Source organism: Anolis sagrei, chromosome 2 (genome assembly GCF_037176765.1).
Source record: "Anolis sagrei isolate rAnoSag1 chromosome 2, rAnoSag1.mat, whole genome shotgun sequence".
Lineage (NCBI taxonomy): Eukaryota > Metazoa > Chordata > Lepidosauria > Squamata > Dactyloidae > Anolis > Anolis sagrei.
In genome coordinates this window covers 69,224,496-69,334,254 of record NC_090022.1, presented here as the reverse complement: position 1 = coordinate 69,334,254, position 109,759 = coordinate 69,224,496, and the positions used below count along the sequence as shown (strand labels likewise).

Here is a 109,759-nt window from a genome sequence, read left to right as displayed (position 1 = left end):
AAAGCAAGAGCGGCACTGGTATTCGCCAATGGCCGCGCCGTAGTTTGGTGACTACTCCCTCCTTCTGGTTCTCAACGCGCCGAATGTGAGAGTCAGCCCGAATCACTGCGAGGAGGAGGGGCGGCAGAGGGCGGGGCAAAGCAAGAACGGCACTGGTATTCGCCAATGGCCGCGCCGTAGTTTGGTGACTACTCCCTCCTGGCACTAACTGCGCCGAATGCGAGCAGCCCGAAGCGCTGGGAGGAGGCGGGGCAGGAGAGGGCGGGGCAAAGCAAGAGTGAAACTCGTATCAGCCAATGACCGCGCCGTAGCTTGGTACTTACTCCCTCCTTCTGGCTCTCGGGGCACCGAATGCGAGAGCAGTCCAAAGCTCTGCGTGGAGGACGGGCGGTAGGGGGCGGGGCAAGGCAAGATTGGCACTCGTATCCGCCAATGGCCGTGCCGCGGCTTGGTGACGAATCGCGGACACGCGCAGGCACACAACGTCCTCGCGCCTTCCCAGAAGTGGCGCCAAAGCTCTCCTTTGCGTCACCGCCGGACATATCTACTACACTGTCGAATGAATGCAGTCTGACGCCACTTTTAACTGCCTTATCTCAGTGCTGTGGATTCCTGTGAGTTGCGGTTTGGTGAGGAAGTAACAGCTTTCGGTAGAAAGGCCTTTAAAACTATAATCCCCAGTATTCCACAGAAGTTAAACGAGTAATGTTGAACTGCACTTATACAGTTTAGGGTTGAATTAATCCAGTTTGACATCAGTTGTGCTGCCCTATCTGAATACTATAGGATCTTGGGAGTTGTAGTTCTTCAAGGTCTTTAGCTTTCTCTGCCGAAGAGTGCTGGCGCCCCACTAAACTACAATTCCCAGAATTTCATAACATTCACACCTGGGAGATAAAGTGTGGTTAAACTGCATTAATTCGACAGTGTAGATGCACCATAAGTTTTACATCGATCATATCATAAGCAGATCTGTCCCATTGGAAAAAAGAGTGACACTAGGAAGGACAAGGCAATAGCAAAAGAGGAAGCCATCACAACTAAATTAGGCTAAATTAAGGAGCCTGCAGTCCTGCATTGAAGGTCTCGTCATAGGATTGACATAATTTGCAGTCAGTATGGCCATTAAGAGCAACAAGCCTTTAAAGCCATGTGACACATCTAACCTGTTTGCATGTATGTGATTGTACTGCCCAGCACTGTCTATTTCTTTTGTTTCATTTTTATCTTCCTCATCATGACTTAAATGATTTCCCAAGGTTTAAAATGACCCACTCTACATTCTGGCGCAGTTTGGAGGAGGATGGACCATGGACTTGACTCACTTCCTGAGACCATTGCGACCCACACCAATGACTAATCAAGAGCAAACTTGGCACACTGAGCCCCCAGGACCCATTCTACAACCTGGTATGGTTTGGAGGAGGATGGACAATGGGACTTGCATATGGGAGCTGTAGTTCAGTTGCACCCACTAAACCCAGCCAACATTGGATCTATCTAGACCGATCTGTCGTTCGTGAGGTTCAGAATGCTCTTTGATTGTAGATGAACTGTGAATCCCAGTGACTACAACTCCCAGATATCAAAGTCTCTTTCCTCCAAACTCCATCTGTGTTCATATTTGGTCGTATTGAGTGCTTGTGCCAAGTTTGGTCCAGATCCATCATTGTTTGAATCCATTGTTGTGTGCTCTCTGGATGTAGGTGAACTACAACTCCAAAACTCAAGGTCAGTGCCCACCAAACCCCTCCAGTATTTTCTGTTGGTCATGGGGTTCTGTGTGCCAAGTTTGGTTCAATTCCATCGTTGATGGAATTCAGAATGCTCTTTGGTTGTAGGCGAACTGTAAATCCCAGCAACCACAACTCACAAATGACAAAACCATAATTTTTTGAGTGATGGTCACTCCTTGTGTTGTGAGACGTTTTGTTGCCAAATTTGGTGTGATTTCGTTCATTGGTTCTTTTGTTTTTAAGGTACTCATTATGCACAGAGCATTTATATATATATATATATATATATATATATATATAATGTATAAATGAGTTCTGGAAAGTTTTCCTTTACAATCGATTCAGAAACAACACTTTGGGTAGATTCTGGAGAGATTGCTTCAGAGATCGAGGTGATGGCACTGGGGTCCCATCTCCACTGCCATTTGATGCAGTTTCATATTATGGCATTCATTATATGAGTCTACACTGCCACATGATGCAATTCAATGCAGTTAAACTGTATTATAAAATTGCATTATATGTCAGTGTAGATGAGGCCTGGGAGAAAGAGAAGAAGGGACTTCTGTTTGTATAATGTTGAATTATATTCAGCGTGATTTTTAAAAATGGCTGCATATCTATACAAGTTGTTGAAATGATCATTTGGTTGTGACTTCCTAAGTCCTAAGAATGACTTCGTAATGGGAGGAAATGTAGAGTCAATGGCAAAAAGTAAAATGTTTTGGAGCATCCTCCATCAGGGCTGCCATTGGAAATGTCCATCTTTGCTTTCCCTTCCACATGTGTGAAATTCACAAGTTCATTCAAAGGGCATCTTGTGTGGAAGGCTCAAAGGTAACTAAAGCCTTAAAGTACTAAAGTACCTCTCCCATGCTATTGATGCAGGCTGAAATGTGTTAAGAGCTATCAATATGCATCCTGATCCAACCAAAAGTACAGCCAACCAGATTCAATGGGTGTTATTCATTCCTAGGTGAATGAGCTTCAAATTACAGCTTCTGATCGCCCCCACTTGTTTATTTTTAAACACCCCCATCCAGTTTGGGTGATATGTTTTCATCTATGTTAAAGACTAGTTTCACTTCCCAGTTCTAACTCTTAGCTGTTATTTGGGGATGGAAAGATCAAAGGGCGAGGCAGCACTGAGAGTTCCACAGAAACAGAGATTCAGTGAGATAATCTACTCTTATTGGACCACTGTCTCCCAAAGCAGTTTCTCTACTCCGAACTCAAGAATGTAAAACGGAATGTTTGTGGGCAGGAAAAGAGATTTAAAGATGGGCTCAAAGCCAACCTTAAAAATTCTGGCATAGACACTGAGAACTGGGAAGCCCTGGCCCTTGAGCTCTGCAGCTGGAGGTCAGCTGTGACCAGCAGTGCTGCAGAATTTGAAGAGGCACGAATGGAGGGTGAAAGAGAAATGTGCCAAGAGGAAGGCGTGTCAAGCCAACCACGTCCGAGACCGCCTTCCACCTGGAAACCAATGCCCTCACTGCGGAAGAAGATGCAGATCAAGAATAGGGCTCCACAGTCACCTACGAACCCACCGCCAGGACACCGAACTTGGAGGACCATCATCCTTGGACTACGAGGGATCGCCTAAGTAATTGGATCAACCATTTATTTAAACATTAGTGAACTTTTCCATTTATGCAGTGGAGCCAAATCTTTTATCAGCTCAAATCTACAATTCCTCATCCAAAATGTGTTCTCTATTTACTCTTCTCAGTTCATCTAACCCTCAAAGGATTACATGAGGATGCAGGAAATTAAAAAAAAACAGGAAAATTCCTTTGCGAAGCAGCACGACGTGGTGGTATTAGTACTGGGCTAAGCATCTGAGTGATCAGGGTTCAAATCCTTGATCAGTACTGGATGATCTGGGGCAAGCTGCATTCTCAGTTTTAGAAGAAGGCAATGACATTTTTTTAAAAAAGGGCTGTTGGTGACTGGTTGACTTGAAGGCCTCTCACTCATCGGGTCACTAAAGGTTGAAGTCAACAGCAGTTAACAACAAAATGGCAAACCTCCTTTGAGTAAATCTCCCCAAGAAAACCTAGGAGAGGTTTCCTATAAAGAGCTAATTAAAAAGTGCAGTGTACCAATAACAACAATAACAACTTACCATCGACAGGCCACCTGAAACAGGATCAGAATTTGTCCATGTGTACTTTCACAAATGGACAGACTCTTTTCGCAATGACACCAGTATACATATATTGGCTTCCCAGATTTTATACGTATACTTTCCTTTTCCATTCTGAAATGGTTTTATAGGGCTCCCACATTTTGCATGCTCCTTCAGTTCTATCATGCTCATTTGATCCAATACTACTCCTTCTCTGCACTATATGTCTGCAAGCTAAGAACAGCAATGCTGATGGTAGCTGATTGATGACACTTGTAGACCAACACATCCGGAAGGCAATCGTAGCCCATGAAAGTCCTAAATCTTAGTTCTAAACCCTGTCAGGATGGTCTTTAAGATAAACTATACTAGTATTTCTATTTCCATTCTTTGTTCTCACCTACGACTGGCGCACGCCCCTTCAGACCATTTCTGAAATTCAATCTGGCCATGGATAAAAAGCAAAACTTACTGAAATTAATATTTTCCTTCCCTTCCTAGGTCCTCCAACATGATTCTATGGTAACTTCTACAAGAAACGTACCATAGAATCATCCGGAGGACCTAGAAAATTCTTAGAGGAGACATATTTTGTCAAACACAAACAGTTGACACAATGGTTATTGGTCCTGCATGTTAATAGAATCTTAGAGCTGGAAGAGACCCCAAGGGTCATCTAGTCCAACCCCATTCTGCCATGTAGGAACACACAATCAAAGCACAGATGGTCATCCAGCCTCTGCTTAAAAACCCCAGAGGAGAGTCCACCATGCTCCAAGGCAGCATACTCCACTTCCAAACAGGTCTTACTCTCAGGAGGTTCTTCCTAATGGAATCCCCTTGACAGATTGCCATCCAACCTCTGCTTGAAAACCTCCAGACACTTCTAAATTCTCCTGAAGATTTCTGCATGTTTGTGTTCGACTTGTTCCCATGTGTCCCTTTCCAGATCATTTGCCCTTGCTCCTATGTTTGATATGTCACAGGAAGTGGCCTTGGGGGTTAGTGCACATGGCCAGCCTTCTTTGGGCCTGTGCTTGAGTACATATGGTAACAGTGTCCACACCTCTAGTTGTTGCTTAATCCTAATCTCACAGATATACCAATTATTTCACATCCAAGGGGTACAGATGCCGAGGAAGTGAGCCTAGCAGTTCTGCAATACTGAAAATGTCTGTGTTGTAAGAGCATGAAGAAGCACCACAATCCCTTGCATTTCTGATGAGAAGTGAGCCCTTCTCTGCTCAACGGGACTTTTTCAAAAGTAAATTTGAATAAGATTTTAGCCTAAACATCCCAAAAACAATTTACATTTTGGACTTTTACCAAGGTGTTTTGCATAACTACTTATAGCAATACACTTGCACTTCAAGGGAGTCTTGGTAACACATTGTAAGCATGGGTGGCTATTCAACCAAATACATATAGTAAACTGGCAGCCAGGTTACTAATGGGAGCAACGCTCAGGGAGCACACAACTCCTCTGGTGCGCCAACTCCACTGGCTGCCAGTTTACTGTTGGGTACAATTCAAAATGCTGGCTTTAGCCTATAAAGCCCTAAATGGTTCCGGCCCAGCTTACCTGTCCAAACATATCTCTCCTTATGAACCATCTAGGAACTTAAGATTGTCTGGGAAGGCCCTGCTTTCAATCCCGCCTTTCTTGCAGGTGTGCTTGGTGGGGACGAGAGACGGGCCTTCTCTGTGGTGGCCTCTCAGCTGTGAAACTCCCTAGGTATATTAGATCGGCCCCCTCCCTCCTGACTTTCCGAAAAAGAGTAAAAAGTTGGCTCTTCAAACATGCTTTTGGAAATGCAGTGTAATATATACATGAAACTATGAAGAAAGAACATGGAATGGCTAGACAATGCTACTGGATAATGGGTTTAACAGGACAACACTGGTGATTATATTTTTTTAATTTTTATATGGTTTTTATAATGTTATGCTGAATGTTTTAATTGTATTTTTATGAATGTGTGATCAAATTGCTGCCAATTCTATAAGCCACCTTGAGTTGCCTTAGGGCTGAGAAAGGTGGGCTAGAAATACCGCAAATAAATAAATAAACAAACAAACATGGCAGTGGTAGGGGAGGATATTAAAATGCCTTTTATTTTCACAGGTCTGTCTAACTGAAGAGGCATGAATGGAAGGTGAAAGGGAAAAACATACCAAGTGGAAGGCATGTCAAGGAAACTCTTGCACAAACCACTTTACATATGGAAATTGATGCCCTCACTGTGAAAGGCCATGTGGATCCAGAAAATTTCTTCACAGTCACTTATGAACCCACCACCAAGACTACCCTTGGAATACAATCATACTCAGCCACGAGTGATAGCCTATGATGATTATGAAACTCAGTTATGCTCTTAAATAATCCAGCCCCTGAAACAGGAAGGAAAACTGCTGAATTGTTCTTAAATCTCTCTGTAGACTGTAGAATATCACAACCTTCAGCTTGTACAGCTCTCTTCTACCTATGTTCGGCACGACATTTGTATTCCAGGTATTTTGTATTATAACAACTATAACTTTTGGCAAATGAAAACTGCAGTCAAAAATCTCTGCAGGACTTGGTAAAGGTTGAGAAATCTGGAGGAACAAAAACTGGTAAATATTTTGGAATAAGAACAAGGAGATCATGGATGCTTATACAATTTTGTATGACACAGAGAAACTGAACTTAGATATTCTTGCTTGTTGTTTGCCTTCCAAGTTGTTTCTGAGTTATGGCAATACTAAAATGAAACTATCATGGGGTTTTCTTTGCAGGGTTTGTTCAGAGGGGATTTCCTTATGTCTACCTCTGAGGCCATGAGAGTATGGCTTCCCGAAAATCACCCAGTGTGTTTCCATGACTGGATATGGATTCACAACCTGGTCACCAGGGCCATAGTTCTCTGCTCAAACCACTATACCACGGTGGCTTTCTTTGTTCTTGCTCATCCTACTACCATTTAGAAGCATGCAATTATACTAAGTGGCAGAGGATTCAGGAGAAACTTAAGAGGGCAGTTCTTTGTACAATATGTAACCATATGTGGAAGTTAAATGTCATAACATGGAGTAATAATCATTACCTGACAGTCACTTGAATTCCTGCAGCCCCAGTAGAAGTCCCTACTCACCCATGAAACCCACTTATCAGCCTTAGGCCAGCTATTCCCTCTCAGACCTATTCTGAAGATAAATAAAGATAAAACCAGCAAGGAGAAATGTACACACACTAGGGTCCAGGAGGAAAGGTAGGACACAACTAATAAAGGTTTAATGAAAAGGTTAATATGGCTTTAAACACGAATACAGAATGTCAGCATAATCATGCAGTTAAAAGCTTCCAGGGGACATATGTGTCTCCCTAATGGTTGCTTGGGAGTAACCACAGGAGAGGATTGTTGTCCTCACAGTACTTATTAGGGATATCTGATTGGCCCTGATGGACTGGCATTGAGTTTGAACTCTTGTGTTGAGTTTTAGCAATGTTAGAAAACCAAGGTCCAAATCCAGTTGTTAGTCCCAATGGCAATGGACCAACTAACCAACAGGGACTCAGAAATTCAACACTGCTAAGTTTCATTGATTCAGTGGATCTCCATTTGGGAATTATGATTTGGATGTAGATCTAGAATGAAGATAGAAATCATTGCTCCTGATTAGTCAATGCTTTTTAAACATTAAGAAAACAAAAATAATGAGCACAGATAATTTACATACGTTTAAAATAAATGATGAAAACTTAATACAATGGTAGTTCAACTTTTTCTATTCCAGAATAGAAAATACAAGTCAAGAAATCAGAAGAAAACTAGAACTTGGAAGGGCAGCCATGAAGGATCTAGAGAAGATCTTGAAGTAAAAAGAAGTGTCATTGAATACAAAATTAAGGATGCCTCGTGACATCATCTTCCCTATTTCTATGTATGGTTGTGAAAGCTGGACAGGAAGAAAAGTTCATGGGAAGAAAATGAACTCATGTGAGATGTGGTAATAAAGAAGAATTCTGTGGATGTCCTAGATTACAAAAAAGACTAATACATGGGTCCTAGAACAAATCAAGCCTGAATTCTCCTTAGAAGTCAACATAACAAAGCAGAAACTGTTATACTGTTAACTGTTATTATGATTTTTCTTTTTACATGTATGTTGGCACTGATTTTTTGCCATTAGTATTTTGTAAACCACCTTGAGTCCTCCAGGGGCAAAAATGCTGGTATATAAATATAGTAAATAAACAATTAAATAATAAATAAATACTGTAGATATCTTATGCGAAGGAGCCTCCAGTGGTGCAATGGGTTAAACCCTTGTGCAGGCAGACTGCAGACCAACAGGTCAGAGGTTCGAATTTGGGGAGAGCGCAGATGAGCTCCCTACGTCATTTCCGGCTCCCCATGCGGAGACATGAGAGAAGCCTCCCACAAGGATGGTAAGACATCAAAACATCCGAGTGTCCCCTGGGCAACAACCTGGCAGACAGTCAATTCTCTCACAACAGAAGCAACTTGCAGTTTGTCACTCCTGACACGGAAAAAAAAATGCAAAAACAGGATTAACTAGTAAAGATATGCTTGGAGAGATAGAAGACAGTAAGAAAAGTGTAAAACTGTCAAAGAGGGAAAAACTCAATGAAGGAAGCCGCGTCCCTGCATCTGCAAGATCCAAAGTGGACTACTTCTCTCATTTATGAAGCCACCATAACTCAAAGCCCACTTGTTGACAGTTAACAACAATATAAACGGGAGGGCTATAGCAGCCATGTTAGAAATGCAGCAGATCAGGAGAGGGATAGTCCAGAATGTCCAGTAGAGGGCAGCAGAACACAACTTTAATTTCAGACTGAATTGGAAGCTCTTTAGCAAATATAGGACTTCATCACATTGAGGCAAGGAAGTGTCTGGCAGAAAACAGCTATGTCTTTGTTTTGTAATGAAACTGATGTTTTCTCTACCTTCATCACACTGCTAAATGTCTCAGTTTTCTTTCTGTATTCTTTCACCAGATGCCTTCACTCCGCAGACATTTGGCCCCGCCCACTATCCTCCCTGTTCATTTTTGGGGGGAAAACACCTCTCTTTGAAATCCCTACTAAAGTGAGATTCTAGGTGAGATCTGAGAAGTTCTGAGCATGTTCAATCTGTATGCATGGAGACATGGTATAATAATAATAATAATAATAATAATAATAATATCTAAAATGGGTCCCGACTGCATTTATTCTCCAGTTCAGATGCATCCAGAAAAGGATATGGATCTTGGGAAACTATAACTCCCAGGACTGCATAGTGTGGAGCTACGATATTTAAAGTGGGACCCAAGAGCATTCATTCCATAGTGTAAATGCATCAAGAGAAGGGTATGGATCTTGGGAAACTATAACTCCCAGGACTACACAGCATGGAGACATGGCATATAATAATAATAATAATAATTATTATTATTCTTTCTCTCCTGGCTTTCCCATGCAACACAAGGCATGGAGGGAAGGGAAGGAACCTAGAAAGACTATATTTTAAAAAGAAATTTTTCTGGCAAAGTAAAAACTCGGTGAGCAAAAAGTAATGCTTTCCCTAACAAGGGTACTTTTGGCTCCTCCCACAATTTCCTCTCCCACAAATTGGGGAAACATTTCATTTCAAACCTGAGAGCAACAAATGCCATCACATTAGAGAATTGGCCAAACATCCAGATCATTTCCAAAAATGCACTTCCCCACCACCACCTGAAACCTTTGAAAAGAATGCTGGCCCCCATGCTTAAAATATGCATCAAATACTCTATCTTACACTTGGAACCAAACTAATGTTATGAGAACAGCGGCTTCCCAGATTTTAAGTGTAGTACTCAGTGTTGCAACTGTACGCAACAAAGAACTAAAACAGAATGCTTTAGAGAACTTACTGTTTAAACTCTCAACCAATAAGAAATGTACCTGTATGCTTAATGCATGAAGTTTGTAAGTAAATCAACTATATTACTTCTAACAAAGACTATACTATTTTGGTCTCTTGAGAGCATGATTTAAAAGCAATATATTTTATGTGAGAGTAGATGTTTTTGGGAAAGTGAAATAACACTTCTAATCTATATATTTTGTGAATTGGCATATCTTTGTTCCTGACAGTTCAGAAAGATAACCAGGTATATCAGTCTAACAACTGGAAAACCTAATTTACCTTTCATGAATACTAGTGGATATTTTCCATTAAGGAGAAGATTCACTCAAATGAGTATTTAGCTCTTCTCAGGAAGATCGTATTTTACAAAAAAAAAAAAAAAAGTCATAATTATTCCAAATAGTGTGAATACCAATTAATCTCCAAAAGGGTCATGTTTCTAAAAGGCTATGGAGATTCCTGGTTTCCCAAAAGTTTACGATCTCTAACTAAAAGTTCTGCAATAATAATAATAATAATAATAAACCTTTATTTATACCCCGCTAACATTTCCCGAAGGACTCGGTGCGGCTTACAAGGGGTCGAGGCCTAACACATCAATAAAACAACAGCATAACAAATACAACAATAAATAAACTCATAAAACAAGCAATAAACATTAAAACAACAGCACTAAACATTAGACAATAACACCATGACACATTTAAAACTAAGGCCGGGCCAAATATAATGATTAAAAATTTTAAATGCTGAACATGACAGGTGAGATGGATAGGTTTTTGGAGATAGGTGCGGTGTGCAGACAATCTTAAATCTCTAGTAAAGTGCAATTGGGACATGATGCTAGGAGTTCCCTATTCTGGGAAGGCACACTGGAACAACCACGTCTTCAAGCTCTTCCTAAAGACTGCCAATGTTGGGGCTTGTCTGATATCCTTGGGGAGAGAGTTTCAGAGTCGGGGGTCCACCACGGAGAAGGCTCTGTCCCCACCAATCGCGCTTGCGACGCAGGTGGGATCGTGAGCAGGGCCTCTCCAGATGATCGGAAAGATCGTGTGGGTTCATAAACGGAGATGCGGTCACGCAGGTAGGATGGTCCCAAACCGTTTAGGGCTTTGTAGGTAAGCACCTGCACCTTGAATTGGGACCGGAAAATGAACGGCAGCCAATGGAGCTCCTTAAACAGGAGGATTGACCTCTCTCTGTAAGGAGCACCAGTTAACAACCTGGCCGCCGCCCATTGGACCAGTTGGAATTTCCGGGCCATTTTCAAGGGCAGCCCCACGTAGAGCACATTACAGTAGTCAAGGCAACTGTTTGTGACTACACATTAATCTTCATCACGATACTCCTCCCATGGAAAGGATAGAAACTGTAGTCCTGCCTGCCTGGGGAGAAATCAGGTTTTAGGGAGGCAGAATAAGCTATTCTGACTTGGGATATTTTCCAACTTGTCGCAGACTTAGGGACTCGATCTAGATCCCCGTTACTGCAATGTCATGACTGTACACTATACTTAGAATGTATTCTAAAATCCTTATTTGAATTACAAACTGCAAGTGAAAGGCAAAAGGTGCCTTTTGGGTAAGTTCTTTCCGAAGAGGCATGGACTTCCAAAAGGCGTCCCTATTTAGCATATCTCTTAATATGCAAAACAGAAACTGAAGTAACATTATATTGCAGTGATGAGTGAATAGAAGGCATCTGGATGTCAACATCATTTATGCATCTACTGTTCCTAAGCAAAATATAAAGAGATAGCCTACATGCAACCTGTTCAGTCTGATTATCTCTTGATGCAGACAGAGCAATTGTTTCCCAATGTCTGAACCTGCGGCACTGCAAGGCTTTTATTTACATGAGATATAGGAAAAGAAACTTAAGAGTTCTAATGGATTGTTGCTTGGGAATGCTGTTGCTGTGTACCTTCAAGTCATTTCAGACTTATGGTGATTCTAAAGTGACCAAATCATGGGATGTCCTTGGCAAGATTTTTCCAAGGGAGTTTGATTTTGCTTTCTTCTGAGGCTGACTGTGAGTTGCTTATGATCATCCAGTGGGTTTCCACATCTGAACAGGGATTCAAGTACTGTTCTCCAGAGTCACAGGGCACATCTACACTCGCCGCTTAAGTCAGTTTCAAACCAGTATTGAAGAAAGTGGTTTCGCTGTGCTGATGATTACGCAGGAAATCCTGGAAGCAGTTTGAAGCCCAGGTGGTAAGTACACAAACCACAGGGCACTGGTGCGCATTAAGAGATTTCTTTCATGTGTTTTTGTGGGAGTTTGTTGTCTAGCCACTCCAGTTTTAAGTTATGGTAGCTTTAAACTATCAGTGTAGATGGGGCCCTAGTCCAATGCACAAACCATTACTCCACACTGGCTCTGTTGCAGAATGTGAACCTAATAATAATAATGATGATGATGATGATGATGATGTCGCTATACCAGGTGACAGTCGCATTGAGGAAAAACAACAGAAAAAACTTAGCCACTATCAAGACCTCAAAATCAAACTGCAAAGGCTTTGGCACAAACCAGTACAGGTGGTCCCAGTGGTCATTGGGGCACTGGGTGCCGTGCCAAAAGATCTCAGCTGGCATTTGGAAACAATAAACATCGACAAAATCACGATCTGTCAACTGCAAAAGGCCACCTTACTTGGATCTGCGCGCATCATTCAAAAATACATCACACAGTCTTAGACACTTGGGAAGTGTTCGACTTGTGATTTTGTGATACAAAATCCAGTATATAGATCTCGTTTGCTGTGACATACTGTGCTTTTGTGTCAATAATAATAATAATGATATAACTTTATTTTTATACCCCACCTCCATCTCCTCAAAGGGACTCGGGGTGGCTTACAAAGGGACAAGCCCAGAGAACACAGAGTTAAAATACAGTGCAATAAAACAAAACAAAACCAAATCATATCGCAATAAGACATAACATCGTAAAAACATTACCATGGGAGCAATAAAAGTGTTGAGTTCAGAGGGCTCTGAATTTGTGCAAAATTCCTAGATAGAGCTACGGGAAAGTGCAAAAATTCAGTGGAAGGGATGGAAGAACAATGTCCTTGGGCTTTATAATGTCAGGATTGTAGAGCGTATATAGAGTTTTGGATAGTATAGAAGAATTAACACTCCTGTGGTTTGGGTTGCTGTGAGTCTTCTGGGCTGTATGGCCATATTCCAGAAGCATTCTCTCCTAACGTTTCGCCCACATCTATGGCAGGCATCCTCAGAGGTTGTAAACTAGGCACGTGGGGTTTATATATCTGTGGAATAATGTCCAGGGTGGGAGAAAGAACTCTTGTCTGCTTGAGACAAGTGTGAATGTTACAATTGGTCACCGTAATTAGCATTGAATGGCTTTGTAGCTTGGCTGCTTCCTGCCCAGGGGAATCCTTTGTTGGGAGGTGTTAGCTGGCCTTGATTGAGTCTTGTCTCCAATTTATCACATGTTTGTTTTGCTCTCTGTGCTGCTGTTCAGAAAATGTCACATTTTCTGTCCCGGCCAGAATTGGAATTTTGAAAAATGTGGCTTGTTGTGTTAACAAGGATGAGTGATGAAGCTTCAGTGGAGACACCCTTTCCCCCCATGATAATAACTCTTCCAGGAGTGAATTTCCCTTCTGAGGGGTAGATTTCTCTCACTTCCTGTCGTCTCGCCCCCGTTCTTAACTACGAGTCGTTTGCAGGTCAGATGTTTGTAACTCGGGGACTGCCTGTAAATGAAAGGTTTTCTTGAATTATGCTGTGTCCAGCATTTCCCTGTTATAACTTGTGTTTTTGCCTTTATTTATCTCTTATATGCGGGGATTGGTTCACCCTCTTGGTTTGCTTTGCTAGCAATACTGAATGACTAGTAGGCGGGGCTTCCCTCCTCCCCTCCCTTCCTCGCAACGTGGCGCGAGCCCTCCTCCTCCCTCCCTCCCTCCCTCCCTCCTTTGGGGGCGGAGCTACCGAGGCCCCTCCCACTGCTCCTGCCTCCGCCGCGGGAACAACCCGGAAGCGGGTGGCGCTGGAGCCCGAGCCCTTTCCTGCTCGCGCGCGCCAGAGACAGAGAGGGAGAGAGGCGCGAGCTGGGAAAGGAGCGTCTGCACGGACGGAACCGAACCGGAACCATGACTCACCAGACCGGCATCCACGGTAGGCCAGCGGGAAGGGAGGGCAAGCATTCCTCTCCCTTCTGGCAACCAGGGAGGGCCTCGGCCGCCCTCCCTTTGCAGGCACCCCTCGCATCTTCCTCAAAGATCCCCTCCACCCTCCCTGTGCAGCCCACCTTGCCTGCCTTCCCTCTTTCTCCTGGCCTTGCTTCCCACCCAGGCGCTTGGGCAGAGGAGGGTTAGAGGAGAATTAGGGGGTGGCACCCCGGTGAGTGAGCGAGAGGAGCAAGATCTAAGCGAGTGCTTGTGCAGGGAGGGAGAGGAGGGTGTTTGGGGGTGCAACCAGGCTGTTAAGGGAAGGAGAAAGCTTGGGGAGCAGCCAAGGCGGGGAGGGAGAGGGGGACCTTGGACAACAGCCATGATGTATGTGGAGGGAGAAGGGAGGAGAAAATGTGGGGGTGCAGCCAGGATCTGGGGGCGGGGTATCTATGATGTGTGATTGGGGAAAAAAGATTTTTCCATGTTGGAGGAGAGGGGAACATTTAGGGTGGCAACCATTATGGAGAAAATGTAAAGAGCAAGATGTCTGTGGAAGTAGAGGAGAAAATTGGGGTGTTTGGGAAGAGAAAAGAAAGGGGACAACCATTTTATTGGGGGGGGTGAAAGGAAATTTTGGGGTGTAAATAAATAAAGGGGACAACCATTTTGTGGGGGGAATACAAGGAAATGTGTGGGGAGGTATTCTTTAAAGATGGATCCTGTCAGTCGCCCTTGGAAGCTAAGAGGATATTTCCAGGTTTCAGGTGTATTGCACTTTGCACATAAAAGGCTGTTGCGTTGTGTGCCCTAAAGGGGAGAGAGAGAGAGATCAGGGTGAGGGCTCACCTGTCTCCCAAATGCTAGGTAAAACCTGAAATTCCAGGCCTCCTGAGAGGAGGGTCTGCTTTCTCAGGTACACACTCCATCAAACAACAAGGCGTTCCTTCTCCAGGCTGAAAAGGTTACCTGGAGTGGTGGTTGCCAAGTGGGAACAACTGTCATGCAGAGCCTGTTGTTCCTCTGGGCCTTCTGTATAGCATTCCCCATAAGTCACCTTTGCCATCAAGCTTTTCAGAGTCTGCAGCAGCCCTTGTTTCCTGGAGTGATCGGTTTTAGTGTTTTCTTTGGCTTGCCATCTTCATTCAGCCGGAAGCAGCGTCTTGTAAAGCCTGCAAAGGCAGCAACAGCCGTTGTTTGGGTTCACTGTCTGGCCCTGCCATGATCGCTTCCTGGGAGAGCATTGCATTTCCTTCTATGTCTTTGCTCAGCGAAAGGGTTTGAAATATGTCCTCCTTCCTCCCCTGTGCTGCTCCATTATCGCTTAACATGTTTAGCTCTGCAGTGTGAATCATAATTGCAGGAGCCATTTCTCTTTCTGCATAGCAGGCAGCTACTTCGTTCTTACATCTGCCTGCCTCCTTTTGCCTTTAGCCGTCTCCAGGCACTTTCACAAAATATGATTCGGAACATAAATTGTATCAGATCTATGCTAAGATTTGGGTGAAAACCAGAAGCTAAAAGGGAAGGGCAATTTGAGCAGGAAAGCTATCTGGATGTGACAGTTCAATAGTACTGTGTGTATATGAGATAGGGTAGGGGAATGAGATTGATCATATCAATAATACCTGTGACACATACAAATACTTTAATGCTTTTGCTTATCCTGTTTTTAATTCTTTACTTTGGATTTTTAGAGGATGTAAAGCCGCAGATTGGGACCTGAGGCCTAATGCAAACCTGGCCTCATATCAGTTTTAATTCTCCAAACAGTACCTTTTCCAGCAGAAAAGAGAGATTTAATGTCAGTTGTACTGAACGCATATAGAATCTGTATTGAAATCTTTGCATACTGTAATGAACTGAATGAGATTCATGGCAGAGTAGTGAAGATACAGTCTGAAATAACAGAATGACACTGAGTAATAAGCAATGTGGTTGGAAGCCAAGAAAGTACCTCAAGAGCAACAGGCAGGTCATCTTTTAGAATACATCTAGTTAAACTCTCCCTTTTACCAAGAAACTCATATTTTTGAGATGATGAACATGTCTAACAAGAATGTTTCCAACACTTGTGTTAAAATGGGTGGAAAAGTGATTTGTAAAAATAGTACAGCTACATAATCTCAAAAATACTTTTGAGCGCAGTACTGCAGTACTATGAGGTTCTTCCTCAAATTGAAACAAAACATTTGCATTTTGCTGTTAGGAACTACTGGATACTGGTAGCTTTCAAGCTATGTTACAAGAGATATACTGTCTGTAGTGATTGTTTAGGCCTTAAGGATTAATTTCACCTACTTTAAGTAAGTCATCTTTAGCTAAAGCAGATTTGGTTGCCAAGTTAAGTTTATCCCTTTAAGGACCAGTCATAAGACATAGATTAAAAGTGTGTACATACTTACGTTGGAATCACTTCTACGTGCCAGACGACATGCAGCTACATCCAGTGGAATGGAATACACGTGACCTTTACATTATCATTTGACTCATCTGTCTTCCAAGGAGTTTAAGTATATAGGGGTTTCCCTTGGTATTTTATCTTGAAAGCAACACTGTGGAGTAAGGTAGACTGAGAGATGGTGACTAGCCCAAAGTGAGCTTCAGTACTGAGTGAGGATTTGAGTGTTTCCCTCTAGTTCTTTGTTGTTAACCACAGTCAAGTTGGCTTTAACTTACGGCAACACTTCAAGTCCCCCTGTCATCAACTACCCTGTTCATGTCTTGCAGATGCAGAGCCTTGGCTTCTTTGATAGAGTCCATCCATTTGGAAGGTGGTCTTCCTCTTTCACTGCTGTTTTCTATCTTAACAAGCATTATTGTCTTTTCTAGTGACTCCTGTCTTACCAAGGTGTATCCAAAATACAACGATCTCATTCAATCAGCTTTGTTTTCTAGTGAGAGTTCTTGCTCTAATGCCCATTTATTTGTCTTTTTAGTCATCCACGGTGTCCACAGGACTCTCTTCCAGCACCTTATCTCAAACTGCTTCCTATTCACTTCCTTCATTGTCCGGCTTTCACAATCATACATAGTAATTAATGGGAAATAGAATGACACAAACCATCCTGATTTTAATGTTCAATGATATAGCTGTACTCTAGTCCTAGTCCAGTACAAGTTGTGTGATGGATACTTGTGTCATTCTTTAAATGCCCATGTACATCTGTCAATAACCTTTGATCAATAATATTAAAACGAGGGTTATAGATACTGTCCAGTTGTCTAGCTCTTGCCTTTTTCTATAGCTAGTTTATCTTTGTAACATCCAAGTGAAAGAGGAAAGAACCAAGGCATATATTATAGAGGTGTTGTAACTTCCTTGATGATTATGAACTGCAGCTATTTTTTACTGTGCCATCTATTTTGAACTTAGCAGTTTGCAATCTACTATTTGGATTCGCAGAATGGGATTTCACAGTCTTGGTGCAACTTGTAGATGTCAGGTGCATTGAAACTCCACTCTGAAATATGAGAGAACCTTTATCTAAAACAGTGATTCCCAACCTGTGGTCTGTGGACCACCAGTGCACCCCAAGAATGAAAATATGGTCTGAGTCCTCACCATTACTACACTGTTGCCTCGAAACTACACAACGAGAGCTACTGGTCTCGAAAACCCTCTTATAGTGTCAGGGCAACAGGGATGTTGGGAGGGGAGAGGTTGACTACCCATGAAAGATTACTACTACCACACCAACTCTAGATTATTAACTATGGTTTTTTGTGGGTGAGCAGATGGCGACTACTGGATGGCATATGTTTTGTTCCTGAAATTAAAGCTGATGTGGTCTTTCCAATGTAATTTTCTGAATTGGCACCCCAAATAACCAAACCGAATCTAAAGTTGACCAAAAATTCATAACCATTTTGGAATTAATGTTGGAGAACAGAATTATTGAAGTTCTGCTGTGGGAAGTGGAGATTATTGCTTGCTTTCCCAAATCTAACACAATGGTGTTGATTGGATTACAAGTTACAATTTAATAGTTCTGTTAAAAACTCTAGTGTTAACGGATTTTATAAAGAGACCCTGATTGAGTTATACCCTTGCATTTTCTTTAGCTATCTGAATACTGGATCCTTTGCTTAGATAACTTTGATTTTTTTTGATATATGCAAACTGATATACAGTATGAGAAAATACCTATATCTTGAAATCTCTCTTGGATATAAGGAAATAATAAAAATAATAATAGAAGCTCATGCTGCTGGGATTCCCTGGAAGGAGGGTTACCATGGCAAGAGTTCATTTGAGGTTTTGGCCATTGTAAACAAGCTGGCTGTGTCTGTATGAGTCTTCTCTCCCCACCCCTCCACTCCAATATGCTTTAACTACCCTGAAATCTCCGCTGAGGTTTTAAATATGTTATAAATTATGTAACAAAATCAATATTAATGTGTAGAACCTGGAGATGCAAAAGACTTCCTCGACCAGCATTTCTTTTCTATCCCTGATGATGCAAACTCTTCAGTTCAGTTTCCATTTCAGTTGCAGTGCATGGATGTATTCCCCCAGCTGTCTTCAGGAGTTGCTTGCACAAAATAATAGATCTTGACATTCCTGAATACTTCCTACTGTTAAACACCTTGGTGATATTCTTTTGGCAAAACCCTCCAGTTTATGGTCACTTAGTGGCATGACTTGGCAATAAAGCTGGTTGGATCCTGACCTCTGCTCTATAAAGAGTTTTTCATCAAGAAACAAACATGGGAAATTAGTTTTCTGACTAAGCAAAATGTTTGGAAGGTTGCTAATGCTGTCAGACAAGAAGTACTAGCTATATTTTGGTCACAACCCTTTCCTTTAAAAACATATTCCTGAGGTATTTATATTAAGACTTATATACTGCAGTTGTAACTACCAACAGGTATGCTAGCTTAGAGCAGGGACAGGACTTGCTTGGCCCTTTAGATGTTAATAAACAGCATCTCCCAGCAACTCTAACCAGAACAGTGAGGAATGCTGAGAGTTGCAGTTTAATGACATCTGGGGTCCATTCATACTTTGCTTTCATGGCTCAATTCTAAGACATCCTGGAGTTTGTAGTTGGAGAATCAGAATAGGAGTTCTGTGGCTGAGAATTCTGAAGCCTCTCCCTCTTAGCTTCAAAACTAATATCATTAATTAAAGTCATTATCACTTGCTGGAGGGCAGCCTCCAAAAATAATTGAACTCATACAACATAGTTCTTAGTTCATCTTTTGTTTGCAAGTTCTGCACAGTTACATCAATGTGGTGGTTTTCTTCTCCCACCCTAGACTTGTGGGAGTTTTCTTATAATACTTTGTCATTTTCTCCCAGGTTTAAATTACTCCGAGGGATTCTCATTATCATTGACAGGGATTAGCACTCCACCTTTTTGAACCACTTCTTTTCTATAGTTAGTATATGTATTCATGTAGGAATGATGGCAGTTTGCCACATTGTGAATTTCCCATACTGTGCAAGTCTTTGCAACTGCATTATGTTGCGAGATAGTGATTAGTTGAAGCCAACCCAGTGAACTACATCCCTGAGTTAATGTACGGAAACCTGCGCCAACTAAATGAAATATAATTGAATTCAGTTGCTAGTCCTAAAAAAGTATTGACTTCATGAAACTTACTTTCTTATGGCTTTACATTGAGGGCTCCTCAGTAGGTGAACAACACATTTGTTTTGTTGGCATGAGGAGACAATCTGACAGCTGAAGACCAGCAAAACCCCCTCTTCTGTTGAGCAAGACAGGTTTCTGTATAGGATGAAGAACAGCCAGGGCCCCTGAGAAAGGCATGAACAAAAGTGGCTAGCTCAAACTTTTTCTCAGATGCAGTGTGTAGCTACTATCAAGGTCTGCTTGGAAGAGGTGCATCCAAGAATGCTGTTTAAGTGAGAAGCTGGAGCTGGAAACCTTCAGTGTTCGAATCAAAGCAGTAGCTCTTGGAAACTGTCACTCTGAAATCAATGGAAGTCTTGCTGTATCACTGCTTGATACCTTCAATTATGGTTCCTGTTAACCATGTTGCATCCCAATTCAAGCTGAAAGAAGATGTGGGTCATACATTATTATTATTATTATTATTATTATTATATTTTTATTTATGCCTCTGTTTCCTGTGATAGTGTTTTAGTATCTGGGTCTCAACCTTGGAATGTTCCAGACACTTGTTCTTCATCCCTTGTCCTTTCAGCATTCCTGACCTCCTGGTAACTGGGTTGGCTTTTTTTAACTTTCAGGATGTCCACCCCTGACTTTGATCAACAGGGCTCTACAATTCCAGGATAGTACTTAAACATCAGAGCAAGACAGTAACATAAATGTTGACTTATCAAGCTCCTATTAATTCGGTGGGTCCACTCTAGATGGGACTTGTCATTGGTTTAAGGGCACAATCATGGTTACAAACAAATTCTGGTTAGTTATACAAACCAATGTTGTGTTACACAGTAATGTTTACCCCTTGGTTGTCTGGAAACAAGTGAGGAGGAAATGTGCCAACCAGAAGCTTTTCTGGGCTCTTTCCATGTTGTGGATGTAGTGCTAAGACATTACATGAAAACCAGCCTGTCAGTGTGAATATTTTTCTAAATATAATCTGCTTTCTAAATCTCAGGAATAGCTTGTTCTGATTCCAGTAAAAGCTGCTGGCTTCTTATGTCTTTTTCTGTAGTTGTGCTTCCATATTCAATGACAGTGTGCAGTTTTACCATGATGGGAATAGTAGTTTCTTTGGCAATATTTGTAGTGCTAAATGTTTACCATACTTGGATGAAGACCCCTTTGAGAGTTCCCTTCATGTATGTCCTCTGCTATGCTAGTAGACTCCTTTTCCAGTGAGGAATCCTAAGCAAATTCATGATTCCATATCAGCAGGAGGAATTATGAGCACTAATCCTATAAATCTGATCCCCCAAGATATGGAAAATGGGGCAGGTAGGACTTGGAGGATTGTGAGGATAAAGTAAGGTAGTGCAACACTGCCCTCGTCCTCCCTGTAGTTGTTAACCATGCAACAGCAACAAACAAATGTGATGTTAGGCCATGACTTAGACCTGGTTTTCAGGGTAGCTAGCCGCCTGTTCAGAAAGCCATTCAATGCACCAGGCTTCCAGAAGAGGCAATTCACATTTTTTGTGCCCCAAAAGGGGCAGTTGGAACTTCGGAGGCCACTGTGGCTGCACTTTGCCCACCCCAAAGTTAGACAGTGAGCATGCTGCTTCCATCTGAAGGTTTCACAGAGGCTTCACTCTTTCGAGGAGTTAGTGTAGCATAATGGGCTGCCCCAGGGAAAAACAAAATATTAATAGGGAAAATGTGAGTTTTTTCCCCATGGAAACATGATTTGAAAATGAGTTATTCATATATCACAACTCATTCACACCAGCACCCATGAGTGTGATCTCATTGAAAGCTAATGTCCTTCTGCCTGTTCTTCTGGGAAATATTACTGTTTTCTTGCTATAATTATAACCCCACCAGAAGTTCTCCTGTGATGACTTTGCAAAGTCTGTCGGTGAGCAAAGATTATGTTAGAAATTATTTCTCAGTGGAGCATAGGATACAATTATGGAACCTGGATTGGGCATGAGGACTAGCTCACCCAGAGACAGCTCCGATATACATACTTCACATGCAGTGAGGTTTAGGAGGAGGTTGTGACCCAAGGTTTACACAATACATTTGTATGTGAATATGTCTGGCAATATACTTCTGCTGTTTATCTTTTGCATTTGGTTCTTTGTGCTTGGTACAGTTCATATACAGAATACTTGTATGAAAGTTACAGTAAATTCCTTCTACGGTGGTGGGAAGTTGGAACTTCTCATAGTTCCAAAGTGGAACAATGTGTCCATAGTCCCCCCTCGGGGGTTGAGAAGGGCGGGATAAAAGTGCGAGAAATAAATAAATAGTGCATAGAACATATATTTCAATCTCTTGATGAATGACCTTGTAAAGCAGTGTTGGGGGCCCTATGGCCAGCAAAGATTTTGATCTTCATAGAATCATCAAGTTTGGAAGGGATCTCAAGGACGATCCAGTCCAATTTCCCGCAACCCCCATTAGCATGGCAAATTTTGAGGAATTGTGAGAGTGATATTCCTAAACTTATAGAAAGCCAAAGATTCTTTTTATCTGAGGTTTCACAATTTTGAAACACATCCCTCTATTAAATTCAGTTATAGTTATAAATTCAGAACTGTAGAAAATTCTCTGGTAGGTCTATGAAATTGAAAAAGATAGTGCTCCGTGTGAGATATATTGTTGTTGCTCATCTGGTATATTGTTTTGCTTTTTCTCTGTTATTCTTTATTCTTGCAACATTTTCTTTCCACAAACATAAATGCTCTGTTTGTTTTATATTACATTGTTAGTAGAAAGGAGCATAATGGATTGATATACTGGCCAGATGGTACAGCACATATAAGAAAAGAGCTCCTACCACAGGATTGAGATAATCTGTAGGGCTTTCATTGTGAATGTGCCCAATGGGAAATCCATCTCACAAAAGTGCTTTTAATCCAATGATCAGATGACCCAATTGAATAAAATAAATGAGAAAGTATTGCCTGGAAAGAGTTCACCTACATCCCATAATTTCGAGGTACACATGATATAAACAGCATTGTGTTTACAATAGTCAAAGATCCAAATCCTTTCATGAACTCACATCTCCTGGATTATCATATGGATTCAACACAATATTGTATAGGCAAATGTATACAAATCGATCCTAAGACTGCCTTTTCCTTTAAAAAATAGTGTAGAGCTATTTCTAGTAACAAGCAGTAGCATCAATGTCATTGGGAGAGATGGATGTGACGATATGTCATCACCTCAGGGACATTGTAACAACACTAAGGTGGCAGCCAGTTCTCTATACAGTATCCCTGTGAGGAATGTTAAGTCATTATATCCCATTCCAGAGGTATTTTCAGCCTCACTTACAATGCGCCTGTGCCCTCTAAGTGCTCCTAGTGCCTATTGCCTTCTGATCACACATTCCTTTAGTGGTTGATTCGCTTCATACCCATCAACTCAAAAGAGTAAGAGAGGATTCTGTGTGGATGTGTCTCCAGAGTAATTGGCTGCAGGAGTGGCAGCACAACATACAACAACTTGCACAACTATTTTGACATGAATGTTGTATCCCAACAGGAACCTGGTGATATATATCACACACACAAATAATAAATATGGCATGAATCAATCATTTTCTCTACTGAGTCTACAGATCAGGCAACTGATACCCCAAATCTCTTCTAAAATCTCTTATAATTTAATATGATACAGTTTTTCCTGGACTGTGCTACTTGCAGTAGGGAAATTACAAGTTCAAATGGCAACCATATAAAATTGTCCCAGTGTCAGAAAAGGAAGGAGGATTATTGGAATATTTTCAATTCATCTAATACAGTTGGCCCTCTGTATTCACAGATTCTGTATCCATGGGTTCAACAATCCACAACTTGAAAATACATTTAAGCACATCAAAAAAGGAAACCTTGATTTTGCTGTTGTACATAAGGAAACCTGAGCATCCATGGATTTTGGTATTTATTAGCAGAGGGGAGGGGGCTGTCCTGAAACCAAACTCCAGCAGATATCAAGGACCCACTTTATCAACAGCCCAGCTCTGGTCTTGCAAACTCCGTCTTCCTTGATAGAATCAGTCCATCTGTAACACAGTCTTCTTCTCTTCATACTGTCTTCTGTTTTACCAAACATTAGTGTCTTCTCCAATGAAATTTAGTATTGTCCTTGATAAATAACTTTTCCTGCCTAACATATCGTGTTAGATTTGACATATGTATGAATAATATATTAGGAGCACTAAATGTTACATTTTTTGGTACAGTGACAATATGTGCAGGCAAGACACAGTTACCTGTGTGTGGTTTGCTTCTTTATTACCTACTTAATTTGAACAGCAAAGGCGACCTCTCAATCTGGTGTGGGTTTGTTTGTTTTTCTTTCACAAGTGTGTTACATAGATGCCATTGTTCTAAGAAAGAAAATGATGGACAGTAGCTCCAACACGAACAAAAGAGTTTCACTTGATATAGAGCTGTAATTTTGTGGACGTCTGAATAATTAAGGCCCTGTGAAGCTGAGCATTTCAAGGGAACAAAACAGAGGAAGCTCCTTGGAAAAAAATGTGCTTAAAAACCTTTTAGTGTAATAAGAGGACTGTTTGGTTCAATCCCAGGGGCCTTGGGCTCATGATACCTGATCCAACTCTCCCCAGTCATTGCTTGGCTCTTGGGAATTTTGGGCGGGTGAATGACTAGCAGCGATGAGATTGTTTTACAGGCCTGGAGTTCACAGGGTAATATATACAGTGGCATGGCTCCCTCACTGCTTGTGGAGCCATGCCATTCTTACTGGATTTCAGATTGGAGGGGTCTGCCTTGTGAGTAACTCCTCTGATTTCTTAACAGAGGATCTCTGGAAGTAGTAATAGCTGTTCCGATGATTCAGCGATCATTTGGGGATTTTTTTTAAAAAAATGAAGTGAATAAGATACATCTAAGTCAAGTGTGATGAATTAATTAAACTACTTTTAAGTTCTCTCAGATTTAAATACCATGTTTGAAATACACCGCAGCATTGGCACCCCAGTGTCAGCATATTAAATGTTTTGAAGCTTTGTGAATAAATGAATAAATTAGATAAACCTCCAGCATCTTTCCCTCCACACTCACTGAAGCTGAAACAGGTGTACAGATGTGATACAGAGACATGATAAATGGAAGGAAAAAAGAATTGAGAATCAGTTAGAATCAATGTTAAATGGCTGCATGCTTGTTTTTTGCCTGGCTTACACTTACATTTGCTCAACTCTTTATGTTTCACTTGCAAATTGACAATGCCTTCTTCCCCATTCTTACCCTTTTTTGGCCACAACAATGAGTTTACTGATCTTTCTTAATCACTTTCCCTATTACGTCCAAAAGGACACCAAGTTTTAGGGTACTCATGTATTCTATTGTCCTAAGTATTACATTTCTTATGTGAAGCCTAATGGGGATTGGGTGAAGCTGCCCCCCCCCCCCAAAGATTCAGGACACTTCATGCTGCTACAAAAGATATATATTATGGATTGATACTTTCGTTGTTACCCTGGACAATACTGATAATAGTAGAGGAGAGATGGCAATACAACAAATGGAATAGTTCAGAAAAGCAGGAGAGTCATAGCCAAATCAATGGCAGATGAGGTCAAGAAGGCCTTATATGGTAAACCTGTGAGACTAGGACCTTTGAATATAATACTGAATGTAGTATCTACTTCCTCAAACCCAGTGAATGGGAAGTGAAAACAGGTACTTGAAGTCACTTCAACATAAAGATTGTGGCCAGAGAATGAAAGATTGATAGCCATAGGCTCAGGTTTCCTGTCAGGAGGACAGAGTGGCTTGGCATATTCAGGAGGGCATCCATTTCAGGGCTCATGTATTATTGATCCAGAAGCAGTGATATGCCGCTGGGAGACAAGGGGACTGAGAATGGGGCTAAGCCCAAACTGGCATACCAGACCAAAAGTAGTATGAATACAGTTGCGGACTCTGACTCCACAGTCTTGAAGCAGGTTTGAAAGAACCTCAAGGAACGATGCCATCTTCTTCTCTGCTCAGACATTACAAAATGTGAGATAGTGATGATGATGGTGATAAGAAGTGCACCTCTGAATCCCTAATTTAAATTATGACTCACATTTTGAAATGAATGACTTTCCTGAATGAGCATATATACCAATTGGTTACTAGACCAATTGAAAACATACTGATTTGTAATGACACAGTACATTTATACAGCCTAGCTTAATCCAAACCATTGTTCATTTAGTTCACATGGCAGATTTATGTCTCCATAGGCACAAGACTTCAGTGTTTGCTCTCTGAAGGTTGACAGAAATATTAAGCAAAACCGTATATTGAAAGTTAGGTTTGCTCTTGTCTTTGCAAAAATTATGGTGATTTTTTTGTGGAAAGAAGCAAAGAACTTCAGTCTTCATTTCTGCCATGATTTCTCTGTTTCAAATAGGTATCCACATACTTTGAAATATGTCCACCACTAGGAGGGATAGTAGCTTGTATTTTATAAAGCAAAAGAAGGAAAGTGAAAATTGTCAGGAAGCTCAATTCTGTACCTAATGCTAAGTTATTATTCTTCCAGTGTTTTGCATGTTATCTGTTTAGGGACCAGTTTCCTTCCTTGTCATTGATTTGTTGATTGTTTTTGCAAAACAGAACCCACACCACTGTTTCTTTCTCTCTTCTTTCTCACACATAAGGGAATTACTATACAGTAGTCTTGCTTATCCAACATAAATGGGCCGGCAGAACGTTGGATAAGTGAAAATGTTGGACAATAAAGAGGGATTAAGGAAAAGCCTATTAACCATCAAATTATATTGTGATTTTACAAAATAAGCACCAAAGCATCATGTTTTACAACAAATCGACAGAAAAAGCAGATTGATACGGTAATGTTATGTAGTAATTTCTGTATTTACAAATTTAATGCCAAAACATCACAATGTATTGAAACATCAGTGGATCCAGATGGGAGGCAGACTGTATTGGATAACACAGAATGTTGGATGAGCGAAGTTGAATAAGCGAGACTCTACTATATTTTACATACCACCAGGAGTGAATATTTTATATTAACTTGGTCTGAGAGAACACCTAATCCCGTGGCAAGGGAATTGGATATTTCTTGATAGTGTTAAAATGCCAAAGACACAGAAGGAAGGAGATTCTCTGTGATATACTGGGTAAAAATTCCAAGGATGTTTGTACATGAAAACAGCTTTGAAACTGCTGAGAACAGACAGGAAGAACAGACAGGAAGAACAAGTCATTTGCAGTTCTGCAGATAATTTGTCTTTTTTGATGCCATGGGTGCTTCTTAGATTTTAAGCCCTGGTCTGTGTCTAGCGGAAATGGAATGCATCATGATGGAGTGCATACACTATATTTTTGTTGTGTGCTTTCAAGTAATTTTCAACTTATGGTGACCCCAAGATGGCGCTATCTTGGAGTTTGCTTGGCAAGTTTGGTTTGCCCAAGATAACTCAGTACTCTCCAGATTTAAATCTTGGTCTCCATAGTTTTAGTCCAATGCTAAACCACTACACTAGGCTGGTTCTCCAAAATACATTTCCTTGCTATTAATATGTTAAAGCAGTGAAGCACAGTCAGGGGCCCCATGGGAGGTGATGTGGCCTGCAAGGCTTCCTTAACGCCGGCAGTGGCATGGCTTGCAAGGCCTCCTTGCCACCACTGTGTGTTTTTCCTGTTTGGCAGAAACAGGTTGGACTAGGTGGCCCCTGAGGTTGCTCTTATTGCTGTTGTTTTTGTTGCAAAGGCTAGATATCTATCTGTTGGGGGTGCTTTGTTTGTGCTTCTACTGTATGGCAGAAACAGGTTGAACTGGGTGGTCCCTGGGATACTGTTGTTGTCATGATGATGATGATGATGATGATGATTATTATTATTATTATTGCAAAGGCTGGGTGGCCATCAGTTTGGAGTGCTTTGATTGGTGCTTTTCCTGCAAGGCAGAAACAGGTTGGACTGGGTGGTCCCTGCGGTTGCTCTATTTTCTTCTTCTTCTTCTTATTATTATTATTTTACTGACACAAAGACACAGTATATCACAGCAAACGAGATCTATATGCTGGATTTCATATCACAAAATCACAAGTCGAACACTTCCCAAGTGTCTAGGACTGTGTGATGTATTTTCAAATGATGCGTGGAGATCCAAGTGAGGTGGCCTTTTGCAGTTGACAGATCATGATTTTGTCAATGTTTATTGTTTCCAAATGCCGGCTGAGATCTTTTGACATGGCACCCAGTGTGCCGATTATTGTTGTTGTTGTTGTTATTATTATTATTATTTCAAAGACTGGATGCCCCCTGGGGTCTTCCACTGAAATACTTTTAGGTTTATGTTGGTTAAAATTGTTCTTCATTTTAAATAGTGTATTGTTCTTTCTTCTTTCTTTCTTTCTTTCTTTACACTACAAACAAAATATGTGCAGTGTGCATAGAAATTTGTTCATTTTTTTTTCAATTAGTTCACAGAAATATTCTCCATCCATCTGTCAAATTTTAAAATGCTGTATGGCCCCTGTGTTCAAAAGTTTCTTGGGGCTCCACGAGAAACTCTTTCTTCAAAAAGGGCCCTGTGCCTTTAAAAGTTTGAGAACCTCTGAGTTAAAGAATTCAGATTCTTTCAATGATGAGGTGTGATTTGAAAACCAATGCCAAATAGAGCGTGCATAGCCATAGCTTTAAGCTACTAGTCTGGGATTGGTAGCAGGCGAGTGCTAATGTGTTAAATGTCACCAAGTGAACTTCAATTTAGGGCAACCCCATGGATGAGAGCCCTCCAAGTCACCCTGTCATCTACAGCACTGTTCAGGTCCTCCAGACCCAGAGCTGGAACTTCCTTGATTACATCCTTTAGTTTGGAATGTGGTCTTCCTATCCTCTACCTTACTAGGCCTTAATGCCTTTTCTAGCAATTCATGTTTTCTCATTATATGTCCAAAGTACAGTCTAGTCATCTGAGCTTCTAGGGAAAGTTCAGGCTTGATTTTCTCTAGAACCAGTTTATTAGTCTTTTTTAGCAGCCTATGGCATCTGTAGAAGTCTTCTCCAGCACCACATTGATTTTCTTCCTATCAGTTTTTACACTGTCCAGCTTTCACAATCATACATGGAAATGAAAATACAATGACACAGACAATCCTAACTTTAATATTCAGTTATATTGCTCTACACTTCAGGATTTTGTCTAGATCTTCATAGGTGCCCTTCCAAGTCCTAGTCATTTTCTGATTTCTCGATTGCAGCCTCCATTCTGATTAATGATTGAGTCAAAATCTTGAATTATTTCAATGTCTTCATTGTCTGCTTCAAAGTTATGTAAATTATTTTGTTTCCTTAATGTTCATCTGTAATCCTGCTTTTGCACTTTCTTCAGCAATCGCTCCAGGTCTGTGCTATTTTCTGCTAATGGAATGGAGTTATCTGCATGTCTTACACCTCCTTCCTCTGAGTTTTCCTCCAAGTCGAATCCTGCTTAATGTATGACATATTCAGCCTGTATGTTAAAACAGATGGAGTGACAGAATGCAGCCTTGCTTGACCCCCTTACTAACTGGAAATGTCCTAACTTGGTCAAGACACTGGTCAGGCAAGGCTATGGACTCAACTTGCAAAGTTGATATTTTGATGGGGCTTTGCAGGTTCTGGCTCAGCCTACTAGACACAGTCTCTATTTGTGCTTGCAATCCACTTCCCATCTTCTTCAACAACCTCTGCCTTGAACAGATGGCTCGGGATATAGTGAATCTCTCTCTCTGTCGAGGAACAAGTGGGGAAAGAACTCTTGCCACCCCTTTTCTTAGCAACACCTCAGTACAAGTGCAAAGGATGTATGACAAGAAGCAGTGGTTCTTGCACAAATGTTTTGATAAAGTAAAGTGGAGGCTTTCAGCTATTTATTAACTTCTTCAAACAATCAACCAAGTGAGGGCTTGAGAGAGGGGACATGGACTGCCCAGCATCAAGTCTGCTGCCAGAATGAGGAGGCCACCCCTGAAAGAGATGAGGAATGGATCCCTGGGTGCTTGTACTTCAGTAGGACTCTCACCTCCCATGTTTCACCTGTAATCTGCAAGTGTAAATGTGGTTTTAGTTCACGATGCAAAGGCATAAAGAGGGGTAATGTAACTCTTGTCATTGCAGTGTAATGATTTAAAACTTGTTGGTCAACCTTCTTCAAGCTAGTGCCCTCCAGATATGTTGGGCAGCAACTCCCATGGCCGGGCTGGCTAGAGATCATGGATGTTGCTGTGAAGCCCACCTGAAAGGCATCAAATTGGGAAAAACTGCTGCAGAAGAAAGCCAGAGAGAAGCTCAGATACTTGATACTTGGAGGATGGGCAGGGTTTTTATGTAAGTTGTGGTTTTTGATGTTTTGCAAAACTTCCTGCCCCTCCTTATAAATTTCCTGTTCCTTGTTCATTTGCTCCTCATTTGACATTTTGCTCTCACCCTTATCCTCTTCTGAACCAGTTCCTAGCAGCATTTTAAACTGGTGGCAGATGAAGGACTTGGCTGTAGAGTTAAGATGCAGAGACAAGTGTATATTTTATTATAAGAGACAAATCTGGGCCTCAGTGTTTCCATTTTCCTGCTTAGTTAGAAGGACAGCAGATACGATCCTTGGTATCTATCTATCTATCTGATGGCATCTTTGTACCCAAATTGAAGTGTGTGTTTTGCCCTTTGAGATAAACAGGGACCAAATTGGAACAGATACGGCTTCTGCTGGTGGCTGGAATTGATGAACCCCAGCGCTGCTGAGTGATTGCTCTGGGAACCTTTCAAAGCTGTTGTTTGCTAATGAGTGAAATTGCAGTGGTCTCCTTTTGTAAATGAGCTAAATTGGCTATTGGTGGAGCATTCACTCTCCACCTTTACAGATGGCATTGTGTGTTAAGCCTTTCCTTCAAAGGTTCTCTGTTACTAAGTCTGATTAAACTCTCCAGATTACAAAGGATGCTTGTAATGAGCACTGCCAGCACAATATTGGGAAGCTCAGATCTTGTAAGAGGCAAATAATTAATCCCTGTTAAACCCACACTTGGTATTTTGCAGAGAGGACACTGTCTTTCTTGCAGAGTCCACACAGCCACAAAGCATACTAGGGAGAAATGAATTTCCTGACTGTTGCAAATATAGCTGCAGATGTTCGTTTGAACAATTGGGTGTAGGACCAACATTTTACATTTCTGATTATAGTGGTGTTGAGAAATAGGGGCCACTTTTACTGCACAGAAAATGTTCTACATTGTTAAACTGCTGAAGGATCCTATCAGAAGTCAAATCTTTGGAAAATCAGTAAGAGAAGCAGCTGTGTGAGTGAGCGCCCAGAGCATGCATGAGGCATGAGATGGATGAGGCTTGGCTCAAAAGGTGAAATTCCCTTTCTTCGTAGAATTTTTTTAATTTATTTTGGGGATCTACACATTCCAGGGCCATTGGACAGCATGCATATAGTGAAGTATTCATTCAGGTTACACATACATATACATTAAATTCAAAGGCATTGCCAAGTTAGTTATTTTCAACATAACATCAAAGAGTCCCGAGACTCCTTTCAGACTACTAGATTTAGTTTAACATGTATTATTTATTTATTTACCTTACTTATATCTCGCCTTTCTGCACCCTGGGGGAGGGACTCAAGGCGGCTTACAATCGCACCTCCATGGTGCCTTAAAACATACTACATCACTTAAAACATAAGTTAAACATTAAAACATAATAAGCATAATAAAAATACATTTCAATGAATCACGACATCCATTTGCACAGATTTGATTGTAATCCATAACAGTTTACACAGAAGCAAATCTCTGTTTCCAAGGCACTGGTGGATGCTATGTGTCTATGCTAGTGCTTCACTATTATGTGCAAGATTGGCAAGCTCATTTCTTCTGGGAGGGAGACACCTATTTAGTGCAGTTTTTTTTATTCTCGCAATGACTTGCCAGATGGTAAATCTACCAACAAGAGATCCAAGGGCAATAAAATGGGAGTATATAGCCACCATGACTAGTAGTAACTAGTAGCCCATCCTTTGGGATCTTATCCAGGCCCATTTTAAGCCCATCCTAGATGTGTGACGCCTGTGTAAGGACTGTGTAAGTGGAGAATGTGTGCTTATATAGTATGTACAATTGAATGGAAGGCCATACAGTGTTTTCTTTAAAAACACCTATACAGATATTTTAAAAATCTACATCCGCCAAAAGAATGTATTTGGATTTCTTTTCTGCCTTTTTTGCTAGACATATAAAAGTCAACCATGTTAAACGTCTTTTTAATTTACTGTTTAATGAATGGTATAATGTGTTTTAATGATTTTTAATGTTTTTAATGTATGTTGAACTGTTTTACATGTTGAAGGCATAGTACGGTGCTTGTGTGAGGCCGCCCTGAGTCCCCCTTCGGAGGGAGAAGGGCAGGGTAGAAATGCATGAAATAAATAAGTAAGTAAAGTTTTTAAGATCAGCCTGATATGGAGTGCTTCTTGGCTCTGGATCTGTGATATTGGGAAGCAATGGGCATTAGACCTGCATATGTTTGTATATTTCTGTTTTGGCTGCTGCCATAGTTGGAAGTATTCAAGCTGAGTACGCTGTGAACCTGGGTGATCAAATATGGGCAAACATTTTCAATAATCCCATGATCCCACAATTGAATTTTTGAAAACAGCTCCACAAGCAACTGACAGGTGCTACACTTTTCTGTCAGCTGTGACAGAGTTAACAGGATCCGATTCCCTCAACTGATCTTGAAACATGGCTCAACAAGCCTGGTAAACAATACAGGGAAGTGATGCAGAAATACACCATGATTTGGAAATGATCAGTCAGCCACAAGAACACATGCTGACCAATATTCCACTTCACTAGGATTCGCAACCCCAATATAGATCCTGGTTAAGATACAAACTTATTTGAATTACAACTCCCAAGTATTGCATAGCCACTGGGAAACAGACTTCAAAAAAGTAATTTTTCCAAGCTCTGGTATGAATAGTCGGTGGCGCAGTTGTAACTGAAAATAATGGAGGTAAAATTAATTCGGGAAAGCAACAAGAACAGCCAGAATTGATTTTCTGATTTCTAAGTCAATGTCAGTGGGGCCCGGTATGACAGTGACATTAGGTCAGTCAATATCACCATTAATTCAGAAGCCAGACTGCACAGATCTGGAAATCAGATGCTATTCAGAAGCATCTTGTGTATATTTAATAAGCATTAATATATATATATATATTACCATAGATTTATTCTATTTAGGCATTGAAATGAATGGTGCCTATATGCCGGTAACCCCTTCCTGCTCATTCAGCTATTGCTGTCAAGTGTCCTCATAGTGAAATGAATGCTGTCTTGCAACTGCAGTTCCCACTTGCTGGTTATTTACATTGTTTCAGACCTAAGTTGTTCAAATCCTTCCTGATATACATCAAGGGAACTTTTATTTTTGTTTTTAACATGGCACCAGCAGGTTTTCACATGGCAGCATCTGCCCACCTCTTTGAGGTCTCAGATGGTTGCCATTCTTTCAGGTTCATAGCAGATTATCCTTGGAGGGTTAAAGTAGGACAGGCAGAGGGCGAATGCCAGAGAAGTTCCAGTTCCGATTCCTCTAAATGTCTGTCTGTTCCTTTGCTCGGTGGTGCTCAGCGGGCTTCTGGGGGGAGGTCACATGCTTCGGGATTGAGAAGCAAAACAGAGTCATCATGGCCTGAGCAAAAACAGAGTTGCTTCTGCTCATCATCACTACCACCCTTTTCTGCTGTCCATTCCCCTGCTTTGTATATACTTCAGGATACGCTGTATATTTAATAACCTGTCACCTGAGCCCACCCGGCCTTTGCAGGCCAAAGTATCTTCTAAATTTGGGATATTATGTTCACCCAAGCCAAGTATCAAGTTCACTGGATCACATGTGCTTCCAGCCGGTATTTAACTCTGAAACTTCTGTGTGAGGCCATACTTCACCATACAGTCTCTATCAGGAGAAGCAAAGTCTTCTGTTTTGAAAAAGATTTTATTGTTCCCACTATCAGTTTCTTTTCTTTTTACTTCCTTTTCTCATTGTGTTGAAGAGTGGAATACCATTTGGGTTGCCTATTCAGATCCTGATCAACATGTTTTTGATCCTTTTAGCCACTACGGAATTGAAGGACTTTTTTGCCAAGGCTCGGAATGGTTCGATCCGCCTCATCAAGATAGTCATCAAAGATGGTAAGTTTATGTTAATTTGCTTTCTTTCCACCAGCTTGTTTCTTTGCTCTACGTTTCATCAAATTTAATTGGATTTTAACTTAGGCATAGAAGAAATACTGGAGAAAATTTATGATGAAGGCTATTGAAATGAGGGGTGTCATATGGAAGCAACACAACTGTAACTTCAAAAGATCAAGGGTATTGTTTTGGTTTCATGTCTATGTCCTCTGCCAAACTGTAGGATACATTATGAAGTTCTTTGTGTTTTAAACATTTGTCCTTGCTGAGGTCAATGGGAGCTGATTAAGCTGATGAGGCAACTGTTCTGCTCGCCAAGTTCATTTTTAGCTGTCTCCTAGACTTGTCTTTCAAGCAGAAAATGAAGCATTTTGCAGTGTATCTTAGTTTTAGCATCTGGTAGGCTAGCAGCTGCAGTGTTATCTAGGAGAAAGCAAGGTCCCAGTTCTCTTGTAATTGCCAGGTGGTGATGTTTTGCATGTCTACTTGTAGAACTTATGTCAAAGAGCAAACATCATATCCCTCTTACAGTGCGATACTGTGCATGTCTACTGAAATGATTTTGGTAGGATTTTGCTGTCAGAGGAATGTATTCCTTGTTTAGGGTTTTCATATGAAACTCTTCCGAAAGAAACCTCTTTAAGCCAATAAATAAATAGTGCAGCTGCGTACAAAAATGCATATAGAAACAGGAAGAGTTTTGCTGGATCAGACACAACTGTTGCATCTCTTCAGCTCTGCATTTTGGTAACATATCCCTGAATTTATCAAAAGCTTCTAAAATTTATCAAATGCTTCTCCTGGTAATATCTGGTAGCAGATTGCACACTGGCTCTTTAACAGGATTATTTCCCCAAATGTAATTATGTCTAGGTGAAAGTTAGGCTAGAGTCCTGTCTCTTCCTTGGTATGCTGTTTCCTCTGCAGACAAAATGTTTTGGTGGAAGGAACTTTCTTTTGAGGGGACTTCTATTTTCCTGTTTGAGGCAATAGAGCCCAATTGCAGGCTTCTCTGCTCAGTGATTCCTTTGTGTTCACCAAATTATTTCTTTGTTACAGTATGGGAAAGTGGCTTTTTTGGTCTAAACTCCCTAAATTGTCAACATGCTGGTTAAACTAGGGAGAGGGTCCCACAATATCTGCTTTGAACTGCATTATGTGAGTCCACACTCAGATAATGTAGGATTTTCTGCCTTGATATTCTGAGCTATAGGGCTGTGTGGAAGGGCCCCTGGTCTCTCTCTTTTTCTTATCTTCTTGTTTGCAAGAGATCAGTTACTTCCTGAAGAATGCTGCTGCTGTGTCATGTAGCATTTTTTTCACATCCCATTCTCCACTCCACTTTATTAATGTTGACATGAGGCAGGTGAAGTTAATTCATGAATATGGACTAGAAGCATTTCTCAAAGAAGACACTTGGATTCATATGTACTAGAAAAATAATGGTTAAAATATATCACACCCAAATCAAAAGTGCTTTCTCCTGCCAATTGTCTGTTAGTATTCAAAAGCCTAGGTAACGGGAAAGGCTTACTTGAGGAAAGAGAACAGAAAGGGACTCACTTTAGCCTCCCATGGGAGAGAATTCTGTAGCTTGAATGCCACAATTGTGAAGGTGCTATCCCGTGTCCTCATCACCTATTCCTATAATGGTGATGCATCTTTGTACAGGCAGTCCCCAAGTTATGAACAAGATAGGCTCTGTTGGTTTGTTCTTAAGTTGAATGTGTATGTTAGTCAGAACAGGCATATTTTTAAAGTACAATTCCAGCCATATATATGGCTAGAATTACACTTATATAAGCTTTGGATCGCATAGGGAAGGGTTAAAATCTCTGTTTTGCTGTCAGTGCCCCTGTTCAGAAGGTTTCACCTCACTTTCTGTCCCTGTGATAATTGGATTTTGAAAAACAAAATGGCTTGTTCTGGAAAAAAGGACTGGGGGTAAACCTTCAGTTGAGATACCTTTTTCCCATTACATCTCTCCCAGGAGTGAATTTCCCTTTTTAGAAGACGATTTTTCTCACTTTCTGTTGTCTCAGACCCAACTATGAGTCATTTGTATGTCGGATGTTTGTAACTTGGGGACTGCCTGCATATCATTTTCCCCAATAGATGTATTTGTGTGCACTCTTTTCATTGGAGAATTCCAAGAGACAATTAAGAGAAGTGAGTTATGATTTGCATTATGATTAGTAGATTTCCATTAGAGCAGGGGTCCCCAAACTAAGGCCCGTGGTCTGGATGTGGCACTTCAAGGTCATTTACCTGCCTCCACCCTAAACTTTAGACTTTGGGTTGCCCTAAGTCTGAAACAACTTGAAGGCACACAAAAACAACAATCCTAATTAACTTGACTTTCTCATCAGCCAAAAGCAAACCTACATTGCCTGTTGAAATAGTGGTAAGTTTGTGTTGGTTAAAACTGTTCTTCATTGTAAATATTGTATTGTTCTTTCATGGCTTTTTGCACTACAAATAAGAATTTGTTCATGTATTTTTAAATTTATAGTCCCCATCCCCAACACAACAGTATGAGGAATTGTGAGCCAGCCCTCTGCTTAAAAGGTGTGAGCATCACTATAGTTCAGTGGTTTGAGTGTTGAATTTTGGAAGATTAGGGTGCAAATCCCTTCTCAATCATGGGAAATGATTAAGTGACCTTGGGAAGTCATACTTTCTTACCTAAGAGGAAGGCAGCAGTGAACCTCCTCTGAATAAATCCAAGAAACCCCCACAGTAGGGTCTTCATGGGTTGGAATAAATTTGAAGGCACAGAACAGTAAGGTTAGAAAGCAGTCTGGGCAAATTTCCCTTTGTCCAAATGAGTTCAAGCCTATAGAGTGCTTAAGAAGGTAGTCTTGTGATTAATCCAGTTAATGCATTTTATCTATGTTTCTACTTCATGCATTGGCCTCGAGAAGGTTATACAAAATCTGACTGTGCTTCTGAGAATAGAATTTTCCAAAGAGGCCAGTGGAACTTGAGTTAGTCACCATATATGGAAAACCAGTTCATGTGTGTGCTTCGGGTTCATGATCTTCTTATATCTCATAAGAAGCTTGCTAGGATGAATCCAGATGGATGAAACATGCCCCATCTTTTCAGCATGATTCAATGTTAGTCTATTTAGAACTAGTTGAATGTAGTGTAAGAAGTGCACTTAGTCATAATTAAATGAAGTATTTTTATCTATATGACATATGGCTATAAAACATGAAGGTCCTCGAGGGAGCGGTGTAAAAGAAATTTAAAGCTTTAATTTTTCTAGTTGTTTGTATCTGGTGCACAAATAAATGTCTGTATATGTCCCTCTTGTCTATCAATATGGTGGTTGCAGTAAGGTGTAAATTCATGAATGTTCCTTAGAAATGTATACAGCCCTTTTCATATTGTTTTGTGAACAATATATTCTGTGCTTTATCCATGTATCAAGCAAATCCCCACTCCCCAGTGTTAAAAAAGAGAAAAGTTTTGCACATTTTAATGTAAACCATCCTTCCTCTGCCATCATTTGTCCCTTCCCATTCCTGGGGCCCTGCTGCTCCATCTGATCTCATTTTTGTCTAAACCACATGAGCCCTCAGATCTTTTTCCTTCCCTTGCCCCTGATGTGTTTTGTTTTGATAGGTCAGCTTCTAATGATAGGAAGCCCTGGCTTCAGGAAATGATCTGAAAATGATCTGATGCACATTAAAAACATTACAGGTTGACCCTCAAGGGTGCGGTGCTGTGAGATTTTCAAAGTAATTTCCATTTCCTCACAGAGCAAAGTATGCTCAAGGAAATTATAGTCGCTTCAGCAGAGCACAAAAGTAGATGTGCTAGGAACAAGAGAAAGAGCTCTGCTGGAATGATTTGTATGAGATGTGGCTCTAACGGCTGCTTGGCTGAAAAGCCGGGCAGCCGTTTTTCCAGCCCTTCAAGGATTGGAAATGAAAACAATGACTTGGCTAAAAGAACATGTTGATCTTTTGGGCGTCAACCTAAAACACATGCCAGTGATATCTCTGATCACAAGTTTCACAGCTTATCATTTCTGGAGCTCTCTAGTTCTTGTTGGTCAGCCATTTCAAGGAGTCCTAGCCAGCATGTCCTATGCTGATGAATGTTTGGGAGCCCAACAATATCTGGAAGGCTGTTGAGAATATATCAGTTTCTTAAGGGAACTACCTCCATGTGACTGGCTCAGATGAGATGACTCAACTAAAGGATTGATATTATAGAGACTAAACTTGTAAGAGTTTGGATTAACCTGTAACCCATGAATTGCACTAAGTAAAATCTTTGTTATGTTGAGAATTTCTCCTTTCAGTTTAAATTTTCTGTTCTCTGAGTATTTTGGTGCATTTCTCAGATTTTTGCTGTGCACATATTTAGGATGATTGTTTTCAACAAGGTTGACTTTGGTAGATGTCTCATTTAGGAAGTCAGCATGGTATGTGTCCAAGAGGTTGTCTTGAAGTTGCCTCTTAGAAACCCCCATGGAATTCATAGGGTTTTCTTAGGCAAGGAATGCATAGAGGTGGTTTGCAAATTCCTTCCTTGAACATATAGTCTACAGCACCTGGTATTCATTGTGGCCATTATTCAGGGTCCTTTGCTTTGAATCCTGCTGGTTCCTTGTGGCAGCAGAACTACACAGGTTGGGCAGGAACATCAGGATAAAAAAGGGACATGGGGAAAATAGCCTTGAACTCAGAGGCCCCTACTCTGGCAGTTTTCAGAAGGAACCTAAAAACTTGGCTGTTCCGATGTGCCTTCGCAGATTAGGAATCCCCATCCCAAGTCCTAGATGCACTTTAGCACAACCAATGCTGCTGCACACCACACTTTTAATCCCACGTTTCTCCTGCCATCTCAGCACTTTTAACCCTGTACCCCATTGCGCTGGCCGAACCAGTTTTAATAGTGTCTTGATGTATTGTCATTGTGGTTATTTTGCTTAATTGTTTTGATTTGCTTTGTTTATTGTTGTGTTATGTTTTATTGTATTGTGTTTTGAGGCTTCGGCCCGTGTAAGCCGCATCGAGTCCTGCGGGAGATGCTAGCGGGGTACAAATAAAGTTAATAATAATAATAATAATAATAATTGAAGGAACAATGGAGAAGCTGTCTGCTTGGAAATGGCAGTCTCTAAGGCAACTCCCTCACAGGGTTTTAGAGGAAGTTTGTCTTTGCCTTCCTCTGTGGCTGAGATAATGTAACTTATATATTTTAGTTTTATTACTATTTTAGTTTGATTAATATTTCCAATCAAGAAAACTTTCTTAAATTAATGCGAAACTAAATATGCAAACAATTGGGTATTTCATAATTTTTCAAAAAGTAAAATGTAAATATAAAATTTTATATTTACAGTATGTTGTTATAATATCACTTTAAAAAAACTGAAGCCAGAATCAGAGTTGGTAAATTTCTTCAGACTACAACTCTACCCAAAATTGGCCTCTGACTGCTTGACTCCAATTCTGACTCCATAGCCCTGGTGCAAGTAAAAGTGATTAATGTGCCAAGATGATATTTGTGGCTTCTGAAAATGCGTGGCACTTTTTGTACTGTCTGTTGTTTTTTCAGTACCATCCTTCTCATTTTTCTTGACATGGTGAATTCTGGAAAATCTCGAAGTGCAGGCCAGTTCATTGATGGCCCCAAACTGTACATTTTATGGATGGTATCCTGAAACTAGGCCAAATCAGGACAATTAATGTGAGCGAATAGCAATATTAGTATCACATATTTGCATTACACATTCACTGTGTTTCCTTTTTAGCAGCTAGTAAATGCTGGACAAATGCATGGGCAACATAGTTGGCAAATTTGTAGAGAAGAGGTGACACCTGAACCTGAGAAGATAGTGGGGAATGTATGAACTAACAGATAATATTGGACTGTGGTTCTCATCAGCCCTGGTTCCCAGTGGTAAGAAATAATAAAAGTTGCAGATCCTAATCATCTAGTGGGCCGCATGTCCTACTTCCCCAGCCTAAGACTTGTACTTTCATCCTGAGGAACATAACATCAAATCTGTGAGAGCATTGCTGGAAGAAATGGTTCCTCGTGTTTAATTAAACACAATCTCTTCTTTGTAATAGTTTTGTGGCTGGATTTTCAGGTTCCACCCACCCTGCCTCATGGTATTACCGCAGAATAACGTTTGTTATTTCTAATCAGTGAATTTAAAGAGAAACTCTTTGTTCATTAGCATTTCTTTGACTCACAAAGCCAAGGTGTGGTCAGCATAAATGTTTAGCAAATCAACAAAGCATTTTCTACAACATACAGATAGGAAGGACCACAGTGCCAAATTAACAAAACAAAAACAAATGTTGCTGCACATTTATAAAATAAAACGAGTCACTAATTCTTATGCTGATTCTAACAAAGAACTGACTCAAACTTTAGTTTAGTTTTCTTTCTTACATTAAGAAAAATATAAATCTATGCAATGGCTGTTAAAAGTGAAACTCAAGCACTATTAGAAGTGGGTTACTGTGAGTTTTCCGGGCCGTATGGCCATGTTCCAGAAACATGGCCATACTAATAGCAACCCAGTGATTTCGGCCATGAAAGCCTTCAACAACATTATTTGAATTGTTAGAGAGAGATACCTGTGCAGAATTGCCACTGCACTCTCTCTTCAAGTTACTAGATTTGGGTGTTTTTCAAATGCTGTTTATGTTCCTTGTATGTGTTTAACTGAATTTTGACATATGTCTGCCCTGATTTGCACAAATTGGATTACTCCTTTTCTGTTGCCTACCCAGTCTGTAAATAATAAAGGAGAGTTCAGAAAACCTGACTTTCAGTGCAAAGTCTTCTGCACAATTCTGTTTTCCAGTTTAATCAGTTTAACTCAGAATACCCTCGTGAAGTGTGTATGAGAAGAAAGAAAGAGCTCATTTTGGCTTGGTCTTTTAGTCTTTTCCCGCTTCAGAGCACAGGAACAGTGAACCGTTAGTTCAGTTTTAATCAAAAGAACAGACCTCTTTTGATTGGTGGTATATGCAGTTTTGGTTGAGTCTTCTGTGCACCTGTATGTATCTTATGGTCAGACTAAAAAAATCTGGAGGCAATGTTAGCAAATCTAGAAATGCCTTCATATTTGGGATAGCACGTAGAATTTTAGAGCTGAAAGAGGTTACAAAGGTCATCTAGTTCCATGATCTTGCCTTTTCTCTTCTTGTCCTGCATGTGATGTGTGTCATCTCCTATCACCCAGGGGGACTGTCACTTGTTTACATCGGTGTAATCTTTACAAATATCTGAATGCTGTAGAGGAGGGCCAAGGAAGGGTAAGGTGTTACAAGGAAAGGGAGAACTCTATGAAAGATACCTCCAGTGAGGTGGCACACCACTAGGATGAGAGTGTCTTGCTTCACAGTCCAAAGGACACATGGATAAAACAGAGTCCCAGGTTGAAAGAGAGCTAATACCATGTTAGCTATGCTATATCATATGGCGTGGTTGATAACTAGAAGCCAGTGGTGGCTGGTGTCCTTCATGTCAGAGGGGCAGTGAATTACTGAAGCTATTCTGGGAATAGGATACATGACCTTGGCTAGCTCCTTTAACGTGTAAATATTGTCACAATTCATTGTTCTGCAATTAATAAATAGTTGCAATGAACTGGAGAAACAAAATGAAGCAGTGATAGCGGTTGAGAACTGAGTATTTTTCTTTTTAAGCAAACTACCATGGTAGACAGAAGACTGAACAGAGACAAAATGATGTTTTCCCTTGTATTGGTATGACTTGTTGCCAGAAAACTGCTAACCCTGACTCTCTGAGAATAGAGTGGAACTGCTGCTTTCTTGCAAACTGTTTTCATGTGTTGACATTGGCAGTGGTTTATCAGTGAAATTCAAAGTGCAAAGCAAACTGATTTTCTTTGGTTTACAATTTCTTCTCTTCCTTTTAGATTTCTTCCGGTACTTCTTGAATGGTTCTTCATAGCTTTTTCTTTTAAGGTCTTCCTTATTATTATTATTATTATTATTATTATTATTTGCTATTTCACTTACTTGTTTTCCAGGTTGCGTTTCCATTGGGCCTGGTTGAGATTAAACACATCTGAAATGGTTTCTTAGAAGAGATAAGCAGTTTTAACAGTCTTAATTATACATGGATATATATGTTCCATTTCAAGTTAAGAACCTGACTTCTCTATAGGTGACTTTTTTCAGAGAGGAGTTTTCTTTTATTAAATAAAGCTAATCAGCATTGCTATCAACATCATAGAGTTATAATAAGAAAAGACAAAGAACTCAAAGTGAAAAAGTATGCTTTCCACTCAAATAGATAATTCTATGAGTATGGGTGAACCAAAATGAAAGAAGTGTTCAGAATACAGGTGCTATATACCATGAGGTTGAGACTTGTATTTAGAACTAATCAATAAAATTCAAACAGTCCCCGAGTTACAAACATCCAACTTACATGACTCATAGTTAAAGAATTGAAATGAGACAACAGGAGGGGATAGTAATCTACCCCTAAGAAGGGAAAATCACTCCTGGGAGAGATTTCATGGGGAAATCTTGTTTGCACAATAAGCCAAACTTTTCAAAATCCAGTTATCCCAGGGACAGAAAGTGAGATGAAATCTTCTGAACTGGGGTGTTAACCCCTCCACAAGGGTGTTAACCCCTCCTTTTGCTATCCAAAGCACGTGCACATGTGTGGCTGGGGTTACACTAAAAATATGTACCTGTTCCAACTTACATACAAACTCAACTTAGGAACAAACTTATAGAACCTATCTTATTTGTAATTTGGGGACTGCCTGTACATAGTTCTAAATATGTGGGATTTACCAAGGTATTTACTTGTCTTGTAATCTTTAATTATTTGGGTTTGCTCATGATAAGAGTAACCAATAGGATTCAGGCCTGTGAGATCATGTTTATGCAAATGTCTCATTTATTCTAAGTATGATTCAAGAATTCCATTTACTGCTGAAACCGTACTCTCTTTCTGTTCCCCACTTGATTAGACAAGCCTCTACTCTGATTCTATTTTTTAAACTATTGATTTCTACTTTTCCTGATAGGAAACATGACACAATGAATAAAATACTTCAGAACAAGGTATTCATCCCTAAGCTCATTTCTCCCTGGTGTTTTCACTAAAGGAATATACTTTTTCTCACCACCTCTTGCTCTAAAACTAAATTTATTTACCCTATTTATGCCCCGCCTTTCTCTACCCTGAAGGGGACTCAAGGCAGCTTCCATATAGGCAATGATTCAATGCCTTAAAACACATACAATTCCAGTAACATTAACATTAAAAAATATTAAGCACTTAAAACCTTTAAAAACATTACATTCAATATAAATCACGCCATTCATAATCGTAGTCCAGAGACAAAACGTTAATACTTCTAATAACAAAGTGATATAAAAATCCAGCAAATGTCAATATTAACAGCCAATAGCCTTACACAAAACTTTCGATGTGAAGCACAGCAGGAGATAATGTCTAACATCCTATTCAAGAGTTATAGATTCATAACTTAGATTTACGGATCTGTATCTGCTCCATATTCAGTTATGCTACATATTTACTATTGTGTCACTATTACCATGATTGTAGATGCCTCCCAAATCACACTTTTAAAGCCTGATTGCTTCTCCAAAGTCTGTTCTGCTGGTGATTAGGGCACAACAGGATGACTTCAAAGTTGGTGGATGAGCCATCTTCCTGTGCTGCATTTGTCAGCAGATGTACCTCCATCATTGAGGTTTTGGGATTCAAGCTGGGAGACAGTATTTAATTACACATTTGTAACCTATTCAGTGATACAGGATCTTGGCTGATACAATTATCAGAATGCTTGCTTAACACTATTCTTTTTGTTTGTTATTTTTGTTAATACTACTTGACAATTTTCAAATGTTGACAACAGAAAATGTTGGTGATTGAAATTACATTGATAAATAATGCAGTGTATTTAAACCGGCAGAAAAACTTATAAAATTATTCCAACAGGGTTGTTGCAGGTTTTTTTTTTTCGGGCTATGTGGCCATGTTCTAGAGCAGTGGTTCTCAACCTGTGTGTCCCCAGGTGTTTTGGCCTACAACTCCCAGAAATCCCAGCCGGTTTGTCAGCTGTTAGGATTTCTGGGAGTTGAAGGCCAAAACATCTGGGGACCCACAGGTTGAGAACCACTGTTCTAGAGGCATTCTCTCCTGACGTTTTGCCTGCATCTATGCTTGCCATAGATGCAGGCGAAATGTCAGGAGAGAATGCCTCTAGAACATTGCCACATTGCCCAAAAAAGCCTACAACAACCCAGTGATTCCGGCCATGAAAGCCTTCGACAATACATTATTCCAATAGGGTTTTGAAATTTGAATGTATTTAAAGAAAGGCATTTTAATATGGCATGCCACTGGTTTTACTGGCTTACACTCTTTTCATTAATGTCTGTTTTAAATGGGTTATAATTTTATTAATCATGTAATTACCTCTTAATGATACTCTTTATATGTTTGTATAAGTATTGTGTCTGTTGTAGTTTGTACGTGGCCTTAAATCCTGCTTCTGGGGGAAAGGATGAGATATTAATAAAGCAGAATAAAATATAAGGACTTCTTTGGTGACCACCTTCTTGTTGTTTCTCTTTTAATTTGTTGTAGTAGCCCTTGTTTTTAGAGAGAAAAGAAGGGTCTGTCTTAGAGTGTGGCTTCAGGGAAGGTAACAGGGCTTGCCACTTCTTGCCTTGTTGGCTCTGTAGTGAGTCAGAATTTCCTCCAGCCAGAAACGTTTTGCAGAGCATCCTCTCTCTCCCTTTTAAGGCCGTAAATGACTGACATCAGCATAATTGATTAAGCAAGGTAGTAACTGCTGTGAATGTTGCAAGGATGCCCTAGCATATAGAGAAGTGCTATTTTAAAATGGTTCGTTGCAACAGACCTTTGAAGCAATATCACTTCTCTTACACGAGACTCTCTCTCTGCATCTGTGATTGTGTCTTTTTAATGTTCTTCATTGGCAATAAAGGTAGTAGTGTGTCCCTAATACATGTTGCTCTCCCTCCCACCATGTATGTGTGCATGATGGAGAAAGACAGGCAGAAGTAGTTAGTTACTAAAGCTACTTCTATAATTGTATTAATCAAGTATGGAGGAACCCCCGGTGGCACAATGGGTTAAAACCTTGTGCTGACAGGACTGCTGACCTGAAGGTTGCCGGTTTGAATCCAGGGAAAGTGTGGATGAGCTCCCTCTGTCAGCTCCAGCTCCCCATGCGGGGACATGAGAGACGCCTCCCACAAGGGTGCAGTTTCTCAAATCGTTCCTGATATGAAAAAAAAAAATCAAGGATGGAAGGAAATCTTAGTCAACAAAATTGATTATATTGCATTTGACTTTGTTCTTCTCATACGTACGTGTTAGAAATAAATACACACATTTAATAGAATCCCTTTCCCTCTCTCAAATATATAATGCCGTCAATTCTGTGGAGTATTTTTGCAGCTATGAAAATATGTGCTTTGGAGATCTGCCACATCTGCCTCTGGACAATGAGGGATGTTGAGTTAATGTCTCATTCATTTCATAAGCTTTTGACTGCTTGGATAACAGAAATGTTTCAAAAGCTGGAGTGGCTTGGTTAATGAATAAAGAACTGAATAGCCTAGCAAACAATTATACAGTTATTAAACAAATCCCAGTTTATGAGGTGAAGCATTTTTAGTAAGAGTTCATTGCACCAGAAATTATTAAGAGTTCCCACAGTTAGTGAGTAGAGGCTAAGCCCAGGAAAAATAGCAGTAGGCTCGGGAAACGGTATGTAGTAAGTTTCCTTACTAAAACACTGTGATACTAGCGAGTGTACATGATGGTAAAATAGTGATGGACCTTCCTGCAATTTTGACAAAAAGGCAATAATAGGCCTTTTCCTAATTTCGTTATAGTTATTAATTGCCTTAAAATTGATTTTGACTTATGGTGACCCTATGAATGAGAGACCTCCAAATGATTCAACAGCCCTGTTCAGATCTTGCAGACTCAGACTTGAGTTTATCCACCTGTAATTCAGCCTGCCCCTTTTCATAGTATCTCTACCTTCAACAAACATCGCACTATATAACATGTTTTTTGTTCTTGGGTTATAAATGTCATTTCCTAATTGCTTACTTACTTAGGCGATCCCTCGTTGGACGAGTAAGATGGTCTTCCATTATGGATTTCCTTGTGGGTCCGTATGTGGCTGTGGAGCCCTATTCTTGCTCTGCATCTTCTTCCGCAGTGAGGGCATTGGTTTCCAGGTGGAAGGCGGTCTCGGTCGGGGTTGGCTTGACGTGCCTTCCTCCTGGCACGTTTCTCTCTTTCACCCTCCACTCGTGCCTCCTCAAATTCTGCAGCACTGCTGGTCACAGCTGTCCTCCAGCTGGAGTGCTCAAGGGCCAGGGCTTCCCAGTTCTCAGTGTCTATGCCAGAGTTTTTAATGTTGGCTTTGAGCCTATCTTTAAATCTCTTTTCTTGTCCACCTACGTTCCGTTTTCCGTTCTTAAGTTCGGAGTAGAGCAACTGCTTTGGGAGACGGTGGTCAGGCATCCGGACAATGTGGCCGGCCCAGCGGAGTTGATGTTGGAGGACCATCGCTTCAATGCTGGTGGTCTTTGCTTCTTCCAGCACAGTGACGTTTGTCCGCGTGTCTTCCCAGGAGATTTGCAGGATTTTCCGGAGGCAGCGCTGATGGAATCATTCCAGGAGTTGCATGTGACGTCTGTAGACAGTCCACGTCTCACAGGCATATAGCAGGGTTGGGAGGACAATAGCTTTATAAATAAGCACCTTGGTCTCCCTACGGATGTCCTGGTGACTGCTGGAACCGCACCTTGGTTTTCTCAATGTTCAGTGACGGGCCGAGCTTCTCGTATGCTTCTGCAAAGGTGTTTAGAGTGGCTTGTAGATCTTCTTCTGAATGCGCACAGACGACATTGTCATCAGCATACTGGAGTTCTATAACAGATGTTGTTGTAACCTTGGATTTGGCTTTCAGTCTGCTGAGGTTGAATAGCTTGCCATCTGTCCGATAGATTATTTCCACTCCGGTGGGAAGCTTCCCATCAACAAGGTGAAGTATCATAGCGATGAAGATGGAGAATAGAGTTGGGGCAATAACACATCCCTGTTTGACTCCGGATTCCACTTTAAATGGGTCACTTTGGGAGCCATTGCTGTCCAAGACTGTTGCCATCATGTCATCATGGAGGAGCCGCAGGATGTTCACAAATTTGTTAGGGCACCCGATTTTGTGGAGGATGGTCCAGAGAGCGCTGCGATTTACTGTGTCGAATTCCTTTGCAAGGTCGATGAATGCCATGTACAGAGGTTGGTTTTGTTCCCTGCATTTTTCTTGGAGCTGTCGTGCCGTGAAGATCATGTCCACAGTTCCTCTGGAAGGGCGGAAGCCATTCTGGGATTCTGGGAGGGTGTCTTCTGAGAGGGGCAGAAGGCGGTTTGCAAGGATTCTTGCGAGGATTTTCCCAGCAGAGGTTAGAAGGGAGATACCTCGATAGTTTCCGCAGTCTGTTCTTTCCCCTTTTTTGAAGAGGGTGATGATGGTGGCATCCTTGAAGTCTGCTGGGATTTTCTTGGTCACCCACACTTTTTCTATGAGCTGGTGGAGTTGGTGTGTCAGCTCAGGTCCTCCCTCTTTAAAGATTTCAGCAGGGATCCCATCTGGTCCACTGGCTTTGTTATTCTTCTGTTGGCTGATGGCATTGCTGACTTCTTCCAGACTAGGCAGTGCTGTAAGCTCATCCCTGGTTTGTTGTTGCGGGATTTGTGAGAGGAGTTCTTCGGCCACATTGGAGCTGCGGTTCAGGAGGCTTTGGTAGTGTTCTTTCCAACGTAGTGCAATTGAGTTTTGGTCCTTCAGGAGTTTGGTTCCATCTGATGAGCGTAGAGGCTGTATGCCATGGTTTCTTGGTCCGTAGATGACCTTTGTGGCTTTGAAAAATCCTTGAGCATTATGGGTATCTGCCAGGTGTTGGATTTCTTCGGCCTTCTTTGTCCACCAGATGTTCTTGAGTTCTCTTGTCCTCCTTTGGACCTCAGCTTTTGCACTGGCGTAGATCTTTTTCTTAGCAGCACTGTTGATGTCTCTCTGCCATGCTTGGAAGGCTTTCCTTTTCTTGTCAATTAGCTGTTGGATCTCGATGTCATTTTCATCAAACCAGTCTTGATGTTTCTTGGCTTGGTATCCAATAGTTTCTTCGCAGGCTTGGATGATGGAGGTCTTCAGTTTGTTCCAATGTTCCTCAACATTTTCGGGGTGTACTGTGGGTAGATGGTCCTTGAGTGCTGTTTGGAGATGGGCTCGTCTGGAGGGCTCCTGAAGGGCTTGGGTGTTCATTTTGCGCCTTGTCTTCCTTCCTTGGAGTCTGCGCTTGGGAGTGATCTTGATAGCCATCGAGGATCGAATTAGCCTGTGGTCAGTCCAGCAGTCGTCAGCACCTGTCATGGCTCTTGTGAGGAGCACGTCACGGCGATCTCTGGCGCGTGTGATTACATAGTCTAAGAGGTGCCAATGCTTTGACCAGGGGTGCTTCCATGATGTCTTGGACTTGTTTTTCTGGCAGAAGAGCATGTTGGTGATGACAAGGTTGTGCTCCGCACATTTGGTGAGAAGCAGGATGCCATTCGAGTTGCTGTTTCCAACCCCGTCTTTTCCGATGGTCCCTGGCCACAGGTCGAAGTCTCGCCCGACTCTTGCATTAAAGTCCCCCAGGAGGATGATTTTGTCCTCCTTAGGTATCCCTGATAGGACGGTGTCCAGCTGACAGTAGAATTTCTCCTTGATGTCTTCGTCAGCATCTAGTGTTGGTGCATAGGCACTTATGATGGTTGCCCGTTGGTTTTTGGCAAGATCGATTCGGAGAGTTGAGAGTCATTCGTTGATGCCAGTGGGTGCTTCGGACAGATGTTTCATCAGGTCATTTCTGATGGCGAAGCCAACTCTGTGCATTCTTTGGTCTTCTTCAGGCAGTCCCTTCCAGAAGAAGGTGTAGCCTCCTTTTTCTTCCTTCAGCTGTCCCTCTCCTGCTCTCCGGGTCTCCTGAAGGGCTGCTATGTCGATGTTGAAGCGTCCCAGCTCCCTTGCAATGATGGCAGTTCTGCGTTTGGGGCGTTCACTGCCACTGTTGTCCATCAGAGTCCGTACGTTCCACGTACCGAAGTTCATTTTTCTTTTTTGGCCGCTGGGTGGTGACCCCACTGGACGCGGCAGTCCAGTCAGGGATAAGTGAGGCAGACTATGTTTAGGGCACCTTTTCTAGTCCCCTCCCCATGTGGGGTGAGCAGAGTGGGTCCTCAATAGGGCTGCTCAGTCACGGATACAGCTGCCGAACTACTCAACTGCCTCGGACCTTGAGGTAGAACGACTGAGTCCGTACCCACCGCCCATGTGCCAGTCTGTGACTAGGGGCTTCCAGATTTCACAGTCCTGCCCCCGTCGCCACTCACTGATCGCCATGGGGCTTTGGTTGGTTTGTTTTTATTTCCTAATTGATTCTATCATGAAGACATGGGGAAAGTTTATTAAACTGCAAAAACTTTGTTTTTGTGGGACATCCTGCTGTACATTTTGCTATAGTTTTTAAATGAATATCTCATTGAGTCTCAACCAGTTCAACATAGTTGGTGGCAGCCATGAAAACAAAGTTTCTGGAGTATAACAACTACTGTACAATTAAATAGGAAAGAACACTTTCGAACAAGGAAGAAAAATTCTTTCAAATTTTCTAACATGGTGTTGTCTTTTCTGATGAAGCATGTTATCTCATATGTCCAAAGCCCAACAGCCTCAGTTTGATTCTTGTGGTTTTTAGAGAAATTTTAGGCTTAATTTGCTCTTGTTGTTGTGCGCCTTCAAGTTATTTCGAGACCTGAAAGGGATTTCTTTTTTTGCAAGATTTGTTCAGAGGCTGACAGTAATTTGCTTTTGGATTCCTTTATTTGCCTTTTTGGCAGTCTGTTCTCTAGCATCACATTTCTGATTAGCTGATTCTCAATTAGTTTATCTGATTATTAGTTCATTATCAAGTAATTATTTTTTTGATGATTTAGTCAATTCTGAGTTAGCTGATTTGTCATTTCTATACGTATTGGTGGGGGTTCAGCTTTTTAAATAAAGCTATCATTTGTTTCCTGTCATTGAACACATTGGCTGAAATAGTTGATAAGACCATGTTTTCAGAAGTATGTTAGTGGTTGTTTTTTTGGTTGTTTGTTTGTTTTTTTCCATGTCAGGAGCAACTTTAAAAACTGCAGGTCGCTTCCGGTGTGAGAGAATTGGCTATCTGCAAGGTTGTGGCCCACGGGATGCCCAGATATTTTGACGTTTTATCCTCCTTGTGGGAGGCTTCTCTCATCCCTGCATGGGAAGCTGGAACTGACAGAGGGAGCTCAACCCACTCTCCTTCGATTAGAACCGCTGACCGACAGGTCAACAGTCCTGCCGGCACAAGGGTTTAACCCATTGTGCCACCGGGAGCTCCTTATATGTTAGTGGTGTGGAGCAATGATTAAGTTGGGAAATTAATAAACCTTTGGTGGCAGGAAAAATGTAAGTGCTATGAATATTCAGGGCTTCATAGATAAATCATTTCAAAGCATTACATCAAGAAAATTCTGGAAAAATGCTGGAATTTGTATCCCTTATAAATTAAGCAAAGTGATATGCATTTGTTTTTGTTTTTTACATAATTTAAGAGTTTGTTTATTAAGTTCATATTCTGCTTGAGAAAGGTTACTCAAATTCTGCCTGAGAAAAATTACTTCCCAATATGGGAGCCCAAACTCAAACCTTTGTGGTACAGTTCTCCAATAAGTAAGGCATACAAAATTATTATAATTATGGAAATCAGACCTGTATTAAGAGGATTTGCTTGCAAAAGTATGTATATCAGAGAAAATACTACAAAAATGCTTTCAGATATGAGTGTTTATGAAAATGCATACATATATTTGCAGGGACTTGAAAAAAAAAACCCTTATTTGAAATCTGATGGAAAATAAAACAGAACAAAGTTGTAATGGGGGGGGGGAGGTGGAATGAAGCTATAGGATATAAGCTATAATAAAGTGATTTATTCAGTGCTATCCAAAGCGGATTTGATTCTCCAATGCAGTCCATAATTACCTTGGATAGCTACCACCATCAGAGTTCACAATGTATCAGTATAATGCATCTTTTGCGTATGGCAGACTCATCTGCACGACTTTCTCAATAGGACATTTTCATACCAGCATCAAAGACATCTCTGGAAGGCAGTGTTGGTTGGCTTTCATTCAAATAGTACTGTGAATTGGGTGGAACTTGGTAGAACAGGAGTCTGCGCTGCAGGCTACACAGAATTGCAGAGGTAAGCAGCATTGTGACATGATAACTGCAGTAACGTGACTGAACAGGTAAAAAGGGTTGCCTGTAAGAGCTGCTATTCAAACTATTGTATTGTGTGCTTGTAATATGTTGATTCTCCTGCTGTGGTGCCCAAATAATGAGAGTGACAATTCAGTTTTTGTGAAAGACCCTGAAGCAGTGTAGTTTGATACCCATCTAAATAAACTGATTTTTTGGGGGAAACAGGTGCTGCTTTTAGTGGTTGGGCTGAGTTTCAAATGGAATGCCATATAAATTTGGCAAGAAAGGGATACACAGAAATCACAGCTATTTGGAAAATACTACAAATATAGATGATAAGTACAGATCATGCACCGACTTTGAAGGCTGACTTATTATGGGTTTTCTACCTAAAAATGTGGGGCAAGAGAGGCATCTTCATCTTGAAACCCTCAGGAAATCATTGTTGGACGTATGGGGGGGGGGGGCTACTTTTGGCTCTGACAGACAGCCTGGTGCATGTGTGTAAGGTGTGTGCGTATCTTTGTCACAGCTTATTCATGACTGCCTTATGTAGGTCGGTTTCCGATTGCCATATGTAGGTGATGCAGCTCTGAATCTGAGGTCAGGCTTGTCCAGTGTGATGAGAAGCAGGATGAAAAAGGAAGATGAGAAAGAATGCTTATCAGCCCTGCACACATGTCAGAGATTTATTTTTGCTTCAACTTGAATATCTAGGTGACTGAAAGCATTTTACATTCACTCTGTGTACTTGGCTGAGTCAGTTTATTTGAACAGGAGGAAAAACTTCAGCAAACAGATTTATTTTTGCATTTCTCCCTAATATATAAATGTTAATCAACCATGTGCCTCAACTCCACACCCACACCAATGGTAATCACACCAGTGCATTCCACAGACAAATACCTTCAACTTAAACGTATTAGTAAGCTCTCGCCACTATTCTAGCTTTCTCTTTGCCCAGAACTTGTCCTTCTCTCCTTTTCCTTCTCAATAAATCTAAGCATGATTCCTTCTGGATTTGGTGTGTGTGTGCTCTGTTAGTGGGTTTCATGGACCCATTGAATCTTCCTTGGTGCATGCCAGGCTCCATCCCACTCTCTGATATTTGGAAGTTTTTGTTTTCTTTACCACAAATAGCCATTGGGAAGCTTTCATGCTACAAATGGAAGCATCAGTCCCACTGCCATTTTTATTCCCCATAATGGCTCTGTGACTGGCATCTGCACCATGTGGCATTCTTAGGAAATGGAAATGCTAGCTGGTTTCAGCTGAGAGGTCAGCATGTACATGAATCAACAGTGTGAAATGACAGCTTTAAAAGCCAGTGTGAATTTGGGCTGCAACAATAGGAGTATAGTATCTAGATCAAGGGAAGTAATAGCACTACTCTATATCTCACATGGAATACTTTGTCCTCTTCTGGGCACCACAATTCAAGAAAGATATTGACAAGCTGGAATGTGTCCAGAGGGAGATGTTAAAAGTTAAAAGGACTAGAAGCCAACCCCTATGAGTATTTCCTTAGTGAGCAAAGGGTGTTTGGCCTGGAGAAGAGAAGGTTAGGAGGTAACATGATAGCATGTTTAAATATTTGAAAGGATGTCATATTGAGGATGGAACCAGCTTGCTTTTTGCTGCTCCGGAAGCTAGGACATGAAACATTGGAGTCAAACTGCCGGAAAGGAGATTTTACGTAAACATTAGGAGTGTCCTTCTGATGGCAAGGCCTTTTTTTTCATGTCAGGAGCGACTTGAGAAATTGCAAATTGCTTCTGGACTGCTGCTGCCTCAGTGTGTGGTGGAGTCTCCTTCTCTGGAGGTTTTTTTAACAGACTGGATATCGCTTTGACCTTGTGTTCCTGTATGGCAGGCAGTTGGAGCAGATGGCTCTGTGGACTCTTCCAACTTTATTTGTTGTTTATTTGTTCAGTCGCTTCCACCTCTTTGTGACCTCATGGACCACTCCACGCCAGAGCTCTCTGCTGGCCGTCACCACCCCCAGCTCCTTCAGAGTCAAGCCAGTCACTTCAATGATACCATCCATCCATCCATCTTCCCCTTGGTCGGCCCCTCTTCCTGTTTCCTTCCATTTCCCCCAGCACCATTGTCTTCTCCAAGCTTTCCTCTCTTCTCATTATGTGGCCAAAGTACTTCATCTTTAACTATGCGAATCTTGGTTGCCAGTATGATGTCTCTACTCTTCACTAGTTTATCTAGATTGGCCATTGCTCTCCTTCCAAGAAATAAATGTCTTCTGATTTCCTGGCTGCAGTCTGCACCTGCAGTAATCTTTGCACCTAGAAATACAAGTCTGTAACTGCCTCCACATTTTCTCCCTCTATTTGCCAGTTATCGATCAGTCTGGTTGCTAGAATCTTTTGGACTTTCTTCTTTCACCTTGGTTAGAAGGCTCCTCAGCTCCTCCTCACTTTCGGCCACCAAAGTGGTATCATCTGCATATCTAAGGTTGTTAATGTTTCTTCCAGCAGTTTTAACTCCAGCCTTGGATTTGTCAAGCCCCGCACATCGCATGATGTGTTCTGCATACAAGTTGACAAGGCAGCGATCCTTTGCTGGAGTCCAACTTTATGACTCAATGATTTAAAGATGTACCCAACAACCAAGAAAAACTGAAAAAAATAAATTGGTTGATAGTGGTAGGGAATATCTGAGGGGAGAGTTGGAAAAGGTGATAGGGAATACGGAGAGTGTTTTGCTTTGTTATCTGTATATGTTTTGCCTGGTATATAACATCTGTTTGTGGATGGTGTGAATGGGTGATGGTTTCTGTGTTCTCTGATATCACCAGTTTATGGATAAATACTCTCTGTGTGTATGCGCTTTTTAAAGGCAAGTACATATTTTGGAATTTGAAATTCAGAACCTCCCAGTCTTTTACTCAGTTACTCGTCTCTGTGTTTCATCAGTTTGCCTTTTATGAAGTGAGTACTGGAGCAGAAAACCATGCCTTTGTTTATCTTCTTGAAAATGAATGTTCACTGAGTGGTCTTCTCCACCATTGCAACTAGTTTGTGAATGAGTAACTCCCTTCTCCATAGCAACTATTTTTATGAGAGCATCTCTTGACACACTTCCAAGTTACAGATGTCCCCACTTGGCCCAGAAATGTTGGTGACCCCTGTTTCAGAAGAAACAGTATATTACAGCGGGGTCTGTCTTAAATTAGGTGTTCCCTTTTTCCAAGAAAAGAGAAAAAAACTTATTATAAAGTAGTGTCTACAGCTGCAGTTTTGTTAGGTACTAAAAATAAATAACCCTTTAAAAATGTGTTGCAGCCTTGTTTAAAGTGAATGATCTGCAAGATCTTCGCTTTGTTTTGCTTACAGGAAATGACTCAGTTGAGGCTATTTTATTTTGGCCACATTATGAGACTTCATAACTCATAAGAAATTATCATAATGCTTGTCAAAACAGAAGTAAGAAAGAAATGAAGAAGACTGCATTAGAACAATTTGCAGTTCTGAATTTGAAATACCTGAGCAAGGCTGTTAATAACAGAGTTGTTTCATTCACAGAGACTTATGACAAGACAAACTGAGCTTGAGAGTGCACACTTACAACAAATGCTTAATAGTGGATGTGCTTCAAATTGAAAGAAGGCCTCAAGTTGAGTGCTTCAGAGTCCTGGCCTTGGACCAACGCTGTATTTTTATCAATTACTAGCTGTCCCTTGCCATGCGTTGCTGTGGCCCATTCTGTGTATGTGTGCTTTGTGTATGTATATGTGTGTATATCTGTATGTATATATTTGTGTATAAGTGTGTGTCTGTGTATATATATGCGTGTGTGTGTGGTTTTGCACATGCATTGTAATTTTTTTGGCTTTTCACTCTTTTTATGTGATGATCACTCATCGGCCTGATACATGTATTGTGTCCAAATTTGATGTCAATTCATCCAGTGGTTTTTGAGTTATGTTAATCCCATAAACAAACATTACATTTTTATTTATATAGATTTATAGGATGTGGTTGAGAGAATCATCAAATTTGTGGGGAATAGAGCCTGGTCTAATGACTTTTAGTTACAGGACAGTACTTTTTATTTATTTATGTATTTATGTATTTATTTATTTCTATCCCAATTTTCTCCCAGAGTGGGACTCAAAGCGATATATAACATTATGGAGACAGATTACATAACATAAAATATAATCATAAACACTGACATATGTGAAATTAACAGTTTGTCACATTGAAAATGTATACATCCCCACAAGACAAACGACATTAAAAGCATAATTTAACATTCTAGTTAAAAACCTCACATGAACATATACTAAATATTTGAAAGAACTCTTGGGCGGTGGGAGTCATTCAGCAATAGAATCACTGATGGTAGGGTCTCCTTGTTGGACATCTACCTGTTAGGCATATTCTAGCTGAAGATCCTGCTTTAAGAGGGTTGGACTCAGTGGCCATTGAGGTCACTGAGGGTCAACACTATGGGTCTACGAATAACAGGGCATGTAGTTCAAAGCATGTGCCTGTGCTGTATGAGATTTTCAAATGTGTGTTTTGCTTCTCTGTACTGTCACATGAGGTCACGAAGAGTCAGAAACGATTGAATGAATAAACAACAATCTCACATTATTGAGCAATGTGTGTGTATTTTATTGGTGCCTCTTTCTTTTCCTGTACTAGATAGGATTTTAGAAACAGAGTTTGTACCTATATGTAATTTTCAACAAGAGAGAGAAATAATGAAGGAGGATAGGTGGGACTTTGGATTAGAAGACTTCTATATAGACAGTTGTCCCCTAACCTAGTAGGTGCCCTCCTTTCAGGATCTTGATTTATCTTACTAATCAGTGGCCATGCTGATTGGGGTTTTCTTCCTAGAATCAGGATTAATGTCAACCTTGAGAGAGAATGAAATGTAGAATCACACTACCTTGTAGTTGTATCATGGTTTTGAGTCTGTGCACATATATTTGAACAGTGGAAACACCAATGTGCATACATGTGTGTGACTTTATGCCATATATTGACTTAATAACCCCATGAATTTCCTAGGGATTTTTATTTTTTATTTATTTATTTAGAACTTTTATATCCCAATCTTCTCTAACCTCTGTAGAGGGACTCAGACTGGCTTTCTTAGATAAGGAACAGTCAGAGGTGGTTTGCCAAGGAATATGGGTTGCTGCAAGGCATATTTCAGGCTCTCATTCAAAGCATAACTAGGCTTGGTCCTATTTACCTTCCATGATTAGATAGCATTTGGCGTACTGAGACCCTCTGAATTATCAGTGCTGTACATTCAGGTGAGAAATATAGTGTTCAGATTAGGTGTTGTTCTCTGAAAGGCACTTTTAATCTGCTTATTTGCAAACAGTGGAAGGAAAGCCTTCCAAATCACTAAATCTTCACAGTTTCCTCGACCAACAAAACCTTGCGAGATTAACATAAAATAACAGGAAGTACTTGCTTATTTGAAAATATGTTTTCCATGCTAAAGGGAAGCGAGCATTTCTGGGGCTATGATATTAATCACACTAATACTCCCCATTCTTCATTTCCCTCTCCACTTTTAGAAATGCTCCTGAAATTAAACTGTTGTTGGTGTTGTTGTGTGTGTTTATATATCAAAAGAACTTGGATGTGGTGAATAGACAGTGGAGCCAGGAGAGCTGTGGACTCCTCAGAGTGGCCAGGGAGTTACATACATGTTCTATTTTAAATAAATGTGTGTGGTTGTGCATTGTGTAATTGAGTTCTGGCAAAGATCACTAACATTCTTTGCTCTGTGTGTGCACTTGTGTGTTTATCGAGTATAAATTGGAAAATGAGTTAGCGTGAGACTAAAGTGTTCCTAAGAGACACAGTCTGATCTTGCTTTCTTGGAAGACTTAACTGTAACACAAACAAAACAGATGATGTAATTGATGGATGCCACTCTCCTCTGTGAAGACAGCAGCCACCAGTCCCTTTTTCAGTAGATCTTAGTTCTGGTAGTTCTTGCTTAGCATTTTCCCTGAATCAGAAATTTAGTACAAGCAAAACATTAAAAAAAAACTTATGGAAATGTATTAAAATTTCTCATATGTATGTAAACATTGATCTAATGTAGACATTTTCTGCTTGGAAATGGTTCTCCAAGGTTTCAAGCAAATAATCTTTCCTTGCCTTTAGGTTTTATCTGGAAATGCTAGATTGGAACATAATCTTGTTGTTTTTTTGTTGAGGGTGGCATCTTCCTTCATATTGACTCCAGTATGTGGTGACCCTGTCATTGATGAGATTTGTTTTCTTGACAAGATTTATTCAGAGGAGAATGCCATTGCCTTCTTATAATATTGCGAGTGTAACTTGTCCAGAGTCACTAGTGGGCTTTCATAGTAGGGTGGGGATTTGAACACTGGTCTCTTGGAATCCCAGTCCAATACTCAAACCAATATACAACTCTTGTTCTATAAACTTTGAAGCCAAGGGAAGAGATGTGTCCGTTCCAAGTCTCACAGTTTTTCCTCTTGAGATTATGTTTGACATTTTTCAGAAAGCAACACAAGTGATCATCACTTAGTTATAGATATAATCATGATCATTAAGCAGATTTTTTTTAATGGAAAGATAAAGGTTTTCCCCTGACATTAAGTCCAGTTGTGTCCAACTCTGGGGGTATGTGCCCATCTCCATTTCTAAGCCGAAGACCTGATATTTTCCATAAATGCTTCCAAGGCCATGTGACTGGCATAGTCACATGGAGTGCTGTTTTCCTTTTATGGAAAAGGAAGCAGCTATAACCAAGTGGTGGAGTCCATGCAAAGCATGCAGAATGTCTCAAGTTCAGACTCTGGCATCTCCAGATAGCAAAGAAGAATGCTAAATGTTTCCTTAAAGAGTTGCTGCCACTTAGTCCACACAATACTGACCTAAATGGATCAATAGACAGAGCTGACGTGGTGCGAGAGAGATTTTTTGCATTCCTAGGGAGAGCTGATTCAATAATCTGTTGCATGCCTGATGACAACAGTGATAATAATGATTGCAACTTGTGTTTTTGTTTTGTTTTTTCCATTTTGAAGTGGATTATCCAGCTACATAAATATCATGGATGCTTAGATGCATGTATATAGTACATGATACCTCTTTTTTTAAAAAAGAAACCTTAATATCTGTGAATTTGATGTTTGGAGGAGAAGGAAAACATTTGTGTTCCTTGTGTTCTTTACATCTCACCAGTGCCAGTTCTATGTGTAAGCATATTACAGCTTGGTCAAAAGGATGTACAGCTGCACATGGGCAGCTGTACAGGACAAGGAGGAATGAGTCTACCAGGTTCTTGACAGTTACAAATTAAGCCTATGCTTGCATAGAAACTCCACATGTGCACTAGTGCCTATAAAGCTTTGAAATGAAATTATGGTCAGAGTAATGGTATGCTGTCATTTAAAAAACAAAAAACAAAAACAAAACCCACACCTGCTTTATTGATTACATACTTTCCCCCCACCAAGTAATGGGTGTGAGAAAACATAACAATAGATTTCCTCTTTATCAAATGCTCATATTTGTTTCTGGAACTGTAGCAGCAGGTTTGTTACCCAGGATCAGATGAGTGCAATCAGGAAGGAAGAGAAGGGAGACAGCAACAGATTCCAGGCTTTTTATTCAATCAGGCCTGATCGGGTGTTCAGAATACAATATCTGACACACACTGGGAGTCAGATTTGCTCTAGCATTTATAGCATAATTCTCAGGGTTACACATGCGCAGAAAAGTCCTGACATTTACACAATCTAATCAACATCCGTTTGTCCTCGAGGAATCGCAGCCAAGAACATTTGCTGGCAAGATACACTGTTTTCCTTTCCACCAGCTGACTACATTCCCAGAGGACTTACATAATCTTTAGAATGAATCATCATTTCATATATTTCTCCTCATACATATGTCTTCATATATATCTCTTCAATTTATTCAAAACAAGCATTTTCCTTATTAATTCTTCTTAATTTCCCTCACAATACATTCACAATATATTCATAGTATATTAGTCCTTTCAATTGACCCATTAAAAGGTGTATTTAATTGCCTGCTATTTACATCAACCAGCCAGGAGGTGGCGCTGTTATACCATATCTTCAGATGTTCGCTTCTTCCCTGGATTAATAATCATTAACTTTGTGCTTGGCACCAACCTTTGTGACCTTCCGCAAATAGCTCTTGGCCTATTCAAATATTGACAAAAGATTAGGCCTCCAGCCTCCTGCCCTCCATGCCAGCTGTCATTTTCCCTTCCTCTAGAGAATCACCACCAGAATTCCTTCTTCATGCTTTTAAGAATCCCTTTTTAAGGTAAGACTTCATTAAGTTCATTAAGTTATAATTATTATTTTTCTTCATACAGCCACCACATTCCCCCCTTTTTGCGAGCGAATGTTCCACAGTAGCATCGCAAACTCAGGATGTCAGATCCTTATTTTAAAGCAAGAAAAGAATAACAAGAATTTTAACACAATCAAACAAAATCATTTATCACAATTATTGAAGAATGTCCCATACACGTCGGCACTTCCACAGTGCTCCTCAATCTTCTGTCTGATTTATTTGACCAGCTTCCAGGTATGTGGTCAAAACCAGAGCCGTAGTCCTCTTTCTGGGTCTCATGGCGCTGTTGGTTTGACGGTATGAAGTCTCAGGAGATCTTTCTGTTCAGGAGTCGCAGTCCACTCAGGTGGTGCCTTTTTTATTCTGGTGTAATGGATCCAGGCTTTGATTCCTTCCACTTTGACAGCTGTGGGAGTTGAAAGCAAGACAGTAAAAGGCCCTTTCCATTTTGGTCTTAACGGTTCTAGTCTCCAATCCTTAATCAGTACTGAGTCCCCCGGGCGGAAGGAGTGTAAAGGAGTAGCTGGCCAAGGTGGTCTTAGTTCTTCAGTGTATTGTTGAAGTTGGGCTATGGCCAGCCCTAATGCTTGAACATCCCTTTTTAATGCTTGCTGTCCCAATTGATTAATATCTCCTTGAAGATGCCTCAATCCAAGGGGAGGTCTTCCATACATAAGTTCAAACGGGGACAGGCCCAAAAACTTAGTAGGAGTACATCTAATATGGAGCAAGGCTATAGGCAGTAACCTAGTCCATGGCAAGCGAGTCTCTTGACACATTTTTGATAATTTTCCTTTTAGAGTTTGATTCATCCTTTCTACTTTTCCTGAGCTCTGAGGTCGATATGCACAATGCAACTTCCATTTCGTTCCCAATAGTCGGACCAAGGACTGTAAGACTTCTGATACAAAAGCTGGTCCATTATCTGAACCAATGTGCAAAGGAATCCCATATCTTGGGATAATGTCTCTAAGAAGTGCCCTTGATACTTCAGCCGCCTTTTCAGTTCTAGTTGGATATGCTTCAGGCCATCCAGAATGAGTACATACAAACACAAGCAAATACTTATGAGGCCCACACTTTGGCATTTCAGTGAAATCTACTACTAAAGATTCAAAAGGTGTATTTCCTTGATATTGAACCCCTGGAGGTGGCAGTGGTCCTGTTCTGGGGTTATTTTCAGCACAAATATGACATCTGGCTGAGGCTATTCCTGTTAGGGCAGTGAGCCCATTTATGTAGAGTTGTCGTCCCATTAGTGAGGCCAAAGCTGTTTTTCCCATATGGGTTTCCTGGTGTGCCTCCTTAATCATTTCCCAAGCTATCTGTCTGGGTACAAACAGCCTCTGGTCAGGCAACACCAACCATCCATTTTTCCTTACAGCTTTCTCACGCTGGGCCCATTGTTCTTCCTCTGGAGTATATAGCAAGTCATCTTTCCTTAACCAGTCTCTTACCTGCAAAGGGGCCATGACCGGCTCTTGTCCTCGTCCCTTCTGGGCCGCGGCCTTTGCGGTAGTGTCAGCATATCGGTTTCCAAAGGTCACAGGATCCTCGCCATATTGATGTCCTTTACAATGCATCACTGCTACTTTAGCAGGAATCCAGACAGCATCTAACAATCTCAGAATGGTCTCACTATGTCGTATTTCTTTCCCAGCAGAATTTAATAGTCCCTTTTCTTTATATAAAGCTCCATGTGCATGCAGAGTAGTAAATGCATATTTTGAATCTGTATAAATGTTAACTGTTTTTCCTTCTGACAATTCAAGAGCTCTAATTAGGGCTATCAGTTCTGCCTTTTGAGCTGATGTGCCTAGAGGAAGTGGTTCTGCTTCCCACACAGTGGTTGCAGTTACTACAGCATATCCAGCATACCTTTGTCCATTTTCAACAAAACTGCTTCCATCTGTAAAAAGAGTGGCATCCGCCTTAGGCCAAGGTTGATCTTTTAGGTCAGGCCTACTGGAATATATCTCATCCATAGTTTCCAAACAATTATGTTGAAGTAATTCTCCTTCAATAGGCAGGAGTGAAGCAGGATTTAATGTACTGCAAACCTGTAACTTGATTCGAGGGTTCTCACATAACAAGGTCTGATATTTCAACATCCGGCTATTTGTGAACCAATAATGTCCTCTATATTCCATAATAGCTGTTACTGAGTGAGGAACCATAACTACTAATTCTTGTCCTAAAGTCAACTTATCAGCTTCTTGAGTCAGCAAGGCCGTAGCAGCTACAGCACGTAGACAAGATGGCCAACCCTTTGCTACCTTGTCTATTTGTTTGGACAAGTAGGCTACTGGTCTTGCCCAGGTTCCTAGTAGCTGGGTAAGCACCCCCACTGCTATTCCATCTCGTTCACCAACATAAAGGGTAAATGGCTTCTCCAAATCTGGCAGGCCCAATGCAGGTGCTTGCACCAGAGCTTGTTTTAACTGGGCAAATGCTTGGGCACATTCGGGGGTCCAATTAAATGGTTCCTTTTCACCCCCCTTTGTAGCTTCATAAAGAGGTCTTGCCATGATAGCAAAGTTCGGTATCCAAATTCTGCAAAACCCCGCACTCCCCAAGAATTCTCGCACTTGACGCCTACTGGTGGGGGTGGGGATGGCACAAACTGCTTGTTTCCTTTCAATTTCTAATTGTCTCTTTCCTTGTGACACACGAAAACCCAAATATTTGACATCAGTTTTACACAGCTGGGCCTTCTTTCTAGAAACCTTGTATCCTTTTTCATAAAGTAGATGTAATAGTTCCTTAGTCGCCCTGTAACACTCTTCTTGTGACGTGGCTGCCAAAAGAAGATCATCCACATATTGTAAAAGCACCCTATTTTTAGGGTCAGATGGGAACCCTTGTAAATCCTGAGCCAATGCAGTTCCAAATATCATCGGGCTGTTCTTAAAACCTTGAGGCAAACGAGTCCAAGTATATTGAACTTTTGCTCCGGTTGTAGGGTTTTCCCATTGAAAAGCAAAAATGGGCTGACTATTGGTTTCAAGGCGTATACAAAAAAATGCATCTTTCAAATCCAGGACTGTAAAATGAGTAGCAGCTGCTGGTATTAAACTTAAAAGTACATATGGATTGGGCACTACAGGATGTATGGTTACTGTAACTTGATTTATAGCTCTTAAATCCTGCACCGGACGAAAGTCTTGTGTTCCTGGCTTTTGTAATGGTAAAAGAGGAGTGTTCCAAGGAGACCTACATTCTCTTAGGATCCCATATTCAAGTAACTTACTCAGATGCAAATTGATCCCTTCTACAGCTTTTCGAGGTATGGGATATTGTCGAATAGCCACAGGTCCCATCCCTGGTTTTACTTCTATCTGTACAGGTGGAACACACCGGGCCAAGCCAGGTGGATTGTCTTCTGCCCATACACCTGGAACTCCATATTTCTTCCATTCTTCAGTACTTTCCTCACAAACAGTAAATATTCTCCATTCCTCTGACATAGGACAAATCAAAGTATAAAGTCCCTTTCTAACAGTCATTTCCATTGTCCCATTGTCTTCAAATGCTAATATTGCTCTCATTTTGCAAAGCAAGTCTCTTCCTAATAAAGAGATTGGGCATTCAGGTATATATAAGAATTCATGCATCACTTGTTGGTTTGCTAAATCACATTTTCTGCTTTGTAACATAGGATAACTTTGTCTTTGACCGGTGGCTCCAACCACGTTAAGTTCTAGTCCATTTTCAGGGGCCACTGGCTTTGTTACCACAGAGTGGTCAGCTCCCGTATCTACTAGAAAAGTCATTTCCTGGCCCTCAACATTCATTTTGACCAGTGGCTCCCCCGGGCCTAGGCATAAGGGGGCCGGTCTGTCCTATTCCGTCCAGTCTTCTCCTAATCCAACCATCCCAACAAATTCTTCTTCTCTTTTTTCTCCATATCTAGCCCCAGGAACCAGGTTAGCATATCCCCCTTGGTGGCCTCCTCCCCGGCCTCTTCCTCTCCAATGTCCTCTCTGGGATGGCATTCCCCTTTGTATTCCTACCGTTCCTTGAGCAGATGGGCACTCATTCTTCCAATGACCTTCTTGACGACAAATGGCACACTGGTGTCTTCCCAGGGGCATCCCTCGTCCTCCTCTTCTTTCCTTCTGCCACATTCCTCTTTTCCTTCTGTTTCCACTTTCAGATTCTTTCAATTTATCTCTTTCATCTAGAAGGTTCAAAAAAATCTTATGATCCTCCTCTCTTATTTTCTTTCTTTCTCTTTTTTCTGCTTCGTCCCTATGGATGAATACTTTGGTAGCTATTTCAATTAACTGGGACAGATTCATCCCTGCAAACCCATCTTGCTTCTGCAACTTTTTACGAATGTCTGGGGCTGATTGAGTAACAAATGAAGTATTTAATAATGCAGATCCATCTTTTGATTCAGGATCATAGGGACTATACTTTCGGTAAGCTTCCAATAATCTCTCTAAATAAGCACCTGGACTTTCATCTTTTCCTTGCATTACTTCCTGTATCTTCTTGAGGTTGATCACCTTTTGGGGTCCCTTCTTCAAAGCTTCCATTAAAAATTCCCTGTATCTGACTATACATTCCATCTCTCGGCTTATATTAGGATCCCAGTTTGGATTTTTCAAAGGAAATGCCCCTGCAGCCCATTCAATGGGATTATAACTTGTCTTTTCAGCAGCATATGTCTGTGCTAGTTGGGTTCCTTGATTAAGGATTCTTCTTCGCTCTTCAGATGTGAAGAGAGCCTGTAATAGCTGTTGGCAATCTGACCAATCTGGCTGGTGGCTAGCCATTATTGTTTCACACAAATTTATAAGTGGCTGAGGGTTTTCAGTATAAGGAGGATTATTAGACTTCCAATTTAACAAATCTGAAGTGGTAAAAGGCACATGCTGGTAAGTGGTTTTTGGAGTTAGGGTTAATTCTCCTTTGTTATCTATCTCTTGTACATATTGGACCATTGATCTTAAAGGCAATTGAAAAGTAATCTTTGGGTTTGGATTACTATGGCTTCTAGTTCTTCCAGCTATGGGACTATCTCGCAAAAATTCTTCTGTTATATTCTGAAGCCATCTGCTTGCAGATGCTAGATCTATTAAAGGTGACTTTTTAGATTCCCCAGGAGAGGTATCAGAAGCTGTTGGTGTGGTTAAAGAAGTTGACTGAGGAACCAAGGTTGACCTTTCATTGTCAATGGCTTTTAACTGTGGGTACATAGGAACATAAGGAGGAGGGTTACTCACTTCTTCCTCAGGACAAGGAAAAATTCCAAATCTTCTTTTCTTCTTATCTGCCTGAGGCTTTTTCAAATTAGTTAAAGCTACAAAAACAGCACATTCTTTGTTTTGACATTTCTTTAACCATGCGGGCTGTGTAATGATAGCATTTTCCCATGCCTCTGCATATGGAAATTGATCCGGATGAACCTCTGCTGTTATTCTCACAACTGTTCTGATATCTTTTAAATCATAACTTCCTTCACCTGGCCACCCGGTATTAAATTGCACCCAGTCTAGTTCACAAAGAGATCTCAATTTCTGGGGGCTATTACATCCTGGTGTTTGAGTTAATTCCCTAAATTTTGAGAAATTCTCCACCATGCATTCAAGAGCAGTTAAAGACTTCGTTTCTGTTCCTTCACTGTTGACTCAGATCCCGGACGAGCCCCCATTTGTAGCAGCAGGTTTGTTACCCAGGATCAGATGAGTGCAATCAGGAAGGAAGAGAAGGGAGACAGCAACAGATTCCAGGCTTTTTATTCAATCAGGCCTGATCGGGTGTTCAGAATACAATATCTGACACACACTGGGAGTCAGATTTGCTCTAGCATTTATAGCATAATTCTCAGGGTTACACATGCGCAGAAAAGTCCTGACATTTACACAATCTAATCAACATCCGTTTGTCCTCGAGGAATCGCAGCCAAGAACATTTGCTGGCAAGATACACTGTTTTCCTTTCCACCAGCTGACTACATTCCCAGAGGACTTACATAATCTTTAGAATGAATCATCATTTCATATATTTCTCCTCATACATATGTCTTCATATATATCTCTTCAATTTATTCAAAACAAGCATTTTCCTTATTAATTCTTCTTAATTTCCCTCACAATACATTCACAATATATTCATAGTATATTAGTCCTTTCAATTGACCCATTAAAAGGTGTATTTAATTGCCTGCTATTTACATCAACCAGACAGGAGGTGGCGCTGTTATACCATATCTTCAGATGTTCGCTTCTTCCCTGGATTAATAATCATTAACTTTGTGCTTGGCACCAACCTTTGTGACCTTCCGCAAATAGCTCTTGGCCTATTCAAATATTGACAAAAGATTAGGCCTCCAGCCTCCTGCCCTCCATGCCAGCTGTCATTTTCCCTTCCTCTAGAGAATCACCACCAGAATTCCTTCTTCATGCTTTTAAGAATCCCTTTTTAAGGTAAGACTTCATTAAGTTCATTAAGTTATAATTATTATTTTTCTTCATACAGCCACCACAGAACCATAAGCATTTTGGACATTTCTTATAAGGAACAAAACATTAGGTGCTCGTTATTATAACCAAGAAGATGTGGGCTGTACCAAGGGTGTTTGAGTGTTGTAAATTTTTCTGGCTTGAATACCGCACTGAGTCTCCTTGGGGAGATAGGGGGGTTATAAATAAAGTTTATTATTTTTATTACCATGCTATATTAAGTATGACATTTCTTTTGCTTATGCATTTTCTCTCTCTTGTCCTTACTTTCCCACTACCCTGACTTTTAGAGCAATTGGTGCTTGGAGCCTACAAAGAACTTTCTCGGCGGTGGGATAAGGACTATGACTCTTTTGTGTTGCCGCTGCTGGATGAACTGGAACCATGTTACATTCTCTACCGCCTGGACACGCAGAATGCACAGGGCTATGAGTGGCTTTTTATCTCCTGGTCTCCTGACAATTCTCCTGTAAGTGTTTGATTGTACTTCCCTTAAATGAAACTCTATGTAAGTTCCCTTTTTAAGGTTCATAATTACCTGGCGTGTGGGGGTTGAGGATTAAAGGGTATGGTAACTGCTTCTTTCTGGAACAGCTGTTTCACACATTCCTATACCACTCAGGGAAGTAGTATTCTTGAGAAGCATGTAGATTGCCTATTGCTTTGTATCTAGATATATTCAGTAATGTTTATTTATTTATTTATTTATTTACTACGCTTATATACCGTAATTCTCAGCCTAATGGCAACTCATTGCGGTGTACAACATAGAAAAACAGGTGCAAAATACAAACATAGTGACAAATAATCCGCAGTACATCATTAGCAAAACATCTCATCAAAAACATCAACATTTTTACAAAGCCATTCCGAGTCGTCTCATCATCAAGTTCACAATCCAATTCCGTTGTTCCATTCCATGGTCAAGTTACCAGTCATTGCACTTCTATTCAAATGCCTTCTTAAACAGCCAGGTCTTTAGCTTCCTGCGGAATATCAACAGGGAGGGGGCTAGCCTGATGTCTACGGGAAGGGTGTTCCATAGCCGAGGAGCCACCACCGAGAAGACCCTATCTCTCGTTCTGTAAATGCTGATAATTACTAGGCAAGTGCATTCAAATTCACTCATTCTAATATAGGTTTCCTTTGGTGAAAAATAATGAAGTTCAAAATGAAAAACTTCAATCATTTCCTCCTTCTAGTATCTGCTGTTTGTTTCATGTTTTTCAACATGTGATTGACTACAAGAAATTTGACCACACCAAATGTTCACCACACTCCCCCCACTCCCTTGGGATTACTTTGTCTTTGTTTCTTGGCACGCACATGTTTGTAAACCACTGGCATCTAAAGATTTCAAAGCATTGCTCAAAATTATAAAACACACAGTATAAAACAGTATTTATTTGGAATCAATATTTACATTAACCCAAAAATGCATGGCAAGCTTGGTGTAGGAGGGCTTGGACAAAATAGGTGTTACCAACATGCACATAAAAATAAGAGTTGTCAGTGTGCTTAATCTTGAGGGAAGAGTATTCTGCAGAATGGATTCCACCATGCTAAATGCTCTGCTCCAAAGAACTGTAGAGAATGGGAGAAGTGACCTTAATGACAAACAGGATTGTTAGGTAGAGTTGGATCTCTTGGGTAAACCAACTCACAAGTTGCAAAGGGTTTTAGGTACTCCCAGCAAAATCTTTAACTTGGTCCTATAGCTAATTAATAACCAGCGTTGTGTCTTCATCAGAGGTCCTACATGCTGCTGAGAGTTTGCTCCACTCAGAAGCATTCTGGACCAGCCATAAAAGATTTTGGTGCCCTACATATAACTATTTCAAAATGTAAACAATAATAAACCATCATTTTTTATTTTTCAAAATGAATCAAAATATACAGTAAAATGGGATTTTTTTTTTTGCATACTTCCCCTTTATTTATATTTGAAAAGTTTTCCTCCACTTTTTTGAGCCCCCTTTTGTGGAACCTGGTTCAGCTGCACCCACTGCAGTTTTGCATCATATGGTCCATGATAAATTCAGCAAAGGGAAAATGTATGTGGGACCCCCTTTCTTTTGAAGCTCTAAGTACATGCTTATTTTGCTTAATGGTATGTACAGCCTTAAAGGGGGGAGCTGCACTGAGTGCATTGCACTAGTGTCATATAATGATTACTTATGTTCACAGTGCTGCTATGTTGTTGTTTTTAGAACAAAATGGGAGTCATATGGCATTCACAATGGTAGGTAAGAATCTTCAATGCCTAGGACCAAACAGGCCTTTGATTAGGACTTTTTTGCCTATTACATACGGAAAGTTACTGATTTCTAATTATAGCCTTTCTCACTATTTTTTGATTAATGCATTAACTACCTATAAAAACAGCAACCACAGGAATAATCTGCTGTATTCTAACACACCGATACAGACACACATATCCTATTCCAAATCCTAAATATTGGGTTAACATGTGACGACATCATAGGAAATATTATTTCAGTGTTGAGAGAAAGTATTGAGGGATTCATTCTTTCAGCACATTCCCTGGCACTTTTCTTGTTTCTACCAGGATTTTTGCAGAACTCTTAGTCTTAGAATCTCTTCTCATATTAGAGCGATCCTGCCATCTGGCGGACAGCTAAAGAAATTTTGCTTTGCCTGAATCTTGCAGGCCATTCAGACAAGAAGTACCTGCCTACTGTTTTAGCTGTACAGGGGAACAAGGGTGGAGTATGGCCAGAATGTCCTACTATGGCCGTTCTTAAGCCATCTACTGTACAGCTAAAACAGTCATGCTGGAATTAAAAGGTCTTCACCTGCTGAGAAAAGGTTAGGAAAGAAAATGCCTGCTTAGGAAGAGAGCCTGGGAGCAGCCACAGAGAAGGCCCTTTCAAGTACTTGCACAAACCATCTCAGAGTAGGAAGTAGGATCGAGTTAAGTGCATCCTCCAACAATCTTAGTGCTTAGACAAGCTCATGGGGGATGGGGGTGGAAACGCATTCCTTCATATACCCTGGATCTGAACTGTATGGAGTTACAGGTCACAACCAGCATTTTGCATTGTACTCAGAAACCAACTTATAGCCAGAGGAGCTGTTGTAAAAAGGGACACATGCACTTCTGTAATAAACCCGTTAATGGTCTGGGTTCATCTCTTTGGACCAGCTGGAGTTTCTGTTCTTCAAGAGCATTCCCACATGGACAGCATTGCAGTAATTAAAACCATGTGTAACTGAAGTGAGTGTCACCATGGCCAAATAAGTGTCCCTAGAACAAAGTGCAGGATGTGTACCAGTTTAAATTGTGCAAATACACTCCTAACCACCATTCAAATATGATTAGCCAGGTTCAGGGCTTACTCTTAGGATGAGTCCAAACTGTGGGCCTTCAGAGCGTGCTTAAATTCATCCAGCACAGATTGAATAGGGATTTTTTGATCTACCCTTTAACTGTTCAAGGTTTATTTATTTATTTATTTATTTTGTGTCAAAAGCATTGCATAAACTAGTATAAAACTGATAAAATACAGGGAACACAAGCAGCTAAATAATTTTAGACCAAGAACGGGCAAAGCTTTAAACAGTTCTTCCTCTGTGCATGAGGCAGGGCATTGCGGGGAAGCATACAGATGCTGAGTTGTATGTTCTGCTCCACAGTTGCACAAGGTGGACGATTCTTCTAGGAAGTGCCATTTTGCCAGGTGGTCTTTTGATCTGCCCACTCCACTTCTGAGTCTGTTCAGGGACTTCCAGGTTGCCCATTCTTGGTTTGCAGACCCCATGGCGGGGGGGGGGGGGTATCCAGTTGGGATTTCCTGGTTTACCTGCCCAAAGGGAAACTCTTGCTATTGCTGGTGGAACATTGAGGGAAATTGTGGTTTTCATGAAACTTTTCCCTGATTTGAGTCTACTGGGAGGAGGCTGATAGTTATTCAGTGCATAGCTTTCACAGTGTTCAACCTTATTTCCTCTCACATTTGGCAGCAACTTCACATTGCACATCGCAGAGGGCAATGCCAGCTAGCTTATAGAGTCTATCAACAGGTGTAGGTTTGATTATTCTACACGTTTTGTTCAGTGCTATATTTACCTGCTTTGCATGGGCAGACTTGTTCCAAACAGACAGGCATACTCAGCAGTTGAGTAAGACAAGGCCAGTGCTGATGTTCTTATTAATTTTGGGTCTGCACCCCATGAGCTAACAGTAAGTTTCCACAGGATGTTATTGCATTCAGCTACTTTGTGCTTCGTGTTCATACCGTGTTTCCTAAATGTTAGTGTTTGATCTAAGGTGATGCAGAGATATTTAGGATGAGAACAGTGTTCAAGCAATTGGTCTTCAGGGTTATCTCTGGGTTAAGCTTCAGTTTGTTTTCCTGCATCCAGTTCTTTACTGACAAGAAATACCTGTTTATAACTGCAACAGCTTACTTGAGTGTCATCAGCATGCTGGTGGCACTAAACCCTGAAACTCTGGGTGACCTTTCCCAGCAATTTCATACATGCCATAGGGCAGTGCTTCTCAACCTGTGGGTCCCCAGATGTTTTGGCCTTCAACTCCCAGAAATCCTAACAGCTGACAAACCGGCTGGGATTTCTAGGAGTTGTAGGCCAAAACACCTGGGGACCCACAGGTTGAGAACCACTGCCATAGGGGATAAAACCGAATCCTGAGGGATTCCATTGATAAATGGCCTAAAAGGATTGAAAAAGAGTCTCCTAGCACCACCTTCTGAGTTCACTCTTTTGGGTAGGAATAGGTCCACTGAAAAAATGCCTCCCTGTCCCATCCCAACCAGGCAGTCCAGGAGAATGCCATGGTCAATGGCTGTCAAAAACTGCTGAAAGATCCAGAAGAACTAACAAAATTGTTTTCCCCCTCCAAATCTGATTAATTCCTTCCTGCTCTCAGCATTATTTAGAGCACTGTGTGTGTGTGTTATTCCTTTGTAGTTATTGTGAAGCAAGTAGAAGTTAAAATGCTTTTCAATCTGATTCAGATACCCAGGATCACAAGATCCAGATCTACTTTCTGCCTACCTCTACTCTAAATTGCAAGGGCTTATTGTGCCTTAAGTACTGCTGTCTCCATAGGACTTTGCTTATATCTCAAGATCTTACTTTGTAGACCTCCCTCTGGGTGCTTGCTTTCATCAGTCGTATCAAAACTGTGCAACTCACTCCCTGGGAGGTATATTGTGTCCTTCTTTCTTTCAGTTGGTCTTTGAATGAAAAGGAAATCCTTTATAGGGTGATTTTCACATTCTTCTGAGTTCAAAGGCTTTCTGTCAAGTTGTTTAACAAAAAATATATTAATTTATTTTGGTATTTCTGCTCAGCTTACGCTGCATTCAGTTTTTAAGACTTATTGGGATTTCACATTTTTGAGCTTCCTTGAATTGTTTTGTTGTTTGGAAGTTAGAGTGTATGCACATATTCTAAAAACATTTCAGAGTATCTCTTCCAGTTTCAGTCTTCATTGTGAGAGAGGTTGAAATGAGCTTGGATGCATGAAAATGGGCCAAGCACTGGTAACCAAATCCCCATCTACACTGCCCTATAATGCATTCTACAGCCAGTGTAAACTCATGTAAGACAGTTCAGTGCTGGAGGAGTCTTGGAGTTGTAATTAAAAAAAAACTTTTCTGAGGAATGCAACTTCTTACAACATGAAGTTGACAACAGTTATAGCATGGGAGGGGTAACTTGCTGCACTTTACGTGGTTACATGAAATTGTAAATAATGTGGAAATGAAAGATTTCCAATATATGAATACCATAGTCATGCCTGAGGACATAGAAAATGTTAAGAGAGGACGTATTTTGATGGACGTGGATAAATATGTTTTTATTTGTTTATTTATAGCGTTTGTATGCTGCCTCTCTCAGCCTGAAGACAACTCAGGGCAGCTCACACATTGGCAACAATTCGATGCCACACTGTTCATAAAGCATAATTAAAAACATTTAACGCACATTATAATAACCATATAGTTATTTTGCTTTATGAAGAGTAAACTACTTGCTCTTTATTGATCAAATGTGTGGCATATTTCCTTTCTCTGGCAAGACAGTGTGTAGAAGGGGCCAGGGGACAGTTCCACCTTGTCTCCTGTGCTATGATTATAATATAATAAATATAATATAATATATTGTATATACATATAATATAATATTATAATGTAATACAATATAATACTACTAATAATATGATATTATAATTATATATTTTATATTACATGTAATATTACTAATAATATTGCAATATAATGATATAGTACAATATAGTAATATATAATACTGATATTGTACTATACTAATAATATAATGTATTGTATGTATATATATCTTGTAAGCCACTCTGAGTCCTCTTCGGGGTGAGAAGTGCAGCATATAAATGTCGTAAATAAATAAATAAATTATCACCAATGACTTCCTGTTAACTCATTTTCCAAAAGCCGTTCCATGTTCACTTTTCCTAATTCCATATTCAATTATTATGCTGAATTTCCAAATGCTTGTTCAAACAGGTACTGGTCCTATGGATACATGGGTTGTGCTGTACTTCTAAAAACATATAAAGACATTCATTTGAATAAGGAGGGTTCTTCAAACTAAGTCCCAGAAGCACAAATGACCCAGCATTTCCAGCCTTTTTGGACCACTGTGATCTGGTGCTGAAAGATTGACAGAGGCCATAAATCAGTTCCTGGAGCATGGAGTGGCTTGTCCTTAATCACTAATGGTGTTTCGCTTTCTTTCTTTGTCTGACCAGGTTAGACTGAAAATGCTTTATGCTGCAACCAGAGCAACAGTGAAGAAAGAGTTTGGAGGTGGACACGTAAAAGATGAACTTTTCGGAACAGTTAAGGTAGGGCTGATAATTCATACTTGCCTGCCAAATTATCTTTCCCCTACAAGGTATTTTTTGCTACTCTCAGGAGAAGTTTCACATTTGCAAGAGTGTTGTTGAATGAACTGCACAAATTCACAACAGCTGGTGCCTCACTGCATAGAAATTGAGAATTAGAGGCACTTAATGGAGTAATTGCATTTTTAATCAGCTGTCCAGCCCTTCTGTGCTTATGATGTATTTGTGCTTTTCTTCATAAAGGAAACACCTGTCATTTTGCATAAATACATTTTTTGTGCAAACCATAGCAACCTCAGCAAAAATCAAGCCACTCCTTTTTCATTCTTGCAATGGAGTCAAGAACTGTGCCCAAAAGCCAGTGATTTCTCAATAGACTGCCTTCCTGTTATAAGAATGAGAAATGTTGTGAATGATTGCCACTTTTCTAAATTAGGGACTGGAGATTTGACAAATTCAAGTTCCCACTTAATGCCATTCTTGGGGAATGACATTATACTATTGGTGTTGTATACCATATTTCTCAAAACTCTACATCTAGAAGTTAGAATATAATTCTCCAATAGCTTTTACTTCTTTAAGATTGGAGGAGAAGAAACTATGTAGAAAATGTATACAGGCAGTCCCAAGTTACAAACACTCGACTTACAAATGACTCATAATTATTTATTTATTTACTCTATTTGTATCCCGCCTTTCTCTACCCCGAAAGGGACTCAAGCCGGCTTTAGTAAAGAACCGGGCTGAGAGAACAGGAAGGGAAATTTGCTCCAGAAAGCATTATCATGAGGACAAGGTGTCTCCACTGAAGCTTTATCTCCAATCCTTGTTTCCACAACAAGCCAAATGTTTCAAAGTTCAATTATCACAGGGACAAAAAATGAGGTGAAATCTTCTGAACATGGACACAGATGGCAAAACAAACATCACAAGGGTGTTAACCCTTCCTTGTGCTATTCAAAGCTAGATAGCTAGATAGCTAGATAGATAGGCAGGCTGAAATACTACCTTTCCCCACTATTTTCCTCAAATGTACCTGCCTTGCAAGTTCTGTGTTGTCTGGATTCCCATGGGGTGGGATGAGAGTGAAAGATGACTGAAACACAGTCCCCAAATGCTTTAATATGTAGTTTGAATGCGTTGTCAGTGCAGGATTTCTGAGTGGGGTCCCAATCTGAATTGTCTGTGTAACATGGGATGGCCCTTGTGGCAAGTGGACCATAAATGTGATAGTTTCCCTCATATCTTGTATTTATTCTTCCTAATAATTCTTTTCATTTATAGTACTCAAGCCATTAGGGGCCCCTAGTGGCGCAGCGGGTTAAACCACTGGGCTGCTGAACTTGCTGACCGAAAGGACAGCGGTTCGAATCTGAGGAGCAGTGTGAGCTCCCACTGCTAGCAGTTCAAAAACATTCAAATGTGAATAGATCAATAGGTACCGCTTCAGCTGGAAGGTATCGGCGCTCCGTGCAGTCATGCCGGCCACATGACCTTGGAAGTGTCTACGGACAATGCCAATTCTTCAGCTTTGAAATGGAAATGAGCACCACCCCCCAGAGTCAGACACAACTAGACTTTATGTCAGGAGAAACGTTTACCATTACTTTATTCAAGCAACTATAGTGGAATTTCCCAGTGCTCCATATTTCTTTTAGGAAAAGTTTATTTAGTCATTTTGAGGGGTGCATTATAGGCTAAAATTTACAGATATCAGAGTTGGAGCTTGCAGGTTTCATTAATTGTCAGTCATCCTGTCTTTTTCTTCATAAGGAAAAACTAAAATGAGGTATATAAATTTCCTGTCAAATTCAGGAACCTTTGTTTGGGTGTCAGTCAGGCACATCTAATTGCATAGATTTCTATGTGTACAGCAATCTCTTCATATCTTGGACTTTGTCATATTGATGAAATGTAAGATCATTTTATACATTAATAAGTGGCAAAATCTAGTTTGCTAACAAATATTTTCTTTGTCCTGTGGTTTAAGGAAAGATCCATGAGGTGGCAGCAGTGCTTATGAAATGAGGCTGTTGTAAAATATTCTTGCGCTTGTGATAGTCTCTCCACAACTGTGTGTTTACAGCTAATGGGAGGAATCTTCAAGTTACATATCTGTTTGGCCAGTGGTTATACAAACCACCTGTGGCCCATTATCTGCTGGCATTGGTATTTTCTTCTCAGCAGTAGTACCGTATGACTCCTAATTAAGCTGGAGACATTTTTCCAGACTTCACGTGGCTATATCAAACATCATGTGTCAAACACAAAGCCTCCCCTCCTTTGTAAGACTCAAGGTGGCTTTCAAGTTATTAAAACTGGTACAGGTTAAAAATCATACGAAAGATGTGTGTCGTATAAAAATAGTTCAACAATCTATAAAGTTCAAGCCTTCTTAAAAATCAATTTTTAAAAAATCTAAAAACTTAAGAAGAACCCTGAGAATGCTCTTAAAAGCCCATCACAAAAGTCTCATAGAATAGGATAGGAATGTTTTTTCCTTGCCAGTGGAAGAAGAGCAAGGAGGGGCGCTATCTTGACCTCTCTAGGGAAGGGGTTTTGAAGCCTGGGCATCCACTTTAGAGGGCACTCTCCTTTGTTTCCACCAAACAAGACTGAAAAGGTAGGGGCTTAGAGAGGAGAGCCTCCCTCAAAAGCCTTAATGTTCTAATAGGATCATATAGAGAGAGATGGTTCCCGTGGCACTCTGTCCATCATGTCAGAAAGCTGATAAGGAATATGTCGCCTGAAGATACGCATAACATTGCTAGTAGAATATGCCCATGTATATATCACATGTTTCTTCCATCATTGAACTCAAGATGCCAATTGGCTTGGTCATACTTGAACTAGATCTGTGGTTGCTATGTCTCTTTTTTCGTTCCCCTTCAGGAAGATGTCTCACTTAGTGGTTACCAGAAGCATGTGTCGTCCTGCTCTGCTCCAGCTCCTCTGACAGCAGCTGAACAAGAGCTTCAGCAGATCCGTATCAATGAGGTGAGCAAACAGTAGCTTGTGACACTTATCCCTATATTCCTACTCCCTTGACGGTCTTAGCCCTTGCAGCATGATTTCAAACTTATCTATTAGACTAAAATTGGCAGTTATGGCTTTGCTGCTGTGATGGTGACAGCAGAAGGAGGCAGTCATGGCAGTGTTCTCTTTTCTGATTCCGTTTTGGACACCATTAAAATGGCCATCAGATCTGGCTAAAGGAAGGGGAACTGCATGACATTGTTTGGAAATGCCTGGGAAAGGCTTCTGATTTCACAAATAAGTTGTAGGAAAGAGGAGACTGCAAGGAGGAAATGGATAAGAAAAATAGAATTACCATCAATCATTATAAATGTGCTGTCTGGCAGTAATTTGATTTTCTTGTCCATTTCCTTCCTCATAGCTTTGTCATGTTTATTTTATTACCTTTATTTGGCTGATTCCAGAGTATTTCTGTGCAGAGAAATAGTCATATACTTTCCATCATTTTTGTCAGCCGTATTGTCCAAAATGAATGCTTACTTATGGGCCAGATCACTTTCCGAGCTATGATGTATTTCTGGCTGAGTGTCAGAGGAACATGTTGTTCCTTCCCTCAACAGGGTTGGTGTCTGGGTGTCTGGTCCTGCCTACACTGTAAACCTTGCAACATCCTCCAAGTTGTATCCTAGCCTTCACTGAGGCAGAATAGTTTTTGAGTGTTGGTGAATGAATTTATTACCAGCGGATTGCCTGCTCCTCTAATCAGGCATCCTCAAACCCCGGTTGTCCAGCTCTTTGTACCTTGAACTTCCAGAAGCCCTAGCCAGCTTGTTCAGTGGTCAGGAATTCTGGGAGTTGGAGGCCCAAACAGCCGGAGGGCCAGAGTTTGAGGATGCCTGTCTAGATCAATGGTTCCATTGGTCCTCCAGGTGTTTTGAACTTCAGCACTCACAACTCCTAACAGCTGGTAAAATGGTGAGGATTTCTGGGAGTTGAAGTCCAAAACACCTGGCAATCCAGAGGTTGGGAACCACTGCTCTAGATGGTAAGTGGATACTTCTCATAGTGACACTGTTGCCAGTGTAGTGGGGTAGCTCCACATAAGAAACAAAGACAATGAGGAAGTTCATTCTAACTATCTGTGGAACCCCATGGTGGTTTTAAGGTACTGTATCCCCTATCTAGAAATCAAAAATGCTTTAAAAACCCAAATTATCCTCATGAGTGACTGAGGTAGTGGCAGTTTTGCTTTCTGATGATTCAGCGTACACAAACTTTGTTTCTTGCATAAAAATATTATTAAGCAAACTGTGTATAAATTCTCTTCAGTCTATGTGTATAAGAGGTGAATTCTGTGTTTAGATTTGGGTTCTATTTCCAAGATATCTCATTACGTATATGCAAATGTTCCAGAATTTGAGAAAATCAGAAGCACTTCTAGTCCCAGGCATTCCTGATATAGGTGTTCTCATTCTTGATTCTTCAACTGAAATGTGACAATGAATTCTGTAAATCTACATTATCCAAAACAGTGTTTCTCAAATTGTGCTCCTCCTAATGTTTTGGACTTCAGTTCCCAGAATTCATAACAGCTGCTAAGTTGGCTGGGATTTCTGGAAGTTGAAGTCCAAAACAGCTGGAGGAGCATGGTTTAAGAAGCACTGGTCTAAAGACTCAGAAATTTATTTAGTAAGGAGCCCCGGTGGCGCAGTGGGTTAAAGCACTGTGCCGGCAAGACTGAAGACCAACAGGTCGCAGGTTCGAATCCGCAGGTTCGAATCCGGGGAGAGGCGGATGAGCTCCCTCTATTAGCTCCAGCTCCTCATGCGGGGACATGAGAGAAGCCTCCCACAAGGATGATAAAACATCAAAAATCATCCAGGTGTCCCCTGGGCAACGTCCTTGCAGACGGCCAATTCTCTCACAACAGGAGCGGTTGCTCCTGACACGACAAAAAAAAATTATTTAGTATACTTCTACCCTCCCCTTCTCAACCCCTGAGGGGGGACTCAGGGGGGACAACTCTTAAAACAACCACAGGCCTATAGGAAATTGTGGTCCACACATGATATCTGCTGATTGGTGCTTGATAGAAAAGTTACATTTTTGGGTTATACCTTCCAGAGTCTAACCTTACATTCTTGTTAAAGGATTCTGGTAGCTGTAAATAAAAAGAAATGTTTCCTAGCTTTGGACTCAAAACTGTTGTCCTTTGTAGAAATAGCTTGTTGAAATCAATGGCCTTTAGGTGTAAGGAATTTGAATCCCGAACTTCCAAAGTAAAGATGATAATATAACAACAATTTAATACAATTTTCCCATTTATTACAAGAATAACATGCATCACTTGGTATTTTTCTTCCTGTTTCACATTCTGGTCTAAGCACTGTTTTCTGTTTGTCTCTTGCTCTGTTACAGTGCACCACAACCAGTTTTAACCTGTCACAATTTGAGCTTTAAAGTTCTTGTGTCCCGGTTGTGAATGAAGCTTGGATCAGTGAGGATTAGCAACTAATGTACAACATCCTGCATTTTCATTTATGTTCACTTAGGCCTTGAGGATAGTATCCTCTAAAGCTGAAGGGATGATGTAAAAGTTTAAAAGCAGACAGGAGGCAGACATTTCCCTCCCCTGTTTCTAAAACAAGCTTCTCAATGTCATTACACAGATACGCAGCCAGAACTTTCCTGGAGGTGGGAATTGTAGCATCCATAAAAAGGGAAGGAGTGAAAGCAGCCGGGAACTTCTCTTCTGTAAAAGAAGGCATATAAAATGAGAGGAAGAGGTGGCTTCCCCAAGTGTACGTTGGAGGGAGTATGAGAAATGCTAGAAGAAATGTGGTTGTTCCCTGTGATTGAGAGCAAGGAAGCAAGAGTGCAAAAGGCAGGAATTCGAGCTGATTGGGATAATGTGACATCAGGAAAACGTGGCCAGTGAATAGGCTCATATCTGTTTTTCACTCAAGGAATAGTGGGTGTTGTGCACGCGTAATTATCCCCCAATCCTTCCTGCTCAAGTATCATATAAGCATAATTGCCATCTTTTTTTAAAAACAGAACTTGAGGAAAAATTTAACTTATAGCAAGTGTAATTTTTCTAAGCAATATTACAACAGAATTAAATTATTAGGAACATTAAAGCGAACCTCAAACTCACAATAAAAATATTTAAGTACAATTTTTAGAAAGTACACCCTGCCTTAAGAAGCTCTTGCTGTTGCTGTTTTTATGAATTTTAAATGTGCTATTTTAACTATGTTGATCGGGCTTTTCCCCATATAAGCTGCCCCGAGTTCCTTCGGGGAGATGGAGGCGGGGTACAAAAATAAAGTTACTGTTGTTATTATTATTATTATTATTATTATTATTACCTTTAAAAACCTTTAATAATGTTCATTAAAGCCTGTTATAATGAACAAGACTTTGCCTACTGACAAAAGAATAGCAACGAGAGGGCCCTCCTAGCCATGCCATTTAGTTTGGATAAATTGGATTGGTTGGATTCTTCACACTTGTTGTCATTTTTACTTTGGAAAATTTGTTAAAGCTTTTCAAATACATTAAAAGTACACAAAAATGAAGAGAGAGAAAAGAGTAAAAAAGAAAGGGCACAAAATTGAAGTTACATCCTATCTTCTTTTCTTTGTGTATTTAAATATATAATCAATTTATATCTCTCTTGTCTGCTAACTACTATCACCCTCTCCGGGAGGCCAACTCACCAAAATAACGCTGTCACTGCAAATCAAAGATCCCTTTAATTAACTAACATTAGTAAAGTTCAAACATTAAGTAATAAGATAATTAACAAAAACATGATGGCAAGCTTTGTCATCCTTACAAGACTTTCTTTTGGTGGTTTGAGCATGATGTTATCTTGCTCTGTCCATGCCCAACCACTTGGTTTCCACAGTTGCATTTCAAGTAGCGAGGGTTTTCGATACTTGTGAGTGATCTTCCATACACCTAGTAGTGATCGAAGAGAGAAATAAACCAGCCAGAAATTTTCTACAGGTGCTGGTCTTACTGCTACTAAAGCTTTTCCTCTCACAGAGTATCATGTAGGACCTTTAGCCAACCCTTGTCTGGAAATTTTACCATCTTTAATTTTGTGTTGCTCTTGTAGAATCAGATCATTTCAAAATAAATACAATGGGCCTACTATATCCATGGGCTCATGATCCATGGATTTAACCTACCATGGATGCTAATATACACAACACTATCTATTTGAATTCAAGATGGAGAACATGTTAGTTGCCCATGTCTGCGAAATTTGAGCATGCATGGGTTTTTGATACATGTGAGGAGTCCTGGAACCAAGCTATACCAAGTGCTTCTATACTTCTCTGCTCATTGTCATTGACAATTGAAGGCACAGGAACCATGTCGTCCTTGTATTTTACTGAATGCAAGAGTGAGAAAGTGCTGCACTGAATGGGATTCAACATATAATAGATTTAAACACAGCACATAATGCAAGTTATGTTACCTATCTCTAAATAGGCAACTCAACCTGTCTGTATTGGTCAATACATATGCAGGATCTACAGTCTCTTTTAGGTTAAAAGGTTACCTTTTAATGATGCTCATGAAAGTGGACGATAGCTTGGAGAACAATTTTCCCAGTTTTTCTTCAGGTTGGTTATTTTCATTTTACACACCAGGCATAGAAAGGCCTTTTTTAAAATATTGGCTGGGAATCCAAGCATCTTGAGCTGATATGTGTAGCAAAATTTGATTTTCTGTATATGTTTCATCCTCCTATATTTCTGTGTATGCCATATCAGGTATGAACAAAAAATGACTTTCTTTTTGTTGAAGTGCAATACCCAAATTTTCTTTCCAGCAGCTAGAATAGTAAGAGCTTCTGTCAATTGCAGTTCAATAATATCTGAAGAGTTTCACAATCCCTAGCCTGAGATAGTATGTTTTACACAGGCAGAGAGAGAAAATACCGAACTGATGAATCATAATGACCAACATTTAATAAGCTAGGTCAGCTTATTTTTAAAAGGCCACTCACTTTATTCAGTAGTTCTTGCTTTCCATATATATATATATATCTTTCACATTGGACCTGTGAATATCAGATGCAGCCCTAACCAATGTCTCCCCTCTCAGCTACCTTTACAGCAATGCTGGTGAAACATTCTTATGCCTAGTAATCATTTCTCATTCTGCGCTCTTCTCCAAATACGTCTGTCACCATTTCTGGTGGCAGCAACCCACTTTGCCAGAGAGCTATTTCTTCCCCACTTATCTTCCCTGCCCACTCTCTATCTCTGTATGGTTGAATGGTTTTGACAAGGCTGTGAAGAGAGCCGTTCTCTGTTTGGTGTTCTTTTGCTGGGTCAGTGTTCATGTGATCTAGTGTCACTGTGGCAGGCAAGTTGTCACTTTTGTTTTGGGGACAAGCTCAGAGAATTGATTATCACTCATGAAAGCCTAAATCACTAGTCCAGTTTCTGGATTGTGTATTGCTCTCTCTCTCACACACACACACACTCCCTGCAGTTTGACAAGTGACCTCGGAGTTCTTTGAATCGTATGAACTAAATTTATCATTGATGTTTCTGATTGGTGCTATAGTGTACAATGACAAGTGCCAGCACAGACAAACACTGTGAAATGTATTGGGTCTCTATTTAGAAAAGGAGATAGATAGATAGATAGATAGATAGATAGATAGATAGATATCCCCCTATGTGTCTTTAGTCCATCCTCAAGCCTCTTGACTCTTTTTGTAGTATTTTTTTGCTATCCCTTCAGTTCCTTAAAAAGCTCAAAGCTTGGAATTTAGGTACGGCCCATATTGTCTATTGCGAAATGGTGATGGACACCTGAATGGATCCTGTTACCTTGAAACACAAGAATGAGAAATTCAGAAACGTACTCTTTCAATCTATGACGGCTTGGAAGCATTGTCTGCAAATACCTCTTTCCCCCCTTCTGTTCTTCCTCTTTGTCAATGTTGCTCTGACTCCAGACTCTTCTTGCCTTTTGTCTAGTGGCAGATATCACCCTTCACGTTTGCTATCTCATTGTGGCATTTCAATTCAAGAGGGGAAATTCTTACCAGTATTTCACACAACAGTCACACGGCCTTGGCTCTGGAATAGGCTTTTCATTCCAAGAGTCTCCTATTCACCCATTGCAGAAAACAGTATTTTTTGAGTACATATTGTATATGCTTATGGCTGTGTAACCATCATGAGGATTCGGAAGACTAGGCATTTCCTAGCCATGAGACATGGTTTCATGTAAAGTTTAGGGCTTCTCATTTGATGAATTAATGGATATTACTGCCTTACCATGAGTCTTGTAGTGGTTTTGTGTAATTTAAGCTACTTTTTGCCTGTGTCTTGCAGGATAAAACAGCTCAGGTAAGTGCTTCCCATTGCTTGTTTTTGGTTGTTTTTATCCTCCTGCTTTCTTGAGCGATGTGTAAGGAATAAGCTTACACATCAGAAACAGTTTCAGGTGGACATGTCTGGTTTAATGAAAGCAATGTCTCTGAGAAATAAAAGTTAGTCATTTATGGCCCCTTGTGTAGAGCCATGAAGATAAAACCTGAAATATTTATTTGTACATTTTCCTAGCATCCAATACTAATGACTCAAATCTGCCACAGGCTTAATTGTCCTTGATTCCCAAGAGCTGCTAACACTATGGCATCACCAGGCTTTCATTGTCATGGTTTGCCTCCATCCCAGAGCTTGACTGAGTTTTTTGAAGCTTACATTTTCCCCTTTCCCTCCACCCATTCCATTAGAGTGCATGTTGTGAATGTGAACTAGATGGGCCAGGCAACATTTCTTGAATTTAACTAAGGCTCACCAGCAGATCTGAAGATAAGCCTCTACCAGCCTTGACCTGTAGGCTTATCGGAGGCAGTAACAGTATCAGGCCAGTTGTAAGGATTACACATATTTGTCCACTGGGGAAGCTTTCAGGCTTAATCCACGGGTTTAATAACCAAGCTGTGGATTTCTGTAGGTGCAAGGTGGAAAAACAATTAGGATGTTGTGTTTCTTGTTCTTTTTCAAAGAATCCCTTATGTCCTTAGTGCATGTCTGCCTGTTTGTGCAGTGCCTACTGTATCCCTTTTACTTCAAAGGAAGGACACCTACTTCTTGGAACATGGCTTTTCTGTACTTCATATGACTTCATGAGACAGCATTAAGCTGGTATGTTAGGAATGACTCTTTTCTATTCCCAGGATTGAAGCATTTACACTGAATGCTGTGCAATTAGTTTCTCTGAATATTGCAACAGAAGGGTGTTATGAGTTTTTGTAATGTTCTTCTAGTGTCACATGAGTATATAACATAAGCTGCATAAGTAGCAGGCCAACACTCACAGGATTGCAACATAAATACATTGGATTTCACTGCAGTGAAACAAGACTATCAGCTGATGTTTGTTGGTAGTCTTGAGCAGTAAGGTTCTTATGTCTTATACATAGCTGTGGTACTCTGCCTCTGAAAGCCAAATCCTTTGGAATTTCTGGTATTAAAGTCCAGTAGGGGCCTCACTTTAAGTCGATTCCAAATTTCAAAAGGTTAGAAAATGTAAATTGCACATTAGAGGTGTCCTTCACCTTGATAAGAATGTTTTGCTGTGATGTGTTTGCATAAAAGAAGCTGTGAAGTCTTGATGGGACCATTCTCTTTCCTGAAAGTGCAAACCACACATGAAAAAAGAAACAAAAAACTGAGGAGAATCTGTATATTCCCATGCGGTTGAGCATCCTTTTTCTGAAATTCCAGAATCTGAAATACTCAAGAATCCAAATTTGTCCACATGAGTCACTTAGACCTTTGCTTTCTCATGGTTCAATGTACTCAGACTTTGTTTCATTCACAAAATTATTAAAATTTGTATCAGATTACTGCCTGCCTATGTTTCTAATGTGTATATGAGTCCCATTTACAAAATCTCTCAAATGCAGACATTTCAAAATTCTAAAATATCCAAAACACCACTTGTCCCAAGCATTTTGGATGAGGCCTACTCAGTCTGTATTTGTCAAATCAGAAAATTTTAGGAGGTGACATCCATTGAGATATGTTATACATATTAAAAGATTTCAGAATTGTGATACAATGTTGTCAGATCAGAAATGGCTGTAAATTTGGAGAAGTTTAGAATTAAACATGTGGACTTAATGAGTTCATTAAACTGAAATGGGTGACCGCTTATATGACCTGAAGAACACGAACAAATTGGAAAAAATTAAATCTGTTACATCTCTAGTATAGCACCCAAAAATAAATATGTGGTATCCTCTCTGAGTTGGGAAAAGAGTATGTTGTGGATGTAATCTGTAATCTATCAGAAATTCAAAATGTCAAAATCAAAGGACTTTTATCTCATTACATACCGTAATGATTACTACAACATCCAGCGTAGACTTACCTTGGAAATGTTGGAACCTGTAGTTTTGAAGTAATAGGCATCTTATTGTAATTTCTTCTAAAGAATGTCCAAGTGTGTCTGTTTCTTCATCAGAGATCTTTGAGACATTAGGGCAGAACCCAAGAGTAGAACTTTGTCTTACTCTGTAAAAAGGTCAGTGTCCTATCTCTGTGTGTATTTTTCGGTGTAGTTGAAAAGTCAGCTTTGAAAGGGTGGGAAGCAGTGTTGCTGCCAATCACCATGTCCCTGTGGAAACTTTTCACTGCAATAGATTTAATCTTTAGATGGTGACCCTTCAAATATGGCTGGACCATTTGTGGATTTCAGCTAACTTTGTCATATATTTCTCCATAAAATTACCATATTATTGCTAATATTTTCAGCCCTTAAATAGGAAACATCTTGTATAATAAAGAATGCTTGTCAACTCAATATATGTTAGGTTTTCCAGGATTCACATAAGTAACATCCAATATAAAAAGTGATGCCTTATAGTCCCACCTCCAAAGTAGCCCTTTGGCCACATTTGCAAGAGTGAAGGTGAAACACATGTGAGGAAATTGTAAGCAGGGGGTAAAGCAGTGACCCATGGTCCAAGAGGACCTTCACAGAACTTGGCTGCTGGTTAGGGCCTTGGAAGGTGGAAATACTCTGACCAGATTTCCTTGCACTTGAACTTTGTGGAGTTCTGCATTCTAGTGGCAGCCCTGTGATAGACAAGTGGCTCTGATCTCTCAAGCATGATGGTTTGGCTTATTCAACTTTGAAGTTTAAAGCATTTTTAAACTCTGAAAAGCTTCTTTCTCTGTCCCAATAATAAATAAATAAATAAAATCTGCACATTTATATGTATAGAAAAGGTTCTCTTTTCCGTTATAAGATGAGGTTTTCCATTATAAGATGGCCACATCTTTTCTGTAACTCTGTGAAGGGCATTAAGAAGTATAAAAACACTTGAGCATAGCTTTTCGAGCCCTGTGGTCACTTTTCAAGAGAAGTTCGTAATTGTTGGAAGCTATTTTGGATCTTGTGCTGGAAGAAAGGTAGAGCAATCATTCCATCAATCAACCAGGTCATGCAGTTGCAGACCAACACAAATAACCCTTTTCTCTTATAGTAAAATATGATCTTTTCCCTGCCTCAGTTTAGACAGTTTAAAGAAAAATCCTTCCACATGGCTTTTTATTATGTGCATTTTATCATGCACATGATAAAATGATACAGAACAAAACTGACCAAGACAGGAATATGCTTGCCAAATGTAATTTACCACGCTGAACACAATGGTGCTATTTTCTGAGCAAATGTGTATAGGCCCGGGCTGCAATGTTTACACAAAAAGTAGACTCTTACAAATTGGTACATCTTGTATAATTTGGTGTTTTGATGCAAACCTCCAGGCTCCATGGATGTTTCATTGTTTAAGAGCTGAGTTATTGATGACTTACACAAGTGCAAGTGGGAATTTACACCATTGGTACCTACTTGTGAGTAGCTTTGTACAAAGATATATCCAGTACCTCTTTGTACAACAGTTTTATTCAGGCTGACCACTGACAGCTGAAAGGTACTGGGCGCAGCTCTGTCCCTTCCCTGATTCTAGCTGCCTCTGATTATCCCACTTTCTCTCCCGGACCCCTCTACACTTCTTACTCTTGATTTGCTGCATAAAAATGCTGGTCGAGCTTTATGCTTCACCAGCATTAAATAGGACATAGTCATGATACCTTCATATTTGCATTCCTTAGTAGCAGGAGACAAACGTATTTTCCTTCTCCCTCAGTATTCGGTTTGTGGTATCCACAATGGCTAAGTATACGTCATTCAATGGAAAGTGTTCTATAGATTGTAGGTCCATAAGCCCAGGCTGTCTTCACAGTTTTTATGGTAGCTTTGAAGAAGCTTAACATGTTGTAAAAACTATATTTAAAGTTTGAGAATATTCTCTTGTTTTTGTAAACTTCTGGGATATAAAGATGAAATAAGTATGATGGCAAAATATACATATTTCAAAGCTCAGCTGTTGCTAAATTATATTTCCTTTTTAATAATCTTTATTGCTGAAATGCTACCATGAACGGAAATCTTGTTGAAGGCAGTTTGAGGATGTAATGAGAGTCATGCATTACCTGGGGGGAGTCTTTAATGCCTCTGTTATTTGGACCTTCCATCTTCATTTTGGTTATACTAGCTCAGTCCATACACATATGTCTTGATAAGTTCCCTTCATAGTACACTTGAGTAAAATCAGAGGTTTGTAGTAAACTGCAGTTTCTCTTTTCAGTTGCATGAAGAAACTGTGGTTATGAAGTTAGAGACAATCCAGGATTTTAAACAAACCTTAAACTATGATTTAAGATTGTCATTTGTTCCCAAACTGGCAATTATAGTTTCCCTTTTGGAATGGTCAGTTGAAATATTTCAATGGTCAGTTGAAATATTTTGCATGAGCTAATTATAGCTCATGGAAAGCAAGGAGGAAAGACTTGTATACGTTTATTGATTTGAGAGATGGTTATCCAACTACAGAATTTTTACATTTTATCTTTTTCTTGTTTTCCTGGTATTTTTTTAATAGCTAGGGGTGTTTCTTCTAGTATTTATTGAAGTAATGCCCTCTATTCACGTTCATGTGGTGTCTTCTTTTGAAGCTCTTGTAGAAAACTTAAATGGATAAAAATGTGTTTATTTCCCTTAGAAAATTGTAAAACTTTGCTAAAACATTTAGATATCTCAAATCATTTTCTTGGTAGAGCCAAAGACTTTGATCAGTTTCTGTACTGGACTCTTCCAAAGGAGTTGAGCGTAGAACTAACCTTGCTCCTATTTTTGTTTTGCTTCTGCTCCAAGGATCTCCATTACCTGGCCTCCAGCAGTGAGATGGTAGGCCTCTCTCCTCCAAGTATTCTTTTGCTTTCATTCCCCCCTCCCCTGCTAAATCCTCAAGACATCTCTTACATATAAATACTGTTGTCCTCTACTTTATTTTGAGATAGTGTTTTGTAAAATGGTTCTATCTGCTGACTCCTCATTGATTTTGCTTTTTTATTTCTTTTCTCCACCTATTCTTAGGACTCAGATTCCCAGGAGTCTTACACTGAGATGGTAGGCTGGACATTGTGTATCTCTCTCTCTTTTCAGAGTTCTCTTCTTTTTCAGGAGGTTCTTCTCTTGCGTATATTAACCCTGATGCAAGTTTGGAGCCTTCCTTTGGGAGAAGAGTTACTGAAGTTGACTGCCTATTCAGCAGTTTACAGAATCTGTAAATTATTGTTGCCTGGCTTAGAACTGTGTAGAGCTCACATGTTGTAGTATATAAAGGATATAATGTGCAAAGTCTCCAGTTGTAATCTCAATTCAGTTGTGGTCTTTTTAGGAATGTTACTCTTTCTTGGCTTCAGCTCCATTCCCCAAACGCAATAAGGGTACACCTTTACTCATATGTGCCACGATTGATAAAATTTCACAAAATATACATCACATTTCAAAATTTCCAGCCCAAATCCAGGTGGACAGGGTGGAATGATCCAGACCAGCAAAGATGTACTCCTGTGTTGTTTTATGATGAAGCATCTGAGCCTCCTACTTCAAGCTGGCAGGACAAGGCTGTGCTGGAAGAGTCATCTTGCTAGATAGCCCCTGCCTTCACAATTGTAACATAAAGGCCTCCAGTTCCCATGCTTCCTTTCAATTGGGGGAAAGCTGTTCAGCATTTTCTAGAGGAGCCAAGCAAGAATATTTTGGCAGTACACACAAGGCAGCTCCTCTTGTAAATTATAAGGTTTTATTTTTTGTAGATCACTTGGTTATTGCAATATTTGAACATAGACATTGTGTGGCTTTCCATTTAAAAAATGGCATGTTCTTTGCTGTCAGTATGAAACAAAACCTTTCACCAACATTTTGCCCAGCAGTTATACCTTTTGTTACATACCCTTGATCACACTGCAGTTGGCATACATTCCTGACTGTGATGCTGTATTTGTGGTCTTCCATATTGAGCTAGAACCTGGGAAGAGCCAGTTGTTTCTCAGGGAAGTGGAAACCATAATACAAAATGCCGCCTCTGTTAAAAAAGATGCACTGTTCCTGTAGGCAGGAAAGCAATCCTTAATAAAGGATGGGAATTATATGCGCTTCCTGATGTCGTGGAACCAAAACTCCCAGCATTCTTTCTGATTGCCTCTAATAGCTAGGAGTCCTGGGAGTTGTAGTTCAGCAGCATCTTCAAGGCTGTTTGACTTCCAAACCTATTTTTTGGCGCAACTGCATCTTAAAACATCACTGAGTGGGTTTGATTTGCTATTAGCCTAAGTTGGGATACACTAAAGCTTTGGGGTAACTCCTTTTCTCTTTTTGTTTCTGTCACATTGTGACTCCATGTCCCTACCTTCTCCATGGCAGATGATAGTGGGCTGCTGCTGCTGCCCATCAGTGGTTGAATACCCTCACCTTGAGGAGGTAGGCGGTTTGCTGCCTGCATCTTGTGCTCTGTTCCCTCTTGCGAGGCAGATTTTTCTTTTGATTGTCACTTCCTTCCTGATTTTCTCTCAAACCAAGGAAAGAAACAACCTCTAACAAACCCACGTTTAGTTTCTGCCATGAACATAGGTCCTGACTTGAGAGAAATGTGAAGGATATGTTGCCTACGAGTGAAGTGAATTTCTCATAGAATAAATTAGACTTTCCCTGTCTTCTTTTCTGAAATAATTTGGAGCACCAGAGAACAGCTGCTGTTTAATCAAGATGGCAATTATAAACTTTCATTCCAAAGTTCATATTAGTCCTTCCAAACAAGCAGAAAATTCTCTGCGCCAGCTTTGAAAAACACAAAGAGTTTTGTACTTTTTTGGTTGCTCTGATAGGCAGACAGTGTGGACTTTGGAATTTGTTTTTTGGCCAACATAGCTACTCCTGAAGTCTGTTTTTCTCCAGTTCCATGGTTTTTCTTCTCTGTAATATCCTTCCTAACCCACAGTATAATTGTTTAAGTATTGCCAGGATAAATATCATATATAGAAATTCATACTTGGACTAATGATTTATAAATACAGTCAATGAACATTAGGGAGATTTTTGTCTCAGTCTGGTAGATTTAATGGAAACCTTTCCAGAACCACAGTTAAAGCCAATGTATAGGATGCATTTGTGAGTGAGAGATTGTAGAATTTATTTATTTATTTACCATATTTCTATCTCACCCCCGAGGGGGGACTCAGGGAATACATTAAATATTAAATTGTTTAAAACAACCACATATAAATACAATTAAAACAGGATTTGAAACCGCAATTAGGACATTTAGTCTGTAATCAGAGTCCATGAGCCATCCCAGTTACAGTCACATTCATTTCCAGCTATCTGTTGCATTGTTGCTAGTCTCTGAATGCCTAGTTCCAAGCCAGGATTTTACTTGTTTTCTAAAAGGAGGGAGGAGGCCGATATCACATCACTAGGAAGGGAGTTCCACAGCTGAGAGGCCACCACTGAGAAGGCCCTGTCTCTCATCCCCACCAACTGCACCTGCAAAAGAGGTGGGACCAAGAGCAAGGCCTTCCCAGAAGATCTTAATGACCATAGAATAAATAGAAGAGTTCACTTCACTATGCTTCAGAGATCAACTTGTTTAACTGCTGAATAATATGAGTGCATGCTCTTTTGGTGGGTTTCTCATCCAAATAGTTCTAGCTGCTATTTGATATTCTTGCCATCTTCATTTGAAGAGTGTGACTGCTTACAATGAAATGGTGGCCTATAAGGACTGTAGGGGGGCAACTGGGCTTGTTTAACTGGGCATGGGGTAGAATATTAGTTTAATGTGTTTCCTTCCTTCCTTCCTTCCTTCCTCTAAGGATAATCTGTCATTGTACCCTTCTAACTTCTTTAATCTCTGGGAAGGAATCTTCTGTTGGTGCCAAAAGTGAAAAAAAAATCCCAATAAACATGCTAATCTCTCCTCTGTGATTTAATGTAGAAAACAGAAAAAAGTGTAGAGTCACACAGTTATTGTCATGTCTTGCTGTTCCATTTTAATGGATCCAGCCTATGAAAAATCCCAGTCTATTGCTATTCTCACTAGTCCAAGACCATTCCTTTTTTTTTTTTAATTGGGAAGAACTGTACTTTCTGCCTGTGTCTCTTAGGATAAAGTCCAGATCTCCCAATACAGAAGTTGCAGACACCATTACTGCTTTGGCTTTAGCCTGGGAGAGAGCCAATTCATTACTGACACAGAAATACTGTTCATTGAGTTTCAGTGATGTGGAAAAGAGTTGGTGCCATCATTTGCATCCTACACTAAGACCAGGCGAGTAGAAATACAGCTCCTAACCTCCGTTGCCCTGTGCTGACTATGATCTGAACACAGCTCCTTTCTCCGTTTTCAACTGGATGCTGTGGTAATGAATGCACTTTTCTTGCACTTCAACGCCTATGGGAGTAGTGAAGATCCTGATAGGAACATGACAAGGGTTTTGCATTATCAGACTAGCTCAGTTTTTCGTTCTCATCATAGCCAACTTTATGCCTAGAGTTTAGAAATTTAAAGTTTTGGGACTACGCTTCCCACAATCCCTTAGCCAATGTGGCAAGAGGGAGCTGTAAAGCTAGATGCCCAGAGAAAACAAGCAAGCAGGATAATACAGATAGCAAGCCTTTCTTGCGATTGTTCCCTAAGAAGCTATACTCAGTGCTTCCTCTGTGGATTTGTTCACACTTGCATCTTCACACTTGTTTCTCACCACATTATCTCTTGCTAAGCAGTGTCATCATGAATTTCAACAAGGCTTTTGTTATGTTAGCTAATTCATTTTCAGTCTTTTCCTAATGATAGTGAGTGCTGCACTTCCCTTTTTCATGATCGTTATATATAGAGTTGATGTTTCCATTCAGAAAAACTCTTTCCTACCTTACTTAAATTCATACCCCATCAGTTTACCTGTTGTTAGAAGTTTTACCCCAATATGTGATACTTAACATTTACTCATACAGAACTTCCTTTGCTGTGTTCCTCTCTCTCACGCTCTCATCTTTCCTAAAAGATTTATTAAAATGCAAACGATAAGGAGGGAGAAAAAGAAGAAGATAAGATGTAGCAATCACACTGTTGGTAGATATCCTAGAATTCTTTGTACCTAGGTTTTCACTATCTGAAATAATTCTTTATCATTTGCAAAAATGCTTTCTTCCTGTTCATTGAATGCTGCAAATCATTTTCAAAGAAGTTCAGTAGTTTAGACCCAATACAGATCCTGGGGGTCGGGCACCCTTTATTTCTATTATTATGACAGTGGTTTTCAACCCTCCTAATGCCACGACCCGTTAATTCGGTTCCTCATGTTATGGTGACTCCCAACCATAAAATTATTTTAGTTGCTACTGCATAACTGTAATTTTGCTACTGTTATGAATCGTAATGTAAATATCTGATATGCAGAATGTATTTAGATACTGGTGGGGTTGGGGGATTGATTTTGTTATTTGGTAGTTGCTGGGATTTATAGTTAATCTACAATCAAAGAGCATTCTGAACTCCACTAATGATGGAATTAAAACCAAACTTGGCACACAGTACTCCCATGACCAACAGAAAACATAGAAGGGTTTGGTGGGCATTGACCTTGTGTTTGGGAGTTGTAGTTCACCTACATCCAGACATCACTATGGATTCAAACAATGATGGCTCAGGACCAAACTTGGCACAAATACTCCATATGCCCAAATTTCAACACTGGTGGAATTTGGGGAAAATAGATCTTGACATTTTGGGAGTTGTTGATGGGATTTATAGTTCACCTACAATCAAAGAGCATTCTGAACCCCACCAACGATAGAATTGGGCCAGACTTCCCACATAAAACCCCCATGACCAACAGAAAATACTGTGTTTTCTGATGGTATTTGGCGATCCCACTGAAACCTCCTCGCAACCCACCCCAAAGGTCCCGACCCGCAGGTTGAGAAACACTGCATTATGAGAATTGTCATTTTATCTACCCATCTCAGAACTTTCTTGCTTTATAAAGCAAATTATCCTATTCAAAGATGATCCATCTTTTTGCCCATGACTGTCAAGTTAACTCAATAGTCTATAGTTAATATGTGTTCAAATTTTACTACCATACCACATTTTTGGTAGTTTTACTAATTTTGCATCTACTCACTATAGTGAGTTCACATGCTTGTAATAGTTCTGTATCTAATTATTACACTAGTGAGCTACAAGTAAAATCTATATTTACATAAGTTTGTTTAGTACTATTTCTACTCTAGCTCATAAATGATGAATACTATATTAACATATTTTACATAATACTGTTTTAAGACAATCCGTCCATCTTTCAAAATTTTGGTACTCATATATTTTTCTACGGACTGGATCCTTATCCTGTTACTTTTAATACTTTTCAGCTGGGTGGAAATGGAATATGATTAGCAGTACAAAAAAGGGAACCATTTAATAGCCAATGAAGACTACTTCAGAGGTTTGAAATGTATGAAACAGAAATTACTTCTGATCACCGAGACAAGAAATCAAAATGCAAATTTTTCATTTAGTGGAAAGATATCTTTCTGCCTCTTTGGGAGAAGTGGACTCAGCCACTCATTCTGTTATAAAGAATGAAAGTGATATATTGATGGTTACTTAATGAAGCGTGTGACCTGTTTTATTTTATTTTATTGCTTCTATGTAAATTACAAAGCTATGAGCTCGTTCTTTTCTCCTTTGGTGATTCTATCTGAAGCCTTATAAGGTTGTTTTTTTCTACTATTATTTCAGAATACTTTTTTCAGTTTCATTTTTAAAGTTCGGATATAAGCTATTCCATTTGGTTTCAGATACTGAAGAGATATTTTCATAATTACTATATCAAAAGACTAGATTTTTAAAGATGGTATGTTTCTTGAATCCTCAAGATACAAAGCCTTGAATGTAGCAATTCATCATTTAAAGAAAAACCTCCCTGTTTCCCCCTTTATAGAAATAATCACCTCCTAATAAACTTCTCTGAGGCTATGTATAAAGAAAGATTTGAGATTGAGAAAACTAGTAAAAAGAGTATTGTCATTTTGTTTTCAATTGGAGGCTTATAAAGGGATTACAGTGGATTCTTGATATCTGCTGATGTTTGGATCCAGGACCCCTGTGGATATCAGTACCTGTGAAAGCTGAAGTTTCATTATATACAATGGCATAGTTAAAGTGGTGTCCCTTATATAAAAGGGCAAAACCAAGATTTACTTTTTATATTTTTTAAAGAAGTATTTTCAAGCCGTGAATGGTTAAATCTGTGGATTCAGAAACTGTAAATACGAAGGGTGGCCTGTACACACAGTATGCTTGATGAAAAGAAAGGAAGAGATGGCATGCCTTTTCTTTACCTGGTGTAAGCAAAGTTGTAACTACAAGGTCTGAAAGATGTAAGCTTTGTAGCTATGGATTTGGGGCTATGTCCAACAGTTAGTCCTAACTAGAGTAAATCAAATAAGTTAGTGGGGCATTAATAATCATCATCATCTTTATTTATATCCCACCACCATCTCCCCAAAGGGATTCGGGGCAGCTTGCAAGGCATTACAGAGTGCACATATAACATACAACAGAAAAAAAGGGTACAAAATTATAAAACAAAACAGAGCAATGGGACAACTTTTTTTTGTGTCAGGAGCAACTTGAGAAACTGCAAGTCGCTTCTGGTATGAGAGAATTTGCTGTCTGCAAGGACATTGCCCAGGGTACAGCTGGATGTTTTACCATCCTATGGGAGGCTACTCTCATATCCTTGCATGAAAGCTGGAGCTGACAGATGGGAGCTCACTCCACTCCCTGGATTCAAACCACTGACCTTTTGGTCAGTAGTTCTGCCAGCACAAGAGTTTAACCCATTTGCCACTGGGGGCTCCTATGGGACAAATGGGACTATACCTTTGTTTTTACCAGTATCTCACAGCTAATTTTTTTTAACTCAAGCCGTGTCAACCATCATTTTCATTTGCTTCTCTGACAAAAAAAAACCCTACAGTAGAGGTGCAATATAGAGTTGAGAGTGGGAGGAAGAAAAATCCCTCCAAAGGATGCCAGAGTGCAGCTGCCATCAGCCGTAGCCAGGATACTCCATGATGAAAGATGGTGGAAGTTGTAGTCCAGCAACATCTGGAATGTCACACCCTGCCCACCGTTGCATGAGAGAGAGTCAGACACTGAGCTGGCACCACAAATAGGCAGGAACTCATAATACTGTAGTTTGTGCTTAGGGAGGATGTGAGAAAGCAGCTGGGAGCGTATGTAAATAGAATGCGGGCAAAGGAAGAAGCAATGTCTCTCTCTGTCTTGTTTGGACATCTGTCGCCAAAGCTCTTTTCCAGCAGACCTCCTAGAAAACAGCCTTTAGCAAAGGAACATGCAACTGCATGTAGTATATTGTTTGACCTCCTTCAGGTCTCCTTATCTTGGTCTTCATACAAGGGTCTTGCCTGCAATGGCAAAGGCTCTTCTTCCTTCAAGGACTCTTAAGCTTGTGAATGCCCTGAATACCAACAGCATGGTTTGTGCTTTGCTGTCATTTCAGTATCTCTTCTTCATACTTCTCCAATTTCCTTGGCCTTGTTTCTGTTGATTTATGTGTTTGTTTGTTTCTCTTGTTTTCTTTTTCCTGTTGCCAGGTCAAGACTGAAATCAGCGTGGAAAGCAAACACCAGACTCTTCAGGGGCTGGCTTTTCCTTTGCAACCAGAAGCACAGCAGGCAATTCAGCTCCTCAAGCAAAAGAAAATCAATTACATCCAGCTGGTAAGAGGCCACACTGAAGCTTTTCCATCAATTCTTTAGCTGCCTTGTGCTTTGCTGCACAAGTCTGGTGTGTGTGCTGAGTTGCGTCTTTTATATCACTGTAGCTTACCCAAATGTTGTTGTGAAAGTATGCCTTTTTTGTCTTTGTTTAAACAGAAACTAGACCTGGAACGGGAAACTATAGAATTGGTCCATACAAATGCCACTGAGATCGCAGACCTTCCGAAAAGAATTCCTCAGGATTCTGCCCGTTATCACTTTTTTCTGTATAAGCATTCTCATGAAGGCGATTACCTGGAGTCAGTGGGTAAGCTCTGGACAGATTTGTCTTCTTTCAAACAGAGAAAGAGAGATTGAGAGGAAAGGAGGAATGGAGACTAGAATTGCTTTGAGCCTTTGCAAACATTGTAAAGGTACCTGTGCCTCTGTGAGATGTTCAGAGAAATATATTCTCTGAGTACAATATAACCCCCTATATCTGCATAAGTTGTAATCCTGAAATTACCATGGAAATAGAAAACTGGATAACACTATGTAACATGATTTTTGTTCCTGGGTTATAAATGTCTCTTCCTAATTGGTTCTATCATATAAACATGGAAAAAGTTTATTGAACTGCAAAATCTTTGTTTTAGTGGGACACCCTGCAGCACATTTTGGTATAGTTTTTCAATGAATATCACATTGAGTTTCAGCCACTTCAACCTAGTTTGTGGCAGCTACAAAAACGTAGTTTCTAGCGTATAACAACTACTTTCAAACTAGGTACTACACAATTAAACAGAAATAATGCTTTCAAACCAGGAACAACATTTTTTTTCAAATTTTGTTACATAGTGTATTAGTTAATCCTATTGAAATGTATGACTTCTACTGGAAGTTGTCATAAAGTCATACTGTATGACCAAGAAAATTCCTAAAGAGGACATATCTTGTTGGGTGCAGGAAGGTGAAACCACAGGTATTGATCCCATATCTACAGTGATCATGTTACTATATACCAGTGTGTTAACACCTGTGCGGGTTTGCTTCACTTGGAATATGTGGATCTGAGAAGGCAATTTTTGATTTCCTTTCTGCGAATTCATGTTTGCCAAACCTGGTGTCTTTAGAACCATGGGCTAAAAATGGTTGTGTTGCAAAAAAAAAAATTCTCACTCTTTGTGTTCTGCCTTCTCTAAAATCTATTTCCTTGTGCACCTGGCAGTCATTCCCTGCACCTTCACCCTAGGTTTGAGGAATTAATGTCCCTGGGTCCCTGGGATGGCTGATCCATTTTCCATTTCCTTGCAGTGTTTATCTACTCAATGCCTGGTTACAAATGTAGCATCAAGGAGCGCATGCTGTACTCCAGCTGCAAAAGCCGGCTGCTTGACACAGTGGAGCAAGATTTCTGTCTAGAGATTGCAAAGAAGGTAAGTGGTGATCTCTTGCTCCTGAAGCTTAGTTTGAAGCAGGAAATCCTGCTCCTTCTTGCTGGGCACTAAGGCTTGTATTGGTTGTTGCATGAAGAGTGAACACAAAGGTTATTCCCATTCCTCCAGTTGGGATTATCAATATTATTTAGACCTATAGGTTCTGAGTGGTGTGAAGGAACAAAGTGATAGTACCTGAACATTCTTCAAGAGAGAATTACTCAGCTGGTGATAGGTAGATCTTAGCAAAGATTGTTCAGAGAAGGGATCCAGATGTTTTCAGTTTGCTGGAAACTGGAAAGGAACAGGGCCAGCCAAAGCAAGGCTGGAATTCAAGTTCAAGAATAATTTCAAATGCATGGACAATTTCAAAATGAGGAAAAGATGATAAGCCTCAATGAACTCACCTGGAATGCTCAGATCTTAGAAATAGCATTAAGGGAGAGGAGGTGTCAGGAAAAGACAAGAACTGCCAGTGTCTCTGTGACGGGCAAACGTGCTTGCCTCTGCTGATATTTTAGTTGTTTGTTTATTTGTTAACTGCATTTCTATGCCACTTTTCTCACCCCTGGGGGGACTCAAAGCAGTTTACAACATAATAAATGGCAAATTCTATGCCTCACATATATATAAAATTATCACATATCTAAATGAATAACATGTAACTGTAGATTAAAACCATTAAAACTATAAAAACATCAAACAGACATAAACATGAAACATATTATTGCTGCAATTAACAACGTAGACCCCTTCTCCCCCCCCCACTTCCCATCTCTCTCTCCATAGTGTTTCAGCCCTTCTTTTTTATACCCTTCCTGCTTCCCCCCCCCCCCCCATCCCACTAAACACAAAGTTCTTCAGGTACAGATTGAATACAGAATGGGGAGGGTAAAAACATCCTGGGCCTTTTGGGGGGATGGTAAATGTGATATGAGGTACTTGAGGCGGGCAAGGGGAGAGAGTCTTATCTGATGATGGCAGTAGGCTACTGATCTGTTTGGTAAAAGTCCAGAAGAACATAGATTTTATCAGTTGTGGTGTCATAAGTCAGGTGTGAGCTATCACTTGCCAGTAGACTGAGGATGGTTTGGGTGGGTGGTTTGGAGCGAGGTGTAGCTGCCGCAGAGAGGAGTTGGTCTGTAGGCTGCATCTTCCACTCTGGAGGAGCCAAAGTCTCCTGTCCTCCTTATCACTTCCTCCTTATTAGCCCTTCAGGTGAGATTGCACAGCTGTGGGGGCCATGCCCAAGATATTTGGAGAGGCTGGCCCCAGGCAGAAGTTCTAAAGTAGAGTTCTCACCCTTTGCTGCCCAGATGTCTCCATGACTGTGTTTCACTCCTTTCTTGATCCCAGATTGAAATTGATGATGGAGCTGAGCTGACGGCAGAGTTCTTGTATGACGAAGTACACCCCAAGCAGCACGCCTTCAAACAAGCCTTTGCCAAGCCCAAGGGGCCTGTGGGGAAAAGGGGACAGAAGCGACTTATCAAAGGACCAGGCGAGAATGGCGAAGAAAGTTAAATCCCAATGGACAGAAGGACAGGGGTCAGGAAAATGGGCTGTGAAGTTTCTACCAGCTTCCAGAATTGCAGCTCCAACCAACCTTGGTTTCTGAGCCTGTCCATTGAACTCCAGAGCCTTTTCCCCTCCACCTCTTCTTTCAGGGTCCTGTCCATCTGATTTCATGGAGCTGGGGCAAAATGTGGGGGCAATGAGGGATAGCTGCCATGTCTTCTCTTCCCTTTTGCCCTGTTGTTGTGTAAATTCTGGGGGAGGGTGTGTAGGAAGGGGAACCCTAATTGTTCTAGTTTGAAATTACATTGTGACCTGGCTTGCTTGGGATCCTTGCTGCCATTTTTTATTTGTCTGAGGAAGTTGCTTACATGTGAAGAGCAAGAACCAACCACCGCCCACTTTCCTTCCTTCCTTCCTTCCTTCCTTCCTTCCTTCCTGTAAATCCCATACATATTATTTTATGTCTTGGGTTGCTCCTTCTCAATCACAGGAAAAATAGAGGGAAAACATCACAACATTATGCGTGCTCTTCGGTATCTCACTACCATTAATTCCATTCCCTTGCTGAGACAGGTTTGTTTGCTCGGAAGCTTATATACTTTTGAGACTTAATTAGAGAGGGTATGTTCCAGATATAAATGTGGCAGCTCTGTTTCTACTCCACCTTCCTCGCACTTTTAATTGTGTTCTGTTTTGTTTAGCTTGAGCCTGTGGATTTTCTGGAGAAGGGGCTGCAGTGGGTAGTGGGGTTTATTCAGAAAGAAAGAAGTGTCTTGTTTGGGTGCAATATTGCTGCTCCCTCCCTTGATGGACTCCTGAGAACTGCACTCATTTCATTGGTGAATTGTCTTAACATCCCGTTTCAGAGCTTCCTGTCTAGCCTTGTTTATGGCAAAATTATGAGCTACCACCACTGATTCTTAGAAGGAGCCAAGATTGCTTGTTAAAGAAGTTGTCCTGTTGTCCCACTTACTCCTTTTTATAAAGCTATGCATTGCAGACCAGTTGGTTAATTCTGGTGTGATACCCCTCCTACCCCATGCTTTGCTTGGATGGCTCAGTGGTTAGTGCCATGGTCACACGAGAAGAGAAGACAAGGGGTGCTTAGGAACCAGTGTCAATCTCTGTCCTGTTGGCATCTCTTTGACTTAACAAAGATCAAGGCTCCAGTTGTTTTCACATCATCCCTAATACATCTTTTTCATAACCACTTGTATAGAGAAAGTTGGCTAATCCAGAATGGCCCTACCAACTTTCAGCCTGATATTCCATGAACATCCTGAGATTTTTGTCTGACTTTACTGAGAAAATAAGGCCCTGAACAGGCTGTTTGCAAGCTAGGTGGTTCCAATTAGTGCCTCCAATGGGGACTTTCTGTGAACACTGTAAAGCCATCTGGTTCCTTGGCCAACTGAGATGTTTGCTCAGGTGTCGGTCACTACACACAGCCATATTTTCTGTCATTCCAGCACTGCACTAACGCCAGTGCGTAACGGTACATATATTGTAGCTCTACAATAGAGCTTTGCCCAGCCAAGGGAGTGCTGGCACTTTCACACATCACTGATCACAGATTGAGCTGTGTTCCATGTGGAGTGTACTTTGCCCACAGGGTCGTTCATTCCCTAAGATAGATGTTGTTTACTGGAAATGGTTGTTGTAAATCCATTTCAGGCAGGTGGAAGGAAGAGGGTGGCTTGCACAATGAGTTCCAAAGTGAGGGGAGCAGTCAGTCAGCTCTGAAGGCAAGCAAAAGAGCAGGCGCTGACCCAAGCTCCCACAAGGCTCTGGCCACAAATTTGATTTAATTTAGGAATACCTGAAAATCAGTGAGAGAAATGTGTTATTTTTAGGTGGGTCATGCAATCAATTGTGTTTGATTAAAATTCAACTTCTGACTCATAGAAGAGCTTCTTAATTCTTCTTAATTTTCTGGGGTTTGTTTAATCTCATGCAAAAGGGAAAAGGAAAAAAATCACCCTGAAGTCACAAGCCTTGATTGATGGATAAGAATCAGTGAAGTAGTGTTAGTTTGATGACTTAGCATTTTGGTTTGTCATTTGCCCTCGCCTCTTTAAAAAAATTTGTTGTCGCATGTCTTCAAGTACTTCTACATTTATGGAGACTAAATCAGGGGGTTTCAACCTGTGGGTCCCCAGGTGTTTTGGCCTACAACTCCCAGAAATCCCAGTCAGTTTACCAATTGTTAGGATTTCTGGGAGTTGAAGGCCAAAACATCTGAGGACCCCGCAAGTTGAGAACCACTGCTCTAAAGTGAACTTATAGCAGGATTTTCTTGACAGAATTTGTGCAGAGGTGGTTTGCCCTTACCTTCCTCTAGGGCTGTAGGAGTGTAACTTGTCCAAGGTTGCACAATGGACCTCCATGACTGAGAGGGAATTCGAACCCTAATTTCCTTGTTCTTCATCACACTGGCTCTCTTTTAAAATGTTAGTGCATTTTGTTTTTTGAAGGCTGCAATAGAACCAGATAATCGAAGTAGCAAAATGTTAAGGTGGTTTGCCAGTGAAAGAATCTGTATTTCCTGTAGCTTGTTCATCTTTGTAGTGCAAGCAGCAGGGACTTGAATTGAAGAACAACAGAGGTTGGTGAATGTATGGGAGCCAGCAATAACTTCCAGAATACTTGGAGACTTGAGGAGTTTCAGTCTTAAAGAAATAACTTCCAAGATCGGGTTCAAAGAGTTATGCAGTAGACCATTCTAAAAACAAAACAGACAAATCAGAACAGAACAGAAATGTAAGTTTCAGCTCTTCTCAGATTCTGAGATTGCATACTCACCCTATTTTACTATTTCGAGTGGTTTATCTTATATTTTGGACTTTCTTCACCATGCTTTTGAAATGGTTCAGTTCTTGGTGCCAGTATTTGGTGCATGGAGAGAACAGAGTACAGTCCAAATTTGGCTCTAACCAGCATTATTCTTGAATAGATAAAGTTGAGATTCAAATAGGTATAATGAAACAATCTATGGGCCATGACAGTAGTGGTGCTGTGTGTTTTAGTTATTTTCTAACTTAAAGGCCTCATGGTTGCAGTAACCTCTAAAATCTCCTGGTCCATATTTTTCTCCCTATTAACAGGATTTCTTTGCTCATTCAAAACAAGGGTGGGAAACTTGGATTACAACTCCTGTGATCCCTTATTGTTTGCTCTGCTGGTTAGGTCTCACGAGGCTTGTAGTCCAGCTACACTTGGCATGCCAAAGTTTTCCCACTCCTGTTTGTGAGTGTGTCTGTAATAATCACTGTTGGTCTGTCCTCTAACATGGCAATCTGTTGCTGCATGTGAATTAGATAACAGTACTTTATTATCTCCATCTCACCTTGGAAGCTAAGCAAGGTCAACTCTGATTAGTGCTTGGATGGAAGACCACCAATGGATACCAATGCTGTAGGCTATATTTCAGAGGAAGGAAGTGGTTAAACCATTGCTGAGTATTCCTTGCCTAAGAAAGCCATATGAAATTGATGGGGTCACTGTCAATCGATTGGTACTTGAAGGCACAGACATAATCCAAAAGAAATTGTGTAGGATACAGACTCTAAACTGTATCTCTTTTTCAATTAAGGGTTTGAATGCTGTCAAACTGGTCTAAATCATTTCTTTTTTGTTGTATGAAAACAGAACATAATGTTGGTCTCGTCTTCCCATGAGTACATCAACTTCATGATCAGTTGTAATTTAAGGATCTATCAAAACTTAAAGTAAGGACAGAGATGATGTTTAGCCTCTGCATCTCAGCACCACCCTTCTAGTTTTCTCCTTTTCTTTTCAGTGACCTGCCGCCAAGAGCCAAATCTCAGTCTTTCAGAGAGATTACAGGACTGCTGTTTGTCCTCTCACCATCTTTTGTTTCCACCTATATCTGTGTCCATCGCTGGTGCCTGCATTATGCCTTGCAGATAATATCTGGCTGGTTGCCTTTTGTGGCAAATCACCCAGATGCCACCGTTTAAAACCAGCCTTACAGGATGAAGATCAGTGGTCTGATAGCTCCATAAAGACCCCCTTGTCCCCAGGCTACTCTTCCCCAGTCCCCATCAAAACAGGAATAGAAAATCCCTCCCTGCTCCCAGTTACTCTGTGGACCACCAGAAACACATTTGCTGAGCATTAGGAACAGGTCACAAAAACAACAAGGAATGTTACTTGGAGTGTGGGAGATCTGAATATTCACTGTCTGCCTGTGAAAACAGCTCCCCATCCTGAAACACTGATTTTGATTGTATTGGAACTGACTATTATCTAGCAATCTAGCATCACAATTTTCTCTGCCTAGTACTAAACCAGAAGAGCTGGTCTTTCCCACTCTTAAGTGGTTTGACGTTATTGTATTAGGCTGTCCTAAGGTCACATAATATTCTAAGGCCGGGGTGATTTCTGGAGCATTCACCATATTCATACTTGGAATTTACTTGATCTAGATGGTTTGAGTTTTATATAGATGACAGGGGCCATTTTGTAGTAGCCCTCATGTGGTGTTGCAAGAGCCCTAGGCGTTGAATCAATGGAATTATCAACGAACAAAATTAGGAAATTCTTGCACATCCTCAGAGGAAGCTGTGATATGTTTAGTCCAGACAAAGCTCTAGCAGATTGTAGATATTTAGCAGTTGTGTCAGAAAGACTAATTGACAAGATGATAAAAACAAAGAGTCCTTCATTCTATCATTGAGTTTCACTTGCCACCACAATAAGCAAGACACCGGCTGCACACTAACAGGGTCCTTTTCCACACTAACAGTGTCCCAAAACTTTAATGAACAGCAGGTTTGGAGAAAGTACAAGATGCACATTCCTGACTGGGCTGGATGACGATGTGGATTTGGTGATTATGTGAAAGGCAGGGCACACTGTACTGAATGCTGTATTTTCTAAAAAATAAAATATTTTTAAAGCAACTATTTTGTATATTTATTTAGCACATAAGGACAGCTCTTGCTGCTATTTGGCCACTTTCAAAATGTGCAATACAGATACTACAACCTCTCTGAGAGTTGATTGTCTACAGCTCCTGATTAGACTCTTCTGAGACATGGTAGAAGTCACCTTGCCACATGGTGTGAACAACAGATCTACATGGCTGGTACCTGCCTTACAGTGACTTTATGAATGACTTTCCCTTTTCTGGTGGAGTTGGACATCATATCCTTGATAATTTTGATGCAACTGTCTTCACATTAACCTGCTAGCAGAATACTTGTGAAGAAACTGATGCCATCAAAGTAACTCGTAGAGATGACAACTGTCTTACTTGAAGGTAGTTTTGAAATTTGACTAATCGAGGAAAGGCTTTCTCCTCAATGTGCATCCAGTGACCAAGTTTGGGAAATGTAGCTCATCAATACTTTGCACATCTCGCATGCCTCAGAATCCAAATTTGCATCCCATGTTTTGGGTTTCTCAAAATTGCTTTCTTTGTTGGTAAAATAGTCAAATAGTTTTGGCATGAGAAGGCTCACTATACTTTCTTCAGGGGGTGTATAAGATTATGAAAGGACAACATGCAAATACATACAGTAATATGACAATGTTACATAGCATGATTATAACAGTACATTGCCTATGTCCCGTACCTGCCTATTTAGGATCTAATTTTTAAAACTTCAAAAGGAAACTTTCAAATGGTTTTATAATAGTAACAGGAAACAGGGGAACACTTGTAATTTCAGGAAGAATAAATTAGGTGCTCCTTTACTAGACCTTATTCACAGTCTTACAACTCATCTCTAACACCCTTTGCTTAAAGGTTCCTATGGGTCCTATCACATGATGCAAGGTCCATTTTGAAAGTAGTCCATAGGCACCAGTAGGCAAAGAACCTGCTGCCAATACCTTTCATAAAACAAAACAATTGACTTCCCTTGTCTTTAATTTAAACACACATTATTATATTTGATATAGAAAAGAGAAAAGGGTGTGATGGGTTGGGTATGTATCCGGTATGCATCTAGCCTTCTTTAACCACAGGTTGCCTACTTAACGCATTTCCTCTGGTGCGTATGATAAGGTCCCGAGTCATTTTGTGGGACAGCATTATTTCTCAACAGATCTCAGAGAAAGTGAATGCTATTGATGCAAAAATCTGTTCCAAAGGAGGTGGAGTGGCCCCAAATCGTTGGCCCCTAGAAGCCTGAATGAGAGTGTTAACCTCACACTCTTGTAAAATCTGATGGTCTCTTTCCCTTCAGACTAGGTACATTCATGTGTCCTTGAATATTATATATATATCAACCATTTGCTTACAACACAAAACAAAACCTTCAGTTTTTATTCACCTGTGTTCATTTATCTGATAATTCATTTGAGAATCCCTGATCTAGAGAACTGTCGATTATAAATAGGTATGGATTCTATATAGTTCTTGAAGAAATTCTTAAGAGCATGTAGGGGGTGAACATCATTGGGCTTTTTCTTTTGAGCATCTTGAGACAGTTTCTGGGTGTTCCCCAGTTTTTGCTTCCTTTGTGAAAATACAGCTATTGCATACCAGCAAATTGTTCATTATTCATATGTTGGTAAATGATCAAAATGTTAGACCAAACCAGTGGTGTGGGGAAGGGTTGCTTGTTTTTCTACTTAATGGAGATCCACCATGGATGGATCCCGAAATAGAAGCATCCTCCCACACAAATTATCCCCTATATGCCCGAGGAAGGAACATCCTCCACATTCTCAGATATCTCACTATCTTTCAAAATAGCATTTATTGATTCATTTCTGCATTTGGGAATATTTCTTTCACTGTTGCTTCCAGCAGAAAACAAGGCAATGAGGCAAACAGGGAATTCAAACTTGGTTTCTTTGTTATTTCACAACTGCGCAGAAAACCCCATAATTGTCTTTGTGATAAGCAGTAGAGGGAAGCAGGGCAGGACAGTATCATGTATGCTCAAAGCTGAAAGGCTAGAAATGTTTGAGAGAAAAAAAACATTTTAAAAAAGCCAAAGTATGGAAGGGAAGAAGAGCATTGCGAAATGTACAGACTTGACCCAATCTTCAAATCTGTATTTATCCCTACCAGTAAACAAAGGGACCTAAAGTACCATTTAGACTGAGGGAAATAAATCTGTAGCATAAGATTTTGTAGATAGAGCTCATGAATTTGTAGATGGAGATTGTAGCTACGCTTAGGCTATATCCTTCTTCCAGTTTCAAAAGATACTACAAAGTCACTTTGTACATTTGACCCAAAGGTATTGTTTTTCATGTTTGTTTCACATTTTGATCGTTTTTCCCCATGGGAAATCTTCTGGCTGAGTTCTTCTATGTGGAAGACAGTTCTATATTCTATATATTTCATAAAATAAAGCCAGAAGGGTCTGTCCTGGGCTCACAAGAGATTGGAATAGTGTTCATGGATACTGGAATAGAGAGTGATGCCAAACTGAGAGGCATAACTAATAAGTATTCAAGATAATCACAACAGATTGGGTAAAGGAGCTAAAACTAACAATGAATTTCAATGGGGATAAAGGCAAGATGCAACATTTAGGCAAGAAAAATGAGATGCATAAATATTGGATGAATAACACCTACTAGATTAAGATTATAAAGAGGTTGGGCTTAGCACAGCAGGTTAAACTGTTGTGCTGCAGAAAAATCCTGTCAATTGGAAAATTGGCAGTTCGACCTCACCTGCCCACTTAGCAGGTTGAAAGCAGAAATGCTCTTGTTGTTGTTCATTCGTTCAGTCGTCTCCGACTCTTCGTGACCTCATGGACCAGCCTACGCCAGAGCTCCCTGTCGGCCGTTACCACCCCCAGCTCCCTCAAGGTCAGTCCAGTCACTTCAAGGATGCCATCCATCCATCTTGCCCTTGGTCGGCCCCTCTTCCTTTTGCCTTCCACTTTCCCCAGCATAATTGTCTTCTCCAGGCTTTGCTGTCTCCTCATGATGTGGCCAAAGTACTTCAACTTTGTCTCTAGTATCTTTCCCTCCAGTGAGCAGTCGGGCTTTATTTCCTGGAGGATGGACTGGTTAGATCTTCTCGCAGTCCAAGGCATTCTCAGCACTTTCCTCCAACACCACAGCTCAAAAGCATCGATCTTCCTTCGCTCAGCCTTCCCTAAGGTCCAGCTCTCACATCCGTAGGTGACTACAGGGAATACCATGGCTTTGACTAGGCGGATCTTTGTTGCCAGTCTGATGTCTCTACTCTTCACTATTTTATCGAGACTGGACATTGCTCTCCTCCCAAGAAGTAAGCGTCTTCTGATTTCCTGGCTACAGTCTGCATCTGCAGTAATCTTTGCACCTAGAAATACAAAGTCTGTCACGGCCTCCACGGTTTCTCCCTCTATTTTCCAGTTGTCAATCATTCTTGTTGCCATAATCTTGGTTTTTTTGACGTTTAGCTGCAACCCGGCTTTTACGCTTTCTTCTTTCACCTTGATTAGAAGGCTCCTCAGCTCCTCCTCGCTTTCGGCCATCAGAGTGGTGTCATCTGCATATCTGAGGTTGTTAATGTTTCTTCCAGCAATTTTCACCCCAGCTTTGCATTCATCCAGCCCCGCATATCGCATGATGTGTTCTGCATACAAGTTAAAAAGGTTGGGTGAGAGTATGCAGAAATGCTCTTAAGGGCATCAATCAAAGGAAAGCTCCTTGGCATGGAAGATGGAGCGACAGCACCCCCCCCCCCCATGGCAGGAAGTTAGCACAGCATCCAAGGTGCCAGAAATAAGATGGGAAAAATTCCTTTACCTCTGTTTGTGTTGTCTGTCCTTGTTAATTGCATAATCGCCTTTGTATGTTTGTCATTTTTGTGTTTTGTAAGCTGCTCTGAGTCCCCTTTGGGTGAGAAGGGTGGGGTATAAATACTGTAAACAATAATAAATAATAATAAGACGCTTCCACATTCACTGGTGCAGTGTAGCCTTAAAAGTGGGGAAACTAAATGAAAATGCTTTTTCTTTTTTCTTTTTTTTACCTGAGAGAAAACTTCTTTAGGAATCTCTAGGTCCTCCAGCATGATTCTATTGTCAACCTCTGGAAGAAGACGACTATAAAGTTTCACTCGAGGACCGAGAGATATCTAGAGAGAACATTTTAATCAAATCCAGAAATTTGCAAAAGAAAAATCTACAAATGTGGAGCACTGGCAGTAATAGTATTCTAGTTTGTTGTTGTCAGCAGGAGTACTGTGCTTAGTTTAGTGCACCACAATTTATGGGCATTGGGAAGTTGGAACATGTCCATAAGAAAAAAAAGTGAAAGAATTAAGCCTTCCGAGGAATATTTGAGACAGTTGCATATGCTTAGCCTGGAGACAAGAAGATTAAAAAGGATGGTTATCTGAAGAGCTGCTTCATGGAAGATGGAGCAAGCTTGGTCTGTGTTGCTCCAGAGACTCGGGGTGCACCTTCACTGTCATCTTAGTGCAACTATGGGAGTCATAGTTTGACAAAATCTTTAACCTTCTCTGCCAAAGAGTGAGATGTCTCATCAAATTACAACTACAATGATTCCATGGTGTTGAGCCATGGCAGTTAAAGTGGAATCAAACTGCATTATTTCTACAATGTAGATGCATCCTAGGATTAAAAAATCCCATTCAAATTGCAGAAAAGGGTATCGCAAATAAACATCAAGAGAAACTTCCTGGTGGAATGAGGTCTTCAAAAGTGGAATGGACTGCCTTAAAAAATGGTGGACATCCTTTGAGGTTTTTCAACACAATTTGGATCTGTCAGGGATGCTTTAGCAGTGAATTCCTGTGTTGATTAAGGTGGACCAGATGACATTTGTTCTTTTTCTCATCTCTTCAATTTTATGACTTCATGGTAAAAAGAGAAGTAGTAAGAGAAGAAAGATTACCATTCCTTAGTTAAAGCTCTGCATGTTTTTAAAATCAGTCCATTTCAAATCAGGATCTGAGAGCAAGCCAGAGCTGCCGTGCTCATTATGAGACTAAGATCTGGACTCCATCCTAGTTCATGTTCAACCCATTCCATTCTGAATCTGTCTACTTTCAAAACAAAGAACTGCTTATGAAGCAGTATTCTGCAGTCGGCATCATCAGAGGTATGGGGTTATCTGGGGGAAACAAACATTTTTCCCTGATTTGATGTGGCATCCTTCCACATTTAGGTGGAAATGAGGGCAACCATTAACTAGACACAGAGGCACACAATTCAGTCCACATCACAGCATCACAAAACTGCTGGGCAATGGCATGGAAAATGTGTGTTGAGTGGCAAGATGTGGCAGAGCTATCCCATGTTCTTAGAGCAGCAGGGAGCCTCCTTCAATCATCTCCCCTTGACGTAGTGAAGCCTTCACCATGAGCTGGAACAACCGGGTCATTCCAGTTCTGTCAAGCTTATTTGTGGTAGGACAAAAGATTAAAGAATATTGTCCACATCCTCAGGCCATGACAATTGATGTTGACCCCCAAGAGATTGGCCCTAATGACACACTGGATGCTTCTCTAGACTCTGCAATAAGTGATGTCAAGTCCAGACTGACTGACTTTCTCTTCAAAATGTTAGTAAATGTGGATTGTTCTCAACATCACATGAAGGTTTTTCTGCCTGATTTAAATGCTGTCTATGAAGATACCTTTTCTAAACTTTTCTGGGTTGGATTTATGCCTTACAGTACATGTCAGTGCTCACCCAGTTTCTTCCTTTGTCCTCTGCTTTGAGGAACAGTTTGCTTATGCCAGCTTAGCATGGCAGGGCATATAATCAAGTTAAACCCATTCCACCACTCTCTGAAGTTTGATCTTCTCCACTGAGAAATCCCAAAGTAGGCATCAGACTAGATGATAAGGAGTTTATAGTTATTAATACACTGTGATAGTGCCAGTTAAATCTGCTGCATGACTCCTTAGTTAAAAAATCGCATCCCATCAAGCCAATTTTGCCTTCAACAGCAGAAGCACCTTGATATATTTTAATTCGTTCCCTGGCAACAAATAAAATAATTGTTGATTCTTCACCCAGGAAATTCTCATTGCTGATTTGAAAACCATTTCATATCACATCATTATAGTATTATGATTCTACTTTAACTTCTATAGCTGCATCATACAGGATTCAATGGAATCCAGGGGTTTGGAGGTTTGTTGGGTACTTTGGCTCTCTGTTTGTGAATTCTAAATATCCCTCTCTAAACTGCAAATCCCATGATTCCATAGGATGGAGCCGTGACAGTTAAGAGTACAACTACATTGTAGAGTTTATGTACCATGACACCATTTAGCTACCACAGCTCAATGTCATGGAATCATAGAATTTGTAGTTTGGTTAGTACCGGTTTTCTTTAGCAGAGAAGGTTAAAGACCTTGGAAAACTACCACTTCCATGAGCCATGGCAGTTAAAATTGTGCCAAAATGCATTACTCCTGCAGTGTAGATCAAGTATGGGCAAACTCAGGCCTGGGAGCCGGATGCAGCCCCTTGGGCTCTTTTCACAGGCCCTCTTCTCTCTCACCATTCTATCCTTCCTTCCTTCTTTCTTTCCTTCCCTTTTTCTTTCATCCTGGGGGATGTTTGGCTGGGAGAAGAGAAGGTAGGGAGGGAACATGAGAACCATGTTTCAAGATTTAAAAGGGTGTCCCAATGGGGAGGAGGGAGGAGGGGAAATACTGACTTTCTGTTGCTCTAAAGATCAGGACACAATGAGCAATGGGTTCAAATGGCAGTGAAAAAGATTAATTAGAACTTCCTGAAAGTAAGAGATGTTGGAGAGTGGCATAGGCTGCCTGGGAGTGTAGTGGAGTCTCCTTCTCTGGAGGCTTTTCCGCAGAGGCTGTCTATTGAGAGTGCTTTGATTGTGCC

The 109,759-nt window shown here is 40.5% G+C and overlaps 1 protein-coding gene across 1 annotated transcript; it reads left to right on the top strand.

Moving 5' to 3' along the window:
• The first annotated feature begins 13,751 nt into the window (after window positions 1-13,751).
• On the top strand, window positions 13,752-102,874 carry TWF2 (twinfilin actin binding protein 2). The gene is made up of 9 exons (XM_060765853.2): window positions 13,752-13,924; window positions 33,673-33,750; window positions 66,251-66,429; window positions 72,736-72,831; window positions 75,724-75,828; window positions 94,891-95,016; window positions 95,173-95,323; window positions 96,310-96,431; window positions 97,788-102,874. Exons 1-9 carry the CDS (start codon window positions 13,900-13,902, stop codon window positions 97,953-97,955), a joined length of 1,050 nt encoding a protein of 349 aa, XP_060621836.2. The 5' UTR covers window positions 13,752-13,899; the 3' UTR covers window positions 97,956-102,874.
• The last annotated feature ends 6,885 nt before the right edge of the window (window positions 102,875-109,759 follow it).

Coding starts and splice junctions, on each gene's coding strand:
- TWF2 (XM_060765853.2), top strand. CDS start 13,900: ATGACTCACCAGACCGGCATCCACG. Junction 13,925..33,672: donor TCACCAGACCGGCATCCACG/GTAGGCCAGCGG, acceptor TGATCCTTTTAG/CCACTACGGAATTGAAGGAC. Junction 95,324..96,309: donor CGATTACCTGGAGTCAGTGG/GTAAGCTCTGGA, acceptor ATTTCCTTGCAG/TGTTTATCTACTCAATGCCT.